The sequence below is a fragment of the Pleurodeles waltl genome, chromosome 1_1, assembly GCF_031143425.1.
Source record: "Pleurodeles waltl isolate 20211129_DDA chromosome 1_1, aPleWal1.hap1.20221129, whole genome shotgun sequence".
Taxonomy (NCBI): Eukaryota; Metazoa; Chordata; class Amphibia; order Caudata; family Salamandridae; genus Pleurodeles; species Pleurodeles waltl.
Window position 1 is genome coordinate 777,058,197 of NC_090436.1, and position 144,179 is coordinate 777,202,375.

The 144,179-nt window shown below is 46.0% G+C and overlaps 1 long non-coding RNA gene across 1 annotated transcript; it reads left to right on the forward strand.

Annotated features, from left to right (window-relative positions):
- The first annotated feature begins 76,352 nt into the window (after positions 1-76,352).
- LOC138284514 (uncharacterized) lies at positions 76,353-115,257 on the forward strand. Its single transcript, XR_011201415.1, has 3 exons — positions 76,353-76,490; positions 106,795-106,955; positions 114,629-115,257. It is a non-coding gene; the product is annotated as an uncharacterized lncRNA (long non-coding RNA).
- Positions 115,258-144,179: the final 28,922 nt, after the last annotated feature.

The following is a 144,179-nucleotide window of genomic DNA, read 5'->3' on the forward strand; positions in this document are numbered from 1 at the left end:
CAGATCATCTCGATTTGTAGAGGTATAGGTGTCAGCAATGTTTTTTAGTAATTTGCGCTCCTGGTCCACTACAGGAAATTGCACAAGGCATAAGCGAACTGCCAGCGCTGCTGCCTCCCCTTGAGTATTAATATAATTGAGGAAACTATGACAAAGTTGCCAATTAAATTCATACCCAACTCCAGGGCAGGGGCATCCCCGTATTCATTTTGAATCTGTTTTAGCACATGAGGCAAACAGCTATTGATGGTGTAAAATGTGTTATGGTATATATGGCAATAAATATGGAGCCCCAACTGGCACAGTCTTCAAGTGGGGGAACCATACCAAGTGGTAAGCAAATAATGAGAAACCTATGTTTATCTTGTGGTCCCGTGTGGGGAAACACTACTTCAAGCTGATTTGCTTTTTGTGCAGCCCTCAACAAAATCTCCTCCTGTCTAGAGGGAGCCTTGCCCATAATAGCGCCAATAGTGACAGGACTAAGTGCAGGCACAGCGAACTGTGGCTGCACAGCTTGAACAGCCCCAGCTGGGGCATTTATTATTGTTTGCAAAACAAACTGTGTTAAATGTCTGTATAGTCTTACTTAACCTGTGTATAGGGTATGGAGTTTACCAGCATTTATTGATCCCAAATTTAGGTAGGGTGTATAGCCGGTTAGGACAGGTCAGGTCACCACATCATTGCTGAGGGGAACCCAGTCTTGTGTTTTGCAATGCATGTGGAAGGGCGCCTTGGAACCAATTTTGATGTTTCTGATATGTTAATTATATTTCTAGATTTTGATAAGGCCTGTATTTGTTAGGTGCCTCATCCTCACTATGAGTGAAATGTTTGTGTATTTTCATCTAGTGAAGGAAAATCAATCCATGAATAAAAAACTTTGCATCTGTATGCTTCCTAGGCCTCTACCACAAAGGTAATATCTTTAGCCGTGAGAGGGAGTCCCTGTTGCATCAAATATGCTGTAACACAATGTCTACAATGAAGCGGAAGGTTAATTGCGCTCAACACTTTGAGAAATATGATTCAGAGGGGGAACACTATAGTGGGCTGATCCTTTTGAATTAAATGCTTAAGCCTGAACAACCTACAGGCTAAAAATAGGGGTTTCCTATTCAGCTGAGGAGGAATAATCCCTAACACCACAGATGTCTCCATGTAAAGGGGAAAACAGGGACCTTAAGCACACGTAACTACTACTCAGGAGACCCACTAAATAAGTACCTGACCTAGAACATTGGTGGTACCATGTTATATAGTTCCTATGAATCAAGTAAGACTGTGTATCTGGTCAACATGGACGTCAGTGTATAGGGACTCTGTTGGCCTATACCATCAGGAAATGTTAACACAGTTCCTAGTTAGCTCACAGTGCCCCATCTGAACCTCTAAACACACCAGGGTACCAGATGGTGACTGTAACCTTGAACAGGAGTACTCAGATTTCTAAGGAAATCGTGGAAACAGATCAACCCCTTTCATTGTCACACTGCATACCCAAGATGAGACACAAGAAAGGAAAGATACAGAAATGTAATTTCAAACATTTATTGCAACAATAGTATTCTTGCTTAAAAACATGAGATGCTATTGTTGGGCAAATGAAACAAAGCATGGTAACCAACACTGAAAATGATGAAGAAGATATACAGTTCAACCATGATAATGTTATTATGTTGGTACACACCTATCTGTTACTATCTACTATATCGAGATCATAGTGGGACTACTCTCTGCCAGATCAATGGGGATAGTCCAACCCTCCATACCTGGGTAAGATGTACCAGGAATCCAGGGAGCTGGTCTGGTGTATTACAGCCTATTGTCCCTTTCATGGAAGAAGTCAAAATCGGCAGAGCTGCATCTCTGCCATAGTGCACCACACCCATGATAATCCTAGAAGAAGTTCTCTTCTGCTGAATGTTACATAGAGGCAGCTTTTATAATACAAGCACTGTTCATATCGCACTGCATCAGAGATGCAGAGCTGATGTGATGATATGACTATTAATGATGAGCTGTCTCCATGGATATTCATATCACCATTGGGTTCTGTGTGCTGAGCCTTGGACGGATTGTACAGACTGAATGATGGCAACTATTACAAGAAAACATGCTGCATGTACAGTGATTTTGCAGTATATTATCTTATGAGAGAAAACGCAAGTAAAACGTCACTATTAAAAAGAAAGGCTAAGTTGAAATGTGCAATCTAAAATGGAGGCTCAATGCGGGCCCCATCGTGGTTTATGGCACAAGGTAGATAATCACACTAGGTGCTACTCTATTCCAATGCACTACATACAGGCGAAGTGTGTACTTTCCTATTCCTAGAACATGCCATACTTTCTCAACTTATAAGGTGATTTCACATATCATACTCACTATGGACAAGCAACACATACATGCACACATTTGAAAGCCCAAACACAAGATCCCCCACTATACACACATACACACACACACACACCCCACACACATGCACACACACTGCTAACCCTTCCTACCTCACACAGTCTACCATATCCTCTGCCTCCCCCTCACACACACGGTCATTAATATATTTGCCCACATATGGAGATAGAACCCAAACTAATCTACCACCCCACTCAGCAGGGAGGGTATGACTGCTTACTCAAGGTTTGAATCACCTTTTAAAATGTACGTTTTTGAAAATCAAATAAGGCTCTGGCGACGAATATTGTTTGCAAAAGAGAGGCCTTTGAAGTGTACAAAGTCCCTGTCCTACCTTCCATGGCTCCAGGCACTCTACAGAAGGCTATGCAGCCCTTTGTGTGGGGTCAGGCACAGCCATATTCAGGTGTAAGTGTCAGCTCCTACAACCCATCTAGCCCAGGAAGACCCATCAGCCTGGTGATGGGCCATTAGGATGTAAATTTCACAACCTAGCTCCCTTTATGTGGATCTGTCCAGAAGGATTGCACAAAGCTCAGCTGTCACCCACCCCAGATGTGTATTCAGAGACAGGCAGAGGCACACAATGGTTAAAGTAAGAAAATGCCAACTTTCTAAAAGTGGCATTTTCAGCCTTACAATTTAAAATCCAACTTCACCCCAAGTTGTGAATTTAAATTGTGAGTCAGCGACACCAAAAGTAACACATCTCTATATTTTTCGAATTGGGAGTTACATTGAAAGACTGCTTCAAGGTAACCCTAATGATAACGTGTGGGAGAGATAGGCATTGCAGTAGTAAAAAAACACATTTACAGTTTGTCACTACTGTTGGACCTGGCCCTTTTTGTAGGGTCATCCCCAAACCTTTTGCCTCCTTCCTCCTATTTTTCTGACCAGTTTGTGTTGGCTTTAGGACTCTGACCACTTTACCACTGCTAACTAGTGCTAAAGTGCATATGCTCTATGTGTAAATTGTACATTGGTGTGACCCTGATTGGCATGTTTGATTTTATAGTAGGTCCCTAGTAAAGTGCACTAGAGGTGCCCAGGGCCTGTAAATGAAATGCTGCTAGTGGGCCTGCAGCACTGATTATTCCATCCAAATGAGTAGCCCTATATACGTGGCTCAGACTTGCCACTGCAGTGTCTGTGTTTTCAGTTTTAAACTGCCAATTTGATCTGGCAACTGTACCCACATGCAAGGCCCAAACCTTCCTTTTTTATACATGTAAGACACCCCTAAGGTATGCCCTGGGTAGCCCCATGGGCAGGGTACACTATATGTTAAAGGTAGGACATGTTGTGATGTGTTTTTCATATCCTAGCAGTAAAATACTGCCAAATTTGTTTTTCACTGTTGCAAGGCCTATCTCTCTCATAGGTTAACATCGAGGATTCCTTTAAATAACTTTTAAGTGCAGTTTCCCTTTGGGAGAAGATAGAGATGCAGAGTTTGGTGTCTCTGAACTCACAATTTAAAAATACAACTTTTGCTAAAGTTAGTTTTTAAATTGTCAGTGTGACAATGCCACTTTCAGAAAGTCGGCATTGTCTTGCTTAAAACATTCTGTGACTCTGCCAGCTTGTGTATTCCCTGTCTGGGTCAGACAGACAGTTGGGCTGTTTGTGAATCTCTACTAGACAGTGACACACAAGGGAGTTGGGGTGTAGCCTGCATATCCTGATGGGCCATCTGGGCTAGAGTGGAGGGAGGGGTGGACACTTACACCTGAAAGAGCAGTGCCTCCCTCACACAACGCAGTCTCCAACCCCCTATTGTGAGTCTGAGTCTGGGCAAGGCAGGATCTTTCCTTTGAAGTTTGCCTACTTCAAAGGCAGAAGGGGTATACGTAGTGGACCAAAGACCGCAGTTTGTCAGATTATTTCAAGGATTCAAGAGGAACCTCTTCCAGGAGAAGAGCTGAAGGAGAAATGCTGCCCCTACCTGTGACTGTGCTTTGTTGGGCTATCCTGCAGTTGCTACTTTTGCCTGAAACAAGGGGACAAAGACTGGACTTTGTGGTATATTCCTGCTTGGGAAGTGTCTTCAATGGCTTGGAATGAGCTTGCCTCCTGTTTTAAAGTCTCAGAGCCATCAAAGAATTCTTCTGCCAGCATCTGGACTTTCTGCTGAAACTCCTGCCCCGCCAAGTGGTGCCCTATCCAGTGCCTGGGCCATTAAAAGGTGAAGCTGGTAGAACAAGGACTGAAATCTACGCACAGGAAGCTGTGAAGGGAAAGTTTCAATGCACCACCTGCCTTGCGGCTGAAATCGACGCACCACCTACAAAGCGGCTGGCAAATCAATGCCTCACCTGCATCATGGCTGGAGAAACGACACAACACCCGCTTGCAGCTGCTGAAAACAATGCAAACCCACAGCGCGGCTTTCCATCACCGTGAGGCCAGATTTTTCACACACCATCACTGGGCATCAAAATCCACCTGAACCTGTGCGGACCCGAGGTGCCCCGTCCAGAAAAATAACCCATTGCTGACTTTTTCAACGCATGCACGTTCGCCCATGCAGCTTTATTATTGATACAAACCAGGTAATTTGTGTAACAACAAAATTTCCATTGTTTTCTATGGAGTAAGATTCTATTATTTTGAAAATTCATAACTTTACTTGTGTATGTTGGATTTTAGTCATTTTGGTCTTATTTGATCTAGATAAATATTGGCTATGTGTTTTTAAAGTGGTGTGGTGTCATTTTGTAGTGTTTTCACTATACTACTGTGTGTGTTGGTACAAATACTTTACACATTACCTTTGAGATAAACCTGACTGCTTGTGCCAAGCTACCAAGGAAGTGAGCAGAGGTTATCTTAAGTGAGTATCTCCCTTGACCTGACTAAAGTGAGGGTCCCTGCTTGGACAGAGTGCATACTGACTGCCAACCAGAGATCCCATTTCTGACAACTATTAGAACATGTTAAACTTAAAAGTACATGTCCAACTTTTAAAATACACTGCACCCTGCCTTTGTGGCTATATATGGCCTACCTTAGAGGAGCCTTATATGTAACAAAAAGGAAGGTTTGGGCCTGGCAAGTGGTTGCACTTGCCAGGTCGAAATGGCAGCTTAAAACTGCACACACAGGTGCTGCAGTGGCATGCCTAAGACATGTTTAAAGGGCTACAGTATTGGGTGGCACAATCAATGCTGCAGGGCCACTAGTAGCATTTAATTTACAGACCCTGCGCACATATAGTTCACTTTACTAGGGACTTACATGTAAATTAAATATGCCAGTTATGCCCATGTTTTAAAGTACAGAGCACCTGTACTTTAGTACTGGTTAACAGTGGTAAAGTGCACAAAATCGTAAAGCCAGCAAAAATGAAGTAAAAACAACAGGTCAGAAGGCAAAAAGTTATGGGGAAATATGCCAAGAATGCCAGGTCTAACAAAGACCTGCTCTCCAGGCTCGAACCAGGAATTGCACCATGCACCTTGCACCACCTTACTCTAAGAAATCCATAGGAGGCCTGCTCTTTCAGTACAAGTCCATAAACTCTGGAACTTACTACTAGCCAAGATTCAAAACATTCGTTCAGAGGAGAGTTGAAAACATGGCTATTTAAAAGATAATTACATCGCCCCACAACACCCTTTTCTCTGTTCAGGTAAGCAATGAAGGCCTGTCTATGTCTAGCCTGGGTATTATTTAGTAAGGTCAATTCTTACATAACCTTCCTAGCCTACACTAATACTAATGCCATACACTTTGTTAGTCATACTGCTGGTGTGTCTTATACTCACAAACAACTGATCTGCATCATGGTATATCCATTATCCCATACTGTACCAATCCACATTAATAAACCACCAATCCCCAACTAAACAAGCATGAAGTAACCAAAGCGATCTGCCAAGTGTTATGGTACTATTGTGGTTCTTTGAGTGGATAAGTGCCATAAATTATGGCGCTAGCTAGAGCAGCGAAGTACTAGGGAAGCCCATTGGTTATTATGGGCCCGTCACTTTAACACCTGTCTTGTACAGGCATTAAAAATGACAGAAAAAATTATGCAGTAGATTTCACTGCACCACTTTGTGCAGCCTCCCAGAACCGGAAAATCCCCTTGCATACATTATACCTGTTGCAACCCCTACACAGCTGACGTCATTTTCCCAAATGCTAGAACATCCTTGGTGCCAGCTTTCGGGATTCAAAAAATTTGACGCCTGGTTATTGCTCTGGAGTGACGCAAGCCGGCGCTATACTTTTTGAAGCAAAACTGTGTTTGCACAGTTTTGAGTCAAAAAGTTTAATTATGGGCCTAAGTTTGAAAGGCAGTTCAGGAGAAAGCAAATTGTCTTGCCTGTCTTGTTAATCACTTAAATCACCTAATGAACTAAGGCCCATATTTATACTTTTTTAACGCTGCATTTGCGTCATTTTTTTACGCAAAAGCGGCGCAAACTTGCAAAACACAATTGTATTTTGTAAGTTTGTGCTGTTTTTGCATCAAAAAGTGGTGCAAATGCGGCGCTAAAAAAGTATAAATATGGGCCTAAGAACTGAAACATTGAAAAGTATGATTGGAATTTAAATGATTTCAATTTAATGGGATAAATACAAACAGGAATGATCTAACCAGAGAGAGGGCAGTCCAGGAGGGAAATATTACTATAGGTGGATCGTAATCTTTAGGGGTATTTATTTTTGGAGTGTGCTACCTACAAAGAGAGAATGCCAAACCAACCAACTCAACAATCTATTCCCCAACCACTTCTCACTTTTAACACCCAGAAAGACCAGGTACCTATTTTAGCTGGAATTGTGAGGCTGTTTAAACAGCGCCTTTTTGGATACCTGACTTATTAATGAGCTGAAGGTGCATCACCCCCTGCATTTCACTACCTTAAACTCACCATGGTTTTAGCTGCATGTGTGGACACTGGAACAGGAGAAATTCATAATGCTGTTCTTGAACCAGGAATTGGTGGCTCTTTACTCGCGACATTAGTTGGCATCCCTGTACCAGCATGATGCCTACTTTCATCTGACAATCCTTTCTGTATTACCTGAGGTCTCAATATTACCAGTTTGAGGTTCTGCCATTTGATCTGATGACCACACCTCAAGCTTTCACAAGGGTGCTGGCTTTGGTGGAGGCTTCCCTACTGAAGTCAGGAGCCCATGTATTTCTGTACTTGGATGACTGGTTGGTCAAGGTAAGAGGTCCCATTCGCTGATCATGGAACATCTTCTGTACACCACGACTCTTCTGTATAATGTGGGCTTCACAATCAGTGCCCAGAAGCTGTATCTGAACCCCAAATAAAGATTAACCTTCATAGCACTAGATATAACCTGTGTGAAGGCTTTTCCTCTTCCTCAGGGGATTGCAAATATTACTGAACGTAAGTAACATTTCTACTGGAACCAACAATGTAATGCACCCACATATCCATCTCTTCCATTGCATCAAGACTTCAAGGACCATTTTCTAAAAAATTGGCAAGATGTTGAGGCATGATTTTCCAAACTGGAACAGGCTGTAATTCTTAAAGGGCTTTAGGGATAAGTTCCCAGGACTGATAAAGTGAAATTAATGTTATCTGAACATTTCACTGTAGCCCTACAGGATGTTCTATCTAGTGATAAGCACATTATTGCCACTCGGAAAATGTGATATTCAGTGACATAACATTTCTATACACTTGAAGACTTCAAACACTTGTACTGCATAGACTTTGTTGAAGGATGTGGTGCTCATGTACATTGGTTACCATAAAGAGGGTGCTCTGTTCCATCCTGTAGGAGGCCATAGAGCATTAAGCATTTGAATGGGAGAACAAACCACAGGTATGGAAAAGCCCACTTTATTTGGAAGCAAACAGAGATCACAAGTAACACATCCTTCAGGTTAGCCATGCATTCTAAATATTCACAGACAACAATGTCAAGAACTATCCCACTACTGCACCACTAAACATTGCCCACTTCTGAAGGTTCAACAGTTCATCCCTCCTTCTTAACCAAACTTCACCTACACGTGTACCTTAATCTTCTGGTTCATTCACATCCTAGTCATTCTTATTTCCTTATTCCTGCTCCACTCTAAAATTCCAGACCACCTGCTAACAATAGATTTGGGTCTGCAGCCACTTTTTGCTACATCTCTCTTCCCGACTTTCTGCTCTTAACCTTCCCTGCTACTACACTGACTTAGTCTGGACTCTATGTCCCTCCACCAGATAAACCCTTGTTTGAGATGTTCCTTCTGTCCCACTAAAGCTCATTATTTGCTCCACCAACCCTCTACCACCTTCTTCAAATATTGTTAACAATAATAGATGCATCCCATCATAATGAAAAATCCCTGACCACCTTTAAGCAATATAAACATGTTGCACCACCTTTATATTGTCAGCCTTACAAAAACCTGATACCTCCCTATTCACTTACTGTCATGTCTTGGTTGTGGGTGATGGCTTCCTTGCTAAATCAGAAAAACAGGAGGAGTGACAAAGGAGAATTTAAAGACCCACGAGCATGTCCCCTATTTACTTCTCAAGACATAGCCATGCTCATAGTTTATGGATAAGTTGGCCAGTTGTGCTAGAAAAAAAAAACATAGGGGGTCATTCCGACCCTGGCGGCCGGCGGTATGTTGGCGGTAACACCGCCAACAGGCTGGCGGTGTTCCGCCAGCAATTCTGACCGTGGCGGAAAAGCCACGGTCATACCGCCGGCCCCTCCACTTTCCCGCCAGGCTTCTGCCTGGCGGGCATAATCCCCAGGGCAGCGGTGCAAGCACCGCTGCCCTGGGGATTATGAGTCCCCGACCGCCAGCCTGTCCGTGGCGGTAAACACCGCCATTGAAAGGCTGGCGGTAAGGGGACTGGGGGTGCCCCTGGGGGCCCCTGCACTGCCCATGCACTTGGCATGGGCAGTGCAGGGGCCCCCAGGCATAGCCCCATTGCGCATTTCACTGCCCGAATTTCGGGCAGTGAAATGCGCGACGGGTGCTACTGCACCCGCAGCACATCAACATTGCCGCCGGCTCTATTATGAGCCGGCGGCAATGTTGATGTGCCATTTCCGCTGGGCCAGCGGACGGTAATGCTGTTACCGTCCGCTGGCCCAGCGGCAATGTCGGAATAGGGAGGCATGAATACCGCCGGCAATGGCGGTATTCTGTCAACCCGGCCTCGGCGTTCTGGAGAAAAGACCGCCGAGGTTGGAATGACCACCATAGTTTCCATGTATCTATCACTCTCAATGCATCTATTCATTAAGGACAACCCTCACTCACCCTTGTGTGGCTTGCTTCATCACAGGGTTCCTTCTCACACAACTTGTGAAAGCCTGTGGTGTGGACTACAACTTCCTAATTGGGGGAAGGAGCATTCGAAAGAGTGACTGCCTTGCGAGCTGGATGATTGGGTGTGTAGTGCAGAGTGCAAATTTAGAGTAGTAATGAATAAAACTTAGAGGGGGGAAACATTTAACCCAACTGTCGGCAAAGGATCAATACATGTCTGCCTCTTTATTACCATACAATAAAGGGTGTGGGCATTCTTTGGTACCCAATTGTAGACAAACAATTGAGATCGAATGTATTGAAAATGAATAACAAAAAGAGTACAATCCATGTTCAAGGAGCTGAAAAAGTATCTGCCATTATCTTCACCCATAGTGGTAGGGTGAGGGCCTAAACTCGAGGCTACTGAACAGGCGCAAGCAGGACTGTGACTTTGCAGTCTGCTGCTGAATAGTGGATCCCACCAGGTCGAGAAAACATTTGAGTAACTTTAATACTTGTGGATATTCACAAAATCTGAGTGTAAAGTTACTCAAAAGTGTAAGAGTAAATTGTATATTGCTCAAAAGCATAAGTTGCCTCTGAATTTGATGCAGACGTGTAAGTTACACTTTTGGAGTAAACTTACGTTCAGATTTGTGAATAGCCAAAAAGTAGTAAACTTACTCAAAAGTATAAATTCCTCAAAATTATAAGTTGCATTTGTGAATCAGGCCTCTAGTTTGTACATAGATTTTGTCTGCTCTCACAGTTATTAACCATAATATAATTTCAGTTTTACATGCATGTCTCTAATTCAATGAACCTCACTTTATCGTAATTAAAATGAGATAAATAATAATTAAAAAGTGAGCATACTTAACGTTTTAATGTATTCTTTATGCATTTTTGCAAAATTGTTATTATTGTTCTAGTCAATATGTAATATAAATAAGATGGAAATGTCTCATTATGTAGTTAGAGAGTGATTAAAATAACAATAACAGGACACCATTCTTCCTATTTGAAATTTAAACAAGTAGTAATGATTATGTGATTAGAAATAATAAAAAAATAATAGCAGATTAACGCAATTTAAACCATCTGCAGCAGAGAAGAGAGAAAATAAAATGTAATGCCTTCGGCAGGAAACCACTACCTGGGCAGGCGCAGTCTGCCAGCTTAGTCTGACAGATAGCTTCCTGTTGGTTACATAGGAGCACACAGTACAAACACAAGCACAACATCTAAAGGAACCTCTATCTGTCAGAAAGCCAATAGTCTGTGACGAGATTTCTGCACTCCAGGTAAAAAATACAAATTTGCAGCTATAATATTTTTTGGAAGACATGACCTTTTTGTAGCAGGTTCAAACATTTTCATACAGTTCTAGTATGTTTTCAGGGATGATGACGGCATATAGGGAGAGCCTAGCAATTACTGGCTTTTTACCTCATATTCACCTGATTCAACTTGACTGGTGAAACTGGAAATCATGCTACATTTTCAAACTGAGTATTTATTTTGCTGTGTGTTAATACATTTTCTCATCTATCACCAGAATTGAATCTCTTCACCAAGGTCGACTAACATTTTGACCCAGTAAAAATTGCGGGCCATTCACAATCATTGCAAACCCACTCCAACAAATTTAAACACCTGACCAATGAGGTCACAGAAGGAACACTCTAATCAGTAAAAGTTTCAAGGCTTTATTTTACATCCACAAAACTAAGGTTACATAAACCATGCGCAAAATCAAATTGTAAAGATAAATCAAAACCATTGGTTGCCAAAAAAGGGGCAACCAGTGGTGTTGGTAATCTACTGAGCATCAACGCCATTAAGCTTTCAAGAAGAATAATACATATCATTAAAGTTATAATCTGAGCAATAGAAACATATCTCAAATCAAATAACCACTATCCCCAAAAAATGATCATAGACTTCGAGCAAGCCATGATTCAAACCATTCCAAACGTTTACTCCTGCAAAGCCATACAAGGCTGTTACCATCATTATGGGGACACCTCCAAAAATCTGCACTAAGGCCTTCATTATGACATTGACGGTAAGTCTCAGTTACCGCCATGCTGACTGCCGCCAACATACCGCCACTGAGGCGATATACTGCTACCCATATTATGACCCACACATAGCAATCCGTCACTATACAGACACACGCACAAGTCCAGCAGCCCAAGGGTCAGTGATAAACTGGCAGTAGCAAAATCCACACCCTTAGGCCAATATAACTACACCCACAGCATTATGACCCACGGATCACCGCGGTACATACCGCCGCGCACAAAATACACACACATACAAAACAACACCACATTGGACAGTTCAAACTACACACACCTGACACACATACACACACCACACCCACACACCACTATAAAACACACACCGACATCCCTTTATGACTAACAACAATTGCCATTAGAGAGAGATACAGCAAGAGCACCCACACAACCAGAGCCACAGAACACCATCACCCATACACCATCCACGCACCACACACCCCAACACATCACCCCACACACCCTCACACATACCACTCACACTACACCCATGGCACCACAAAAACACCCCAGGTTCTCAGAGGAGGAGCTAAGGGTTACGGTGGAGGAAATCTTCAGGGTAGAGCCACAGCGATTCGGATCACAGGTGCAGCAGACATGTACCACTGATGCATGGATGCCACTCACAGCCCTGCATGGACACCCGTCACCACAGCATGCACACTAGAGAGAATCACCTAGCCCACAAAACAACTACTCATACAAGGCAAAGCTGAAAGGGGAATCACAACCATAGAGGTCAACACACCCATGCACAAGATGTCACACGCAGAAACAATAACACTGCATTAACATCCCCACAGGTCCCCCGCACAATGTCGGCAGAGAGGAGGTTCCAGCAACTTCCAGTCTCCCCCCAAAGAGGCCCACAGTGATGACAGCAGCTCTGCTCACTGGATCAGGATGACCAACCTGGCCCATCAGGGACCTCCGGACAGTTGGTTACCCAGGCACAGTCCCATACCACCACAGAGCCTTCCCCCTCAGAAAACACCACCACAGCACCCACCCAGCAGGCCCATACTTCTGTCCCCAGGACACATCAATCAGCAGTGTGTCCACCACTACAGGGACACCAGGGCACACCACAAACACAGGGCGATCAGGGACATGGGGTCAGTGGCAGTGGGCACACGGTTCAGGGGACAGGGGCACAATACAACAGGGAAGCTGGGAGGACTGCTATGCGACAGGGAGAGGACAGGCCCAGGGAACCAACTATCCACGAGGCACTCACCAACACCCTGGGAGCATACCACCATTCCCAGGATATGATGGGCCAGATACTGGCCAAGTTGCAGGAGAACCAGCAGCTGCAGGAGGGACAATACCTGGGGATCAGGGAGGACCTGAGGGACATCCACACCACCCTGGTCACCATTGCAGGGGGGCTGGCAGACATGGCCCAACACCATGAGGGAGGCAGTGGCACACTAACAGGCCTATGACACTAGCCAAACTGATGAACAGCCCTCCACCTCCACTGACACTAATGGAAAGCAGGCCCCACCACAGGAACAACAGGCCACCAGCACCCCACCCCCTGCAGAAGGAGAACCACCCCACAAACAGTCCCTGTGATCCAGGCAGAAGCCAGAGAACATTGCCAAGACCTCCGCCAGGAAATTAGACTCTCCTGATTGTCACCCTTGTGTCCCACTTTGTAACCCTGTCCACCTTCAACTGCCATTGCTCCACTTCTTATGCCACCTTGGACATTGCACTTGTGATACAAATAGACTGGAACTCTTACCTGGACTCTCCTCCACCCCCTCCCCCGCAGCCTATAGCAATACCCCATCCACTCAGTAGCACATGAATAAACATCCTTGTCAAAAATACAAGTATTGAGTCTGTCAAGTGATTGAACTATGTATTCGTTTAGCAATCTGTAGACATTGCATTTCAACCGTACAGTAATGTACACATGTGTACATAGGCATGACCTGTAGTTTGCTGCAGTCAATACACTAGGAGCCAGAGTGGGGCCCAGATATCTGTAAATAGACATGTTAAAGGGTACAATTAGTGGCCATGGTAGTGGGAATATCAGCCTGCCAGTGAAAATGTACTATAAAAAACTGCAATGGAAGGTGAAGTTACAGTGTCTTACCTGGGTGTCACTGGAAGTACTGTCGAATGATTGCTGTTCTATTGTCCACATCCTCATCCTCTGCCTCATCTTCGTCACTGTCCACAGGCTCCACCGCTCCCACATGCCCATCTCCAGCCTCATCCTCCTGCAGAAAAGGCACCTCACGACATAAGGCAAGGTTGTGCAACATACAACATGCTATGATGATCTGGCACACCTTCTTGGATGAGATGGAGGCACCGAAACCTGGCCTTCAGGAGGCCAAAGGGTCGCTCTATAATTCTTCTTGTTCGCCCATGTGCCACATTGTAACATTCCTCTGCACTTGTCCTGGGATTCCTCACTAGGGTCAGTAGCCATGAGAGGTTGGGGTAACCAGAATCACCTGCAAATATCGAGGGATACCTATTAGCCAGACACTAACCCTTAGGTCAAACCCCACACCCATACACCAACATATACTGGGTGGGGACCATGGGCTCACCTATTAGCCACACCCTGTGCCTCTGGAGTTGAGCCATCACATATGGGATGCTGCTATTCCTCAGGATAAAGGCATCATGCACAGACCCAGGATACTTTACATTGACATGGGAGATGTACTGGTCCGCCAGGCACACTATCTGCACATTCATAGAGTGAAAGCTCTTTTGATTTCTGAACACCTGTTCATTTCTTCGGGGGGGACAAAGGCAATATGTGTTCCATCTATTGCCCTAATAATGTTGGGGATATGTCCCATTGCATAGAAGTCAGCTTGCACTGTGGCCAAATCCTCCACCTGGGGGAATGTAGCTGTACATGTGTTTCATCAGGGCAGACAACACTCTGGTCAGCACTATGGAGAACATTGGCTGAGACATTCCTGCTGCCAAGCCCACTGTCACTTTGAAGGAGCCAGTTGTCCAAGAAAAGGAGTACAGATAGGACTTGCAGAAGAGGGGGGATAACAGTGGAGTGACGGATAGCAGAGATCAGGTCTGACTCCAAATGGGCACACAGCTTTTGGATTGTAGCCCTGTCAAGTCTACAGGTGAGGATAATGTGCCTGTCCTCCATTGTTGCCAAGTCCACCAGGGGCCTGTACACAGGGATGTCTCCATCTCCTATTCATCCACAGCGGTTGTAATCTAGGGGGCAAAACGATGAGCATCTGGTCAGTTTTCAGCATTTCCTAAATGTACAGTGCATTGCATGTTGTGACAGAAACAGTATGTTGATGTATATGTCCAAATGGTGCTTATGTGTTCTGTGACGCAGTTAGGTGCCATGGCCTGCCCCCCTGAAATGGTGCCTGCCTGTCCTGTGTGGATGGACATGTGGAAATGAGGTAATGCCGCTGACGATGTGCGCCATTCTGGGAGGCAGTTGAGTACCGCCGTGCAACTCCTTATTGGTTGTCATTGGGCCCTATGGGTTACAGTAGCCAATGGTAATGTACGCCGGCAGTGACGGTACGCACCGCCGCAGATGTGACCAGCATTTTCTATCTGTTCACTCATTTGCTACCTGACCCTCAACAGGAGAGGACCTACACTGCGATTGCTGCTGTGACTTGTATCTGGAACCGTCCATGGCTCGTGTCACTGGGGAAAGGGCCCCTGCCTTCACCACTGTGAAGTTGGAGAGACTGGTGGATGGGTCCTACCCCAGTACTGCTGTATGGGCCTCCAGACCAACAGGTGAGTACACTGTGAGCACGATGCATGGGGCATGAATGCAATGAGTGCTGTATGTGAGGGCCTCGTGTAAGGGGGGGGTTGAGGGGTGGTCCTGGGCAGTGTTCTGCATGTTTGGTGGGCAATGTATGTGCATAAGGGGATGGGAGGGATATGGTGGGCCATTAGTGTAACAGACCGGACGGTATGACTGATACCCTTTTTCTATGTGTATTTCCTCTGCATGTCAGCACCCATCAGAAAAAGGGTATATGGCGTGCCATCGCCAAGGATGTGCGGACCCTGGGGGTCTATGGCAGGTGTAGCACCCACTGTCGCAAACGGTGGGAGGACCTGAGATGCTGGGCACGGAAGATGGCGGCGGCCCAGCTGGCGATGGCCTCACTACGAGGAAGGGGTGCCCGTCGAACCCTGACCACCCTGATGTTCCGCATACTGGCGGTGGCCTATCCGGAGCTGGATGGACGCTTGAGGCCATCACAGCAGCCACAAGGGGGTGAGTACAGTTTCCCAATATACTACTTGCACGTGGTGGGGTGGTCTCCGGGTGGGGGATGTGGGTCTGTTGGTCCCCCTAGGCCAGGTCGGACTTTGCAGGTAGGTTCCTTGTTGGGCAGGGGCTGATGAACTCCACATCCAATCAAGCTAGTGGGCATCCACTACTGGGCAGGGCTCTGTGAGTCTTTAGGTATGCTGCATTTGGTGTTAGGTATTACTGTCCATGGCATGGTGACTAGCATTGTGACTGGTAGTGCATTGCCTAGTGCGTAAGGCTGTTCCCTGTGTGTTGTGTACACCAACAGTTGTGTTGTTGCTGCCATTGACCAAGTGTATCCTCTGTCTCTTCCCCCCCTTTTTGTTTTGTCATCCTGTCCTTATGTGCATTAGCGTCATCTGGCGGAGGACCAGAGGCATCGGCAACGGAGGGAGCTGCATCCCACAGGGCCCATGAGGCCGAATCCACCAGCGGTGAAGGCACCAGTGAGACGGAGGGTGAGGGGAGCTCCATGGCGGAGACAGGAGGAGACAGTTCTGAAAGTGATACCTCCTCCGATGGAAGCTCCCTAGTGGTGGCGGACAGCTCTGTGGCCACCCCAACTACAGGTACAGCTGCCACCCAGGTACTATCACCGCCCTCCCAGCAGCCCCTCAGCGAGTTTCCAGTGCCTGCTCCTCCAGGAGGGTGGCCATCTCCTTCTCCCCAGGCACCTAAGGTCCTGCCCCAGTTAGCCCTGCTTCCCCGATTGAGGAGGCTATTGACCTCCTGTGATCCTTTTCTGTTGGGCAGTCAACCATAGTGATTGCCATCCAGGAGCTGGCAGGGCATTTGCAACATACAAAATGCATTCCTGGAGGGCATTCACTCTGGCGTGGAGGCCCAACAGAGATCATTCCAGGCTCTGGCCTCCTCCCTGATGGCAGCCATTGTTCCTTTCTCTAACCTCCCCCTCCAAATTCCTCTGCCCAGTCCCATTCCCCTGAACCCCAACCTATCCCAAGCACACATTCAGACTAGCTTGCACCCAAGATAACACACAGGAGTGGCTCAGGCAAACAAAAGCACCACACATCATCCCACAGGCACTCACACAAACACCATCCAGATGCAGACCACCAACATCCACTGCCTCCACAGTGTCTCCCTCCACCTCGTTGTCCACCTCCCTCCCAGTAGCGTCTTCCCTCACACCTGCATGCACTACATCCACACCCACTGCCTCCATCACCATCACGCCTATCACTACGCGCCCCTCACTGGTAGTCACCACCCCCCCATCCATGCACATCCCTGTGTCCTCTCCCACTGTGTCTGTGCCCCCTACTCCCAAAGTACCCAAACGCAAGCACTCAGACACCCAACAGCCATCCACCTCACAACAGCATCCAGCTCATGCACCTGCACCCAAACACAGCAGACAGACACCTCCTACAACCACTCCCTCTTCCTCCACTCCCAAACCTTCTCACTCTTCTCACCCCAGTGTCCCTAAGAAGCTTTTCCTCTCCGCCGTTGACTTCTTACCCACCCCTCCCTCCCCGACCTTCACGTCAGGCCAGGGTGGGCAGAACCCAGGCTAGTACCTCAGCCACCCAGCCCACGGCCACTGTAGTTTTGGCAGCTACTGCATATGTGAGAGGCTCCAAGGAAACACTCATCAGCACTGGCAGTGTGCCTACACCAGCTGCCAAGGGGAAGGGCAAGGATGTACCACCAGCTTACAAGGGGATGGGCAAGGAGGCACCACCAGCTTACAAGGGGAAGGCCAAGGAGGTACCACCAGCTGGCAAGGGCAAGGAGGCACCACCAGATGGCAAGTGAAAGTGCAAAGGGCCTGCCCCTGCAGGCAGGAGGTACAGGAGGCCTGGTGCTGGGACTGAATCTGAGCCCCGAACACCAACCATGGTGCTTCAGCCATCCGAGGCTGCAGGGGAAGGGCTGGAGCCACCCCCCACCACTGCCAGCACCGCTACCAGCACCACTGCCAGCGGCAGCGGCCCCAGTGGGTAGCAGTCCAAGGCTGCAGGGGAAGGGCTGGAGCCTCCCCCCACCACTGCCAGCACCACCACTAGCACCGCCACCAGCACCGCCACCAGCACCGCCACCTGCACCGCCACCTGCACTGCCACCACCCCAACTGCCAAGCATCCACTTACCCCCTCCTTGCCAGGATGAAGTACACTGAGCACAAGGCCTCCTCCAGAACCAGTGGAAGAAGGCATCCACTCACCTCCTCCGTGCAAAGATGAAGCACACTGGGCACAAAGTACCCTTCAGAACCAGTGGAAGAAGGCATCCACTCACCCCTTCTTGCCAGGATGAAGCACACTGGGCACAAAGCCCCCTCCAGAACCAGTGGAAGAAGGCATCCACCCACCCCCTCCTTGCCAGGATGAAGCACACTGTGCACAAAGCCCCCTCCAGAACCAGTGGAAGAAGCCATCCACTAGAGAGACTGTGGCCTTGCTCTTCCCAGGACCAAGCAGTGGACAAACCACCCACTTGAGACTGTGGCTTTGCACTCCCCAGGACCGAGCACAGGGCATATATATCCCCCTCCAGGACAAGTGGTGTTGTACCATCTTCCGGCTGAAGTGCCCCCCATTCCCCGTCCCCCTGAGGTGCCTGTGTATTTTTGACCTGATGCCCCTGCAGTGTACTCTCCATGTTGATGTAGGAGTAAGATGGGGCCTTCCCCTATGTGATGTGGCCCTGTGGCCCACGGACATTATGGACTGGGCAGCATCCCTCCATTTGTATATATGTAAATACTGATTTGATTTTTTATCTTATTACACTCACTTCAATCACTTCTTTTTGTCCTTGCATTATTCCTGAGGGGTACGGGGTGGATGTGTAATGTTGTTGCATCTGTTTGTGTGTATGCTGTTGGGGGTAGGGGTGAGGGTGTTACGTGTGTGTGTCACTCTCTTTTTCCTCCACCTTCCCCTCTGTGCTAGGCATCAGTACTCACCGTAGTCGTTGTCACCGGTGTTGGTATTTCTGGTGTAGGAGGAGATAGACAAGCATGGGGAACACCTGCAGTTCGGGCTACAAGGCGTTGTGGTTTTTCCCTGAGTGTCCAAAGGTGAGTCCTTTTCCTTCTGTGTACTGTTTCTGCCGTGAAGTGTACACAATATTGTGTCACACAACAGCAACAACATAACAACTTCACATCTACCACTACAACTGGCAATCTCACATTGCACACGTGCCAGGGACTGTAGTCAGATTGAACACACATATATATGAATGTGTCATAGAACACAAACACCCCTCCCATGAAACAGCACTGCAGTGGACCCACACATCACTCACATTGCAACACAATGGAAGGACAATCGGATACACAATAGTTTGCGAGACAGAGCTCACTGTGCAAACAATACCTGCACAATAGGGATGGGGGCATCAAGAGCACTCAGAGAAGGATGTTGCACTTGGACACAATACACTTTGCACATGCCCCTGAAACAACATTGGCACATGAACTGGCCCCTCAGGTATCTCTGGGACAAACAATAGTAGAGCCAAGTGACATACCTATCTGCAGAATGTTGAAGTGCAAGTCAAGAAAGCACATACAACTGCAACAGCATGGGCCATACATCTAGATGAAGTAGCTGAAAGGTACACACAGCAAAATGGACTCATGCACAGTCAAATGCAAAGGAAGATAGCACATTTGAACACCCTCCATGGCTGGACAAACAAAACTCTAGTTTTCACACAAGACAATTCTACAATCCATATCAGGAGGGCAAGTCTAACATCATACATGCTGACATTAGACAACACAAGATGAAATACCATACCAAACAGAACACAATGCAATGACACCACAATTGCATTAACAAACACATATCCATACAGTCAACGTCTACCCTTGTCCTTGGTGACACCAGCACTTCCCATAAAGTCGAGTTTTGCCAACAATAGCAAATCGATCAGAAATAAGGGTGGAACACATGCAACTGTAGGAATACAACACAAGTTACTCAAGAACAAATAATGGTAGAAAAGGGATTGCAGGACAAATGTGCTCCCAAAAAAACAACTACGTGGGTTTATTAACTGGAAAATCCTCAGAACAAAGGCCATTGGCCAGTCCAATTAATGTCTATGCACATGGTTGTACCCACACTTGACTCCAATCACTGCCAGGAACCTCCACAGAAAGGGGCATCAAATGGGCAGGCAGGTACCTCAGGGATCAACTGGGAGTGGGGGCAGAGTTGGGATGGGTGGGTTTGGTTTTGGGAGAGGTTGACTACTTCTTAGGAAGGGTGAGCTTCTTCTTGGGAGGAGGGATATGCAGGGGGCAGGTGTGGCAGGAGAGGACTTGGAGGTGGAAGGGATGAGTTGGGATGTGGGTGGGGGCCTCTTGGGTTTCGAAGGGGCTTTGGAGGTAAAAGGAGAAAGGGCAAGGTAAAAAAGGAAACTCTCCTTCAGAACAGGACAGGGAGACAGTCATCAGAAGTGGTTGGGGATTTGGAGGTTAAGGGAGTCGTTGTCTGGTCAGTCGATTGGATGTCTTGGGTATGTGCATGTGTGAGGTGTGCTTCTGTTTGGATGGAGTCTGTTGGATGTGTGAGTGTGAGCATTTGCGTGTCTTGGGGGGCTGGAAAGTGGAGGTGCTGGGTGATGGATGTGTGTGTCTGATGGGGTGGTATCTGTGGCAATGCTGGATGTGGTAGATGTGTCTGTGTGTGTTGTGCTGGTGTCTGCAGGTATGGTGGGTATGGTGGATGTGTCTGTGTATGTTGTGCTGGTGTCTGCAGGTATGGTGGGTATGGTGGATGTGTCTGTGTATGTTGTGCTGGTGTCTGTGGGTATGGTGGGTGTGGTGGATATATCACTGGCTGTTGTGGCGGTACCTGTGGGTATGCTGGATGTGGTGTGTGGGTCTGTGGAGGTGGTGGGGTATCTGTGAAGTGAAGGCTGATGTCATATTTGCGGGTGTATGTTGACTGTCTTGTAGCATTTGTGTTGATGTGTGCTGCTTGTGTGTGTTGAGATGGGTGCGTGTGGATGTGTCTGTGGGCTTGGGATAGGTAGAGGACTGGGGAATTTGGATTGGGAAGAGGGAGGTAGACGGGGATGGAATGTGGGTGCTGATTGGCTGCCATTAGCGAGGAGGCCAGAGCCTGAAAAGAAGAGATCTCTGTAGGCCAGACATGGCACTATCAATGCCTTCCAGGAAAGCATTTGTGTGCTGAGGTTGGCTGGCCACCCCTGGATGACATTCACAATGGCAGTCAGCCCCACAGAGATGCTCCTCAGGAGGTCAATAGCCTCCTCACTCAGGGCAGCAGAGGTAAGAGGGGCTGGGGCGGATGTACCTGTGGCAAAGGAAAAGCCCAAACGCTTGGGTGAGCGGGCACACCCAACTGGGTGGGAGCAACAGGGAGGGTGGTGATAGAACTGGGGGTGGTGGACAAAGATGATACAGGAGTAGGTCCCGATGGGTCTGCCACCACTAGGGAGTGTCCACTGGGGGTAGGATCCGATGATTAAGTCATTGATCCTGTCTCTTCCGTGATACTCCACTCACCCTCCAGGCCACTGGGTCCCTCTGTGTAGGTGGTGTTCTGACCGGAGGTACTGTGACCAGGTGCTCCTCCACTTGGTTGTGCCCTGTCTCCCTCACTTGCCTGGGATGATGCTGCAAATACAAAGAAGAGGGTCACCACATGTTTCTAAACACACTTGAACAACAGCTGTGATTGGCAAACATTACCATGATGTCAAGCAGGCCCCAGCAACAACCTGTATCAAGTGGCTCCTGCATTGACCATACCATACGCATGCATGCAGGAAAGTCTGAATCTCAGACAACTACAATTACATGGCTAAAGTTGTGCCATGACAGTAACCATTGAACAAGTAGGAGACCACATCACCTCAATGCTTTGCCTCATGAGCATATCTCTGTTACCTGTTGTCATACAATAGTAGCCCAATGCCAACTTTATTCCCACAGATCGCACACAAGGTCATGCAAACATCTATTTGTCACATACACAATAACACAACAATAAGAAAGGATGCTCCTAAAACCTGCCATATTGCTGACAACAGTACACTAGCCTGGAGAAGGTGACCTGGAAATACTCACGTCACACTGGAAGCATCTCAACAATGCACACTTCATCATGTGAAATTTGTCCTAATGGAGTCATCGAGGTAGTACTAATGTTGTTCAGAAATGCTACACATTTGGCATGGCAATGGATACTGTAGACAAAATGTTCTTAAGGTCAGGGAGATATGTCCCTAAAATCCAGAACCCAATGAATCAGCAAGCCCCAGGGAAATCACCACTAATGTTTGGCACCCCTTACAATGACATTTTCTGATTACATTAGTAGGCACAATAAGTCCTTCGTATGTTGAAGAGGCACAGAGATTTGCAAGTACTAGTAGAAGGCCCTCAACATGCTGCCCAATTGGAAGCTACATCACTGTCTCCATTTTAGTCCTATAAACCCAGATGTCTGTGGATGAATGGGGGTACCCAAACACATATGATTCCAACATAACTGCAAGTCACTCCATGATGCGTGCCAACAGTCAGGTTACAAACCTTCCCCATTACACATGTGCAGTGCACTTTTCCACATGATGCCACATCAATGGCATGGGAATTCACATTGTGATTAAAAGATCTAGTCATACATATTATCCCTCATTGCTACTGCAGTTGTACATGCCAAATGACATGCAATGACGGCTGAGGGTATGTGCCAACAATCAATGGTGACACACTCCTGTTTGTGGCACCACATGAAATGTACCCCCATTGCAAATGTCCTATTCCAAATACAGGCTGGCATGCATGTGTGAGGGAATACAGAAATCATCCCATGAACACAGGTAGACCATGCAAGAAACAGCAGTACACACATTTTGTCAAAAGAGAAAGGGAGAAATGCTAACATGTAGGTACAAGGAATGTTGGCAACAGTCACGGCACACAACTCATGTCAATGTACATTTCCCACTTACCAATGGAAAGTGTTGATCTGTAGCTGACCCAAATAACAATGTATTCTCTCTCACATGTATGATGGCCATGTTCACATTACAGACAGTGGTGAGGCACCAGCATTCGTCGCATGCTGAAGACAAGTAGCCTCTGGGGGACAAATGCCAATATACTCATTTGACCAGACACATGGCTGAGGACAGTGATCCATCATTTCCTTTCCTTTGGCCTGTAACACTGAGGAGTAGTGGTCTGTAGCATATAATTTACACCCACAATAACAAACATTATTTGATTGATCAATGTACATGTGTTGTCCCTCAAGAAGAAATTGTTTGTGGCTTGTACACAGTTGTGTCCTTGGGCCAATAGGCAAGGCACATCAATATGCACCATATGACTTAATATACACAAACAATTACTGATCTACTGTGTCACACATGGCTCATCCCTGATCATCCGGGGGAGATGTTAGAACTTAACACATTAACTTGCCATAGTGACAGGCAGGAATATGCCCTGTACTCACCCCCATGCGGCTGCTGTGCTCTCTTCAAACACCCATCAGTGTCTGGGTACCCTACCACCAGAATGTGGGGCATAAGGGGGGGTCATGGTCCGAAGCACAACCCACCCACATTAGGAAGACAGCCCCAGCTAGACCTCCGCAAGCTTCCAGGTCCAGTGTCTCAGGTTCTCCCACCTCTTGTGACACTGAGCGCTCCAACGGCTGTGGAACCCCAGGGATATATCCTTCTTCTAATGGGCGTTTACCTGCATGAATGCAAGAGAAAAATCAAGCGATTACAATCACAAGTTTTGGCACAAATGGTTGAGTCACACACATGTCAGAAACACCAAGCTAAAAATTTTCATTTTGTCAACACACCACAAGTGTAAAACACACAAGCCAATAAGTACACGAACATGACTACAGATGTGTGTATCCATCTGCAGCCTGACCCACTCTCCTACTCATGGCCTACAATGACTAAGAAAGCCTACTCACATCAGGTAGCCCATACTGCAGCAACATGTAATGTGATGTGACCACAATGAAACACTACACACATATGTGGCTTCTGAAGGTTAAACTCTTTAGGCCTAAATGGGCCAACACATTCACACGCTGCAAGATTGACTCACTGCATACAGTCACTACAGGCAACTTCCATAGTACAGACTTCACCCTAACGTGTGAGTGACAATGAACAGGCTGGCATGGTGGGTACAGAAAATGTCTTTCCTGTGCATGTGCGGACATGTGGCTGACTAAATGCAGACTCATGCCACTTCGGGTGGGGTGGAGGGTTCTGTGGTATGTACCTGTACCACAGAACACTCCTTTGGACATATGTGTCTAACGTACGGAGACGGCATTCAACATACAAAGGTATGCTTTGCACAATTTCTGCTATGTGACCAAGTTGCTGACTTACATGTCATGGCCTCCCAGGAATCAACACACTGTCTGCACTGTGGGACTGTCATTCATGCAATAAGCCTGTATAGGATGATTATGGCTTATATGAAGGTGACAACAGAGCTGTGGGAGTATGAAACCTGTCATGAGTCAAAGATACACATTAACAATCAAACAAAATGCACATATGGACTACTTCTGGGATGTATCTCTGAACTTACTTCTAATCTAGTCAATGGACTGAGGCATTCAGGCCTTCATTAACAAGCCTCTCCAGCTCCTCTGGAGAGAAGGCAGGGTCCCTTTCACCTTCTGGATGTGGCATGATTGCTCTCCGAGGTGGCAACCACAGCAGCTCATGTAGTGGAAGTGTTGCCGGCAGCAATGTCAGGAGTCAAGTGAGTGAATTTGCACAACCTGTCGCTCACGTCCACCATGTACGCAGTCATCACCGATGACGGGCACAGCCACTGGACCGTGACCGCCACAGGCAACAATGTTAGTTTATGGCTGAGTCCACTGTGGTTAGAACCGCCTACTACCCAGACAACTTCCACCAGTGGTTGTGGGCGGTTCCTAATGTCCAGTGGACTAGGTCAGGCATCTGCCATTTTGGCGGCCTCAAATACTGTGTATGGCTTGGTAAACTGTGTCACACATACAATATATGTTGTAACATATTAAACATAAATATTCTGTCTTGTCATGTAGATCCTACTACACAACCACCAGTGTAGTGTGTTGCATGGCACAGATGGCATTTGACGGTGGTGCATGGTCCACCACCGCAGATGGTCTTTTTGAATATCAGAAAATACATTCACATTTCGAGGGGCAATTGTGTAGCAGCTAGTTGAGTTTCTCCTAAATCGATGCTATGGACACATGTGTTGACAACCATGGAAGTCACATGTGACCCTTATGCAGTTGCCAGCTGGGATGTGTATAGTATGTCATGTTTATCCAGTCAAAAATGCTTTGTCACATGATATTATTGGTATGCATCATGCATGTTGCTGTGGACACACTGACTAATGTTCTAAATCATGTCTTGTCACACATAGGTACCATGGGAGAGGAAGGATGTAACAACCTCCTGTCTACCATCCACTGCCAGACCTTCAGACCATGGAGCAACAGCATATAAGTCAGTTACACCGCCTGGATAGGCAAACAGTAGTGGATTTATGCCATCAGTTGGAGCCAGATCTGATGCCAACTAACAGTAATCCAACCTGCATACCAACCATTGTACAAGTCATGTCAGCACTGCACTTCCTGGCCACAGGGTCCTTCCAACATACAGAGGCCCTTTCTGCTGGTATGTCCCAACCTATATTCAGTTCGGTGTTCTCAGCAATGTTGAAACACATTGACAGCTATATCAGGTTCCCCTGACATGAGGATTTAGCCAATGTGAAGGCTGACTTTTATGGTTTTGCCCACCTCCCAAATGAGGTGGGGGCCAATGATGGCACACATTTTGGCTTGGTGCCAGCACTGGCCAATGAACAAGTCTATTGCAACAGAAAGAACTTCCATTCCATCAGTGTGCAAGTTGTCTGTTTGGCAGATCTCTACATTTTAAATGTGTGTGCCCATTATCCTGATCAGCAAATGCAGAACAGCACCATACCCCAGCTGATGTCACAACTGCACCCAGAGAAGGCCTGGCTGGTTGGTAAGTCAAGTCTGTCCTGATTGTGTGTGGGCAATGTCAGGTGCTACAGTCATGAAGTGAGGGACTCATTGGTTCACTTATGTCTCATTCCTTAACAGGAGACTCAGCATATCCAAACTGTCCTTGGTTGTTGAGGCCGCTGAGGAATCCAACTACTCCAGGAGAAGTCCACTTAAATGAGGCCCATGGAAGAACATGGCAGGCAGTGGAGAGGGCTTTTGGGCTCCTGAAGACTAGAATTAGGTGTCTGGCCAATACTCTTTTTTTGTTCACTACACATGTACCTTCACCATTACATCTTCATATGGGCCCTTCAGAGTTGTGACATTGGCAGGTATGTGATGCTGTTCGGACATACGAAGCAGACATGGATTGTTCCAGTTAATGTAGGTCATAGAGTTTAGGTGTATAAGACAGTGCCAAGACAGCTTGGACAGTGTTTGGTTAGAAGGTTCGAAGTGCCCATTGGACTTGTTTTGTGTGCTGTGGTGGGCCTGATGCATCATGTGTGTCATTATGTGAGCATGAAATATGTAGTGCTACTTTACAACCAAGTCATTTTTCTTCAAATTGGCTAAACACTCTTTTTGTATGACCTGTATGTAGCTGTAGATGTGTTTCGTCATTGTAGGTCAGAGTACCTTTGCCACAACACTGACATATCTTTGTGTCATGCCACCAGATGCATGGGCATTGGATTATGATGGTCTTGGGTTCAGGGACTGTTATACTGCCATCTGTCTGTATCTGGGATTATGTGATGTTGAATTACTTTGGTGTGGTATGTGATAAGGCTGACACTGCTGACATGAACCACAACAATGTTCGCCTATTCTACAGAACAATGTCTGACAAATCCCTTCCTTCCGTGGTCGTCTAGAGGTCTGTACCTGTCAACAGGTTCATTTACTCAGTATGAGTCAATCATTTGTGATTTCTAATAATCCTGACAGATTGACAGCCTATGTGCTGAACACTGTAATACAAATTTTAGTCTGAGCAGACACTTGTATGTATCTGTTTGTGTGGGAGGGTTTTTATCCTGAGCTGGAGACTGTGTGCATGCAACAAGTAGCTTGGATCATCATTGTATGGTTCACATGTGCTGACATATCTACATGGCTAAATATGCAATCAAAATCAGCAGCTAGATAGTCAGTGAAGGGTGTTTTTGTTGTGAAGCAATGACAAACAAAATATATGTCGCATGACTCGACAAAAATTCAAATGTGAAGGGGTCAGTCACAGTGAATGTAATCATTGGAGTAGGTACCACACCACTGGGAGTCCAAAGTCCAGAGTACTGCTCCCATTGGAAATGGTAGGTGGTTCAGGATCAGTCCTGAGTGAATGTGTAACACACAAAGAAGGTCCTTAAAGAAAAGGTTTATTACTGGCAGTGGTGTGTGTCTTACCATCCGCACCTCCTGGATTCTTTGTTGGACATCACTGCATGCTTAGGGGGGTCTGCTGCTACAGAGTTGTCTGGGCCTTGTTGTTCCTCTGGCAGGGTCTCCCTTCCAGTGACTGACACCAATGTTGCTGGGCCTGCTGTTGATTGGCTAAAGGAAGGGGTAGACTGGTTTTGAAAAGCCCTGCTCAAGGTGGTATGTATGTCCCTTGACACTACTGATCGGAGGCCACGTTGGTATTGTGGGCCTCCATCTGTTACCCATGTCCCTGTGCATGTTTCTCTGTAGTTGCTTGATTTACAGGAGTTCAGTCAACACCTGGCCCATCATACCTTGGGGCTCTTGATAGACCCCGAAGACGTGGCTGATGGTGTCCTGGCTAAGAGCAGCCCCAGTGGGCCCAGCCCACTGGCCCACAGCATTCCTCCCACACACCCTACCCCGGGGGCCTGTGCCCTTGCAACAGGGTGCCCCCTTCAACTTTTTTCAGGACTCTCATTGTCCAAAGTGTTGTGCTAGACCTCAGGATCCAGGACTTGGGGTACTTGATGGTAGACACTGTGCTCGGGACACAGGCTGGGGTGAATGGTTGCCTGTGATGTTGAAGCAACAGGGCTGGGAGGTAACATTGTGGACACAGTGAGACTCACTGTTACCCAGATAGGCCAGTACGGTCCTCGACATCCAGACATCCAGGAATGTCAGCAGTGCTGAGGGCTTCATCCAGGGGGGTTGTGGCAGTCTGTTCAATGGCCTCTGTGTGACCAGCGGCAGATTCACCTGTTAATATAAAATGTACATTGTTACTGGTTTTTTTGTGACATCTACCTCCAACTGTTTAGAGTTACAGTAAGTAGATACCTTGGAAAAGTTAAATTGTAGTTCATCCAGTTGTAGCAAGTAACCATGGCTTTGGGTGAATTGACATAACATGTGTGAAGCATGCCAACTCATTTAGACTCAAGTAGCTGCTGAGATGTGTAGATCAGTTGCACTTGGAAAGATTGCCTGAAAATGACATCTTGCCACCAGGGAAGCCAACACAGTGGATGAGCAAGATATGTCTTTGAGGATATGGAGGCTTAGTTGAGGGGGATGCAGGCAGAGCCACGGCTTGGTTGCATATGTGGCTGGAGTCATTATTTGCATAGCACTGTGTCAATGTGTCTGCTGCTGCTGCCAATCTGGTGATGCATCTTGAGACCTTAGGAATACTTGTTGCACACACTGGGGAAGCTATCCTTTCTGTCCTTAATAGTTTTATCTTGGGTTAGCAAAGCAAGATTGAGCTAGGTAGACAGACACATCTCTGATCTGAGCATGATCTGTGCTTGCTCACTCCCAGGTGAGTACACTTCATTTGTGAGTTGTGAAACAGGGGTCTTTGGACGAGAGGACACATGGGCTGGTGGTTGGAGTTGCTGAAACAGTTGTGGGAGTTAGAGTCAGGTCACTTTCTCTACTACACACACTACACAAATGTTATCCCCTCAGGTGAGTAAACGTAATTTTAGAGTTGACAAACAGATGTATTGGGGCATGTGACCACTGTGCTGATGGTTGGAATTACTGGAATACGGCCTGCTGGGAGTTGCAGTCATGTTTTGATTTCATTCACCATGACTCTAAACTCATCTTCAGAAAAATTGGGATTTTTTTAACGTGATATGGTGGAAATGAATATGAAGGGTGACAGGGACTTACTTAAGTGCAACGGTGTGAATGGACATAAGTGTGTGCAGGGTGTTCAATGGGATAGTGAAAAAAAGGGGTGCCTAATCTATATAGTCTACAGATTAAAGTTGCTCGGGCTTCTTTGTCTTGCTGTATAAATGCAGAGGATTGTAGTCTGTGGAGGGGTGTGTTTTATAGTGTCCTATGCAGGTGTGTCCACGGGAGCAATATGCCAGCTGTGTTGTTTTTTAATTTATCTGATGTGAAGCTGTCTGCTACTTTGCTGACCACTAACCACCATGGTCCTGATGGTCCACCATGAAGGGCCTGTCACGGCGACAGTGTGATTGTAATATGCTTGGTGATTGGCCGCAGCGCTGACAGCACTGGAGGTCAGACCACCTATATCCAGGCCGCCGTGCCGCTGGCAGGCCACCTTTTTTGCTTGGCAGTCAGCGGTCCTGTCTGTATGATTCGTAATAGTGAGGTCTGGAATACCACTGGCGTGGCGGTCTTTTCAGAACTACAAACATGGCAGTCTTGCGGTCCGCCCACCATACTTGTAATGAGGCCCTAAATAAACAAAAAACACACATAACATCATTACTAACTTCTAGACCTACCTCCTAAACACCTCTCACCCTCAAAACACTTACAGGAAAATAGACTAAAAATAACACAAACAGATTACAAAATAGAAGATAGATGTAAAAAAAAGCCACTAAATGAAACCCCAAAAAACTATCTCCCCAAATAAATAAAAGGGAGATATTGTAAAAATGTTGATTAAATGTTTAAAAAATATCAAAAAAAATCATTAAGCCTCCAAAACATATCAAACAATGTTATACAAAACATGAAAAAAATGTAAAGTATAGATTAAATAATCATATAAAAAATATAATTATTTAATATACACTAATAAATACATATTAAAATAATGTATTTAAAATATATATATGAAAATGTTAAAAGATGTAAAAATGTGTTACACAACGCAAAATTTAAGTTGAAAATGCACAACATACAGTGTATATAAAATATAATGTACATGTTTTTTATTAATAGAAAAAAATGAAAAAATATTTTTTAACTCAACTTTACATAATTGTTAAACTATACAAAAAAGTTAAAACATGAATACAAATAGAAAAATGTGTGACGTCACTATACAATAAAATGTATTTAATTTAATACTGATTTTGGTTACAAACATACACCTATTTATTTTATATTTCTTATCACCAACAATAATAATAAAATACTGCAAAGCATTTCTACTACAGACAAATCAAAGTAATAGAAATGTTTTTAAATAAAATGATAAAATTCAATGATCACACTCCAACATAAATCATTTAATGAAAATGTTGGACACTAAAGGGGTGACATTTATATTCCCACTCCAATCTAAACTAATTTGGGAAAGGCATAATTTATTCCCACTCCAATCTAAACACAGTGGGGCAAGATGTTGGACACTAAAGGGGTGACATCCACTATCCCTACTTCAATCTAAACCAATTTGGGAAAGGCATTGGATACTAAAGTGGTGATGTTTACTATTCCCACTCCAATCTTAACCAATCTGGGGAAGGCGTTGGACTCTACACGGGTGACATTTAATATTCTCACTCTACTCTAACCACATTGGGAGAAAGTATTAGACACTCAAGGAGTGACATTCATTATTCTCACTCCAATCTAACTTAATTTGGGCAAGGCATTGGCCACCAAAAGGATGACATTTACTACTATTCCATTCCAATCTAAAGCAATTTGGGGAAGGCATTGGACACTAAGGGATTGCATTTATTATTCCCACTCCAATCTAACCATACTGGGGGAAGGTGTTGGACACTAAAGGGGTAATATTTACTATTTCCATTCCAATCTAACCATATAGGGGGAAGGTGTAGGACACCAAAGCATTGACATTTACTATTCCCACTCCAATCTAAACCAATTTGGGGAATGTGTTGGACACTAAAGGGGTGACATTTACTATTTCCATTCTAATCTGAAGCAATTTGAAGAAGGCATTGGACACTAAACTGGTGACGTACTATTCTCACTCTAATCTAATCATAATAGGAGAAGGTGTTAGATACTAAAGGAGTGACTTTTAATATTCTCAGCCAAGTCTAAAGCTATTTGAAAAAGGTGTTGGATGCTAAAAATTTAAAATTTATAATATACACTTCAAAATAAAACATTTTACACATATTCCATATTCACATATTTGTTTATATGCAATTAACTAAACTATTATCTAAAAACAAACTAATCTATGCTACAAACCTTTATATACATATGTACATTTTAAAATATAAAAATATTATTTTAATGGGTCAAAATGTAATATATTGTTGAAAATATTAACTACAATTCACAAACTTTAAACAATAAAATGAAAATAAATTCATAATACAAGTGTAAAATAAAAAATATGTAAATACATTTTTGAAAATCAAAAAATTAAAGTTACAATTTGAAAACAAAAAATAAAAATGTTTAAACAATTGTAAATATTTTGTAAACTATAACAATTATATTTTTAAAATAAAATTGTTTCTAAATATTCTAGTTTGTTAAAATATGTTATATGTTTTATAACTGTTATGACATTTATTTGTTTCTTATTTAAAACATATTTAATAACATTGTTTTGTATCTTAATTAACAACAAATTAAAATAGATTACAATTATTAATATAACAAAATACATTTACAAATTCTACTTACAATTCAAATTTAAAACATAGATTTTTAATAACTCTCCCCACCCTAATCCCCTAAAAACCCAATGTCCCACTACAAAAAAAAAATCAACAAATAATTATATACATTAATAAACTAAAATGGTCAAATTTCAAGAATTTCAAAACTAAGAATTATCTTACTAAAATGCAAATAACATATACAATCAAACACACTACAATATATTACATACTAATTAACACTTACAAATTACATTATATAGAAAGATATTTTCTACATTGATATGTTTTACAATAATATTAAAAACAACACTATAAATGATATTTTTATTTTTGATTTTCCTTTTGACACTACTTTTGATATCCCTATATTCTTGATACAATATTTTTGTATCACAATATTTATTTCTGATAATTTGTTCAAACACCATTCAGTGTTGGGACGGAAAAGTCCTCCACATGGTAATAGATGTACACCTCTGCCCTGAGTGCCCCAATTGTACTGATGTCTGGATCCCTAATGCTGAATTTTGTTGTCATAGTCAAACATGGATCATGCATGTGTGCCATGGCAAATACCTGCCTCAAGGATTGCGGACTTGTTGGGCCAGGAAGGGCCCCCAAAGTGCTATCCTCATAGTGGTGAAACGCTATATCCTTCACCAGGAGTTAAGCAGCATGAGTGTGGAGGTGGCAGCATGCTGGTTAGTGATCAGTATGAATAACAGGTCCTTCATAACCTGCATGCTGAGCGCAGACTATGTATAGTAGAGGCTTACCCACCTAATGTGACTTCTGTCTCTGGAGGGGGTAAACTATGCACAATCTGCAACCTGAAAGCAAGTATGCATCATAGGGACTTTCCCAACTACTGAGGCTTGTGTTTCTGAAGGGAGTGGGCTCTACGTACAATCTGCACAAATGAGGCTTGGTTCTTGGGAGAGAGTGGGCTATACACACAGTCTGAATACTGAATACTAACTAGGTGTAGTACAGGCTTGCTTACATAAAGCAGCTTGCATGTCTGAAGGGAGTGGGCTCTATGCATAGTCTACATGCTGAGAGTAGACTGTACATAGCAGCAACTTGCCCATTTCATGGAGCTTGGGTCACTGGTGGGAGTGGGCTCTACATACAGCTTGTACACTGAGGGCCTCATTACGACTTTGGCGGTCCCATAACTGCCATGTTGGCGGTGACGATCTGACCTCCAACTGTATGGTGGAAAGGACTGCCGTATTACAAGTTTGGTGATCGTACATACAAGTGACCATTAGCGTCCCGCCGGCACCTGCCAGCCAGCACAGTCCACCATTGTCACAAGGAAGCATAAACAGACGACAGAGACAGTGTTTACTCCAGACCAATTACGAGGTTGCACACCGCCAATGTGACCGTGGTAGTCCAACCACCATGTATAAGCAAGCGGAAACGGACAGTATAAAGAGAGACACTCACCTGCAGGCAGCTTTAAATGTCCGGGGCCGCCATGGAACCATTCACAAACATTATGCCACTGCTGCTGCTCATCGAAAGACCACGAAATTAATGTTGACAAGGACACCTCCAACTATAAGTACACATACCTACCTGTATCAAAATTTTAAAGCAGCTTATAGTGCAGGCAAACACATCATGGGGGGCACGCCGTGGTCAGCAGCCACACATCTTATACAACACACGCTTACTGAAATACATCAACATGGACATGTACACACACAATACACAAACTTTGGCCAGCACACTCACACTGCACTGCAACAATACACAAATATGCACAGCCACACAGCCCAGGAACAGGGACACTGAAAGCTACAAAACATTGTCACACACAGCAACAACAACACACCTACAGCACATATGCAATTATAGCTCACACAACTACATTGAAAACTGGCCAGGGACTGCCCACACATACAACACACATACCTATCAATGTGTCATGCAACACAAACAACACCACCGTGACCAGCCCTGCAATGGACACACACATCACACACATTACAGCACAATAAAAGCACAATTGCATGCATAACACCCAGAGACACAAATACACCAATAACAACATAATAACTATACCTGCATAATTGAGATGGGGCCATCTCGGAGACATAGGGAAGGCGACTGCACTGGGAAGTATAGCACTTTGAACAGGGCCCTCAAACAACTTGTCCACAGGAAATTACCCTACAACAGTCTCAGGGACAAACAATACCAAACCCAGTTGTCATGCACATCTAAAAAATGGGGAAGGGAATGTCAACAAAGCACACACAACTCCTGATGCATGGGACATACCTCTACAGCAACCATTTGCTAGGGGGGCACACCTAAATGGACACATGCACGGGCAAATGCAAACACAGCTAGCACAATACAACATACTCCATGCCTGCACATACAAAACTCAAGATGAAACACATCTCATGAATACATAACCCAGATCAGGGGGACAAGCCTCATACCATACATGCTCACATTGGACATCACAATAAGAAATACTTGGGCTTTGGGGGGTAGAGGTGCTGGGGGATGCCTTTGGGTATCTGTGTGGGTGGTGACTGGAGGTATGGTGGATGTGGTGAATTTAGATGTGTTGGTAGTTGTGATGCCTGTGGGTCTTGTGCTTGTGGTTAATGTCTCAGGGTCTGCTGGGGTGGTGTCTACGGGTAGGATGGATGTGGTGGCTGTGTCACTGACTGTTGGTGTGGTGTCTGTAGGTAGGCTTGATGTCATGTATGTGATGCTGGGGGTGGTGGGGATGTCATAGGCAGTTGTGAGTGATGCTGTGTCTGTTGGTGGATGCTGTTTGTGTGTGTGTCAGAGTGTCTTGTGGTACTTTGTTTGTGTGCACTGCATTTGTTTGTTGAGGTGGATGCATGAGGATCTCTTTGTGTGCTTTGGGTAGGTAGGAGAAGGCGAATATGGATTGAGAAATGGTAGGTGGGGTGGAGGCAGAAGGTGGGGGGGTGGCTGGCTGCCACAAGTGTGGAGGTCAGAGCCTGAAAAGATCTCTGTAGGCCAGACATGAGTCGTGCCGCAGCACGACTCATCCTGGACATACCTCGCCACCACCACATCTCCGGACACCTGAGAAAACTCCACTGGCTCCCGGTCAACAAGAGGATCACCTTCAGACTCCTCACCCACGCACACAAAGCCCTCTACAACCTCGGACCCAAACTCATCAACTCCCGCGTCTCCTTCTACACCCCTCCGCGCACTCTGCGCTCCACCGGTCAGGCCTTGGCAGCCGTTCCCCGCATCCGCAAAACCACCGCCGGAGGAAAATCCTTCTCTTTTCTGGCAGCGAAGACCTGGAACTCCCTGCCCAGTCACCTTCGCGCCATACCCGAACACCTCCCCTTCAGAAGGCAGCTCAAGACCTGGCTCTTCGAGCACTGACCCCCTCCCCCCCAGCGCCTTGAGACCCTTATGGGTGAGTAGCGCGCTTTATAAATGTGATTGATTGATTGATTGATAGACATTGCATCACAAATGCCTTCCAGGAATGCTTTAGTCTTTTGTAGCTGACCTGCCAATCCCTGGATGGCACCTACAATGGCAATCTGACCACAGAGATTGTTCTCATGAGGCCTCCTCACTGAGGGCAGCAGGGGTAACAGGGGCTTGGGTGAAGGTGCCTGCAGGAAAGGAGATGCCCACCCTCTGGAGTGAGAGGGCACAGCCAACTGGGTGGGGAGCAACAGGGAGGGTGGCGAAAGAACAAGGGTGGAGGACAGGGATAGTACTGGGGGTCTCCGATGGTCTGCCATCACTAGGGAGTGAACACTGAAGGAGGAATCTGATGATGAGGATGTCAGTCCTGTCTGCTCTGTGGCACTCCCCTTGCACTCCAGGCCACTGGGTCCCTCTGTGTCAATGATATCTTGACCCGAGGTCCCGTGGCCAGATGATTCCCCACTCGGCTGTGTCCCGTCTCCTTCACCTGCCTGTGCTGATGCTGCAAAAAGAATGATAAATAAGGTCATAACATATAAATGATTGTAAATTGTAAAAAGTGTAAAAATGATAACACCTCAATCACAAATCTGATTGACAAACAATACCATCATGTCAAATAGGCTCCATAAAATTATTTTATCAAAGTGGCACTTTCATGTGCCATACCATATGCAAGCCATCTGGACTTACCAAAGTTACCTACAGGCTAATCAGGATCTCAGACAACTACAAGTGCATGGCTGAAGTCTTGAAACCACAATGACCATACAACAACTAGGTGATCTCTCTATCCTCACAGTTGTGCCTTATGCAGCAGACAATTTGAGATGATGCCAATGGAATCCAGCTTTTGCAGTTACAAAAGTGAAACATTGTGGAGTAGTTGACATGGAAATACTCATGTCACAATCAACACATTTCAACGATATACAGCTCAAAAAGTGACACCTGTCCCAATGCAGTCAAGGAGGAAGTATCAATGTCACTCAGATTGGCCTTCACATGTGTCATTGAAAGGAACAACATTGAAATCAGGTTCAATATCTCAGGGAGAGATATCCCCAGAATACACACATTAATCAGTCATCCCCAGGGTAGTGACCACTAATGGCTGACACCCATTACAATGACATCATCTGAGTGTGTCCGTGGTATACATTTGTACCTTGCATGTTGGAGCGACACAGAACTTGCAAGCAAAAATAGAAGGACCCCGACCTGTTGTCCAATGAGAAGTAACTGTCCACATCTAAGGCATGCCAACCATTGGGTATCTGTCTGTGGATAAATGCCTCAACCCAAACACATGTGATGTCAATATCACTGCAAGTCACTTCATGATGAATGACAACAGTCAGGAAACAATCCTCATTTATTCAGCATGTTCAGAGCTCTTTTCTATAAGATGCCACATCAAGGGCATAGATGAACAGTGAGTGGTTCCACAATCTGGGCCCACGTGTCATGTCCCTCATTGCTATTGCAATCCTACATGACAAATGACATACTTTGATGCATGAAGGTATCCATCAGACAATAAACAATGCTGACACACTCCTGTCTGTGGCACAACATGAAATGGATCTGCATTGTAAATGCTCTATTCCACTAACAGTTTTCCATGCACCTATATGTGAGGGAATTTAGATATAATTCCATCAACATGGGCAAAACATGCATGAAATTCCAGAATAAGGATGTTTCCTAAAGAAAAAAGGACACATGCTGGCATGTAGGCACAAGCAATGTTGGCTACAGTCATGGGACATAATTCTACTCAATTGACAATTCCCACTCACCAAGGGAAAGTAGTTTGCTACATCTGAAAACCATTAACCATGTAAGCCATGTCACATCTATGCTGGGCACAAACACATCACAGTCTGCAGTAATGCACCAGGACACATCATACACTCTAGAACAGTGGTTCCCAACCTGTGGTCCGGGGACCCCTGGGGGTCCGCGAAGCCTTCTCAGGGGGTCCGCGAGAGCCTAGAAAATTAAAAAATATTAACAAATATTGACACATTAGGTCCCCAGCTTCCAGTAATGACTAAGCCGGGGGTCCCCGGATTCCAATGATGATTCAGTGGGGGTCCCTGGGTTCCATTAATGTTAAAGTGGGGGTCCACAGAAATCAAAAGGTTGGGAACCACTGCTCTAGAAAACTTGCTTCTGGGTGGCAGGTGTATACATACACATATGCCAAGACACATGGGAGAGGACAGTGATCCATAACCCACTTACCTTTTGTCTGTGACTTTCAGGGGAAGTGATCTGTGGATCACAAATTGCACCCACTTAAACAAAAAAATACTTGATGGATCACTGTACACTGAAGAGAAAGTTGTTTGCGGATTCCCCCCAGATCTGTACCAGATCCCAGATTTAGAAGGCAAGGTAGACCAGTTTGATACACATGACATGTCAAGACAGACAATCTCCCATCTACTGTGTGAAACATGGCTCATCCCTACGTGTCAGAAGGAGTAGTCAGTACCACACTCAATCACCTGACAAAGGGACAGGCAGGAAGTTTCTCTCTACTCACCCCCTTGTGGCTTCTGTGCTGCCCTCAAACGCCCATTCAGCTCCAGGTAGGCCACTGCCAGAATGCTGGCCATTAGGGGGGGTCATTGTCCAATGGGCACCATGCCCAGGTTGGGAGGAGAGCCCCAGTTGGGCCTCCTCGATCTTCCTAGCCCAGAGTCTCAGGTCCTCCCAACTCCTTCTGCAGTGGGCGTTTTGCCGGCTGTGGACCCCCAGGGTCCGCACCGTCTTGGCGACGGCTCTCCAACTCCCTTTCTTCTGATGGGATTTGACCTGCATGGATGCAAAAGACAACAAACTAAATTATGTCGACAAGTCCCATCCAAAATGGCTGGGTCACATACATGTCAGAACACAAAGCTATGAACTTTCTTTTTTGCCCAAACTGCCCAAGTGTTCCACATACCAGCCACTAAGTAAAGGGACATGACTACAAATATGTCCCAAACTGCAGACCAATTCACCACCCTACTTAGGCCCTCCATTGACTAGGTAGGCCAACTGACATTTTGTGGTACATGCTCTAGCAATCTGACTGAAAGCTGAGGACCCATGTGACACATCACCCCTCTACATCTTCTTAATGGTACACTCCTTAGACATGAATGCATTAATACACTCACACTCTGAGAGAAAGAATTCATGCAGACAGTTCCTACAGGCTACTGCCACAGTACAAACTCAAACATTACACATGGGTAACGATGACAAAACTGGCATGGTGGGTATAGAAGGTGTCTAACCTGTCCATGTGTGGAAATGTGGTCTGACAAATAAATACTCATGACACCTCAGGGGGTGGGGTTCTGTATCATGTACATGTGCCACCGAACATGCTTCTGGACATATGTGTCCATCCTACAGAAATGTCATCCAACAAATGAAGGCATGCATTGTCCATTATCTGCTATGTTACCAAACCAATAAGTCAAATATCAGGGGTTCCCAGGATTCATGAGACTGTCTGCGCTATGGGACTATCATTTATGCAATAAGCCTGCACAGGACAAATATGACCTCTGTGATGCTCTCAACAGGCCTGTGGGAATAAAGGACCTGTCAGGGGTCAGAGACACACATTGACAGTGATACCAACAGCACCTAATACACGGATCATTGTTTCCCTACTAAAACCATTTACATACTCATCATGAAAAGAACCTCAGTAAGATGCATTTTATCACACAGCCTAGATTGGTTCACATGACAGTACATACTTGGACACAGGGAGTGGGCACAGGTCACAATTGCATAGTCAAAAAAATTCAACATCGGCCTAGACTTGGACCCATACAGGGAGATACATTTGACAGGCCCTGGCCTCTGCAGGCTGAGCAGATAGAACCTACATGGTGCTCCATTCCCTTCGTTCCCATGCATGACAGTCCATCATGTAACCAACAACATATTGGCATGTGGTGTGAATGTGGTAACCTGAAGGGCAGAGTAAGTCAGGAATAACAGTTTAGTAAGGCCAGATGTGGTTTGAAATCTCACAGGCATCATACACATAGCTCACTTGACACACACCTGACAAATACAACATGCCTACACTGCTCATGATGTCATGCAAAAACTTGTGGTCTCACATTGACAACATCCATGTGTCAAGTGATGTATAGGGATGGCTGTGACGTCACCTCTCCTAGTTTTGTCCATCCAACATAAGGTACAACAGGTTACACTCAAAACAGACTCACACAACAAAGTCTAAGGACCCAGCATCTGGCACTGAACACAGTTACATGACATTGACTCTCTCATTGATGGCACACAAACTCCACCTCCATGAGTTTGACTTTACATTCTGGCATACATGGGCACAATCTAGCCTGTGAGGAGGGAAAATATGGTGGGGTACAGTGAAAAAAGTGGACATGAGGTACTTATCTGCTCCTCTGGTGCACCAGAGAGCTGTTCATACAGGGGTAGGACCTCCTCCACTAGCTTCTCCAGCTCCTCTGGGGAGAAGGCAGGGGTCCTATCACCTGCTGGACATGGCATGATTGCTCCCAGAGGTGATACACAACAACTTAGTTCGTGTAGGTCTTGCTGACAGCAGAGTCAGGAATCAAGTGAGGGTTTTTTCAGAACACAGCGGTCACGACGGCTATGTTTGCAGCCGTTTCCACCGGCAACAAAGCCATTGGTCTGTGACCGTCACTGGCAACACCGTTAGCCTATGGATGTGTCCGCCGCAGTTGTAACTGCCTACTTTCATGACGATTTCCCCCAGCAGTCGCAGGCGGTTCATTATGTCCAGTGGAGTCGGTCAGGCACCCGGCATTTTAGAGGCATGAAATGCATTATATGGCTAAGAAAACTGTGTCACAACTCCAAATATGTTGTTAATACCAATGATAAGTGCTTATCCTGTACTGTAACGTGGGTCCTAAAGTTGGACACCGTTTTTGTACATTGTTTGATATGTGGCAACTTGCTTTGTGGCACAGTCCCCCTTAGCCGAGTGGCAAGTATCATCACAAATGCTTGCTGTCCAGATAGATGATGTGTACACATTTGTGGCAAAGCAAGGGGGAAACATGTTGATTCTGTGTCATTGACATTAGTGATGTGTACTATGTATCATGTCCTCAACTTCTGACATGCCTTGTCACAGTTTGTCATTGACATGCCTAATGTATGTTGCAGGGGATACATTGAGTGATGGCTAAACTCATTACTTGTCCTACATAGGTAGCCAGGGAGGGGAAGGATCAGACATCCTCCTGTCTACCGTCCACTGCCAGACCATCAGACCATGGAAGAAAGACACATTATCCAGATCTACTGTCTGAATCAGCAAACAATTGTAGATCTCTGTCATCAGTTGGAGCCAGATCTGATACCTGCCATTCGTCATCCAAATAGCGTGCCACCCATTCCACAAGTCATGGCAGTGTTGTACTTCCTGGACACGGGGTCCTTCCAAACCACAGTGGCCCTATCTGCTGGGATGTCCCAGCCTATGTTCAGTCTTTTATTGAAGGATGTACTCTCAGCAATGTCAAAACACCTGGACAGCTACATCCAGTTTCCTCAACATGTGGATTTTGCCCATGAAAAGGCTGAGTTCTATTGTTTAGCACACTTCCCACATGTTGTGGGATCCATTGCGGGTACACATGTTTCCTTGGTTCCACCGCATGGCAATGAACAAGTCTATCATAACAGAAGAACTTCCATTCCATCAATGTCCAAGTTGTTTCTCTGGCAGACCTCTACATTTCTCAGGTCTTTGCTAGTTATCAAGGTTCAGTCCATGATGCCTTCATCATGGGGAACAGCACAATTCCACAGGTGATGTCACGACTGTACCCAGTGAGGGCCTGGCTGGTTGGTAAGTCACATATGTCCTGTTTGTTTGTATTCAATGTCTACAGCAAATATTCAGATAAGAGGGACTTATAGTTGCACATATGTCCCATTTCATTACAGAGGACTCTGCATACCCAAACCGTTCATGGTTGTTGACGCAAGCAAAGAACCCAACTATGCCAGGGGAAGTCTGCTTCAACAATTCCCACTGAAGAGCACGGCATGTCGTTGAGCGGGCTTTTTGGCTCCTGAAAGACAGATTTAGGTGTCTGGACAAGACAGATGGAGCCCTCCTCTACCCACCCGAAAACGTATGTAAGATCATTGTGGCCTGCTGAATGCTTCACAACATTGCCCTGAGGAGAGATATCCCATATATTCCAAATGAAGGGAAGCTAGCAGTACCACTAGGTGAGAATCCAGAAATGCCACGTGAGGATGACAGTAATGAAGAGGAAGGTGAAGGCTTGCAGACAGATCTCATCAATCACTACTTCACTTGAGTGTAAGTTTGTAATGTTATGTGATTATTGTGACTGTATGGGGAACTGTAGGGGTCAGGATGCGTGGAGTAGGGTAATTGTTTCCAATCGACAGGAGATATGAATCTATGCAGTATACAGACAAGGTGTGCTTGCTAAGTCAGACTTTGAAATGTTGCTACTTTAATGGTCTGCTTTGTTTGTGTCAGCCTCATTGCAATGTGAGTGGATCTACTGAAGTTTGATATGCGGTTCGGGTCATATGTATGATTTTCATGCCTATACTCCTGGTTTTGTGTTTTATCCAAGTCTCTTCACCATGCCATCCTCATGTGGCCATTTTAGAGTTGTGACACTGGCAGGTAGTTGTTGCTGTTCTGATATGTGAAAAGGGCATGGATTTATCTATGTAATGTTGAGCACAATTATGGAGTGGATGAGTCTTGTGCCAAAGTAGCTTGGACAGGGGGTGGATGGAATTCTGAAGTGCACAATACACATGAGTTGGCCCAATTGTCCCATGTGAGTGATCATATGGGGTTGAAATATGTTGTCATCCAGTGCAATCCATGCATTCTACCTTCACATTGGGTTGGCAATGATCCTGTATGAACTTTGTGTAGCTGTCAATGTGTTTCCTCATTGCAGGTGACAGTGCCTGTGCCACAACACTGACATAGGTTTGTGTCATGACGCCAGAAGCTTGCTCATTGTAATAGGATGGACTGTTTGACTGCCCTCTGTCTGTGCCATGGCGTTTGTTAATTTGGCTGACATGGTTTTGGTATGTGATGAGGCTCTAGCTAGTGACAAGATACACTAATTTGTTAGCCTATTCTACGGGACAAGTTCTGACAAAGCCCTTTCTTCTGTGGTCTGGGGGACAGTACCTTTGTAATATCTAGCCTGACTCAAGGTGGTTCTGCCATTCCTGGCTATGACAGTCCAGACATTTTAACAGCCTTTGTGCTGTACTGTGCAATACAATGGTTGGTGTGGCCAGAGAGACACCTGTGTCATTGTGTTGCTAATTCTCCTCAGCATGACACAACCTGAGACATATCCCTCCTTCCATTACTGTCTTATATCTTCCTCATGTGCATGTTTACAATTCAACCTTTCGAAAAGTTAAAAGATTGGTAGTAGGCAGTCTTTTGTTTTTGTGAGAGGTGTGTTTATTTACATATGTACAGGGCATAATTGTGAGACTCAACAAAAAAGTAAAGTGAAAGGATCAGTCATGGTGGATGAAATCAAATTAGTAGATGCCACAACATTTGTAGTCTAAAGTCCAGTGTCCCACTACCATGGAAAATGGAAGGGGTTAAAGAACAGTCAACAGAGTGAATCTGTGGCACACAAAGGAGTTCCTTCAGGAAGAGGTCCCTCTGCTGGCAGTGGTTGTGGAAGTGGTCTGCTGCTACAGACGCAGGGGTGTCTGAGGCAGGTCCTTCCCCTGACAGGGCCTCCCTTCCAGTGGCTGCCTCAGATGCTGAAGGGGCTGGTGTTGCTTGGCCAAAGGAAGGGGTATGGGGTTGCTCACGGTCCCTGATCAGGTTACTACTGATCTCCCTGAACACCACTGTTAGGGGGTTGGGGAGGTCTTGGTGGCCTCCCACTTTTCCAGAGACTCACAATGGAAGTCCCTCTGCAGCTGCGTCAACTCCCGGAGTTCAGCAAGTTCCTGGCCCACCATGCCTGGAGATTGTTGGTCAGCTCCCAAGACTTGGCTGATGGTGTCCTTGCCAGAACCATCCCAAGCAGCCTCTTGCAGCAGGCCCACACCATCACTACCATGTACCGTACCCCCATATGCTTGCGCCCTTGGCACTGGTTGCCCCTTACCACTGGTTCCAGGACCATCATTTTCTGAGGTGTTTTGCTGTGACTCAGGATCCTGGACTCGGAGACACAAGATGGTTCTCACAGTCCTCTGGACACAGGTTTGGGGTCGAGTGGCTGCCTGAGATGTTGAAGCAAAGGGGTTGGGAGGGGTTAGGAGGAGTCAATATGGTCAGGCTAAGGTTCACTGGTGTCATCTCTTGCGTGGATGGGCCGTAACAGTCCTCAATGTCCAGATGTCCAGGAGTGGTGCACTCATAGAGGGCTTCATCCATGAGGGTAGTGGCAGTCTCTTCAGTGGGATCAGTATTCGCAGTGGCAGCTAGACCTGAGATGTGAGAGATCCAATGCTAAAGCTTTCATTGTGACATCTATCTCCAATAGTTAACAGTGACATTTGGCTAAGGCCATGTACATATTTTGCAGATTTCTCTTATGTGACAGGTACACATGCTATCAGTTGTATTGACATGACATTTGGGTAACATACCAATTCAATTTCAGCCAACTAGCTTCAGATTATCTGTGTTTATTAGCATGTGGAAGGATAGTCATAGGCTAATTTATTGCCAGCAGTGCAGGTGCAACAGTGGCTGGGCAGGATGTGGTTTAGGTCATTATGAGACATAGTTTACTGTTATGCAGGCAGACCCTGAACCTTGTTGTATATGTGATAGTTGTCATCATGTGTTCAGTGCATTGTGAATGTGTCTTCTGCCAATACCATTCATATGATGCATCGTGGGGCCTTTGATCTGTCTCAAATTTGTTTGCCACACAGGTTGAGCTGTCTTTCTTGTCCACAAATAGCAGCTCAAGATGGATCTGGGTGTTTAGCCACATAACAGTGTGTACCATGATCTGTATCTTGGTCCCTCCGAGGTGGGTAAACTTCATTTGTAAGTTCACAGACAGATGCACAATGTCATATGTACACTGGCCTGGTTATTGGAGTTACATGGTCTAGTCCTCCGGGGATCTACAGTCGTGTAACTCCAAGAACTACACACAGTATACAGATGTCATCCTCTCAGGTGAGTACAGTTCAAAGGCTGAGTGGAGGGAGAAGGGCCATTGAATCTGAGGATACTGTGGGGGATGAGTGGAGTGAGAGTAGCAGTGCCTCCTGGCCTTAGCATTCCTGTCAATGCCTGTCTTACCGACAGAGTATACAAGTGTCATATTCTCAGGTGAGTACAGTTCAAAGGCTGAGTGGAGGGAGAAGGGCAATTGGAGCAGAGGATACTGTTGTGGCTGGGTGGAGTGAGAGTAGCAGTGTCTCCCGGCCTTAGCATTCTTGTCAGTGCATGTCCTACCCACACAGTATACAGATGTCATCCTCTCAGGTGAGTATAGTTCAAAGGCTGAGTAGAGGGAGAAGAGTCATTGGAGCAGAGGATACTGTGGTGACTGAGTGGAGTGACAGTAGCAGGATCTTCTGGCCTTAGCATTCCTGTCAGTGCCTGTCCTACCAACGTAGTATACAGATGTCATCCTCTCAGGTGAGTACAGTTCAAAGGCTGAGTGGAGGGAGAAGGGTCATTGGAGCAAAGGATAAAGTGTTGGCTGAGTAGAGTGAGAGTGGCAGTGCCTCCTGGCCTTAGCATTCCTGTCAGTGCCTGGCCTACCCACACAGTATACAGATGACATCCTTTCAGGTGAGTACATTCCAATGTGGAGGTGACAATCAAGGTAATTTCGAGTAGGATACAATGTTCGTGTTTTTGTAATGGTGAAAAGTGCCTCCTGGGAATTGTAGTGCTGTCAATCCTTGTACTATACAGAGTTGTTGTTGCTCCAGATGAGTCTAGTTCACATGTTGGAGGACAGACAGGAGTCAATGGACAGGTGGACACTAGGCTGTTGAGTGGTTTGACAGTGAAGTTGGCAAAAGGCTGATCTGTGAGCATGCATGACAGTACAATTTTCTGATATTTTGCTGTTGTGACTTACCCGACTCCACTTCCCCAGGTATTCATGTCAAGCACTCAGGATACAGGATGGCCAAGACCTTCTCCTCCCAAGATGTGAGTTGAAAGGGAGGTGGTGGGGGCCCACTGCAAGCCTTCTGGACCTGTAGCTGGTGTCTGAATGCCATGGAACAGACTTTCCCTCTGAAGTCATTTCACCTCATCCTGATGTCGTCCCTTGTATGCAGGGTGGGGTCTACAGCATTCACTCTGTCGACTATCCTTAACCACATTTCCATTTTCCTGGTGATAGTGATGTACTGGATCTGGGCTCCAAAGAGGTGTATCTCTACTCTAATTATTTCATCCATCATGACTCTTAACTCATCTTCAGTGAAACGGGGATTTTTCTGTGGTGACATGGCGGTGATAATAAACATTTGATAGGTGGTGGGAATTAAACAGGTGAGGGGGAGTAAATGGAGTGGTGTGGTACCAATTGATGTGATAGGGGTGTGTTGAGGGTGTGGGATATGTGCTTAGTGTAAGTTTTTGGGGTGCCTATTCTATTGTTTTATCTTTTTTGATCATGCACTCTGGCTACAATGTATGGCTTTGTGAATGCAAAGGACTGTGTTGTGTGAAGGGGTGTGTTACATAATGTGCTTTGCAGGTGTGGCAATGTGTGTCAGCTGTGTTGTTTTCAAGTCCATCCAATGTGGTGGTGTGTTTTACTTTGTTGACCGCAAACTGCTGTGGTTCGGACCACCACTGGCGGACCACCATGGCTGACCACCACAGTGACTTTGTACTTGCAGTAGGTTTGGTTGTTGGTTGATGGGCTATCGGTGCTGGTGGTTGGAGTGCCTATTTCCCACCCGCCAAAGTACTGGTAGTGTTGGATTTTTGGTTGGCTTTTGTCGGTCCTGCTGTGTAACTTGTAATACGGCGGTCTGTTTGACCATAAACATGGGGGTCTTTTGGTGGCAGCCCCTATGGCGGTCTAGAGGTCTGACCGTCAAACTCATAATGATCCCCTGAGTTTCTAGTAGGGTTGCATGCCTGGAGAGACTGGGCTTGCCTACCTAATGGGCTTCATAGTGTATTGGGAGTGGACGCTCCATAAAGAGCTATACATAGCCTGAAGGCTGTGCTTTAATTTTATTTATTTTTTTGGTCTCCTCTAGTCCTGCAGGACCCCTGTGGAACCATGATGCCCCCAATTTTTATTTTTTATTTTTTTTATAAAGAACTCTATTGGTTTTTCAATAAATGAAGAATGGAATAATACAAACATAAAAGGGTTGATGTGTGGCACCGGTCTGTGCTTAGAGATGGTTACTGCCCTCACCCCAAGACAAGTCCTCGTAGACAATGTTAACAGGCCTTGCATGTCCCAAGAGAAACTTGATAAGCCCATTCAATGGATGTGCTGGAGGAGCAGGCCCCCCCAAAATTCCAATATTGGTGGAAGGCTCCTGTGTAGTTCATGGAGGTCTCAGTCAACTTAGGTCCATGTCCTGGCCTCCCACCCTCCCCACACTTTATAGTACTTATTTGGGCAGCCCCTGGCTTCACACACCAGTTGTTCATGTCTGGCACACCAGTCCATGCCAAGCCTCCACCCAGTAATGGCCGGTGCAGCTCCAGCCTTCCAGTTCGCCATTATGTCTCTCTTAGCCACCAAGCATGCCATTCCCAGGAAGATTCGCTCAGCTCTTCTTAGCCCCACATCCACCATTACTCACAACAAAAACGCCTTTGGTGCCATTTCCAGTTCGCATCCCAGGACTCCAGAAATCTCTCTATAGACCGCCCTCCAGTAGTTCGCTATGGATGGACAAGACCACACCATGTGATAAACGTCGGCGTCTGGGCCCGAGCATCGAGGGCAGTCAGCCCGGGCCCAGAGGCCAGCCCCATACAGTCTAACAGATGTGAGGTATGCTATGTGAAGATATTGGGTTTGTATTAATCGGAAACTGGTGGCCATAGTCAGAGTGTGAGGGGTCATTAGTGCTTCTCTCCAGTCTTCCTCTTCTATGGGGCCCAACCAGTTTTCCCACTTCCGGCGAGGCCCATCAAGTGGGCGGGTTGTGTTAGCTATGAGGGAGCGGTATATCTGCTAAATCCCTCCTCTACCCAGGCTCCCCATCAGCACTTTTGCTTCCATGGGGCTATATTCAGGTATGGAATCTCCTACTTGGATGTGTGTCAGTAATGCGTGACGTAGTTGTAGGTATACATGGAATTGGGTTTTATTCAGGGAGAAGAGTCGCTGGAGGTCCTCGAAGGATCGTAGATGTGATCCGTCCCAAACAACTCCCAACGTGGAAACTCCTATGTTATCCCAGTTCCGGAATCCCTCCAGCGCTGAGGACTCCGCCAACCATCTCCAGTTCCACAATGGGGTCTGCAGGGTGAGGTGGCCCCACCAACTTGAGACCTTCTGGTCCTCACGCCAGCCCAGCAAGACCACCCTAGTCACCTCGGGCAGTGATCGGGCTATTGAGCAGCCGTATAAAGCGTCGAGGATCGCAGGATAGCCCAGTGTTTGGAGTTCCAGTCGATATGCTGGGTCCGACCAGCCGCCCCCCCACCAGTTGTTTATCACGAGTAGGTGCATTGCTAGGTGATAAATGTAGACTTTGGACATACCCAGGCCTCCATCAAAGACATCTCTTTGACAGGCACCTAGGGCCAGTTTGGGACGGGAGTCGCCCCATAGGAAGTGACGCGCCGTCGTGTCTATATCTTTGAACCATCTCCGGGGAATTGGATATGGGAAGTTCTGCAATAGGTAGAGGAGCCTAGGAAGGATCATCATTTTATAGAGAGCTATTCTGCCGAGCAAGGGTACGCCAACGGTGGAGATCGTCCTTAATGCGTCGGGTAAGTGGGGTGACGTTTAGCGTCCACGCCAGTTCCGGCAGCAAAGACACCTGTACTCCTAGGTATTTAAAACAATTGCGCCTGATCGGGATATTTTGCTGCCAGTCGATGAATTCTCTAGAGGGATGCAGGGGGACCAACAGGGACTTGCCGGGGTTAAGCACCAGGCCCGACGCTTCAAAGAAAAGACCCAGGAGCTGCAGAACTCAGGGACCGCTTTTGATGGGGTTGGAAAGATATATGAGCACATCGTCAGCGTGTAGTGCTATGCGATCCTCAGGACCAGCAGGCCATGACCAGCCCTCAACCAAGGGGTCCTCCCTCAGCAGTTTCGCCAGGGGCTCTATCCCCAGCACGAAGAGCAATGGGGACAGTGGGCATCCCTGTCGGGTGCCCCGACGTATGGGGAACTGGTCTGAGATCACCCCATTCACGAAGACATGGGCGGTCGGGTTAGTGTAGAGGAGCTTCACCAGGCCACGGAATCTAGGCCCAAAACCGTTGTTCAGCAGGACGTGTTCCAGGTAGGACCAGTCCACGGTATCAAGGACCTTCTCGAAATCTAACAGGAGGAGAACTAGGGGTGACTGGGTGATGGTTCCCCGGTGGGCCAGGGCCACATGCAGGCGCCTGATGCAGTGTCTTGTGCCACGCGTGGGCATAAACCCGCATTGGTCAGGATGCACCAATGAAGGGAATACTTCCTTCAGCCTGGCGGCCAGGATTGTGGACAGTATTTTAATCTTGGTGTTTAAAAGAGAGATGGGACGGTATGCTGAGCAATGCTGTGATGGCGGTTGGGTCTTTGGGATCACCACGATTGTCGCCTGGTCAATTCCGGAGGGGAAGCAGCCAGTTTTCTCAGCTTCTTAATACATGTTTAAGAGATGAGGACCTAGAATGTCTCTGCATCTACCGTACAATTCCGCCGGGAACCCATTGGGCCAGGCGTTTTACCCGGCGCCAGCGCAGCCATCGCCTTATTAATCTCTTCGAGGCTTAAGGCCTCGTCTAGATTTTCCCTAGTCGTTTGCAAAATCTTTGGGAGGGTGATTTCGTTCAGGAGGGGGGATTCTCTCTCGGCCTCGGGCCGGGGGCGTTCTGCATAAAGTCGGGTGTAGTAGGAGGCAAAACATTGTGCAATGTCACTTGGTTTCTTAGACAGGGCGCCAGATTCATCGGCCACTTCTGGGATAACTCTGTTTGCTAGTGGTCGAGTGGCTAGCCAGTGTAGGAGTTTTTGTCCCCCAACCATATATTCGGGCCGCTGACGCCTGCCAGAGCTGCTTTGCAATTTCCAGCAGTAAGTGTTTAATCTCGTCCCTGACCACAGCGAGCTGCCTCAGAGTGGGATCCGAGGCGGAGACCGCCTGTTGGCGCTCGAGTCGCAACGCTCTGGCCTCGAGCTCTGACACCCGTGCACTGCGAGCGCCTTCCCGCACACGGAGGCGGTGTTTGGCGTATCCCCGTAAGGTCGCTTTGCACACAGCCCAGACCGTGCCCGGTGATTGCACCGATCCTGTGTTTTGCTCAAAGTATTGGTTAAGATGGTCCAGGATCGCCAGGGTATATTCACCATCCTGTAATTGCCATGCGTTCAGGCGCCAGATCGGGCGCTGTGTGGGATCTGTACCTCCCAGACGAATGTGTATTGGGGCGTGGTCGGAGATCCCCTGTGGTAGTATTTCAGCTCCGGTTACCCCGGACATGTCTAATGCTGGCATGAACACCAAGTCAATTCTAGCGTGTGTTTGGTAGGCTGCTGAGGTATGCGTATACTGTTGCATCCTGGGGTGCCAGACCCGCCATACCTCACACAGGCCGAGGCTCTCAGCCCCGTTATTCAGGCTTGCTGCTCGAGATGAACGGATAGCTGATATGGCGCCAGACACGTCTAGTCCGGGCTCCAGAACAGAATTGAAGTCTCCACCAATTAGGGTTGTCCCCTGGGGGAGACCCGACAACATCCCACAGAGTGAAAGTAGAAAGTTGTCAAAGGCTGCTGGGGGGGTGTAGGCACTCACTAAGTTAATCGACCTTCTGTGGAATGAGCCGGTCACAGTGATCAGTCGCCCTTGGGGGTCAGTTTGGGTGGCAGTAACCACCATGGGCAGTGAGCGATGAAGTAGGATGGCTGTTCCCCTGGAGCCCCTCGGGAATCCCGAGTGGAAGACTCTGTCAAACCCCCCACGCGCCAGCATTGGGCATTTGTTGCCCAGAAAGTGGGTCTCTTGTAGTAATGAGGGGGCATATCTGTGGAGCGTGCTATAGACTGCGGATCTCTTAAACTTGTCAAGAAATCCGTTCACGTTCCACGAAAGGACTTGCATCTGTGAGGGGTACGCGTGTAGTGCCAAGGTGTGCTAAAGTGTTGAAGGCCCGCTTGTGGGTCTAGGGGCAACTGTCTCGGACAAGAGGAGGGGATGAGGGAACCTTGAAAAAACCTTATTGAAACCTTATAACATAACCCCTTAATAACTTTCTTACCCCTCAACTGCTCCCCACCCCATACTTCTACCCCAGAAGCATCTGTCGCCCTATAACCTAAACTAAACAACATAGCGAGGTAGACTGCTGTTGGAGTGGAGTGGTGGACCCCTCCATTTAGACGAATCTTCTGCAATCCTTAGATAGGTGCTGGCATGGGTCCGCAGGAGGCAAACACCGGCTTGAAAGCCCCGGGGTTGAGAAAGCCCCCGTCCGGGGCAGCGTATATCTGCACCGCAACATGCCGGTCATCTCCGAGGTGCCCTGTAGGGAGCCGTGTCCCCGCCATCAGCCAAGTGTAGGGGTCTGGCTCAAGCATTCTCCCTCCTTTGCGCCGTCCAGCTCTTGGTTTTCCGAGACATCCACAGGGGTCCCATCAGCCGGAGGGCTGGGATCTATTATTTTGTCCTTGTCCTGAAGGCCCTCAGGACCTCCTCGTCTTCCTCGTCGAGACCTGGTGCGCCTCCGACCTCTTCTTGTGTCCGCCCGAGGTGCAAGGCAGCGACCCGGGATGCCCCCGCCGAGTCGGGGGGACCTCCGCGAGCCCCGACACCCTCCTCCGTCAACCAGTTCCATGCCTCCTCTGGGGATTCAAAGAAGTAAGCACTCCCATTCATAAGGACCTTCAGGCGCGCGGGGAAGAGGAGCATGTAGGAGAGTTGCATGGCTCTAAGTTTTTGTTTGACATGCTCATACGACCGGCGTCATGTTTGGACTTCACAGGTGTAGTCCGGGAATATCAAAATTTTATGGTTGTTCCATTGAAGGTCATCACATCTTCTGGCTTCCTTGAGGATATTGTCACAATCTTTAAAGTTCAGGAAGCGTGCTATCATCGGCCATCTGGGGCCACCTGGTGGGGGCTGCGGTGTCAGAGCTCTGTGTGCTCTTTCTATTGCAAACCAGGGCCAGAGAGCTTGGTCCGGGATCCAGGATTTGATCCAGAGCTCAAGGAAGTCAGGGGCTTTGTTTTCTTCCACTCCCTCCGGAAATCCTATGAAGCACAGGTTGCTGCGCCTGGAGCGGTTTTCGGCGTCCTCGGCACGCCGGTGTAGTTCGCCCGTTCGAGTCTGTAGTTGGGCCACCTTGGATCTGAGGTCCGCTAGGTCGTCTTCCGTTTGGGAGACAAGGGTCTCGACCTCCGTAATTCTACCTACTGCGTTTCTGAGGTCCTGCCGTATTAGGCCCATGTCTTCCCGCACCTCTCCGTTCTTTGTTTCTACGGCCAACTGCGAGGATTGGATAGCCTGAAGGATTGCATGTACCCCATCCGGGGAAGGACCCCCTGTTGCCAGGTCTCCATCGCTCTGCGGGGGTCGTTGGTGCGGTGAACTGATCAATCCTCTGCTGAGACGTCGGGGGTTGTCTGGTGGATCTGTCTTTGCCCATGGCGCCACCTAGGCTCGGCTGAGGCTCCCCGCGTCGTGAGCAGATCTTCTCCGGGCACCGGTCTCCACGAGTTTCTCAGTGTTCGATACTTCTCAGCCGATAGGTCTTCCAGGCCCCCCCCGTTCGTTCGGAGGGACACCGACCAGCACCCCGCGGTTCCAGGGACCCACGACGGGGCCCCACACCCTGGGGCTCTCCGGGGTGGTATTTCCAAGCCGAGAAGGTGAAAGGTGTGCCCCTCAGCGACTCCGTGCGGCCAGGGGCCCACCGGGCCAGCTCCACTCCGCACTATGCCACCCTCAGTCGACTATTCCAGTCAGGGGCCTCCCGTTCAAATGTTCTCCGAGGCTGTGTTACTCAGTGGCCCAAGGAGGGGTGGGTGATCCGGGGGGGGGGGGTTGAGGGTACACACCTCTTTCTATCTGTCCAGGGGCCCGACGTTGGGCCGCAATGTCTGATGTCATGCATATCTCCCCCAGCCTTTGCTCCCCGAGTGATTTGGTAATGTCTCTGAGGGCCCAAAGCTGCCCAGGATCTAAGGGGGGTCCCCAGTGGGTCCAGGCCTCTCACCTCATTCCTCTCCTGTCGTCCGAGGCGGGAGATGGTCCAGCCGGTAGGGTCGGGAGACCAGGGCTCCTCAGGATGCAGGTGTTTCCCACCGCCGCCGAGGCCTCACCTCCAAGCGTCCCGGCCTGTCGGTGCGGTCATTTCTCCTCCCTTGGCTCACGGAGGCGCCCACGACCAGGGCTGACCGCCAGGCCGCCTCACGATGCGATCCGCCGGGCCGGGCCACTCGCCGCGGATCCTTCACTGCAGAAGACGGGGAGGAAGGAGCTACGCCCCCAACTTGCGGCCTGGGACAGGCCCCAGGACTCACGGAGGCCGCCCGCACGGCCCGCTGTTCCTCCCGAGTGCGCCTCGGCTCCGGGCCCGGGGGTCCGGCCCGCGCCTCCCGATGTCGTCCCTGCTCGGGGCTTACCGGAGCAGACCACCCAGGGATCGACCGGGCCGCCGTTCACCAGGTTGGCTCGTCGGCCCCCCTCGGTCCACTCGTTATTTGCCCTCAGTTGACGCAGGCAGCTCAGACAGCAGTGTCCCGCAGGTCACGGGCGCCGCGGCCAGCCACAGCTCCCGGCCGCCATATTTCTGCCTCCACTTCGCTTGAGTCTCCCTCGTACGCGTGGGCCCATCAGCGGCCCATCCTGCAGGATCACCTGGTTCACGGGCAGTCAACGGGTCTCAATAAGACCGCCGGGGTTAGTTATTTAGTCAGGATGGTAAAGGCTTTGGCAGGCGGATGACAGAGGGGTCTGGAGCACTCTTAGAGTGCGACCGCCATCTTGACGCCCGAAGCCACGCCCTCTTTTTTTTTATTTGACAAAAGACGTAGCCGTGCTAGGTCCAGCAAAATTCTAGCAGTATCTCATTGGGGCCTCACTGAATACTACAGCAGTACTGCTGCACCCACATCAAAAATGTATTTTTTATCAAACTTGTTTTTATAAGGTTGAATTTTGTACAGGCAGTACATTAGACAATGAACCTTGTGTGAACTGTCTGAGCATGGTGCCAATTAAACACACATCATAGTATGAGACAGTATCAACATCAGCTTTCTCATGATAAAAAACTCCAACCAGTTTCATTAATTAAAAAAGAGGAGGAAAGGAAAAATCATGTAACATATAACAATATAAAAACGTGAATAGGAGTTGGGAGGTTACAATACTACACCATGTAATTTATATTGTTACTGTAGACAAGTGATTATTTATGTCCTCTTCAAGAGGATGGGGACTTGGAGATGATCGTAGTTCATACGCCATGCACCTCCGGACAGGAGGGATATCTCTTAACAGATGGGTTGCTGTCCTAAATTTGAAATAAGTGAAGTGCTCTAGTTCTAGTGGGGCAAACAGGCAGCAGGAGACCTCTTGACAGATAGGATACTATCGGACCCCATTTATATTAAAAGTTTTTAAAGTCATCCGCAAAGATGTCTGCCATCCTTTCCATAGTCAGTGCTCTCCAAAGATGAGCCTGCCACTGGGTGAGTGCTGGGACTTCTTTCTTTTTCCAGGCTGCCGCGATTGCCATTTTAGCAGCGCCTAGCCAAATCCATATAATGGACCTATCTGCTCCTGTTTGATACTGGAGAGTGTCATCTCGTAGTCCTAAGAAGTTGCAGTGGTTTGTGTTCGGTATGGGGTACCCCACTATATCTTTGATGTGGGCCAAGATTTCATTCCAAAAGGGGCAGATCGTGGGGCAATCCCATCATATATGTCTGAAATCCCACACCCTCTCCAGCACAGATCTGATGTGGCCGGAATTATGCTCTTCAATTTGGTAGGATAAATGTACCAGTCATACATAATCTTATAGTGGGCTTCTATCAGGGACATAGAGCAGTTGTATCTCCGTATATCCCAATACAATTTACCACATTGTGTGTCGAGAATGTCTTCCCCCACACACATGCTCCCAGAAGTTGTGGTGGCAGGGTCTTGTCGAGTTTCCTGTGGTGGTTAATAGGGCATAGAGTGGGAGATAGTCCCTTTAGGGGGGAATGCCCTGTCGTATGAATTGTTCGAATGGTGTGAACTGTCTCACGGCTGCCTGTTGATTTTCAGGTTTCAGTGCCCAGTGGTGCAGTTGAGTATAGTGATAAAATTTGGCTTGCGGAAGATTGAATTCTCTCTTACAGTTCTCAAATGTCAATATGTCAGTATTGTGGAATAAGTCCACTAGTACCAGGCATCCTCCTTCACGTCATTTATCAAATGATCCTGGTTGTAGGGCAGGGGGAAAGTCTGGGTTGTAGTGTAGTGGTGTTTGTGGGGAGGGAAAAGTCATCCAACCTCTTGTGTTTGTTACCTCATCCCACACCTTGAGCATAGGCTTCCACAGTACATCCCAGATCACTTTCCCCACTATAGCCCGGTCCATGTGGAGCCAGTGTTTATCGGATTCTCTAAAGGACCATTCTTTGACTATTCTTAGTTGGGAAGCTTTATAATATAACTGGAAATCTAGCATACTCAGACCACCACTCTCCTTATGCGTGCTTAACATTTTGTACGATAACGTGGCCCTTTTTCCGTGCCATATAAACCGCATTATCAGGGTGCGGAGGGTTAAGAAAAATGCGCGATCCACTTCCAGTGGCAGGCTCTGAAATATGTAGAGTATCTTAGGCAAAAGTGTAATTTTAATGGTGTTGATCCTCCCCAACCATGTGAGATAAGATGGGGCCCCCCATTTCAAGGTGTCTCTTATGCTTGTCAGTAGCGGGGAGTAGTTGGCCTTGTGAAGGTCAGCTATATGTGGTGTGATTTTGATGTTCAGATAGGTTCATTCCTTCTTTGCCCACTGGAAAGGTGTGGAGACTGACAAAAGTTCCATCTCCAATAATTTAAATCCTGCCACCTCTTCGAATAGACAAAAGTTCCTCTTGCAGGGAGTAGCACGAGGAGGCAGGATCAGTCAGTGTCAGGAGAACATCCTTCGTGAATAGTGATATTTTATGTTCTGTCATCCCAAAGGTGACCCTGTGTATGGTGGTTGATGCACGAATGCGCGCAGCTAAGGGCTCTATACTAAGAGCAAATAGCAAGTGGGGAAGAGGACATCCGTGTCTTACCCCCCTTGTGAACAGAAATGGCACTGAACTAGTGCCATTTATCAACACTCTGGAGTAGGGAGCTGCATAGTTGGCTCTTATCTTCTTGATAAATGTCTCACAGAACCCTTAGGCCCTAGGAACCTGGGTCATGAAGGCCCACTCTACTCGATCAAATGCCTTTTCAGCGTCTAAACTTAAGAGGAGGGACGGGACCTTTAGGTGTATCACCCCACTAATGTTATTGTGTGCCTGGTGATCTTTTACAAATCCTGATTTGTCTGTGTGTACAAGATCAGTAAGTAGATCTTCGAATCAGTAGGTCAATATGCTAGTGTAGAGTTTTGCATCCAGATTCAGAAGAGCCATGGCTCTATAGGAGCTGCAGATTTGGGGGGCTTTCCCCAGTTTGGGAATGACTGAGATAAGAGCCTCATCCATTGTATTTTTAGTGACACCTGATGTACCTATGTAGTTAAATAGGTTGGTCAGGTAGGGCGTCGACTCTGAGCTATAGGTTTTATCAAATTGAGCAGTCAAGCCATCTGGCCCTGGTGACTTATGTAGTTTAAGGTGGTTTATCGCCATCTGAACCTCAGTCTCCTCAATGGGTGCCCCCAATTGATCATTGTGTGTTGTCGTGACTTTGGGCAAGACAATATTTTCTAAGTAGTCCATTTGGGTGGAGTTTGTGGTGGGTGTCGCTTTGAATAGATCTCGGTAGAACCTACTAAATATATTCACCTTCTCTACATCTGAGTTAGTCAGTCCATTAGTGTGGTGTCGTATATCCCCTATGTATTCCTTTTCCCTTTTCACCAGTAACTGTCTAACTAGATGTGAACCCACCTTGTTCCCTTGCTCATAAGACATTCTCTGTAGTCGTAATAGTGTGAGTTCTGCTCTATTTGCATATATAGCATTTAATTTGCCTCTCAAGGCCATCATCGAGCACTGAAGGGGTATGGTCGGGTGGGCTTTAAGGGCTTCTTTGGCTGCCCGTAGTTCCACCTCTAATGCTAGGTGCTCCTTTCTCTTCTGTTTCTTTAGTGCTTCAGTTAGGGAGATACATTTCCCTCACAGTACTGCTTTAAATGCATCCCATGTTATGCTTAGTTTGGTGTCTGCAGGGTCGTTGAGTGTAAAATATTCCCTGATGGTGGTACGTATATCTCCACTAGAAGGCTTATCTCTTATCAGGGAGGGTAGGAGTACCATCGCATGGTTTCTGATCTGCTTCCTCTCCAGTCTATTGTGAGTTCCATTGGGGCATCATCTGAGAAGGAGATGGAATGTATTGCTGCTTTAAGAAGCTCCTGGGATACCCCCTGACTAGCGAATACATAGTCAGTCCTTGAGTATGCTCATTGAGTGTGAGAAAAAAATGTGTAATCTCTGTCCTTAGGGTGCAGTTTCCTCCAGGTGTCAACTAGTCCTATCTCTATCATTGCCTGTCAAAGTGATTTCGCGAAGTTCCCTGTTTGCGAGCGGTGGGGGTGTGTACTATCTTGGTTTGCGTGCCAAGTAAGATTAAAGTCTCCCATCATAAACACATCCCTCTCCGCAAAGGCCTCCATTGTCTCTAGGCACCCAAGTAGGAATCGTTCTTGATTTGTGTTGGGTGTATATATTGAAGCGTAAGTAACTTGACGGCCCCGCATTTCCCCTTTTACCGTAATGTAGCATCTGTCCTTGCCTGTGTGGCGGCCTGGAGGTCAGCATTGTAGGGCTTGATGGAACAGGAGTGCTACTCCGTTGTGATCTGTGGGTATTGTTTATGTTTAAGCCTATGGTCTTCTCCCGTTTTAAGACGGGTCTCTTGTAGCGCTATTATGTCATAGTGGTGATCCGTTAACATTTTCCATAGTTTGTGACGTTTCACTGGTGCATTTAGCCCTTTAACATTCCAGGTGATCATTGTCACTACCATCATACCGGCAAAGGGTGCGATCTTATCTCTGAAGCTAACATTAAGCTAGATCGCTGTCTATTGTGCCTTATCTTTGGGGTCACCCCTCGAGATCTCACAAGTGTCCATACAGGATTTATTTTTTCCACCCTCCGCTTAGTAAAATCTGCTTCTCGATTCTTGTCCATTATATTTGATATATCATCTCCTGAGAAAAATCTAAAAATTAACAGATTAAGGACAACATGCCCAGAACGTAAAAGTATCCATAAGTCTGTTAACAACAGTGTGAGTGAAGGCCTAGTACTGCTTTTGTCGCTTTGCAATTTGATATTGTTGAGCTTCATATTTGGGGTATGTGAGGTAGTGGGACCTACATCTTTACTTAAGTTATGACGAAGGTGGTTCCCTTAGGTGTGCATCTTCATTAGCATGTCGGTCACTCCCCTTCAGTTTGTGTTTGTATGCCCGAGGTGTCTGTTGGGGCAGCAACCATCCAGTTCCAGGGGCCTTTCTCCGACTTGGCTCGGAAGGAACTTCACCTCCATTCTCTCCAGACTGGGAAATTCTGAGTATCTTCATTGCCTTTGAGAGGTCAGTGACGTGATGAGATCTATTGTTCAGTTCAAAGGCCAGGCCAAAGGGAAAGGTCCAGCGGTATCTAACATGGTCTTCGATTAGTCTATCCGTGATGGGCTTGAATTGTTGCCTCCAGAAAAGCGTGGCTGGGGTCATGTCTTCAAACAGGGAGCAGGTTTCTCCCTGAAACATTATCTTGTCTGCCTTTCGTGCCACTTGGATGATGGCTTCTTTGACCCTAAAGGAATGCAATTGCACGAGAATATCTCTCAGTCATCTCTTGTCATTGGAGGTGCCGCTGCCTGCTTTGTGGACTCTGTATGGCTTCTTTTTAGCTGTGTACTTCTCACTATCTCCTGGAACAAGCCCATCACAAAGGCTTCAAGGTCGGGCCTCTCTGCTCCCTCTGCAAGGTTCCTGATCTTGATGTTGTCTCTCCGAGCCCTGTTTTCCATGTCTTCTTGCTTAAGTGTCACTCCTTGAAGTTCCAGCTGGAGTGTCTGTGTGAGAGTATCTAGTTGGTTGAGACAAGCTTCCATTTCTAAAGTTTTAGTCTCTTTATCCAGAATTCTGGAGCCCACGCAGTCCACATCTTGCCGTAGTGAGGATAGTTTGTCATTATGATCTGCCTGGAATTTTTCAAGGGAGGAGGACATATCTGCCTTCAATTCTTCCCTTAGTTCCTTTTTAAAGTCTCTCAGGGAGACCAGAAGGTCATCCTGTGTGAGGGCCATCTCCGTGATCTCCTGCTGTGCTGTTCCCCCTTCGACGGGTGCAAAGTAGTTGGAGATCCTGTTGGTGTTTTGTTTTGTGGGATACATGTGTAGGAATAGTTTTCCCCGACACTTTGGGCCTGATTGCGACTTTGACGGTCCTTTCACAGGACCTCCAAAGCCGCTGCAGGCACAACGCTGCAGACACAAGACCGCAAGTAATGGAGGTCTTTTGCCAGCCATATTAGGAGTGTTCCGCTGGGCCAGTGGGTGAAAACAGCGTTTTCACCCACTGGCCCAGCGGAACACTCACCACAACATTGACACCGGCTTGTAATTGAGCCGGGAGCAATGTTGTGGTGCGTTGGGTGCAACAGCACCTGTCACGCATTTCACTGCCAGTAATTCGGGCAGTGAAATGCGTGATGGGGCTGTGCATGGAGGGGCCCCTGCACTGACCATCCCAAGTGCCCCCAGGGGCTCCCAAAACCCCTCTCCCACCAGCCCTTCTACAGTGGTGTTTACCGCCATGGAAAGGCTAGCAGGTGGGGACTCGTAATCCCCAGGCCAGCACTGCTTGTAGCGCTGCCCTGGCGGATTACAACTGCAGGGAACGCCAGGCTACAGGTTGGCTGCAGCCTGGCGATATCAGCGGTTCGACCGTGGCGGCTTTGCCACAGTCATAATGGGGCGGTCAGACCGCACTGCCTGTGGCGATCCGACTGCCATCATGAGGTTGGCAGTCTTAAGACCGCCAACCTCGTAATGAGGCCCTTTGTCTGTGTCTAGTCACTGGGGTTCGTTCCCTTACTGCAGCTTCGCACGTGAGGCACTGTGGCTCCCAACTATTTCTCCAGTACGCAACCTTGTTGCCTCAGTCTGTTATGGGTTCTTCTTGTTCACAATTTCTGCAGTTTTGCGCTTTAATCAGGGCTACTATACAGAAATGTCACTGTCTCTGGATGTGCAATGTCTCTTATCTGCTGTTCATTCTTTAACCCTCAACCCTGAGAGGGATCCTTTCAGCAGCCTCACTTTGTGCTCCATTTACCTCGTGGGCGTGTTTCATCATCCATCCCTCATTTAGCTTTTCCCACCATTTCTACTGCATCATGATCCCCACATGGGCCTCCGGAATAATTCCTGAAATTAATTCAGTTGCATGTATGGCCATCCCCCGTTCTATAATGGAGTGAGGGTGATATCAGGGTCCAGTCTCATGCCTTTCACCCCGTCTGAGGTCCCTGGGGCTTTCTCATCTCATGCCGGTGTGTCTCAGTGCCACTGTGAAGTCGTGTCATGACTGACCTCGCTTTCGGGATCTGGATCTGGGCCCCCACTAATGCCACTCTGGTCGCTGCCTATTCTTATGCAGTGCAGAACGCTCCAGGAGCGGTAGGTCTTCCCCCTCTGCCAGTTCACGCACCTTTTTTGCCAGCTTCAGCATCTCAGCGTTCCCTCATCGCACTCAGTGCGGCAATCACCACGGGTAGCACCTCACTCTACCCTCGATGTCAGCATGTCTCTCGCTCTCGTCCTGTTCCTCTACACTTCACATCCCTTCAGGTGTTATTCACGCTACAGCTGTCATCATTTTTGCCCAATATTGTTGCGGGTGACAGAGGAGCCAAGGGGATTCAAGTCCCGGCAGCCATCTTGGCAAGTCTCCCTGTTCAAATGTATTTTTTAATTTTGCCCACAGGTGGACTCTGAGACACACTCTTCATGGCTCTTGGAGTCAGGGTGCCTCTAGTCTGAGCTCTTCTGTGTGTTTTTATTTCTTTTTCAGGACACAGGGGCTGAGTCCCCATGTCCGAAAAGTTTCTGAAACTGTTGGGCCAGCCATTCAGAGCCTGTGCTCCCAGTGGGTCGTGTTGCTCCAGCAAGAGGCAATGGGAAAAAGCCATCTCAGTCAATCAAAACTCTTTGCTATTTTTAATTTGCGGACTCCCTTGGGATCAACTGTCAATATATCTATAAATGTTGAGCCTTAATTTCTCATGAGCCACTGAACAGATTTACATCAAATTACAAGAGGTATCCTTTCTGGGTAAATATCTAGCGTTGTGCCATTATTTGGTGTGATTCTGTTCAGTCATTTTGGCAGTAGCGCTGTCTAAAATTCCCTAGAGAAATTGCTTTGGGAAAAGGGGTTTTGGGATCCCTTTTTTCTCTGCCCCCTCACCTTAACAGATCACCCCAAAACTTTTGAGGGAGGAACTGAGGTGAATGAACATTATTTTTGGGAAAGTTTGGTGAAGATTCATCTAACTGCCCGAAGTTATAAGCAAATATGAACTTTCTATAGAAACTCTGATCTAATTATAACTACACAGTGGCAACCATCACTGTATAATATATGACACACACACACAAACATAGTAATTAAAGGTAAAAAATTAAAGTTAAAGTAAAGAGGTTTAGGAATGGGTAGCGTAAAAGTATAAGTGTTCAGGGATGGGTATTTTTAACTGTTAGTAAAGGGTATTAGGAGTTTAGGGATGGGTAGGGTTAAAGGGTGGTAAGACGTTTAAGGGTTCAGTGATTGGTAGTCTTAAGGGGTATTAGGAGGTTTTAAGGGCTCAGTGACAGGTGGTTTTAGAAGGTAGTAAAGGGTTTTATGAGTGTAGCAACAGGTTAGTAAGGGGTTTCTAGGGTTCAGGGATGGTGGGCAAAAGGGGTTGTAAGACTTTTTTATGGTTTAAAGATGTGTAGCACTAAGGAGTAATAATGTGTGGTTAGAATTCAGGGGTAGGAACTTTAAAGGGGTAGGAAGACATTTTTAGGGTTTATGGATGGACAGTAGAAAGGGACAGTAAGGGGTGTTTCTGATTTAAGGATGGGTAGTGTTAAGTGGGCTTAGAAGCATATGAGTGTGTGTCTGTCTCTCTCTCACTCAATATATATATATATATATATATATATATATAGATAGATAGATATATGTATATATATATGCATATATATATATATATATATATAGTTATATGTGTGTGTGTCTTTAGATAGATAGATAGATAGATAGATAGATAGATAGATAGATAGATAGATAGATAGATAGATAGATAGTGTTGTAGTAGGTTGTTGGGTTTGTAGGAGGATAGGGTGGGAAGTAAATTAAGTAGTAATTAATAAAAATAAAAAACAATTAATCATTTTATTGATTTCAATTACATAAATTATGGAATATTTTTTTCCTTATATTTTAGTTGTTGGCTGCCAGGGTTGTATGGGTCTAGGGTGGGAAGTTAAGTGATAATCAATTTACAATATATTAATAACTTTAAAATAATTAATTTGTATGTAAAATATGCAATACTGAATTATTGTGCTAATATTTAGTTGCAGGATAATAGGTTTGTAGGGTATGGGGGAAGTCATGTAATTCATAAATAATTAATTATTGATTATTATGTGCATTTAAATGTTTAATTTAATTTTGAATATTTAAATTACTTATTATTTAATTATATTTTAGTTGGGGCTGCTAGTTTTGTAGGGGTCTAGAATGGGAGGTGAATTAAGTAATAAATAATTGACAATTACTAATTAATTATTTAATTTATTTTAACTATGTAAATTAAGGGGTCTGTGGCTTCACCAAGATGGCCGACGGGATGCACTCCTACGAGCTCCCACAACCCTAATAAATCCTACATAATCCTTGGCCCTGTCGGACCGTTTTGACTCACATTGTTCCCTGCCAAATCCTGAGTTTATGAGCTCCCGGTGATGGTGCAGTAGTCGGGCGAAACCCAGACTGGCTTCCTGATGGGAGGGACTGAGTGGGCCTGCATCGCCCTGGATGGGGGTTCCATGAGGACTCCTGTGTTTGCTGGTCATTGCAGAGGGGTCCCCATGGTGGCAGCGGAGGTGTTGAGAAGGGCGACTTGGCTGCCCCCGCCCTGGGCTGTGATCCTATGCAGCGGTGGACTGGCTGAGCCCCGGCCGAAATCCAGGTTGTGAGAGCGGCTGTGACCTGAGTGGAGGCCGCCTGGCTGGCTACACTGTGTCTGGAGACTGAGAAAACACCTTTTGTTCTCTGAAGGGCGGCTGCTGGGCCGCTGGAAGAAGTTGCAGTCTGGAAGCTCACTCGACACACCCTGAGAGCACTCGGCACGGCACTGAGTCTTCAGGAGGTTGCGGTGGGACGTCAGGCCTGACGGGTGGTGAACAGAGTGATTAAGGCTGTGCGCCTAGCACTTGGCACAATGAAGGTGAGCAAAATATGGCCCAGCGGGGAAGAGAAGGGCGCAGCGGCACTGATAAAGTAGAAGTAGCAGAAGGTTTTGAGAACCAAAAGATATCCATACATTCCGATTACACCAACAAAGTACTGAACTCGCAGAAAGGCTTCCTTGAGGTCAAGGCAAGGCTGAGATCCATGGGCATCAGATATATGCTGCTGTACCTGGCCGGGCCTCAGGTCATCTCTGGGGGTAAGTCCCACTTTTTCGATACCCCACAGGATGTCTGGCACTGGCTGGAGGTGTGGGACAAGGTGCCCAGTGTTAGGGCCAATCCTTGGCATTCAAGCCCAGGTGCCGCCACTGGATCACGCAACACTAACTGTAGACAATGGGATGAGACTGCGACTGGGGATGATCTGCCCGCGATAGATGAGGAATTGCGAAGAGTGATGATCCAGACGACGGCACAATGGTGATTGCTCCCTCCTCTCAAGACCCATCAGCTGATGGGGGTCGGTACTCTGAAGGGCATAAGGATATATCTGAGGCACACTCTTTGGGGGGTCGCTAGATGATCTGACCTAATTGGGATTCCACGGCATACACTATACATGGGAAAGCGGGCCTCGTTCCCCTGCTTGGGAAGCATGGATTTCTGTTCTTAGATTAGTTACGTCAGATTGTTCAATGGACTCTCTTGAACTATATCCAAAACTCATGATCGTTGACATTTGGATGTAAGGGTTCCGACAGGGCAAGGTAACCTGTAGGGGTTTGGGGAGAGCCCTTCCACGTTTGTGGTAGGCAATGGTTGGTATAACTGGAGTTAGGCTGGATGTCCTGACAGTGTACTATGTAATGGATTCGCAGCAGTTTTATTGGTTGTTTCACTGCTTATCCAAGGTGAGGTGTGGAGGTGGGAGTTTGTTGCCTTGGTTCTGAAACTGTTGAAATTACATTGTTGTATGCCAATACAGTGTGCATGGGGGTATTAGAAGGTCTGAGTTCCCTACAGATTCTTTCCATCAACAATAGTTGAGGGACTTGATATACTTTGAGAGCAGAGTTATATGAGTTTATGATAGATTGCCTAAAGGTTATATCCTGGAATGTCATGAGGCTCAGATAGTACACCACACGCTAGAGGATACACTCATTTGTGTCGGCAAGTAGCACAGATTGCATGCCTGCAGGAGACACATCTGATGGGGCATTAAACCCAAAAGCTGGCCAAAACATGGTGAGGTCAACTGTTTACGTCCACATACTCCTCTTATGCACTGGGGTGGCCATCTTGGTGGCTTCTGGGGTACCATTCAGGCACGTCATATAGTAAGGCCGATGTAGAGGGCCACTATTTACTCATACAGGGCACTTTGGATGGAATGCCTATAACGATCCTAAACACTTATGCACCCAACACTGATGATTACATGTTTTATGACAGAATTTTTGACTTACTGGAGGTGGCAATGAGTACCCCCATACTTTGGGCCAGAGATTTTAACTGCATAATAGATGGTTAATAGGGACCGATTTCCACCTAAGCCCTGATGGTGAGATCACTCAAGATGGTAATGAGTTCTTTGGGGCTACCAAATGATTAGAGGGAGCTACATCCAGATGGGCAAGAATATACATGCCATTCCAAAACACATAGAACATACAGCCGCTTAGGTTTTTTGCTGGGTGGACTGACACTTTCGCACATGTGTGCAGTTAAACATTTGGGCAGATTCTTATCTGATCATGCTCCAGTTCTGTTAGAGCTGCAATGGGGGCTCAGGAGAAAGAACTGAGCACCTGGCGCATGCCATCCAGCTTCCTTTTGGATCTTGTGGGTTGTGGGGTACCAGACATCACAGAGAGGTGGCGTGCGAAGCACTAAAGGCAGTAGTGAGGGGGACATGTTTGGGAACAGTCTGTAGAGTATGGCGCAAAATGGAAACTGAACTCAAGGCATTGGAACAGGATTGGTGACACTACAAAGAGAAGAAACACGTATAGCCACTACACACGGGGAACAATTACAGGCACACAGGGACATGAATGAGCTTTGAGATAGGATTGAGAGGATGACTTTAAGGTCATATTATCAGATATTGCATAGGGAAGGGGACAAGTCAGGATGCTTATTGGCATGGACACTCAGGCACGAGATCGAATCTCCGCCTATCCTATACCTCAAAAACAAAGAAGGAGAAGGGGATACCAGTAAAAGGGAGATCCTATCTGTGTTTGTTGAACACCTCTATGTAGTTTATACAGTGGGTCCCGCTAACCCGGAACAAGAGGTGGAAGAATATCTGGGAGGTGTAGATCTCCCCACTCTGAGCTTCCAACAGAAGCAAGAATTAGAGGAGGAAGTAACGCTAGAGGACTTGAGGGAGGCCGTGAAAGCACTCAATAGGACAAAACCGCCGGGGCGGTTTCCTTGTGGGGTTTTATCAGACATACAATGCCACACTCCTTTCCAAATAATTAGATGTTTTTCAGGAAGCACAGAAGAGGTATTCTGCCTGCCACATTGTGAGAAGGGATTGAGTGTCTTATCTTGAAACCGGGAGGGGATGGGGCAGATCCTTCCTCCTATCGGTCTCTCGCCATGTTAAACTCAGATGTTAAAATCCTATGTAAGGTCCTGGCATCCAGATTGAGAGGGGTGATTCGTGACTTGGTCCATGAAGACAAATACATATTTATATCTACGTACAGCACTACATTATTGAGAGGGATCGCCCACATTTTGCATGAGACATATTATCTTTAGACCTGGAGAAGGCTTTTGATTGGAGTTATTTGTTGAAAGTGCGTAAGGGAATGGAATTTGGCCCTAACTTTTGTGCTTGGGTACACCTCCTTTATAACGAACACTTCGTACCTATAAGAGTGGGGGGCCAGCTCTCCGAGGCATAGGGGTGATCAGGGGCACTAGTATAGGGATACCCCCTATCACCACTCATGTTCATAATGGCAATTGAACCACTAGCTCTATTGTTGCAAGGGGATATGGCCTGCTATGGTATTCAGGTTGACACTAAAATTCACGTGATCTCCTTGTACGTGGAGGATGCCCTGGTGTATCTTAGAACCCCAGAGGAGTAGGTTCCAATACTGATGCAAATGCTGGCAACATTTGGAAGATTCCCTGGGCTTAAGATCAATGCCCAGAAATTGCCCCTGTTCCCCCTAGGGGGCCTGATGGGATAGCTTGCTGATCAGTTACTAGAGGTAGGATTACACTGGAAAATGGAGGGCTTCCACTACCTCGGTATATGGGTCACACACACGAGAGAGGAATACCAGCAACTTAATGTGGAGAGGGTGGTGGGAAGTTTGACGAACTTGGCTGCTTTTTTAAATAAACTCCCCCTTTCCATTATGGGCAGAGCTGTCGTGGCAAAAATGGCCTTCCTGCCTCGCTGTCTGTATTTAGTCCAGAGCACACTGTTTCCACTTGACTCTCAGCTTTTTAACAGACTTGATGGGTTATTGAGGTCATTAATATGGGCTGGATGTCACAGCAGAGTTTCCCTTCCCATGCTGAGGAGAAATCTGGAAGATAGAGGCCTAGCAGTTCCAAATATACAGCTCTTTTATTATGCAGCCCAATTACAGCATGCGGCTAGATGCTGACAAACACGAAAAGGTGGGAGAAAAGACTGTATGAGGGCCTAATGGGTGAGAATACCTTACCGCAGCTCCGGATGAGAGGGCGCGGAGCACCATACCCGATACCGCACCTGGTAAAAATCACGGCTGTTATATGGGAGCAGGTGGTGAGAAAGATTATTCAGAGGGCCCCCTTTGGCAGGGAATTACCTTTTTGTGCCATTGATGACTGTATGTCGATGGAACAGTGGAGACGCGCAGGTTGCCTATTAGCAGGAGACATTTACCCAAGAGAACATTTCATATCCTTCCAAAAGGCGCAGGAGACCTCTGAAATTGGACCAGGCCAGTTTCTGCAATATGCTAAATTAGAGAGAGTGGTGCAAGACATTTGGTGTGACTTTCCAAATGCCCCACATGTGTCAGAGGTCCGGGGAGGGCTGGTAAGGTGGGAGGAGGGAAGACACTTGATTTCACTGTTTTAGACAGTGCTTAGAAATGACAGGCAGACTGCACCGTGTGTAGCATGTAGAGCTTGGGAGGAAGACTTAGGGGAACAGCTTTCTGAATCTGATTGGGGACAGGCCCTGGAACTGGTCCACACTGCATCATGTAATAATACGTTTAAACTATCTACATCTTCAACTATCTACATCTTTCCTATGTCACACCATGCATGCTGAATAAGATGGACCCACCTGGGGGGGAGCTAGATGCCAGCGATGTGGAGAAGAAGGGGCCACTTTCCTGCACTTGGAGTGGGCAGGTGATGATGTTCATGCCTTTTGGAGAGAGGTTGTCCCAAATTAATGGCCACTGCAGAGCTAGTATTCACACTGTCTCCCACGACGTGCCTACTGGGAGTGATACCTATGTCTAACGGGTGAAAGATACCTTATAAACTGACCCAGAAGACCCTCTTGCTGGCTAAGAGAAGGGTGGCCATTAGCTGGATGGGAACCAGGAAGCCACAGATGGAACACTAGATGAGAGACTTGATGGAGTGGGAGAGGCAGAGAAACAGCATATGCGATTAGTGCACATAGATGATGGCGCTACGGCTGAAATTGTGGCTTGGGGTGTGCTGCTTGAACGCTTACAGAAAGCTATGACTCCAGCTCGGAGTCTCTTGTGGATGTGGAAGGGTGAAGAATGCACATACTGCTATTTTGAATAATATTGGAGATGACTAAATGAGTAAGTACCTCCTCTGATCAATAAGGATCATTATGTTAACTTGGTAACTTGGTTTATGATTTTATAGTGCAATAACTGATATATGTGATGTGCTGAGAAAGCCCACACTGACACTGCTGTTGCAAATAAATTGTGAACTCTTAGAACTCTTAATACCTCATCTTTCTACGCTACATAAAACCTTGTCATAGCTCTGTATGGCTGTTTTATGCTTTGTAAATGTTTGGTTTTCAATGTTTTGAGTTGAAAATCTGAAAATAAAGTTAAAAAAATATATATGTAAATTATGAAATACTTATTTTTAAATGTATATTTCAGATGTGGGCTGCTGGGTATGTAGGGATATAGGGGCCAGATGTACCAAACGTTTTGCACGCCGCAAACAGCGAATTTCCTGGTTACCGACTCACAAAACGGGACTGGGAGCCGCAATTAGGAAGGGGTGCTCCCCTTCCTAATTGCGAGTCGCAGCGCGATGCTGTATTGCTTTGTGACCGCAAACGCGGTCGCAAAGCAATCGCAGTTACTACCAGTGTCACACTGGCCTTCCATGCCAGGCCCCATGGTCAACACCCTATACCCACCCAAACCTGTGTCACACAGGGCCTTCAGACGTGGGCGGTGGGGGTTGTCCGCAGGGCCTGGCCTGTGGCCATGCCCTGCAGCCAACCCTCCATAACCACCCAATCCCTGCCATGCATGGCCAAAGGGTCTGTGTCTCTTGGAAGATGAATAGGTGTGGGAGGGTGTCTCTGGGTGTGAGAGTGGGTGTGTCAGGATCTGAGTGGTTCTGTGAGTGGATGGGTGACATCTGTGAGTGGGTACTTGAGGGTCTGAGTGGGTCTGTGAGTTGGTGTGTGAGTTTTAGACCTGTCAGCTCTTGGCATGAAATCCCGTGTCTATTTCGCTTCCTACCTGTTATTGATCCTGTGCTGAATTTGACTTTTGCTGCCTTAAGGACTCTGGGCAATTTACCACTGCTGACCAGTGCTAAAGTGCAAGTGCTCCCTATTTAAATGGTAATGGTGACTGGTGTATCAATGATTGCCATATTTGGTTTGCTAGTAGGTCCCTAGGATAGTACACCATGTGTGCCCATGGCTGGTAAATAAAATGCTACTAGTGGTACTACACCACTGATTGTACCACCCACATCAGTAGCCCTGTAAACATGTCAGCCCTGCCACTTCAGTGTCTTTTGTGCAGTTTTAACTACCAGTTTGACCTGGCAAGTGCACCCACTTGCCAGGCCCAAACCTTCCCTTTTACTACATGTAAGCCACCCCTAAGGAAGGCCCAAGGTAGCCCCATGGGTAGGGTACAGTGTATTTAAAAGGTAGGACATGCACTGGTGTGTTTTACATGCCCTGATTGTGAAATACTGCTAAATTTGGTTTTTACTATTGCAAAGCCTATCTCTCCCACAGGGTAGCATGGGGATTACCTTGAAATATCGTTCAAGTGTAATTTCCCATTGAAAATAGATAGAGATGTGGAGTTTGGGATCTCTGAACTCACAATGTAGAAATACATCTTTGATGACATTGTTTTTAAATTGTTAGTTTGAGAATGCCACTTTTAGAAAGTGGGCATTTTCTTGCTTAACCATTCTGCGCCTCTGCCTGTCTGTGGAGTACACATCTGGGTTAGGATGACAGTTGGGCTGTTTGTGAATTCACTCTAGACAGTCACACAAAAGGAGCTGAGGTGTGCCCTGCATATCCTGATCAGTCTTCCTGAGCTAGAGTGGTGGGAGAAGCTGATACTTGCACCTGAATAGGGATGTGCCTGTCCTACACATAGCAGTCTCCAACCCCCTGGAATGTGTCTGGGGCCAGGGTAAGAAAGGCAGGGTCTTTTGCACTACAAAGGCTTTCCTTTGAAGTTTGCCTCCTTCAAAGACAAATGTGAGTATAAGTATTGGAGTTCCAAGACCACAACTTTAGAATCCTTCTGGACTGAGGTCATTCTGCCAGGAAGAAGAGCTAGATGCTGTAGTAGGGACTACCACTCTGCCTGTTGCTTTGCTGGGCTAGCCTGCTGATTGCTGCTTCTGTCCTGTGAGTGAAAGGACTGGACTTTGCTTTCTACATCCTGCTTCCAAAGATTCTCCAAGGCTTGGAATGAGCTTGCCTCCTGTTGAAAGTCTCAGGGACATCAAAGACTTTATCTGTCAGCACCTGGGCTCTCTTACGGAAAGTACTGACTCGCCAAGGGGTTCCACATCCAGTTCCTGGGCCCTTTGGAGTGAGTTTTGGCGTAACCAAGAAGAAACCAAGTATATTGAAACCAGAGCGACTTTGGAACTGGCGACGCTGTCTGACTCTGCACCGCTGCCTGCACCGGAGCCATGGTCCCCGTTGAGTGTAACGACCGTGACTGACGCCACAGGCCTGATGCTGCTGCAGAACCTCTTAAGTCCCGCCACAGCATGGGTCCTGGATTCTCTGGCCCCGACATCCAGGACACCCGACTCTGCCATAGTACCTGTGGCCCCATGGTATGATTGAGACAACACAAATTTGACACCTCATGTCTTGACATGCTGGATTCATCAACCCCACTAGATTGTAAGGAACTGACGCCTCGCCACAGATGCTGCATCACCTCCATAAGGAACCAATACCTCACTTCCCCTGCATCGCAATAAGGAACCTATGCCTCACCAGCTCCAGCGACGCCTCACCTCCCCAACTCTGTGCAACTTCTTTGTTTCCTCATCGTTTTCAAATGTACTGTGCCTGGGGTCAGTGCAAATCAATGATCGGCTTGAACTCCCTCGTGAGTGGCATCAGATGGTTGGGAACAACTCTGTCAAGACTTCGTGATAGCCCAAGATGGAACTGTTGGGTTTCTAAGCACTTTATTGAGATTTAATCTATAAAAATGTGTATCTTCACTTGTGTATGTTGGATTTTTGTCATTTTGTTCTTGTTTTATTCAGATAAATATTGTCTATTTTCTAAACTGTTGTGAAGAACTTTTGTGGTGTTTTCACTGTGTTACTGTGTGTGTATACATAATACTTTTAACATTGCCCTTGAGATAAGCCTCAGTACTCAAGCCAAGCTACCCAGGGGGCGAGCATGAGTTATCTTAGCTGTGTAACTCCCTTTCCCTAACTAGAGTGTGGGTCCCTACTTCAATGGCGCGCAAACCACTGCAACTAGAGACTCAATTTCTAACAGTGAGTTTCTGAGTAGGTCTGTGAGTGGGTGCATGAGTGTCTGAGTGGGTCTGTGAGTGAATATGTGACAGTCTGAGTGGGTCTCTGAGAGGGTGCGCCAATGTCTAAGTGGTTCTCTGAGTGGTGCATTAGTGTCTGAGTGGGTCTCTGAGTGGGTGCATCAGAGTCTGAGTGGGTCTGTGAGTGAGTGTGTCAGTGTTTGGGTGGGACTTTTAGTGTGTACATAAGGGTCTGAGTGGGTGTGTGAGTGTCTGTGTGGGTCTTTTAGTGGGTGTGTGAGTGTCTCAGTGGCTCTGTCAGTAGCTGCATTAATGTCTGAGTGCTACTATTAGTGAATTAATTAGTGTATGAATGAGTCTGTGAATGTTTTTATTTTTTTATTTTTCACTCATATTCAGAAATTCATCACTACGTTGCATGGGGGGCCACACTGAGCATTGTGACTTATTCACGAATCTCGCGTGTCATGAAAACAAATCATTTCTAAGGTAATAATCTTACCCTCCAAGACTCCTATATCACAGCCCTGGGGTCATGGTAATTCCACCCTGACCCCTCATGCCACTTTTCATTTTGTTTTTCGTCCCCAGAGACCATGTCTCATTATCTGAAATGTCAGCCGCAACTTTCTGGTCAGGTTGCTGCCAGCCAATCACAGCATTCCTGTCGGTGTGTGCATTTGCAAATTCGCTATGGTAAATTCTAAAATGTCACCACGGATTTGCAGCCCTGGATATACAAATTTGGTTTTCCATTAATTTCTCTTAAACTTCCAAATGGATTTTTTACACCAAATGACAAAAAGCGAAATCTGCGTACCAAAAGTTAACTTTCTGCCAAATTTGGTGTAATTCTGTCCTGCGGTTTGGAGTGTAGACATGTTCAAAACTTCAATGGGAATTAACTGGGAAAACAAATGTTTTTGACTCCCCCTTTTTCTCGGCCCCTGCTCGATAGATCACCCCGAAATATTCCATGTGTAACAAGAATTACAGACATGCATTTTTGGGGAAAATTTCGTCAACCCGTGCCAAAGATATAGGCAAGTCAAAAAACGATTTTTGTATGGAAACATGGTCATAAATATAATTACCTACTGCTGACCACCAGTAGTATGTATATAGTATATAGTAAAGCCCCCAAGCCCCATGGACTACCACCACCCCAGGGCTAATAACAACTTAAATGCGGGAGAGTTGCCCAGCCCCCCACCGTCCTGGGGACCACCACCTCCCCAAGATTAATTGACGCTTTGGAGGGCAGCCGCACGGCCCCACTCAAGGAGCCTTATTTGGCCCTGGGGACCGCCACCCCCCAGGACTGGCTCCTGCTATGTCCCAGGGGGCCCACTCCCGGGACATAGCTGTTTGCTCTGACTTGGCGGTACCATTGACAGCTCCCATTAAGTCAGAGGAAACACTCCGGGTCCAGCAAGTGAGAGCTGTCAAACAGCTCTTGCTTGCTGGAAGCACAGGTTTCCTCTGTTTCCCTAGTCTCAGACATGCCGGCTGGGAAACATAGGAAACAATTGCTCTCACAGAGCGGGAGCTGCATGAAAACAAAGGGATTAGGGACATTATAGCTAGGAAATATAATTATAAAAACCTTAGAAAGTCACTTAAAAAAAAATAAAGGTTACAGGGACATTATAGTTAGGTTCTGAATTTACACGCACAAAACCATAGAAATTCAGTAGTTCTTGTTAAAGTTATTTCAGGTAACAATAACTTGCGGCCTAAGGTAACTATAACTCACACCCTTGCCATGCACTGCTAATTACCCCAGATATTACAGCACTCATAACACCTTTTATAATGTCAATAAAAATATCAATGAAACATTAGAAGTCAAATTAATGAAGAAAAAAATGTGCATGGTGGGGTGTGAGTTATAGTTACTTAGGCCATGAGTTATAGTTAGTTGAAATAACTTTAACTATAACTGCTGAATTTCTATGGTTTTGTGCGAGTAAATTCAAAACCTAACTATAACGTCCCTGTAACCTTTGTTTTTATTAAGTGAATATATATATATATATATATATATATATATATATATATATATATATATATATATATATATATAAATTCAAGTACCACAATTTTTGCACGGACACCAAGATCGCACTCTAGAATGGTGATTCACAAGAAAAGTTTATTTTGAATAAACTTTTCTTGTGAATCACTGTCCTCGAGTGAGATCTAGGTGTCTGTGCGAAAATTGCGGCGCTTGAATTTGTATGTTAGCAGGTTTCCAGCTTCCCGCAGCATCGCACTGACCTCGTGAGGTAGAATCGATCAGCATCAGCTGGGTGAGGTTATTTTATATATATATATATATATATATTATATATATGTGATGTTACCTCAATGGACAACATCTGCACCCTTCTTGACAGAGGAAAATCAGCTGCCCTAATCCTGCTTGACCTCTCTGCAGCCTTCGACACGGTCTCCCACCACACACTCATTGAACGCCTACACCAGATAGGTATCACAGAAGACGCCCTGAGATGGATGGCATCCTTTCTCATGAATCGCACCCAGATAGTCCGCCTTCCTCCCTTCAAATCGCAAGCCAAACACACCATCTGAGGCGTCCTCCAAGGCTCATCCCTCACTCCAACACTCTTCAACATCTATATGTCACCACTCGCAGACATCGTCAGATCGCACAACATCAAAATCATCTTCTACACCGATGACACCCATCTCATCCTCTCGATCTCAGCTGACCTCACCTCTATGAAGACCGGCTTCCACAACTGTATAACATACGTCTTAGCATGGATGAAGGACAACTTCCTGAAGCGCAACACAGACATGACGGAAGTCCCGATCTTTGGCAAACACACTGCCCTCTGGAACGACTCCTGGTGGCCATTAGAACTCGGACCCTCCCCCGCTCTGAAAGACCACGCCCACAACCTTTCCATCATCCTAGACAGCAAACTCTCCATGAAATGTCGTGAACACCGTCTCCTCAGCCTGCTTCTACATGCTCCGCAAGGTCCTCAAGTGGCTCCCCATTAACACCCAGAAGACAGTAATGCAGGCCCTCATCACCAATCGACTGTACTACGGCAATGCACTCTATGCAGGCATCACCACCAAACTCATGCAAAGACTCCAGATGATCCAGAACACAGCCACCAGACTGATCCTTGACCTGCCCAAGGGAGCCCACATCACCCAGCACCTGAAAATACTCCACTGGCTCCCGGTCCAAAAGAGATGCCATTTCAAGCTCCTGACCCACACCTACAAAGCCCTCCACGACCAAAGACCCACCTATGTGAACCACCACCTTCACTTCCACCGACCCACCCAAGAACCTTTTCTCCATACACCTCGCCCTCAGAAAGATCCCTTGCATATACCGCTGCCACGCCGGAGGACGCTCCTTCTCCCATCTCGCCGCCAGGGCCTGAAAACACCCTTTCCCTCCACCTCTGCATGACACCGTCTCTGACTGATTTCAGGAAAGGGCTAAGACCCGCAGTTAGCACCTGGGTACCCTCTTAGTTGACAATCTGCGATCAACAAATACAAATTGATTGACTGAAATATCTGGGCATTGAAACACCAGATCCAATTTTACCAGGTGTGAATCTACAACTTGAAAAAACTTTAGGAGGGAGAGGGGCGGGAGCTGTAGTAGATGCTAAGTTCGCCCCACATCAGCTCTATGAAGGAGTACAGAGTGCACTACCCAGAGAGACAACTGCCTTTACACCTTTAGTATGCCCTCTTCGAAACTGCCTAACACCCTGCACAGGGAACCTGCACACTTTTATAAAATGCTCACAGGAGGTGGTAAATATTGGCGTTAAACTCCCTGGAAAAGAGGAAAACGTGAAAAGGGTCCCAGTTCTGGGCCAGGTGAGTTATTTGCCATTTGAAAGAATTGTGGCCCATATGTATACTTTTACACTCAAAACTGTGTTAGCGCCATTCCAAGACGCCGGCCGGGAGCCATATTTATGGAATGGTGCTAGCCAGTGCTAATGCCCTGTTAGCGTCCTTGTAAAGGACGCAGAGAGGGTGGGGGAGGCGCAGGAGAAACCGGAGCTTGTGTGCCGAATTATGGCGCTACACTGTTTAGAGGCAAAAAAATGCCTCTAAGCAGTGTAGTGCCATTTTCTGGCGCACAACCCCCATGGACATGGGTCCACTTTTAGTAAAGACAGGAGCCATGCCCACTTCCGAAATGGCCATGCCGAAGGGGATGAATGTCCCCTGGGCATGGCCATTGGGGCCAGTCAGGGCCCCCGGGCATGAAAAAAACTATTTAAAAAAATACTTACAGGGATTTACCTGGGATGGGTCCCCCATCCTCTGGTGTGGGTGGGGGTGGGTGAGGGTGTCCCTAGTGCCAGGAAAGGCCACCTCTGGGCTCTTTCCATGGTCTCTGACCATGGAAATATGCCTACAGGTCCCATAATGCATGCCATTATTTAAGGCCGCCATCCCCCCGTGCTGGATTTTAGCATGGGGGGATAAATATGGCGCTAAGGCCATATCGTCCTTTTCTGGACGGGAACGTCTACCTTGCATCTCATTGACGCAAGGTAGGTTTTCACGTCCAGAAAACGATGTTATTATCTCCATAACTGTGGCGCTAGACGTGTCTCAGTTCCTATTAATGTTAATGGGTCAGGTGCTGCTGCAATGCTAATCTATGTTAGTAGCATCCCCTGTAGTCGCAATTCGACGGCCCAGACATTCCTCCTTACTCTGTGGTGTTTCTATAGTTTTTAATTCGGCCTAGAATTCAGCAGGCAAAGATGAAATATCAGCTGTTAATTTCAAAAATTTCACAAATCTGCTGAAAATTTACAAACGCTGCCAAACCCTTATGATTCATGCATGCACTAACCCCAAAACCAAGGCACGGTGGAAGCAGGTATACATTCTGTATAAGATGAGACGGGAGACAGACGTGTAGCATGCTCGAAGCCACGCCCGCCACTGCAGGTCCCTGCATTGCGTACTGCAGAACGGACCTCAAGGAATGGGGCTGGCCCGAGCCTAGTCCCAACAGACCATGTCACACTATCCCCAATAAAGATGAGTGGCAGATGCTGTGAGGTAGCCCCCTCCTCCTGCCCCATCACCAATCTCAGTGCTGTAACAGCGAAGAAGCGAACACTCGTCTCAGGGAGCCAGTGTCCGCTGCACGGAGCAGGAGCATCCTCCTCACAGTAAGCTTTTACCATCTGCCTTACAACGCACGCCAGTGGCGTCACCGAGCACGTTGCGAATAGAACTGCACGTTTGTCTCTTTGTCACTCGGTAGCGTAGCTTGCATGCCTTGGGCCACTGAGGAAAAAAGGAAAATGGCCCTTTGACTTCAGGCGTGGTAGTAAAATGTATAAATTATTAGAGTATATCGGGCCCCTCATTCCTCAGGGCATTGCTGCCACTGCACCTGCTGCACGATTAGTAGCGACGACCCTTTTGACACTGGTGCTAGCAGCCCTAGTCCACACAGAGTCTGCGCCTTCTTTAATGCAAGAAGCGCTTTCCGTCGGCTTTTACTTCAGGCGCGTGTATGCGTGTTTGTGTGCGAGCATCCGCACATACTTTGAAACACGCACATTATTAATCTTGGGAGGGTGACACGTCTACAGGGTCGGGCGGCACGCGACCTTCAGGTGATGACTGCGAAGGTAGTATTAATCCCGGAGTTATTTTACCGAACTAATCTCAAAATACAATCACAGTTTTACCGCTTTAGCCAGACTCACATTTCTTTCTATACTATTGCAAACTGTTTCCAATACCTCAGAAGTGTACGAGCTGCTCCTGACAAATGCAGCTCGAGCTGTTAACTTTTTTTCCACACATAGTATTGTTGCCAAAGTCTGTTTTTTTGGATGAAACATATGCACAACTGTGCAACCCAGATGAAAGACGTTTTCCTGCTTATTTCGGACACATTTGTGAAACACAATGCGAGCATACCTTGAAATACACCCCCTTTACAAACTAAGACCCATATTTATACTTTTTTAGCGTTTGACGCAAAATCGGCGCAAACTTACAAAATACACTTCACCCTCTGCCAAGATTCTCAAAAAAAACATTCGCACTGCTGGAGAGATCTGTTTTCACTGACATGTTTGCCAAACAGGCTTCATGACACCCACCCGGAAAATAATATTGTATTTTATACATGAGTGAGAGACTGTGCTGTATTTTTAGTACAGTATACAGCAAAGGTTTTTTAGGGTGGTGAAAGGAGGAGGGGGAGTGGGATAAAATGAGCTCCTGTGAAGTCACTCTTCGAAATGCAACCAAAAAAACTCTTCGCGTTATAAAAAATAAACCCAATTCTCTGTGATGCGCCCTATTTCTATTTTCAGACGTAAATGTTTAAAACAATTGATTTTCAAAGTATAAAATCACTACCCTACCTCTAGCACTCTCTCTCCCTTTCTCTCTCCTTCGCTTCGTCTCTTTTTATCTCTCACTCCCACTCTAGGTAAGTGTCGGAAAGTTAAGGTTTGAGCAGACCTATTTAGGGACAGAAAAGCACAAGGTGGGTTATAAAACGTTTTTGTATTTAAGCTGCTATAGGACGTTTTGCAGTCCACCGCGGAATGGAATTACATCAAACATGTTTAAAAAACAGGGCTTTAGCCAGCATAGATCCTTTTGTGGTTTGGTGTAAATCCCTTCTGTAGTTTTTGAGGTATTTGGAATGCAAAAATATGTGAGGCAGAATTTAAAGGAATCAGTTGTAGTGAATTCATAAATGCTCTCCAAATCTGTGTCTGTGGAGGATTCGCGAGTTCGAACTTTAAAAATAAACGGTCTTCGTTGAATAAAGGAACATTACTAGATGCCAGGCACCGAAGCCTTCATGCTGATAAGAGCACGAGGAGGTGCGAGGGGAAAGAGGAGCATCCTTCGACCCCAGGAAGGATGTGGTGGTTACCCAAAGGGGGGATATAGCCCTCAACAGAATAAACAAGCATTTACAATGCAATGGATCGCGCATTTGCTCGAGTTGGAGCTATTAGCGTTGGGTTGTCAACTCCTAACCGGACTTTTCTTGCCACATAAATTGAAAATGAAAAGTAATACAGTTTCACATAAGCTGGCTGATTCAAAGCGCCACAAAGCTCCAGGGCATCCAAGTGAAGCAGCTCACAAAAGATAAAAGAAGTTCACAATCAGTCAAACATATTGGCATAAGTGCAATTAGCCATGAAAAAGGGAGGAGGTCCAAGGTGTAACTAAACGGCCCCAAGGAGGGACATAAAGCATTTACCAATTAAAGGACTTTGAAGGGCAAGCCCATGAACGAGTGATAGTGATGGGCATGCGGTGGGCGTGGTTAAAAGCCCATATACATACCAACATGTTGGAAAGGCATCACTTGTGCACTGCTATGCTCAACCTAAAAACAAACCTGCTTTCTTTTTTTCAACGATTCCTCAATGTAACAAGCCAACACTATAGGTTGGATTCATAGCCTTGTATTCAAGACCAGGAACCATGATTATTTATGTATTTTTAAAATGTGTTTCTTGACTGCAAATTAACGGAATCTGCAAAAACAAATTAAAAAGATACAATTCATGGAGCAATTTTGCACTTCTAAAGTTCTCGGAGGGAGCATTTGTGGACTGGACACAGGCTGTGGGTGTCACAGGTGGAGAGCTTTGTCGTAGGTCATGGCCTACACTCACAGCCCACTGCGCACTGCCATGGTCAGACACAGGTGCTTTGTATGGGAAACCGACTGCCTCAGACCCTGCTCCTAGAGCATGTACAGCATTGCCCAAGGTCTTTCAATAGAAAATTCAGGTTAACCATAACTACAGAGTTACGGTAACAGACTACAGTAGAAATATTTATATAAAAATATTACTAAAAAACGTTGTTAGATGACGCTATTGGTGAGATAGTCGATGTGTTTGAAAATAGTTTGAGAAAACGGAGTTTTTTGTTTTTTTTAAATTCCAAACACAAATCTGACATGGCTGTTTCTCCTGTCATGCTTGCTGTTCTCAAACGTTTGCGAACTGCAGGAGTCTGATTTGCCTTCACACGTAAGTTTTGCTCCAGTTACATGATTTGAGTGGTTTGGAGTTTTGCTCCAGTTACATGATTTAAGTGGCTAGAGAAGGGCTCTTGAGACCGTGGTAAATTCAAGAGCAGTAAATTGGAAGTCATGGTTAGAGAAATGAGCAAAAAGCCAGTTTTGTAGAAACTCAAACAATACATTATTTTAAAAGGCGCTTGGCTAGTGTTTGGATCTAGAGATGTTGCAAAGTACAATGCACAGAGGGTCTGGCTAGCTGATCAGAGCTAGCTGCGTACAGCACAAATCCATGTGCTATTGGCTCTCAAGGTACAAGACTGAGCCTGTAACCATATCTGTTGTTCATGGCTGAAGGTCGTGGGTAGTAGGCTTTGCAGCAATAGTGTGTGGGTGCAGGGCATGGCTGCATGCCATGTCCGGTAAACAGAGCCTCTGATGCAAAGCAGAAGACCCTGTGCTGGAGGCTCTGTGTTACATGGGTGCCATTCTAATGAATGCCGGAGGTGATTGCACTAGAGGACAACATCTACAAAGAGCCTGACTTTTGAACCTAAATAATGAGATGCCCCACCCCTTCAAACATATACATTTGTTACTACCTTGCAGTGAATGATCCTTTGATTTAATAGCCGCCAGAAGGAGGAAAGTGAAATATTTCAGTGAAATGGCCCCATGTGTATAGGGTTATCACCACTGTGTTTAACCATTAGGATCCTTCTTACTTGTAGTCCCGATGAATGTGCTTCAACCATTGGGCAATAGTAGGCACTGAAACATGTTAACTGTTTTAGTCAGAATGGTCTAAGCGCAGGTACTCAGGTTTTTATTCATTTGAATGAGAGACTTCAAACATATTTTAGCACACCCCCACATCTTTTCAAAGTTTTTGTCCTTTGTGGAGATCCTAATTTGACACAAAAAAGCAATACGAAAGTCCAGAGACCATTTGAGGGACCAGATTGACACTAAGGACAATGGTGGAGGATTAACTCATCAGATTATTACCAGTGCCAGACAGAGATTACCAGTGCCAGACAGAGAGCACCAAGACAAAGGATACCACACTAAGTGGGTAAGGTCTTCGCACCTGTAACCACTCTACCAACATGCTTTAGGACTTATAGAGATAGGACAGTTTCCCAGGGATTTGCAAACTGGCTTTGTATCTTCTTACTAGGAGTTTGATTACCACATTCTTTGACGTTTTTTAAAGTGCTTTGGAGGACACATGATAATCATTAGTTTTTTCTATCACTCCTAGCAGTTTTGCGGTACATGGACTGGGCCAGGGCATGACTGAAGGTCGCAGCCTTCAACACAACTGAGGTTCATAGACAGAGGGCTCTTTGGCAAACTGTAGCAAGTGCTCAGTGACCACAGCATTCATCGTCCATCTGAAGGCCCTGAACCTTGTCCAGGGACACTCTGCATGACCAAATGTGGTGCAAGGCTGGCCTTGCAGCCTAGAGAAATGTGAGCAGAGAATAGCCACAGGTAACACAATGTGACTGGAGCGTGCACTGCACAGACATAGGCCAGGTCATGGGGGCACAAGGATTGGGTGCAGGGCATTGCTTAAGACCACAGCCTTATCCAAGTCTAAAGTACAAGACGAAAGGCCACGCACAGTGGGCTCTTTGGCCAAGGTCATTTGGAACACATGGTGGTTGCAAGTTAGACCCTGCTACCAAAGACTCTTGCTGATTACAATATTAGGCTTAGGACCACAAAAAAACAGCCTCCACCCAATCCATTACACAAGACGTCACACATCACATCACAAATTATATCCTCAATAACTTCACAGGTGACCTCACATATGACATCACATATGATATGACTAATATTATCATGTGATAAATCATTAATGTCCCATTATGTATCAAATGAATAAATAAGCTTATAGAGATACTGATCATTGGTAGGTATCTTTGCTACCATTATATATTAACAACAAATGCTCAGAATCTTGTCTATGACTAAGCATCATTAATGAAATTCTAGACCATAACTAGGCATAAATACTGTAATTCTACAGAGAGAAGAGATATCATATATAAAAATGATAAGATGCACTGGGGATCGTCTAGCTTTCCGGAAAAAAAACTTAAGACAACCCCACCAAAATCCTTAGTCTCTCTTGAGCTTTCTCTTGATCCCCCTTTCTCACCTATTGTTTGTGTACCCACATCATGATTCTCTTTCTACTACCTCAGTATATATGGCAACACAAAATATATCACACTTCGGCCCCTTCTTTTCCCCCAAACCTTTAACTTTATGACTCTTCTCTGTACCCTCTGGGAAAACTTTTTTAAATTGCTCATCTTCGCATTCAGTTTGCTCTTACCTCCTTTCCCATATCTCCATCTTTCATCTTCTGCCTCACACTCCACATCTTGGTTTCTTTACACAGGAATTTGATTTTCAACACCAGTTGACCTCTTGTATTCCCTGTTCTCCTTTTCCCCACCTCACCTCCAACGTTTACTCTGCGGATATCACTTCTATCTCCTCCCTCTGGATCTCTGAATCCTGAATTCTATTACCCCCTCTCCCCCTTCTTCTCTATCATTTTTGAAAGTATGTTTTTTATTTATTGGAACTTCTTTTCATGTTACACTGCATCTCTCTTGTGGCCATCTTCTAATTTAAAGTGATTTTTATTTTGCATTTCTACATTTGGAATGTTTGTCCTTATTCTTCTTTATTTTGATATTCAAAATTACTTGTAGGAGGGTGATTGTTTCTCTGCAATGGTTAGTTGTAAAGATGTGCAATAAAAGAAAGTAAGTAAAAGTAAATAAAAAAACGAAAGTAAATTAAAATCTCACTGCACCATTGATATGCCACTTACTGCGTGTTATTATTGTTATTATCTAAAGAGAAAAGGCTGAAATGTGACTATGTAATCTAAATAATGATAATAATCATGATCAAAGGTACACCTACTTAGCCATAAGTTGATATTATTTAAAATAAAATGGCATATCCTGAAGTTTTAATTACATTTGTGGATGTATGTTCACAGTACCTGGTGAAAGAATGATTTTTACAAGTATCCAAGTTCATGCTTTGTATATGATAATACTTTTTGGATAATTAGGGCACTTTCAAAGAATAAGACAACATTTTTGGTATCTAATCCTATAGCCTTTTTCTCACTATTAACATCTGCAAAGACTTCTAGTAATATTAAGAGGTGTTGTGGTTTTGCTTCCCTATGTAAAACAACTGTGGGCACGTTAAAGCAATACTGCTTTATTGGCATGAATAGATGTACATGTATTTCTAAAGCTCGGTTGTACAAAATATCCATAAATCTGAGGCATACTTTTGCTATTAACCATTAAAAGAACAAAACAGAGGAGAAATAAAGAAAGGGCATTGGTTCCCTGTGCGTGTTGTATATATTCTTTAAAAGATTTGTGGTCTGTACATTGGGAAACCTTTTTATATCTTACTGCCTTCACGCCTTCTTACATCTCTTAGCCATAATTTGCTTCTCTATTCAAAATCATTGCAGTGGCAACTGGCCATTACTCTGTGTACAAAGCCATCTAATTGGACCAGTATCCCATCCTCAATACCAGCTGGACATGGCCATGGCCATTCGGTACTGGGCTATGAGTGTGGTCTTAAACCATGCCCTGAGTGCATTTTGACACTGTAGTATTTGTCTGGCACAGGACGTGTACTTCAACCATGTCCGCTCCCAGTATGCTGCTCTAAGTAAGCATTTGGGAGCAGAACAGCCATTTAGACCAGTACATATAGGTGTCAGAGAAGATATTGCTTTAGGAGAAGAGGGGAGGTAGTGGCACCAACCATTACAGAAGTCCTATCAGTCATTTATCGCTAATTAAAGGCAATCACTTGGTCCCATTAATATCATACGGATCAAAAATGCTGCCTTATTTTTCAAAAGTGTGATCACTAGCCCAATGTGGTTGTCGTACGTCCATGTTGTGCTGTCATCATCTTTAGAAGCGCCATGCTAGCTTCAAGTCCGTCCAATATACATCCCAACATCATTTCATTATGAACCTAGTGTGTAGCATAATTAAATTAAGATAAATAATCCTATCATTTATTATAAATATAGTTATTCAAATAATGTCACAATAGTGCCATTTTCATAATAGGTGCCATATTCATGGTACCTGTCACAATATGTATTAACTCAAATAATTTGTATAATATCCTTTATTCACAAACCAAATTGCAGCAAACATTCCTAGTAGCCTCAGTTCACTGCTGCCTAGCTTGCCTACGGACATTTTCAGCAAGAAAACCTGATAAAGATCAGTGCCAACGCAGCTTCATGGCATGTCATATATAACAGGACACCAGTGAGTGTCAGTATGTTACTGGTCAAATAACATACGATGCACCGAACCATTTGGGGCGACTAAGTGATTTGAGCAGAAACAACATTTCTCTTTGGTGCTATTGCATACATAATCTAGAATACATTGCTAGATCACTACATTTCTAAAAATGTTTGGTATAGCACTCTTTATTGGCTACTTGAAAACATTTGGAATAAAGGTTCTATCGCCAGACTCCTTGGAAACAACAAACTAGACGGATAGTTTGGTATAGCAGATTGTGTTCTCACCAGACCTGGTGTATACATTCCTGGCATACACTTCAGTGCTATGGTTGGTGTGCTGAAAACATGACAGCCAGACAACCTTAAAAAGGATCATGTCAGGATTTGGATATTACATATAGATTTTCTGTTTAGTCAACTATTCTCAACATAGTTTTAACACAACCACCTGTAAATCAATTTCCTCAGTAATTTATTCTGATTTATCCTAGGATTCCTCCTCTATTCAATCACGTTTTTTCAAATGACTATAAACTTTCACACCTAGTTAAGTGAGTATGCAGAACAAGATACATATCTCAGACACAGTTGAAGAGGCCACCAAGTACTTCGAAAGCGAGGATAGCGGTCCGTAATAACTAGGGCTCAAGATGATAGCTCTGTGAATTGCTATGACCTATCTCAAGAGGGATGGTGAAGGGTAACCTGCCAAGGAATTGGACAATAATTTTGAATTTGAACAGTATTCATAGTCCTGGAAACTAAGCCAACTTTCTGGGTTTACAATTATTGGTGTTAGTCACCCAAAATGAAGGTATCTCAGTGTCGTTGTGTAAGTGGCACCAAACTCAGGGCTATCAAACTCATTTGACATGAGGTAGGACCTCTGAACCACACCAACAGAGAGACCCCAAAGAGCTCCTCTCCGGCCGCACGGGCCTCTTTTGATCTTTCTACCAGCAAATCATCGGGGTGCTGGACCACGGCAGCTGCAAAATTACTGAAGAAAACATAAAATACTAAAAGTTGGGGCAGAGAGGGAATATGCTTGTCAGGCACAATCACCAGTAATTCTCTGGGCTACATGGCCTAAATGGGGGCTTTCATTCAGGCAAGGTCAGGAGCAGGAGCACAGCAGGCCAGTAAAGCTTCAGTTTCAGGGATCATTTGCACATGCATTATTACTGCACTCTTTAAGAAGGAGATAAGTCACAAATCAGCATGACTAGTGAGTGAAGACCCAAAACAATTATAATCCAACTGAACAAGACGGCTGGACTCTTACTCGTTAGCCCACAGTGGCTGACCATGCCTGCAGAGGCCTCGACTGAGGCCAGTCTGTGTAGTTTTGTTTCTAAGAGTGTTTTAGAATGATGATATTTTAAGGTTAGGTCGAGCTCAGATCATTCTAAAGTATGGGTCCCATGCCCTCCAGCAATTGTGCCACCTTACGGATCATTGACGAATCAAGTGGAATATGGCAAAATGGAGATTCTCAGCTGTCAGTCACAAGAGTTTGCACTGGCAGTTGTTGCAGCAACCCCAGGCCTTTGCTCCACCCAGCTTGTGTATGAAGCATAATATCCTGAATGTGATTATTGACTCCACTGGGAGCCAGCGTAGTTCATTCAGCGCAGGTTTTCCATGGCCCTATTTCAATGTGTTTTGAAAGCGTTTAGTAAATTCTACTGCACACTTGCTGATGGACCATAACCAATGCTCTCAGGGGCTAGCAGATGTGATTAGATGGGTGAGGTGAATTTTCAGAGCTTGTACCTCTGTAGATTCACTCTTTTGCTCATTGCATTGATTTAAAGGTTAACAAAAACAACAAGTTGATATAAACGAAAGTATGATATCACACATGATTTTGAAGTTTATTTTTGTTTTCAATGTGATCAGTTAAGTCCAGTAGGCTTTCCAAAAATCAATGTCTTGTGGTCTGACTCAACCCCAACAAAAGGCTTGGACTTTTCATTGCGCAACCACAGGAAGCTTTTGTCATCCAATGTAATGTGTGCATCAATTTGTGATAATAGTCTGACTCCCAGATCTCCCATCATATGTGGGTTTGGAAGTTGTCAGAGTGCTTTCAGAAGCACAATTTGTACTGCTCTAGCACATGTGTCAACAGGTTCATGGACACTTTGAATACCTTCGGAGAGAAGGATGATACTGCAGATTGCAGTCTTCAGACAGTCAAAACATGTTTTATGGCTCTGTCTGACGCGAAAAGAACAGATCAAATGTAAGAATTTCCCAGCTCCACCTACCCGTTCACTCAGTCTTATCAGTTGGACAACATCTTTGGTGTCAAAAAATGCAGAGAGATGAAAGAGGATCAGGGTGGGTTGATGTCATTCATCAAGTAATGAAGTGGTCTTCTCTTAAATTTACCAGATGCAATCCGTTCCACTCAATGACCTGAAACCAGACTGTTGACCACCAGGTGTGTCATTTTGTTCATCATGCCCTTCCTTGTAGCTGCCTTGACCCCTATGCTTCTGGATTTTGCTATAATTTGTAAGGCTGGGGATCACTTGTTAATTTGCCTGCACTTTAAAGTCAAGACTAAAGCATGCTGACAGAGATGTTAGTGTTCCAAGCAAAGTACGCAGAAGTGATGTCTCCATTTCTGTACTCATCATCCTTGTTACTTCCTACTTTGCATTCCCAAGTCCTTTTCCAGTAGAGTATCTTGAAAATCCTTGTTCACGTTTAGAAAATCCAGATTCGAAGAGACACTTCCTAAATTCTTAAATTTGCATCACTATGGCAATGACAGCACTGATTTACGGCTGGATTTTTCATTTACTGCCACTTGTCTCATTCCTGATTTTTCTATATGCAAATTTTATTAGGTACACTAGAGATTAATCTACAGTGCCAGAGCCGTGCACATTATCAAATTCGGAGTCCTTTCAAGTTCAAAATTCATCCTCTCTTAAACTAGTCTTTAAAGCTCCTCTTTTTTTAAACATCGGCGGCTTGGGCTCTACTCGCGCAGGAGAAAGCTCCTCAGCAGCAGTGAGATGCCATGTGGGACTGAGCTTTTTAAGGTATTAAAGTGCTGGTGTGTCATCGTGGGTACATGTCCAACGTAAATGTGTCAGTTGCAGTTTTAGGTTACATGTTTATGTCAGTTCCAGTGAAAGTCAAAGTGCATAATGTGCCGGGTGCAGTGTCAGATATAATTAAGTCGGTGCCATTCGAAGGTTTCTTGTAAGTGAGTTGGTGTCAGGTGCCAGCTGTATAATGTAACTCCTGTCACTCCACAAAGGGCTCTACTTTTAGCAGACTCCGGATACAGGTCATAGATAGATGAAGAGCAGAACCCTCATCTTATTTTATGGAGAACGTCTGTGGTACACATAATTAATGGGTGTGATCCTGCTTTCACGTTCTTGAAAAAGGTAGCATTCGTGTATATTTCTTTATTATATTTTTTTGCATATTGATATTTTCTAAATGGGATTTGCTCGTGAAGCTTGTTGACACAATCCAAATAATCTTGGCTCCTTACAGGAACTGAACATAACCCCAAGGTGGCAATGGATTGTACAGTGTGGCATGAATGGGAGAAATGCAATGCTGCAAGGCGCATGTATCTGAGTGGCATTTCTTTTGGGGAGGGGGTGGGTGGCAGGCCACAGTCGCCTCTCTGTCCCTGGAGTTTATTGCATCAGGTTCAGCAGAGATATAAGTAGAATGGATGGATGGATGGATGGACGGATCACTTCTGCTAGCCCTGCTTCCAGTTCCTAGCCCGGTCCTCGAGAGGGGCGTCTGTCACAGTTCTGAGAAGAGATCAGCCTTACAGTGTTTTCTGCCTGAAGGGCTGGTCTGATTTCGAGAGGACCATGGAATGGCATTCGTCTGGTATATCTTCTAAGCTCAAGACTTTGTTTGTGATCCTGAGGGATTGCCCAAGACACCACTTGAATTTGCTTCACCCAAATGTATTAATTATTTTTTAGGTTGTCTGCAATGAATTTTCAATGCATGCTTACAAGGGCTTCAGATAGTTAGCCTTCGACTGCAATGTGGCTGCTTGAGATACCAAAAGCAGGAGGAGTTTGTCAGCAGGGTTTTGGTAAATGCAAACATATGTTGACAAAAGTTCCTCTGAATAGCATCATTACAATAATAATAAGAAGAATGATATACAACACCAGATTTCAGTTTATATTATAGGAGCCCGTATCAAGGTGCCAGGCCTGAAAGCAACTCCAGCCATGGGTGAACAGGGTTGAAACGCCACACTGCAAGAGGCAGAGATTAAAATGAGGCCACGGGTTATTTAATGGTGTGGTCATGGCTGTCCACCCATCTCTGATGGCCACCCAGCTCTTTCTGTCAGCACCCGGGGAACATGTCAGGGTGGCAGAACGGCCAGTTTGGTGCTGCCGAACACCTTTAATCCAGCCCAAAGGTTGGGTCTTTCAAGAGTGACTGGCTATCCCGACGGGATATGTGCCAACAAAGACAGATTTCAACTCCTTTATCAACAATCCTCAACAGGTCATCTTTTATATCAGTCAATGGGGTCTATCTTCAGTGTCCTAGTGGGACCGAGAGTCAAACCACTGAGGACTGAGACAACGGAAGGGAGAACTCACTCCCCCATGTAAGACTTCCAAAGGATGAATACCTTACCACAGGGAGCACCCTAGTACCTTTAATGTCTCGAACGATACACAAACATGATATATTTCACATCATATCAGTCAATTATATAGCGCCTTTGTCAACCTAAGCTCACTTTGAAGGTGCAGAAAGCGAACTGCAGAACACAAGACGGCCGGCGGAATTTCAACATGGTTTATAATAAACAAGTTACATTCTGACACCGATAACAGAGACTGTACCTAATTCACATAGCCTTTCGATTTTCTTAGGGACAGAGAGGAAGAAGTGGGTGACTTTATAATTTGCAGAAGGCTGAGAACAGGTATTTTTTTAAACAGCTTCAGAGCTAAATTAGATCTTCTGCTAACAGGAAGCCAGCTGAAAAGGCACCCCAGGGGGCTGTGGTTTGGCCTTAAAAAGAGTGACAATGTGAGGTATTCTTTTTAGGAAGTGCTTGTCTAAGAATGGGGACCTTGTCTACAAAGTAGAGCTGTTGGCTTGAGTAGAGGGCCTTATATAGCACAGATGCGGATATGTGCTCCCATTTCTCACAGTGCCTCTCACACTTGCAATGCCATTATGTTTAAAAATATTCAGAGTATCACTGTCATGGAGAGTCAGGCGACCGAGAAAAAAACACAAAACTTTAACGAAGTACTCCTTGACATCAGCTGAGTGTCAACACTAAGTAATGAAAGGACTGCGACAGCCCTTGTCATCACAGTGCGTAAACAGCCGTCGTTGCCACTGCTTTGAATGGTGTTAAGCACCCCATGTGGTATCAACAGCAACAACCATCCATACCCATGTGTGGGAGGTACTGTTGCAAGAATGAATGAGTGCATTTCAAGACCTCTCAGTGAGTAACATGGGAAAGAGGGCAAAGTAGCAGAGGGTAAAAATGGAATATGCATGTACCTTACCTTAGTACTTGAAATGAGATGCAAGTCTGTGGTACGGCTCGAAGGCTGGTTATGTATGTAAGTTTTGATCCAAGAATGGTTTTGTCAGACAAAATATAAGGTTGTGCGTCTTGGAGATATGTGTGTGTGTGTGTCTGTGTGCTTTCGCCTGCAGCGCCTGTACATGCACGTGTCTGTGTGTGTGTGAGAGCGAGAGAGAAAGAGAGAGAGAACCAAATCAGTCAGGATAGTGTTGGTTAAGCACAAATGAGCCATACAAACACCATGTTCTGTGAGGATCACTTTGCTCACTATGATGACCAGCGTGTGTGTCTGTACACTTGTCCATGTCAGCACTGTGGATTCTTTTTCTCTCACATTCAGTTCTAATTTAATGAGACTCTTAGGGCCTAATTATGAGTTTGGCGAACAGGAAGACCACTCTGTCCAATTTCCGATGTGGAGGTTGCCGCCATACTGGCAACCTCTCCGCTGGGCCCATTACGACTTTCCCGCTGGGCTGACCGGCAGAAACCAAGATTTCCGCCTGTCAGCCAAGCGGGAAAGTGGTGGCAGCATTGTCGCTGGCCCGATCTCGGTGGAGACGGCGGTACCCTTGCGGTCTGTCCGCGAGGGTCATAATTTGGCTGTCGGACCACCACAGCAGTGGCGGTCCTGACATCCACCACGAGGCTGGCGGTCTCAAGACCGCCAGGCTCATAATGAGGCCCTTAGTATTAACATTTCAGTGGTGCTTTCTGACTATCCCATAGTAAATTCCAAAATCTAATTGTCAAAATGCAGGCCTCCGCATCCCTATCTGTAGCAGTAACGGATGGGCTTTGATTAGACGACTTTATTTTTTTGCTTCCCTCGCTATTACTATTAGTAACTACTTCAAGAAGAGCTACTTTCACTCATTGCTTAATTTGTAAAATAATAAGTGCCCTTAACAAAGTTTTTCCTAAAAGCCCACAGCCCCAACTGGTGAATTTTGGGATTGCTCAATACCAAGGTGCTTAGTCTTGATTTCACCTCATGCTTCTTTCTTCCACCACCGCACCTCATTATTTCACTCTTGCAGGTTGTTTTTCATCCCTGCTTTCTTCCTTTGTCACTGTTTTCCGTCCTTCTCTTCCTCCTTCCTCTTGCTCAGGGTGAAAGTCTGATGAGGAAACATGCCAGACCTCAGAATGGCTGTGGGCACCACATGCAAGCACCTGCTCAAATTAAGCACTGCCTTCTTTTCACTGTCCCCTTCCTCCATTTGTTTCCTCGCAAAATTCAGTAATTATTAAGGTTCAATGGGCTACTCAGTGCACTGTGCATCAGTGCCACTGCTCCTGCTGCATCAATGGTAGCTACGCCCTTCAGTGTTTTTGGCGGATAGCGAGATGACGTATTTCATAAAAAGAGGCTCTATCTTCTTTATTGTCATTGTTCTCAAGTGCAATGATTTTTAAAGTATCCAGAGGGTTACTTGAAAGAAGGCCTACACAGCAGCCCATAACCAAGAGGAGAGATGTAGTGTTGACTGTGCCTGGTCCACCACAGTAGGAACCCAAACTAGGCATCTGTTTGAAGAATGGTGATATGATAAACCATAGCAACCATGTGTATGCCACCCAGGGCACGACAACAGGTTAGAAGGTTGTGCTTTTGTTCTTGCATGTCTGTTAACATGAGAGACACAGCCACTGGCAGAATGCCGGAGTATGGCACCGTTCTGCAGCTGTCTGAGGCTAGTAAAATGTAAGCCACCATAAGAAGCAGACATGTCCATGTAGTAAACACAGGCTGTAATGTGTCCTGTAGGCTTTCTGTGCAATGACACGAAAAGTATGCGGTGCAGTTCTTCCTGCCGCAGTACAGGAATAGCATTGATGAAGTTGAACAGAGTAACTGTACTGATTGATTGGCAGGTGTCAAGGTGCAATAGAATCTGCTAAGTTTAGCCTAAACCAAAAAAGGAAGTGTACATGTGAGTTTTCAGGAGGGGAGGGGGGCCGGGGGCTTCGAATGATTTCATTGTTTGGTGTTTGTATGCACACGATGCAATTTGTTTTGCCTTTTTCTACTTTCGTGTTGTCACAAGAAACTATCTGATGCTCCCTCGGCTTGCGGGGGAAAACAATGACACCAACTCGGAAGTGGCCAAAAGATGGCTCAAATACTAAAAGTAAATAAAATACGAACTCTTGTTCAGAGTCGATTGTAGTTCACTTTCATGTATCTTTTTAAATTTTATATTCTGCTTTTGTATTGCGCGTTGATCCCTACTTGAAAGGATATTTAAGGGTCATTTAAACACTGTGACATAAATGCTGTAGATTGCATAGCACCCTGCTTATGTTGAAAGGAAAAATTCTCCAGATCGCTCGATATAAACCATACTGTCTACATATTTAGGTATGCCAAGTATGTAATTGGCTTCCGTACTCGCACTGGGCTGCATGCTATCTGTATCGCCCCAGGTTCCATCTGGTAACAACTGAGCGTGTGGGCTGAAATTTTAGACTGTAGTTGTACTTGAGTTTTTCATTTAGAGCCTATAGTTGTACCTGACTGTAGGACTTGTATGGTACTTACACCTCAAACCAGGTCCGGGTATCCCCTCTCAGTGAAGTGTAGGCAGTGTCTAGAAGCCAGGCTCTCTAGAGCTAGCTGTGGATGAGCACCCAAGGCTTATCTAGGAGACATGCAAAGCTCATGCAATACCACTACAGTCACAGTACGTACACACAAGAAAGAAAACAATTGGTTGTACAAAAATAGAGGTGCTTTATTTTTGGAACACAAAATCAGAAAATACTACATAGGCAACCCTCCAATAGGAGGTAAGTAAATGCAATATATATATATATATATATATATATATATATATATATATATATATACTAATAATAAACAGTAAGAGGCATAAAATATTAGCCCAAGGGGGAGCCCAAACCATATATTATGCAAGTAGAATGTGAACACAGGGTCCCCACCTAGGTAAGTAAATCACATAGAGGGGAGCTGTGAGTACTAGGAAACCACACAGGTAAGTATTGGAGTACACTGCAGCGACTAGAAAGGCATGAGTAAAACACTGGATTTCCCCAAAACCACCCCAAAGGATGAAAAGAAGAAAATAAAGACACCCAGAACAGCCTGCAAGGAACCAGCAGTGGAAAACTGAAGATGGAGACCTGTGGAGAGAGGGGACCAAGTCCAGAAATGTCTGTGGAGTCTAGGGAGAGTAGGAGATACTACCCACTCAGAGGCACCTTTTGGAATTGGTCGACGAAGAAGGAAGACAGGTGAGCACTGCAGCACAGAAGCCAGAGAAGCTGGATTGCAGATGGGTGCCGGTGAAGGATTTCCACCAACAAGCCTTGGTAAAGGCAAATATGTGGTTTGAGGAAAAGAGGTGCTACCGAGGACTAGCAAGGTCCAGGAGGACTCTACCCAGGAGAGGAAGTCAGAGGGGACCCTGCGCATCGCAGAAGGCCCACAGAAGCAGAGGCAGCACCCATAGGTTTCCAACAGGACAGGGACACAGAAGTTGCTGAAGCAGCCAATGCAGCACCACAGAAGTTGCTCCCACGTAACCGGAGGACCACGCAGAGGTCTAGAAGTTGCAGGAGGGAGTGCTGGAGCTACACGTCACCTGAAGTTCCCCTTGGAGGTGAAGCAACAGGCCTTGGCAGATGCAAAAGACGTGGTGCACGGGGATACTATCTTGCATGGAGTGGAAAGGACTTACACTACCAAAGTGCGACAGTTGGTAGAGAGGACCAAGGGTGAATCTCTGGGCCACCACCTGTGATGTAGGACCCACGCCACTCAGGATAAGGGGAGATCCATGCAGCTGGTTGTCCGAGCAGCCAGGTACCTGTAGTTACAGGGTAGTGATGCCTTCACCCCAAGGAAAATTCCTTCTTCTTCTTGTGCAGACTGTAGTGTTGCAGTTTTCTTAGGATGCACAGCCGGGGAAATGTTGCAAAGCTGTCAGGAGTCCAGATACAATGTTGCAGAAGAGTCTTCCTCGTGGATCTGCAGCTTGTAGGTTCCTGGAGGGTCCAGTCGTGGTTCCCGAGGCTAGAAGTTAAAGTAAAGGTTGCAGTGGAGTCCTGCTGGAGTCTTGCAAGCCAAATCTGAGGACCCACCCCAGAGGAAGATCCTATAAAGCCCAAAGAGGGGGCTTGGACACCTAACTACCTATCAGAGGGTGCATCTGACATCACCTTCCTGGCATGGTCACTCAGATGCTCCCAGAGTTCCCTGCCAACCTTGGAAACAAGTTGGCAGAACACAGGAACCATCTGGAGGAGCTCTAGACACCACCCCTGGGGTGGTGATGGACAGGGGAGTGGTCACTCACCTTTCCATTATCCAGTTTTGCACCAGAGCAGGGACTGGGGGGGTCCCTGAACTGGTGTGGACTGGTCTATGCATGGAGGGCACCAAATGTGCCCTTCAAAGCAAACCAGTGACTTTGGGGGGGCTACCCCTCACAAGCCAGTCCCACCTATTTCCATAGGGAAATGGTCTTACCTCCCTCTCCCAAAGAAAACCTTAATTCTGCCTTTGTGGGCTTGATCAGATCAAGCAACAGGAGGGCAGAAACCTGTCTGAGGGTGGCAGCAGCTGGGCTACCCGAGAAACCCTGTAAGGCTGGTGGTAGCATTGTTGGGGGTCCTCTAAGGAGCCCCTAAAGTGCAAGGAATCATACTTCCAATGCTTGCATTGGAGTATGGTTCCGACATGTTTGATACCAAACATGCCCAGGTTCGGAGTTACCATTATGCAGCTGGACATAGGTAGTGACCTACATCCAGTACATACATAAAATGGTGTCCCCGCACTCATGAAGTCCAGTAAAATGGTGCTGGAGTTTGTGGGGCACCTCTGCTAGTGCAGGGGTGCCCTCACACACAGGTACCTGCACCCTGCCCTCTGGGCTTAGAGGGCCTACCACTGGGGGTGACTTACAGTGACCTGAAATAAAACCGGGTGCGTGCACCTGGTTAACGCAGACTGCAAAGGCAGGCCTGTAGAACCCTTTGCCTGGGCTCCCTATGGGTGGCAGAATACCTGCTGCAGCCCATAGGGATCCCCTGGAACCCCAATGCCCTGGGTACCTAGGTACCATATACTAGAAACTTACATGGGGGCACTGGTATGGCAATTTGGGTAGAAAAGGTTACCAACAACCACATTTAGAGGGGACAGCACAGTCACTGGGATCCTTGTTAGCAGGATCCCAGTGAACACAGTCAAATACACTGACAAACAGGCCAAATGGGGATGGGGTGGGGGTGGAAGCAAGCTAGAAAGAGGCTACTTTCCTATACTGACTACCTCCACTGGATTTACAATTATACCAGAACCATACTTGTGTATATTTTAGTGAACTAAGCTTATTTTGTTTAAATGTAAATATGTTTGTAAATATGCAAATCGATCCCTGTGTAGACATAAGCAAGCATATGTCAGTAGCTCCCACAATTACCTGAGTCTACTGAAAAGATGCCAGGCTGGCATGCATGTTTTTAGAGTGCCTGACCTGTGTTGGACACATTGTGACCGGCGGTCAAGTGACTTTTGGGGTGACAGAGATGAAATGTAAGTTTTTTTTAAACAAACTTTGGCAAGTCAATCATTTTGTTGTTGGTAAACTGGAGCAATGGTTCCATTTTAATTTTACTTTATTTCTGAGACTATTTCTAAAATACATATATATAAAAATGTCACCCCCCCTTAATGCGATGATCACATGCTTGCAATACAGAAATACAATTGAAAAGAAAATACCAGCCATTGCATGTCATTTTAATAGGATAGTTAGTGTGCTTCCAAGCAGACGGGTGTTTCTAGAACAGGAATAGCGATCCTTTTTATATTTAATGCACATGACAGGAAAATGTGATTCTCAGTGTTGCAAATAAAGGGTACTATTGGCTTTAATGCATTTCATTGAAAACATAGTTCAACACAAAAGAATGACTAAAACACTGAAAAGGGAAAAGAATGGGAAGGAAAAAAGTATCGAAGAGCACTTCTTTTCAGGCAGATGTGCACATGAAATCAAGAACAATTGAAAGTTTTTATCACTCATAGTGCAAAAGAATGGGGATGATCAGTTGTTCCATGTTGTATGGAGTGGTGGGCGGAAGCCAAAAGTGAATGACAGTTGATAAGACTAATGGTTGAGGATGGGTAATCTCAAGATCCTCTTTGTATGTATAAATATTTCCTCTCTCTCTCTCTCTCTCTCTCTATATGGGTGTGCTTTTCAGCATCAGTTTAGTCAGATAATTCAGATAACTAAAGATGGTTCTAGGCCAGACCTAAAAAGTGTTCAAAAGTTCAACATATGGGAGAGGAGTGCAGGAGACGCTGCTAGCCTAGGCTTCCATTATGCCTCGATTTGACCCTGGGTAAGAGTAGTATTGTAGGAACACTTTCCCACTTCAGAGGCACAACAGTCTGGTTTACTATTTCATGTGGGTTGCTCATTTCACAAACTAAAATAGCAGTTTTTTCCATGCTGAATACTTAATTTCAACACCATTAAAATCGTGGTGTAAGAATATGGAGGACTGAATATTGAGGGATAAAATATTTAAAGGTAAGTGCATATAAGAAAGTATAGAGTTACCATTCCTAACTTCACACCTATGTACTTGCAGATATTTGTACCACATAGGTACATATATGTGGAGTTCGGTATAGAAAATCTAGACACACTTACCTGTCAATATTTATTTTCAAAAATTTGTCTTAGATATTCTGATCAACTGATATTGTCGGTTCAATATTCAGTGGCCTACCATTGCAGAGTAAACTAGTGACAGTTTTGCAGTTTGTGTGTATGTTGGCTATGAATAAGTAGGGACGGTTCCCCTGCTAAGGTGGAGGAGCCTTGCTCCACTGGATTGCGGGGAAAGGAAAAATAAAATGATAATAACGTTACTTTAATATCATTTTATTTTTCCTGGGACAATGGGCGTGGCGAGGCTGGGCTAGAGGGAGGGGGGCTGGAGGAGGGCTATGTGCACACAAAGTGCTCATGTCTGTTTGGCTGGCCATGTTGGGCTGACCAAAAAGACATGCACACTTTGCATGTTCTCTACCCACCTGTATAGCACACCTGAGTGGAGAGCATGCCAAGGCTATAATTCCTAGTCTGAGTGGCGAAGCAGGCCTCGCCAGACCAATCACGACGCTGCTGTTGCTCTTGACAGCGGCATCGTGATTGGCTCGGAGCCTGGGAACAGGAAGAGGAGGGAAGGTAGACGAACGCATCGCCCCCACAGGTGAGCTTTTTGGAGAAAAAAATTCCCTGCCATTTCACCCCCTCCCCACACTCTTGGTTCACCCCACCCCACCATCCCCGTTGAGTGGCAGCCGCAACTGTGAATATGTCCACGCAGGAAGTTTTGAAAGTTCTAAACGGGATAGTGCGTCAAGAATGAGAGAACTTTAGGTGAATTTTGAAGGTAAAACATGCATTTTATTAGTGTGAACACTTAGTAACAATATACAACACCGAGGGATACAACATAAGCATTTGTTGCACATATGCTTCTCTCTTCGCAGAGGCTCCCCAATGCATGGGCCATTTTGAGCACTTCGCCTCTGTGTATCTATTTAGCAAGTTAGAAATCAGTCAAGAATATATTACTTTTGCAGCGCATTGCCCAAGTCGTGTTACTTTGTTGCAAATAGAGATTAACAGACACAAAAAGTATAACCACTGCAGCCCATCCATAGTAGACGTTCGGTACAGATTATGTATCCTCGTCAGCACATTACTCAAAATGAGCTTCAAGTAAACAAGCAAATTAAACAGTAATATACAACCAGGAGATAATTGGAATTCTCAGAGCAACAAAAATACCCAATAAATTTAGACTCAAATTACTGGCAACTGGCACAAACGATAAACTTTATTTACATTGTGGTATTCAGTGACCTCATTGCAATGAACCTCCCAGCTGCCAGTAATGTGACCTCACATTTACTGGGACATTTTGTGCTTAGTGTGTGCGGAGTGTCAAGGTCAAAGACATAGTCATTTATGGTGATGTACGGCACAGCCAGCTCCACAAGGCCCCCGGGAGCATGCTCTCTCCGCGCCTGCCTGTGCTGTTCATCTGTTGGGCGGAAGGTCATTATAGCCGGCGCGGGTTTCCTGGGCATGGCACCACCACAGGCTCTTAGGGACTTGTAATCATTGAATGATGGTGCCACTTCTTGGCGCCAAGCCTTGCTTGCATAGGGAAGGGAAGCTTCTTACTCAAAGAAGGTCAACAGCTTGTGGTGGCTGCAATTCTCACAGTGAGCAAAGCTTGATACATTGCCTGATGCGTGCAACCCCTGAGGCAGTGCCTGACTCTAGAGCACAGCTTTCACCTCACAGCCACCAGGGAACTGGAACAGCACATCCATTAGGCCTGCAAGAATTGTCAGACCTTCCTGGAAATTGTCAAACCTGACCAATGAGTGTTTATAAAAAGAAACAGGCCGCTAGGTTCAAGAGCACTCTTGATGAGAGCGCTCAGAGTTAGCGGATTGTGCAAGATGTCTTTCATAATGCCTGCAGGGAAATTTGGGTGATTACGTTTTATCCAACTGTATTCATTTAACATCTTGTATTGCTGTTCTGCTAATTAGTCACCGTGCAGTATTAGAGGAAGTGGCTTCAACGAGCGATGACAATATTTTCTTACATTAGGCCCTGTAAATGGAAGACTGAACAGGCTTTGAAAGCAGCTATACAGAGACAGAGCAAACACACATTATCATGCTTCTGAATGAAGGCCCGACCTTGGGCAGGGTTTTACCATGTAACATACGTGCTTTGTTACAGCTTAATAGCGGTATTTGAGAAATACAGTAACTTTACTCTTTTTTTACCCTGTACAGGCGGCCCAGCTTAGTTAGGATTGTCAGGTCACATTGTTAAACCAGGGACGTTTGCATACCATCTTGTGGTGTTTATATACTGCACATGTGTGCCTCGTTAACGCAAACCCTAACTTCAATAACTTCGCCTAAACCCCACCCATGTGATACACCCAAAATGTCTCCCATATCTCTTTGGTGTACATTCACATGTGTCGGTAAGTGATTGCCACCTGGTTTACATGGGACGCAACCCAAGACAACTCCCCAGTTGAACATGTGGGCCTCTGCATACTTTTTCATGATACTAGGCAAAGGCCATACATAGGGCCACTGCAATAATGCGATTCTTCAGCTTTTTTTGCATAATTATAGATTTGCAGCTTTTGCCACATAATCCATCATCTGCTGCCTAATCTATAGATTTTAACAAAAAAAAGTTTCTAGCGCAGACAGTTGAAATGTTACTAAAAATGTGGCGATGTGTTTGCATGCAGTGAAATGCTCTTCACCAAGGTTAACTGGTCATCTTTCAGTTGCTTATTACTGTATTTGGTTGTTAAACGTGTAATAATGATATAAAAAATGTGCTCAGACAAAATTACTATGTGTAAAAATAAAAAAATAGTAAAGTAATACTAGCAAAACATGTGCCACATTATGCACCATAATCTGCCTTTTCATTGCAGCAAAATTAGTCAATCCTGTCGCATAAACTGGTGCTCCCCTTCTGCATAATTCCAGTGGCGCTAGTCATACATCTCTCTTTCAACAAAAAAACCTTTTATCTCTTTTTACTACAACTTGACCTCGCAATATCAGCATCAGTTAAACTTGCATTGAATAAATCTGTGGCCATTAAATACTAATATCTATTTTCGTACATATTATTGCATGTAGCCATACATATTTCGTTTTTTTTAGTCAAATTTAAACTGAAATGGTTCTGTTTTGTAGTTTATAAAAAAAACGTAATTATATTGATCACTTCATGTGCCATTGTTTGAACTGTAACAAAGAATATTTCAAATTTTTAAATAAAGCTGAACAGAATTGAAACAACAGGGCTCCCGAGTCCAGATTCCTGTGATATACATGGTTGGGTTAATTTTGAAGTGATATACATGGTCCTATGATTTCTTCTTTTTTTGATACATATGAAGAGAGAACCATCCATTACTCCACCTTCTAGTCACACTTCCCCCTCTCGTGCCCATCACTCTTTCCGGTCTCCCTTTTTTTGTAGTTCTTTAAACCTGAGTTTGAGGTATGGAGATGTGTCTAGATATGAGGAGGGTATTGAGGAAAATTTTCAAAATTGTGAAGAAGATTCTTCTGAGTAGATTTGAACCGTGAAAACCATAACACTATGGACGAAGATTTGAATCTTCTCGGACGTACTTTTAGTTGTTTTTTTCTTATTCACAAGCATTCTCAGTAGATCACTTGGAACACCTAGAAGGCTACACCAGGCACAGGCTTCCAGGCGTCCTATAGGCAATGTCATGTCATGCCCATTTCCCAAGGGCTCCTATTGCACGCTGTATAGAATTCAGCACAGAGGGAATTGGAACTTCCTGTGCAAATGCACTTTTCTTTCCACTGAAAAAAAACTATTTCCCATGAAGAGAACCCTTTCCATACATTCCCAACACGTGTCAGGCGTATCAATGCTCGTCACACCCTAGATGACGTAATACATGTCTGACCATTTGCAGAAGTGACTTCATCATCATTATCATCATTTAACTTTATTTCGGTAAGTAAAAAACATACCATAAAAATACAGTGCAGACAATAACAGTTGAAATTAAAATACACTAAAAGTACATGCACAGTAGAGAATTAAAAAATACAAGAGGGTTAAAATCCAACCAAAGTATCAAAGATGAGTCTCTTAACAATAAGGGGGTCCCCTCAACAAGGGGCCACTACCCAGGGTCCATAAATACTCGATAATATAGTAAAAAAATAGCTTTGTGCTAAGAGGAAAAATATAAAACCAGTCATCACGAGTCAATAAATATGCATAAATAAGTATAAAAATTAACTACCCTATATTTTTCTTTAAAATTACTAATCTAAGGCGCCAGATTGCTTCGAGAAATTTTGCCACTGGAAAAACTACTTGGACAGATGGATCAGATTTTAAAATTCTCTCAGCATGGAGATGAGACCTGACACCTATAGATTTACAAAGCGGGATAATCCAAAGGGCTCTTTGTTTGAGGTATGCATGACAGTAAAAAAAAACATGTGAAAAAGACTCTTCACTCTTACAACCCATCGGGCAAAACTTGGATCTGTTAGTGGAACTAGGCCAATTGTGCGTCAAAGAACATAAAGGGAGGGACCCTACTCTAAATCTAACAAAAAGAGCTCGTGCTAATGGAGATAGTGCGATGTCCATGAAGGGCTGGAGTTCGTAATGGCATTTGATTGATAAGAACTTGTCCGACATAGACAGCAGGACAGTCTTAGCAAATTGCATAGTCTGAACGTTGTGCCAAAAAGCATCCTTCAGTGACTGTGCAGCATTTTTGGGAATGGGGGATGGGTCCAGCCAGTAGGACCCTAGACCAAGGTGAGTTAAAAACTGTTTAACATAAGCACACCATTTGGTTTTGATGATAGTGTTATGACCCACCAAGTATAGAAGCCCGCAGCGAAATGGAGATAGGGCATCTGTTGACCAAAGCCGAATCCAAAATAGCAAGGGACTTAAAGCAGCAATCTGCGAAATAGAAAAAAGGTTTAGATCCATTCGAATGGGCAGAGATGGAGTACTGGAGGGAACCTTGAGCAACATTTTCAGAAATTGGTTTTCTGCCCTTGCCAAGTTACCCAGACTACAATGACCCCAGAGTTCGGCACCATAAAGCCCCCCCCCCAGCTTGAGATTTGTATATTTCAAGGGCAGGAGACATTGCAAATTTGAGAGATCTAGAAGCAAATCTAACAATGACGCCCGCCCTTTGCTTCAAGCACAGCAAGGATTTCTGGCTCTGAGCATGCCAATGATGCGACTCTTCCAATTTGATGCCCAGGTAATCGAAAGTGCCCACTCTTTCCAGGGGAACACCTTCTAAGTACACCGGCCTCTTCATTCTGCACCTATTGTCCCCAAAGACCATATATTTAGTTTTTGCTGAGTTAATTTCCAACCCGTGGTCCTTGCAGAAGTCCGTAAAACGGGAGAGCAATCTTGAGAGGCCCATTGCAGTTCGTGAAAGTACCAGGGTGTCATCGGCAAACAAAAGGCAAGGGAACTTTTGCCCACCCTGACTTGGAGTGTCACCATAAGGATCTAAAAGATATGGAATACATGCATTAATGAACAGTAAAAATAAGGTAGGCGCCAGAACACACCCCTGCCTCACACCGCGGGCTGTAGGAAAAGCTGAGGACAAATCACCAGCCGAACCCCAACGAACTCTGGCATAATTATCAGATTAAAGATCTTTAATAATGTTAATCACAGAGCCCGGAATTCCAGTGGAGCTCAGGACCTCCCAGAGCTTGGCACGCAGGACAAGGTCAAACCCAGATTTCAGATCAACAAAGGCCACAAATAAGTGGCCTCGGTCTGCGTCTACGATCTTCCACTTGATGGTAGTAAATCGGAAGATCTGGTCGATGGTGCTGACCTTGTCCCTAAATCCAGCCTGTAGATGGCTTAAAACCTGGTTTTTCGTTATCCAGTACTTTAGTCTGGCTAGGAGCTGGAAGGAGAATTTTTTTTGCAGGTTATCTAATAGACTAATGGGTCTATAATTCCCTTGTCTCCTTTACTGTGAATGGGAACAATAATTGCCACCTTCCACGAGTCCGGATAAGAGCGAGTTGTCAGGACGCTATTCGAAACCCTGTTGATGTACCGGGTCCATACGGATAAGTCTGATTTATACAAATCCGAAGGGATGCCGTCTAGACCAGGAGCCTTCCCTATTTTTTGGGCACAAATAGCCAGCTCTGTTTCTTTTAATGTAAAAGGCGGAACAGCAGAAAGGCACGATAAAAGATTAGAAGTAGTGTTGTCCAGATCCGGGCAGGACCCATACAGATCCCCAAAATGAGAGAGCCAGGTTTCTGCATCAATGTGACACTCCGGAGTGGATAAAAGAGCAGGGTCTCTGCGAGAAACCAGAGACCAAAAAAGTTTGATATCACGAGCACTAGCCGCCTCCGCCAAGCATTTCCATAGATTTTCCTCATGTTTAAGTTTAGATAACTTACAAGTAGAAACGTAGTTTCGTCTCGCTTGTATAATGGCATCCCTGATCTTTGACTCTAAGGCTTTGGACAGAAGGCTCTTGGCCTCCCGACACTCCTTATCAAACCATTTGCAATTTGGTACAGGAGGTTTCTTATGTATTGAAGGAGTTTTGGTAAAAAGCTCCTTGAGGTCCGCAAAAAGAGCCTCATGGGAAGACATGACTTCTGAGGGAGAGAATACAGTAAAACCATCGACAAGGTGGTGACAGGAAACTAGGGCGCAAAGCTTGTCGCTAAGCTGAGTGGATTTCGAAAACGAAGACCATCTCACCGCACGCCTATTGCTGGATAATTCCAGTGGAACTTTAGAAGCGTCCAAGGCAGAATGGGGAGCGTGCCCTTTAAAAAGCGTTGCGTTGTATACAATTTGTAAGGGGGCGTGATCACTGGTACACCTCGAACCTACCTCCACATCAATTATGGAATGCCAGACTCGTAAATCAAGAATGACGTAATACAGAGTACTGGTATAAGAGCCTCTAAAGAAGGTAGGTTTGGCAGGGTTGTCATTTGGGAATCGGCCATTTCCAAAACGGAGGCCATATGTGACTGCAAGGTCTATTATCTGCAGCGCCCTAGGGGGAGGGATACAAGATACTGATTGGGATGAGAGTGGGGGGACGTTCCACACTTCATCTTCAGCCTGGATAGACTCAGCAAAAGCTGAGTCAAATTCAATTTGGGCATTAAAATCGCCTGCAATAATGACATGATATCTCGAATGGGAGTCAGATAGAAGGTTGTGCAAAAGGTGGATAATATCAGACTGAAGATTAGAAGGACCTGGTCTATTATATATGTTGATACATATTAAGGGAACACCTAAAATTGGCCATATTACTGTTGATAGAATATCACAGGAATCAACAGCAATTTCCTTAACCCTGCCCACCTCAGTCAACTTGACCCAAGTACATAGACCCCCAATCGCCCTTCCCCAGAAGATTGGGTTGCCTTTTTAGTAAAACAGCAATAACCTTGCCTATACACACAGTCCTTGGACCAGGTTTCCTGGAACATGCATATGGAAAAAGAATCAACATAGGACCCCCACTCTGGGTCAGTTAATTTGCTCTTAATACCAGCTACGTTCCAAGACAGTAGTTTCCCTGGTGCAGTACTGCAACCCAGCTTACACAGGTCAACATCAAAAGGTGGATTGGGGATTGCATTGATAGTGCAAAGTGGGGCCCCTAAAGTGTTGACCCCCATGACCAGTGGAGATCCTAGGGGAGGCACTTCCTGATAATGTGGAGCACAGGGTTTGCCAGAAGAATAATGGCGTAGTCAGTCCACATCAGATGTATCCCCTGGACAAATAGGATCTCGGATGTTAAGAGCTTTAATGTTACGAACCATAGCAGCCCCATCACTAAAAAAAGGCAACAAACCAGCGGGCGCAACAGGAGCAGGAACATTACAAGGAATGGTCGTAGCCCTAGAAGGGCAGGAGAATGAGGTCTTGTCATCCATAACGGGCAAGCTTTCTCTGAAAAAAATATCTAGATCCATTCTTGGTGGATTATGAGCTTCCATCTGCAAAAGCACCTTAACTAAAGCGGGATTAGCAAGATTGAGTTTGATGGTATCCCGCCCCCCAGGGCAACCTCGAACACGTGAAGCAAAGACAATGTCGGCATGAATAATAGAGCCGCAGCCTCTGTTGTGGCGAATCCAATACGACACTTTGTTAATAAGAGAGGAAGTATCTTCCCTCTTGTGAGGTGTAAGTTGGGGTACATTGCACATGTCAATACAGTTTTGGTCAGACACAAATATAGAGTGGGCCCTAGGATAATCAGAGCTAAGAGGGGCTGGAACTAAGATTGAATGGTTTCTGTGATAAGGTCTACAACTAAGATCCTTGTCAACTTCTCGTGGCGGTGGCAAGACTAATGGCAGAGGAGCAGGAGCCGAAGAAGGGACAACTTGTGCTGAAGCTGGGGGCGAAGTGCACTGGGGGGTTGGTTCGGGTTTTTTTAGAAGTTTTAAAACATCGAACAGTAAACTCTTCAATTCCCCAACTTCACGTTTCAGACTGGACACCAGTGTTAAAACATCTTCACTAGGAGGATCACAGTTGGAGTTAGAGACTACAGAAGGCAAAGGCTGGTTAACATCCTTCAATTCTGGGAAGGCCAAAACAGAAAATCGGTTTGCGCAAGAAATCCCATTGGGGAAGGAGTCGGAAGGAGCAACCTCCAGATTGGAACGGGATCGAGGATGAGGAGAGGGGCTGACCAAACAAGGCAAGGGGGAGGAAGCGGGCCGGAGGCCAAGGTTTTCAAAGACTGAACATCGGAGGATTTATTAGGACCTGTTGTCAAAAACGGGAGCAAAGATCCAGATTTCAATCTCTTTCCGACGTTGCCCTCTTTTTCCTTAAGAATAGATTCCACTTCCTCAATTAAGTTATCAATTTTTCTGGAGACACAATTAGAGTGGATTTGCGTTTCTCTGTTGGATTTAGAAGATTTAGACTTAATTGAGGCTGGATCAGGACTAGAGCGTACCTTACGCTTTCCCATGTTGGAGAAAAAAGGAAAGGCTCACTCAATACCACTGGCAGCACAAAAAACTAAAATTAAGAGGTGTGGCCCAGCCCGGCCTCCTCCAGTCTCAGACGGGCACAGGACGGGCCCGCCCTTGGCCCAGGCTTCACCCGGGGTCGCCCGCGCGCGTCCCGCGAGCGGGAGCGCTGTTAAGTTTTTAAAGGGCTTCTGCCCTTTCCGGGTTGCAGCTCCTCCCTGGCCCCTGGCCCCCAGGTGAGGGAAATCTGAATGCAGAAGGCGAGTCCCGCGAGCCCGCGAGCGCTGTTAAGTTTTAAAAGGGCACCTGCCCTTTCCGGGTTGCAGCTCCTCCCTGGCCCCTGGCCCCCAGGTGAGGGAAATCTGAATGCAGAAGGCACGTCCCGCCAGCCCACGAGCGGGAGCGCTGTTAAGTTTTTAAAGGGCTCCTGCCCTTTCCGGGTTGCAGCTCCTCCCTGGCCCCTGGCCCCCAGGTGAGGGAAATCTGAATGCAGAAGGCGCGTCCCGCGAACGGGAGCGCTGTTAAGTTTTTAAAGGGCTCCTGCCCTTTCCGGGTTGCAGCTCCTCCCTGGCCCCTGGCCCCCAGGTGAGGGAAATCTGAATGCAGAAGGCGCGTCCCGCAGAAGTGACTTAATAAGGATGTGATGGGCCTTAATACTACCATGGGCACCTGCCCACATGGTAGGCACAAAAAACGTCCATAATTGGGGTGCAATTGTTCCTTCACTGTCCTGGGCGCAATGCCACTGCACCTCCTGCATCAGTGATAGGCAGGTTCCTGTATTTCTTCATTTAAAAGCGGCATGGAGTGGTAGTAGTTGGCTTTCCCAGAATTTTCTTAATAGTCGTCAGTAAAAGTTGAGGTGAACACCTACACAGCTGTACTTTTGTGGGCATTTCCAAACGTATGCAAGCCTTTCACACTCTTCTAAGCTTACACATGAATGATAGAGATGTAAGCACTGAATAAAGGACCAAACCCTCCATGAACTTCCCCAGGTTTCTTACGGTGAGTACAGGAAAAGAAGGGTTCGCACTGAAAAATATTTCCATGTGAATATCAAATAATTTCATGTGTTCAAGAACTCAGGGGGAGCTTGCACATATCCGTGCGAGTTTAGTGAATCGGAGAAGCAGTTATAATTCCCCACAATGCGTACCTCACACACCCAGAGATTACTACTGTTTTGGTGTATCAGCCCCAAGTCTTGTGTGTAGGATTTTGCTCACGGTACAACAGCACAGTAGAGCAATGGCTAAAGTATCAGGGCTATGCTGGGTAGCCGTAGTGATCCCACCACACATGGAGGTACATCCATGCATTGTTGAAACCATTAATGCATGTGCTTGGCTGACCCACAGAGGACTGGGAAATTGGGTGAGTTTTGAAGATTTCTCTAATTCAGATTTGGATGAGTAGAGAAGTTATGCAGTTTAGTAAGTTACGCGTACATTGGCCACAGAGCACTTGTCTTACAAGCCTTCGTGTTTAGAGCATTTTATGAGGGAAACATTAGTGTTGGCTTAGTGTGTCAGTGAGCACGGTGAGATAAAACATGGTCCACTCACTAAAAGGTGCATAGACCCCGCCAGAAACAGCAGTTTTAGTACCCAGAAATGAAGCTGCTTGCCAGACACCAATCATGTGAAGCATAGTTTAAACCCATCTGCATCCCTTATTTCATAGTTTGACATTTTCAGTGTGATATAAAGTATTCTATGTGGTATGAATTGCCTAATAGATTGTTTTATTTTTTTATTTTAGAGCACTTACCCCACCAAGTTGGCCAAATGCTTCATTCTAAACAGCTCTAAGAAATAAAAAATTGTTTTTAAACACAACACAATCAGTAAATTACATAAACAATGCTTTCATATTCCTTTTAGAAAATGAGCAAAAACAACAAAAAAAACAATGGGTTGTCACGCCGAGAAGCCATGTTTCATGACTCGCCTGGGCTTAAATCCTTTTGGGAGAAAAGGATTGAAAAGCATTCAGTGTTAATCCAAGGAGAAGATTTCAGGAACAACAAAAGTGCCCTTAACAAGTAAGTTCATCTGTGTGCCTTTTGTTTACAAAATCACATTTTAGGTCTGGTGTTATCTAGACCTTTTGATTTTACTAATATTATATGTAATATACTTACTAATAGAGGCTTCCAGCCAACCTTGGTGTGGTATTGTGTCATTCTCATTTTAGTTCTGCCCCTACAGCATACATCATTCATCAAGGGGAAATAGTTCGTTAAACTTCAGCCATTGGCAAAATTCACAGTGACAATAACTGATCCCTGCTCCTAACCCCTACTTAGATTGCTGCACCCTCTCCTGATTTCAAGTTTATCCAAAGTACTTATGTATTAATCCTGGTGTAAGTTATGTCATCGCCCACTTCTGACTATCCATTTATCACTTTGGCCTCTAATTAGACTTTGGCAGAGTGATGGAGTAACTTCCCTCCACTTAGGTCCCACATTCCGGCTGCCGGTTACAAGGTTAGAGCCATAGATGGGGAAACTGGAAATCAGATAACCATATTCACCCCTGCCCCCATTCCATCAAACACCCACCAAGTCAGATCTAAATGGTGGTACTCAACAACACCTGATTCTGAGTTATCTATGCTTGGAGAAAGGAAGATAGTGAACATGTGGACCATACCTGCTTACAACAGGCAGCCTCAAGAATTAACTTTCAGGTCTAAATGGCTTACTCTCTACCAAGCTATAACAAATATATGTCAATAATAAAATGAAAATACAAAGTTACTATGTGTAAACCTTAGCACCTCATATAGTGACTGCAAAGTATTTGCAACTTTTTGCCCAGAGAGCCTATATCCTCCCATTGACTAGCGATGACCTAGAGAAATATATCCGGACTGCTCTGCATGGCCTTTACATTTTTCAGTTTCTTACTGCTGAACTATCTAAAAATAACTCATAATCTGCACATCTGTTTATGCGATAGCAATATCTCTTTACCACACAGTATCAGGTGGGGTTTCCCGCAGAATTGGGAATAACGTGCCGTAATTTTGTTTGTGACTGACGTCATGGCATGGTATACCCATGTGCATGCTGTTTTGATCCCATTAATAATAATCATGTGCAAACACTGTTTGCGCCCCATTTTAGAGTTGGAGCAGCAGTCAGAAGGCCACCAATGTCTGTAATTTTCATCTAGTTTTTCTCTGGGGCCAAATCACAGAGCGAAGCTGAGACTCTCCACTTGCTCTTTGCACAGCCTACTCCAGTTGACCCACGTCTTTTAGTGCCAACTATTTGCTGAAGCCATTCTTTCTCCTGTATTCTGGTTGCTGTCAGTGGGTAATTGAAACTTTGGATATGAGACTATGGCCCATATTTAAGAAAAAGTGGCGCATCAGAGCTGATGCACCACTTTTTCAGCACCCCCCTCTACCGGCACACAACGGTGGTTGTTAGCACAATAGCGTCAAAATGTTTGACGCTATTGATGTGCTTTACTACACTAGCAGCAAAAATGTTGAGCATAGTGTAGCAAAGTGCAAGGAGGCCCATAGGTGTTTAAGGGAGCGTCATTTTAACGCCTGCTCTGAGCAGGCATTAAAAATGATGCCAAAAATGGCGCAGTGAAATTTAACAGATTTCACTGTGCCATTTTTTACATAATTTTTATATTGCGGGCCTCCTAGTGCCGGGAACATAATGTCTGGCCCAGGCATAATGTGGCGCACAGGTTTACAAAGTGGCACAATGCATGCATTGCACCGCTTTGTAAATATGGAGCAGGGAAAAAGCCACTTTAGCGCCGTCTTAGCATAAAAAAAATGATGCTATGGCGGAGCTAAGTTGGCACTAGGGGCTCTTAAATATGACCGAGATTTAAGAAAAATGGTGCTTCACATGGTGAAATGCACTTTTCCTGCGCCCCTCTAACACCACAGTATGTGTGCCGTATTTAAGATATGCGCACCATGGCAGTATTAAGAACAATAGCATCAAAATTCTTTATGCTATTGTGGCACTTTCCTCCACTTACGTAAAAAATTCTGACGCTAGTGGAGCAAAGTGCAAGGAGGCCCATTGCTTCTTATGGGTGTGTCCTTTTAACACATGCTTTTAGCAGGTGTTAAAACATGATGCCAAAAATGGCGCAATGAAATCTTGAAGATTTCATTCCATCATTTTTGTGGGCCTCCTTGCACTGGAATTCCCCCTTTGCATACAGTATGCATGATGCATGCATAATGTGGCGCAAAGGGTTGCGCAGTGGCGCAATGCATGCCTTGCACCACTTTGTAGATATGACGCAGCGCTTTTTTGCAATCTAACGCCACTTTAGCATCAGGCCATCCTTAAATTTGGGCCTCTGTCTTTCTGGAACTCACTCACACTCTATATACATTCAGAATAACACCTATCTGTTGCCTTCCATCAATAAGGATAAGGTAGGGATGGGCTGATCAGCTTGGCGGCAGATACAAACAAATAAACACACATATCTAATTTAGGGCCAGATGTAGCAATATACCAAATTGCGACTTGCAATTTGCGAGTCCCTGCGACTCGCAAATTGCAAGTCGCAATTTGGTATGCAGAAAGGTGTCTCAGACACCTTCTGCGAGTCGCTATGGGGTCGCAAAGACCCACCTCATTAATATTAATGAGGTGGGTCGCAATTTGCGCCCCCATAGCGACTCTTGGGCACTCACGGGGATGGAGGCCTGCTGGGAACAGCAGACCTCCATGTCCGTGACTGCTTTTAAATAAAGCAGTTTGTTTTTTCCCCAAGTGTAGCCCGTTTTCCTTAAAGGAAAACGAGCTGCACTTAGAAAAAAAAAACGAAACCTTTTGTTTCAGATTTTTTCAGGGCAGGCAGTGGTCCCTTGGACCACTGCCTGCTCTGAAAAAATATTTTTGGGTCCAGTCACAAAGGGGAAGGGGTCCCATTGGGACCCCTTCCCGTTTGCGAGTGGGTTACCATCCACTTCAAGTGGATGGTAACTGCGACTCCATTTGCGACCGCATACGCTACCACTGCGACTCGCAAATAGGAAGGGAACACCCCTTCCTATTTGCGACTCGGAAATGCATTTTGCGAGTCAGTTCAGACTCGCAAAATGCATTTCTACATTGCAAACACGCATTTGCGACTTTCGCTGTTTGCGAGTCGCAAAGTGTTTGCTACATCTGGCCCTTAGTGTCCTATAGTGTAGAAGTGCTCGACGTGTTGGTAGTGAATCATCTTGGGATACAGCATTTACCTTTCCTGTACAGTATTAACATATATCTAGCAGGCTCTGCAAGGCCATAGTCAAGATTATCCCACAGAAATTCAAGGTACATGTGAGATCCAGAAAGAAGTGCTCTGAGAGGAGTATAAAAACTGTGCATGCGGGTAATAATGAGTATGGCAGGGCAACTGCTTTTCACTGATTGGAAATTAGCTTTGTAACTGCTGAGATGATTTTTCTTCTCACACTTTAGTTTTGATAATTGCTTATTTTCCCCATTACATATCTGCTTTATTAACAAAAGAGATTTCTTTTTAACATAAATCACTTTGCTTTCTTGAGAAATCAATCTATTTTTTTCACCATTTGCTTTTACAGGTTAGCAAAATATGCAGAATTAGACTATTTCCCTTTTTTCCAGATTCATTTTGCGCAGCAGGAGTATCGTTTTTTGGCCAGTAACTCGTAGAAACATTCCCCAAATCATCGCTTACCTGCCTTTTAGCCTTTCTCTTTTTTTCCCAGATAACATCCCTATCGAGGTGCTTGCTGCTGATAAGAAATCTTGTTTAACTGATAAATGGTCACCAAATAACAGTTGCTAATCCAACAATTTGGGGTTGTAACATTTCATTTACAAGCGGAAAGCATAGCTTGTGCTACTGACCGATGGTGATGGGCACTCTCACTCATTTGTGTGGGCCCTGGCTTATTTTTCATCATTAAACCCACAGCACCAGGAGCAAGACAGGAAAACAGTGACAAAGGCAGAAAGCATTCTGTCTAGTACGATACCATCTCACGAGTTGTCTTGCAGGTGGTGTAAGAACTACTTTAGCTTTAGCTCAGAGAGGCCCCTATCTAGAGTAGAGAAGCCAAGTTCCCATGTTCATTTAAAAGTCAGACCGGGCTCATAAACAAATTCGTTAGTGGCACCGAGTCTGTGGGTTCCAATATTAGCCATTTTAAATGTTGTGGAAATAATCTCAACAATTAACAAATAAATCTATAAGATACATTGTAAGTCTGTGGGAAAAGTACAAAAGTTTGAGGTCTCTGTTTGCATTCGTGTAACATTAGGGAATGTCAGTAAATAATTCCATATTTTCTAGTTCATGTACAATAATCACTTCATTACCAATATCTACTTCAGGACCGTTGGGAAACTCTAACAATTATATATTTATTAATTTTCTTCAGTTGAAGAGATGCTTCATCCTAACTGGCGCTCTGGAAGATGTGGAATACTGACATTTATCATGAACTTGTAAAAAATGTGTAACTTCTCATGAAGCAGCTCGCAGACCAAAACCAATCAATATAGTGAAAGAGGTCCTATATGATGATTTCCTTGGACCTCATGATTGTGAAAACAATTGACACCTGGAATTTCAAGCACGTGACCCTCTTGGTGTATATCAGTGTCATAAAAAGGTACACTCAGATCGATGTAATGATACAAAGGCACAATCTAAAAATGTCAAGGGACGCACCCCTGAAAGGTCTAAGCAAATATTGGAGAATGTGTCTAGCACATAATGCACATCAGCATGCAGACAACACTGCAGGCATGTGGGTAATGAGTGGGCTGCCAGGAGGTGTTAAATTGGTTGCAGCGGTGGCGGTCAACTTCAGAAGGAAGCAGAAATCCTGGTTTGAGATCTTCTCCTCTGCGGCCAAATTTAAACCACTGTCTGACAGAATTATAGCAAAGCCCTATACTGACACACACACTTTGCATTTACTACATGCAATGAGTTTCTGACTTCCCACGCACGCATTGGCTCACTGGAAAACCATACAGAAAATGGCAGTTTTCAGATATTTTAAACATTTTCCATAAATATGACTTTTTCCTCCCACGCTGGGGCATGTCGGCAGCAGAGGTAAAATTAAACTTTAATATCTTCCTAGGCCTCAAGTGTCATTACATCAGGCATGTGTTGACTTTCTTTGGACCTGGGATGCCACAGCAGGTAAACCGGATGCAGTTCGAACTTCTGCTTTCAAAAAGACTGGTTTGAGAATTATTTAGACATTTCCCAGCAGATGACATTTACCTTCAGCCTTCATTGTGCAGATGCATACCCATGGCAAAGATCAACCCCTTTCTTCATTGAGAAGATACTACACATACATGAGTTTTCTGTGGGCTTTGCGTGCTCATCGACGCTAAACGTTGCAGAGTGCACACAGCTGTTTTCAATAGGTAATCCTGCCGAAAGCTTACTTGATGCTTCTGTCTTTCAGTGGCAGATTTTAAACATTCAACAACAAAGTAGCATATAAAATCAATACATTTTCAAATTCTACATACCCCAGACTGCATCTGGGTGGCAGACCTCACAGAGCTTGAGTGGCTCATCAAGAGACTGCACAGAATTGACTCGCATTAATGCAGGAGCAGTTTTTGACAAATACCTACCCACCTATGTATTTCCTTACATTTCTTAAGCAGCAGATATCAGGCATCTATGGTTTTCCAACAGGGTTGAGATGGCAAAAAGCACCAAACTGAATTCCGTGTTGATTACTGTTTCCAAAGGAAGTCAAGTAGAGCTTTGGGGTTTGTGTCCTTTGCTGGCAGATGCCATGCTTTGGCATAAATAAATATACAGATCTATGGCTCGTTGGTAGACCTCTCCCTCACTATTTGGCTAGCCAGGAAACCAACAAAATGCAGTTTTCAGAATCCTTGCAAAATTCACCAAAAGATGACAATACTTCAGGCTTTCTCATACAGGATTCGGTCCAAGGCAAAGATAGTGCCATGTATGTGTTTCCCTGTATCTTTTAAGCATAGCAATAAAAGAAATGCATATGGTTCAAATGGTTTCTTGTACTGAGAGCCACTAAAATGGAAGCCCTACATGTTGGCAATTGAAAAGAAAGTTGACTTGAAATGGCGTAATGTGGATGAGGGTTGGTGCTTGGTATGGCCCATTCATTGTATATCTCCAATCTGCCATTAGAAGAAGAGTTAGTTAAAGGACTAGATTGGCACTCAGGACCTCAAACATCACCCAGCCACATTAGCAACAAATCTGATGGTCAGGCGTATGAGAATACTTTCAATAACTTTGCTTTGTGGTGTCACCCAACTCTTGGGTTTGTTGCTTGGGTGGGTTATGGTGGGTGGAAGGTACGAGGGCCTATACTATCCCTGATGCTGCCCCTCCTCCCTTCCAAGCCCAGACTCACAACTGAAGATACGCAGGTGGGCATTGTCACAAGAGGAGCTTGGAGGTTCAAGTGCAGCTTCCCACCAGGCCTTCCCCTATCCACCCACCTACCCATTGGTAGAAAATGACCAGTGTGGTTCAGTAGAATCGTTTCCTAGAGCTTCCTGATATGTCAAACCTGAGCTCCCTCCCCTCTAATAACTACACTTCATTGTCATTTTCTATTAAGCACAGTTAACCTACAAATGATTCCCTTTGCCCTGTCAACTCATACGTTTCTAGTTACCAGTAACTCATTACTAGTGCCCTAAATGCTCATATCACTGATAATTTACAGTCAGCACATTATTCTGATTTTTCAGATGCCACTTAGGATTTACAGTTTCTAGTTATACAACATTTGTCTGTTTCCAGTAGGCAATGGCATGTATGCTGACAATTTTCCAGTGCCCAGTAAGCACGTTATTGCCTTATTCCATTTAGCACTCAATTCCCTGCTCCTAGTTTTGCATCACTGAGCGATCACAGACACCAAATATGTACTATTTACCAATAAGCATGCTCACTGTTGCCGTTGCCCAGCAGGCAATGTGAGTTTTCTCTGATGTCCAATGGGCAGCTATTGCAAGATGCCAGATTTCGAAAAAAAATGCCACTTAGCCTTATTTTGCTGTTGCTTCTTTTGGGGAGGGCTCGATAAAACACATGTTTTAGCCTTTCCCCTTGCAAGTCTTCCAGGTATGACAATAGGGATCGGTGGTAAGGTGAGCGACTTTCTTGCTAGGGTGGGGTAAAAATTGCACAGAGTGTGAGAAGGACTCAGTAGCTCCTTTCATTACCCTCCCAGCATCCTTCGTATCCTAGCATCCTGGGTACCACCCAACTCTTCAGTTTGGGGAAGAGCACCCTCTATCCTCCCTTCCACTGCCCCCACCCAAACCACTGCTCTCATCCCCTTCCTTCCCATCATCCATCCCTCCTATGACTTGTGATGCGTGTTCCCAACCTCTGATGTGGCCGTGCCCATCTTAGATCCTCAAAATCTGGGATTTGAAGTCAGTATCTGATGTATCTACTTACTAAACCATGCCATATAATCTGTGCTGTATTTCATTTCCTATTTCTCCAGTCATAACACTTGATATGGCATTGCATGTGTCTCCTAGGCAGTAGTAGAACGTCCTGGCACCTCATCAGGCAATAGTAGCAAATGAAAACTACATACATTGCTCGAAAAGTTATGGCTCGTGGTTTTATGGCTGGTGGTTGCTAGGGGTGTTGTTTGTGTTTGCTCATGGTAGTGTTTGTCCTTTTCTTGCAGGCTGAGGGAGGAGTGGAGTCAGAGACTGGAGAGCAGGATCCGCATGCTTGAAAGCATCCATTAAGAGAAGACAAAGCCTATTTACTCCTTATTAAATGCAGTGTCTACACCGGAACCTTGATTACCAGGAGCAATGCGCCTTCTATGCAACCCAGTCAAGGTTGAAACTGAAATACAATTTAGCAACTTGAGATTTTATTCAGGGAGATTATTGTACAAATAATAATAATAATAATAATAATATTAAAGTGTAGCACATTGTGAATAAGAGTAAAAAGAAGTACATAGATCTGCAACGCGAAGATGAGCCTTTGATTGCCACGGTCGAGTTATATGCCCAGTTTACCCATGGATTTACCCTTGGACTAGGGAAATAAAGAACGGGTAATCTTTTGTGGATGGCGAGCACGTTATGAGCCGACTATATGAGTGTACTGTAATAGGCGATTTATGGGAATGGCATCTGTGTCTGCATCTAAGGATGTTAGAATCCTGATTTCAGGCTGAATTGCACATTTCGAAGTCTGTGCTGAAGCGAGAGGAATCCACCTCAAAGCGACTTGATGTTGCAAGAGAAGAATTAAGAACGTTTGAATATTTGTCAGTGCAATAAAATGTGTTTAATGAAAGCGTGTACTCAATCATTTATTACATCGTTCCCAGAAATCTTAAATGTTTATTCATTATGAAATTTACTTGGAATATTATCTGAATGATGCTAAGTAAGTACTCAGCAGTGAATTCCCGAATGAAAACCTCCTCTTTCAGTATTATCACGCTGTAAAATCAGGATTACCACATGCTTGTTTGCGGGGGTGGGGAGCCATTGACAAGGTCATGTTTGTGGTGCTGGGCCCTGGAATAGTTCTAGAAACTGTGGGCCTCATTACAACCTTGGCTGGCGGCAACCGCCGCCCGCCAAGGTGTAACCGCTGTGCGGCCGCCAATGTGGCGCACTCCCGCCGTGCCCATTTTGACATCCCCGCTGGGCCGGCGGGGGGAAACAGAGTTTCCAGCAGCCGGCCCAGCGGGGATGTCGGCTGCAACAGGGAGCCGGCTCCTAATGGAGCCGGCGGTGATGCGCCGTGCAACGGGTGCAGCTGCACCCGTCGCACTTTTCACTGTCTGCTTTGCAGACAGTGAAAAGCAGTGTGGGGCTGTGCCAGGGGGCCCCTGCACTGCCCATGCCAAGTGCATGGGCAGAGCAGGGGCCCCTAGGAGCCCCGCGAATCCCCTTCCCGCCAAACTTTCCTTGGCGGTTCCTACCGCCATGGACAGGCTGGCGGGAAGGGGACTCGTAATCCCCTGGGCAGCACTGCAAGCAGCGCTGCCCTGGCAGATTAAAACCACCGGGATGACCGTAGCGGGAAACAGCCAGTCCCGGCGATACGGTCGTAATCTGGAAAATTGTACCGCCAGCCTGTTGGCGGTAAAATCGCCGAAACAGCCCTGGCGGTCTTTGACCGCCAGGGTTGTAATGAGGCCCTGTGTGTCCACGCACTTCAACAGATAAATAGCATGAGAAGAGAAAGCTAGCTTCGCTCATCAAATTAAAAACTGACAGCATCTAGGATTGCTGGTCGATCCCTAACACGTCTCTAGAGGTGTAAACCCCATCTATGGCTAAGCGTTATAAGAGCAGCATTCCTTCACCGCTGCACTCTTTAGAATTAGGCCTGCTCAGAAATGCAGCCCTCTTAAATTAAACCAGCTCCCCGACAATTGTGTTTTTGTCAGCCCATTCCCAAGGGTGCCATTTTGGGAGAACCAACCCCACTTCGGAACCCCATTTAATGGAGTCCATGCCAGTCGCTATTCTTAAACTCCCTATGAGGCGATCATGTAGTGAACAACAGTGTAGTTTAAGACTACAGAAAATGATTCATGATATTCTCGGGGTGTTTCAGTCGTGTAGATGTGCACCATCAAGGTCACCCTGATCTGATGAACGTGGGTACAAACGCTCAAAATGCCCTAAGCTTCTTTTCGAGGTACTTTAACTCCTTGGACAAAATGTTTGATGCCTTGTTCTCACTGTAAAAATAGCTGATTTAAATGGGAAAAGAGGTAATTTAATCGAAGTTTCCAACCCTTTGATTTCCGATGGTGATGGATACAGACTTCAGCAGATTCCTCACCGTATTATTATCAATTCAAGCACCAGGCTGGTCTGGAAATTTTCGCCATCAATTGCTCTGTGACATTATCAGGTGGTGACAACATCCGAGTGTATTAGGTGTCAAAAAGTGAGCTGGTGTAAGTTCTGGAGTTTTGTCAGTACTTCACCCACAAAATTCCACAGCATTTTGACAACGAATAGGAGGAGGTGTACGGTAACCTGGAGGTGTACAAGTAAGCTGGAGGTGTACCGGGTCCGAGTCATGTGACAGAGGTGTATCCCCGAGCCCTCAATCCTGCTGCTCCACTCGCTCTGTCCACTCCACCGCCTCTACCACCTCTACCGATGCTCTGGGGCTCCCAGGCCCTGTGGCTTTGGCAGCTTGTGGCACAGCTCTGGTCCGTTGTGTCGCCAGACGGCAGTCAGCCCTCAAGCTCTTGCAGTTTTGTGCGGCCTGCCCTGCTAGTTGTGAAGTTGACTGATGGCTTAGTGCTCATAATTGAAGGCAAGCTCCTGCCAGCCTTCTCTGGCTGTTGGAGGCCATTTGGAGGGACACCGCGTTGTGGAGACTGCTGGAATCTGAGGCTACAGCAGAGCGCCAAGGGTGAGCCATGTGTGCCATCTCCACGCGGTGAGCCAGCGGGAGCAAGAGGTGCAGATAGAGGAAGTAGGGGAGTGCAGAGTGGACATTGTCAGTAGAGCCATTGCACTAGGTTGACCCCTTGGTCATAGAAGCGGCCCGACTAGGATCAGGTGCAGCTTGTGGCTAGGGGTGAGATCCCACCTCCTAGCCCCCTGCTCTCTGCCCATTACCCATACTCAGTTGCAGCATGCTCCGGCATCTGTGCCTGCTTTTGCATCTGTTCCTTGCATTTTCTCCTTTTAGCATGGTTCTATAAACTGGTTCTATGTACTGAGTGCTCCCTGGCAGAAGTGGTCAGTGACGTAGTGGTATAGCTTGCTAGTGGATTGCTGCCTGTGACAGTGTCTGTGGCTAGTAACGCCCTTTTAGCGGGCTAGTGCTGCTTCCTTTAGTGACTTGTGAGTGTACAGGCTAGCAGCGATTGGGAAGTTAAGCAGCGCTACCATGCCTGTAACAACTGGACAATTTGGCAGTATCATACCATACTATCATTCAGTCAGTCATATCAGCTACACCTTGTGTACTTACAATTGCCAATGTGGCACTTACTAGATGCAACATTGGATACAATGGAAACGGCAGGAACTCCTTGCTGCAGCACCATGACCCTAAAGAGAAGTTGCAATAATGGGACACAGGTGTTCCAAGTGCCTGTTAAGAGTATAATTACTCAAGGCCTAGCCTAAGGGAAAGGGGAATGGGCAGAAGGAAACAAGAATCACCAAGGCAGATGTGTGTGAGCATGCACCTGAGTACATAGTTGAAACTGTGAAGGCAACTTTCACATCAACTACCTCTAATGCCACTCCCCTGACTGTCAGGAACATTAGCAATGCCAGCAATGTGAAAAGACCGACTCCTAGACTTGTCCTTAGACTAATAAATAGTTTTTATCAGAAGATCAACAAGGGGCCTGCTCCTTTGCAAACAACTGTACCAGTATCAAGCCCTGGGATGATGGATAACAACACTGTGACACTGGAGGTTACCCAGCCCAGTACTTCGGCTAAGTCCTTGGGTGTGGCAGGAATGACACTACCTGAAAGGGGGACAGTTTACCCCAGTGTAGGTGCAACTGGGGAAGAGTTCCTAGAAAGGGCTGTCTGCAAGATTGAAGCTTTTAATGTTGATGACACAGTCAACCAAATAGCTCAAATACAAGAGCATGTCCAAGCAAGGTTGATCGACAAAGGGCATGGAAATTGCAGAGGGAATGTGAGAAGGATACTAAGAAGCTCAGTGCAACCACTGCCGTCCCTGCTTTGGAATCTAAGTGCCTAATCAGAGTCTGTTCATACCAAGGCCCTATAACGCTGTGCAGCCAGCAGGGAGACGACTGCCCAGGCAGTGACTACCTGAGTGCCAGCTCCTCAATGCTCCTCAATTACACCCTCCCTGATGTACGTGTAAGTGTTGTAACTTGAGGGAGCACAAGTACAGAGTAGGCTAGGCCTTTAGACGGCCCTATTACTCTCGACAACTCTGGGGAGGCCCAGGCTGAGGCCGGGCTGATAATACCCCTGTGGAAAGTAGTAGAACCTCCACTAGGAGTCTTTACCTAGACGGGTCAATTCTACAGAGTATTCCAGCTAATCAGCACGCGGGGACTATCTCCCCCAATATGGAGGCCCCACAAGGCTACATAATTTCAGAAGCCATGAACGCTCTCAATAGAATTCTGTCTTCAATACTCTAGCTCTTGAAGAAGTCACTGAGTGGGATTGAACATATAGGATCATTGCTGACGCTGATACTTCGTGCAGTAGTGCCAGAAGAAAGAAACCTCAATGTAGAATCTTGGATGAATACTCAAAATGTGCCAGGAAGCCTGGTACCCCAAAAATAACTTCTGCCACTCAATCTAACATACCCATCGCTGCTTGTCCAGCTGGCTGTAGTATGTGGGGAATGCCTGGCCTGCAGAGGGATCAAATAAGCAACGGGGGTGCCGGGGCAGACACAATCACTAATTCCCCTAAGGCTGCCACCGACAGCCAAGGGGGGAAATCCACCTGCAATACAAAACCTATTTGTGCTGTGGAAGATAGTGAGACCAAGTCAGAGGCTGTTGAAACAGGGCACTCAGGCAACGTTCCTTGTAAATTTGAGAGTATTGCACTGCAATCAAACTCTAATAAAAGTGAAAGTAATGCCAAAGGGCCTGCTAACAGTGGGATGAAGAGCAAATCAAAAAAGAAGACAAAGGCTGACCAACTTTCGTTGAAGTGGCTGTTCTCCAACTCTAAGGGGCGTATTAACGGATTGGTGCCAAGTGGTAGCCGTGTGAGCACAGACGCGAGGGAGAATACAGCTGCTCAAGATTCTATTCCCCACCATCCTACTAGAGATTTAAATGATGTAAGCGATTCAAATAACACATCATTCCCGAAGACCGGCACACCTTTGCAATGGGAGAACTGCCAAAGTCTAGGGGGCATATTTATACTCCGTTTGCGCCGAAATTGCGTTGTTTTTTTTTACGCAATTTCGACGCAAAACTAACTCCATATTTTTACTTTGGCGTGAGTCGCGTCTAGCGCCAAAGTCCATGGAGTTAGCATCATTTTTTCGCGTGAACACCTTCCTTGCGTTAATGATATGCAAGGTAGGCGTTCCCGTCTTAAAAAATGACTCCGATGCATATGCGTCGTATTTATACTCCCGGGCAAAAATGACGCCCGGGAGTGGGCGGGTCTAAAAAACCCGCATTAGCACCGGATTTTAGCGCCTGGGTCAGGGCAGGCGTTAAGGGACCTGTGGGCTCAGAGGGCCATATTTATACTTTTTGACGCAAAACTGTGCTAACGCAGTTTTGCGCCAAAAAAATTAGCGCCGGCTAACGCCATTCTGAAGCGCCATGCGGGCGCCGTATTTATTCAATGACGTTAGCCGGCGTTAGCCGCCGGCGCTGTCTGGTGTGCGTTGAAAAAAACGACGTACACCAGGCAGCGCCGGCGTAGGGGGAAAATGGCGTATGGGCGTCCACAAATGGTGCAAGTCAGGCTGAGGCAAAAAAATCGCCACAACCCGATTTGCGCCATTTCTTTACGACGCCCATCCCCCATTGAAATGACTCCTGTCTTAGCAAAGACAGGAGTCATGCCTCCTTGCCCAATGGCCATGCCCAGGGGACTTCTGTCCCCTGGGCATGGTCATTGGGCATAGTGGCATGTAGGGGGCACAAATCAGGCCCCCCTATGCCACAAAAAAAAAATAAACGCATCATTATCATTAACGCAAGGAAGGTGTTCACGCAAAAAAATGACGCAAACTCCATGGACTTTGGCGCTAGACGCGTCTAACGCCAAAGTATAAATATGGAGTTAGTTTTGCGTTGAAATTGCATTAAAAAAAACGACGCAATTTCGGCGCAAACGGAGTATAAATATGCCCCAGAATGAGCCCAGAGGTGTCCTCCCCTGCCCCCAGGGACACCCCCTACCACCCTTGCCCACCCCAGGAGGACACCCAAGGATGGAGGGACCCACCCCAGGGACATTAAGGTAAGTCCAGGTAAGTATTTTTTTTTTTTTTTTTTGTGGCATAGGGGGGCCTGATTTGTGCCCCCCTACATGCCACTATGCCCAATGACCATGCCCAGGGGACAGAAGTCCCCTGGGCATGGCCATTGGGCAAGGGGGCATGACTCCTGTCTTTGCTAAGACAGGAGTCATTTCAATGGTGGATGGGCATCGTAAAAAAATGGCGCAAATCGGGTTGTGACGATTTTTTTGCCTCAGCCTGACTTGCACCATTTGTGGACGCCCATACGCCATTTTCCCCCTACGCCGGCGCTGCCTGGTGTACGTCGTTTTTTTCAACGCACACCAGACAGCGCCGGCGGCTAACGCCGGCTAACGTCATTGAATAAATACGGCGCCCGCATGGCGCTTCAGAATGGCGTTAGCCGGCGCTAATTTTTTTGGCGCAAAACTGCGTAAGCGCAGTTTTGCGTCAAAAAGTAGAAATATGGCCCTAGATATCTTGAATGGAGTGAAAGAGCATTTAGTGTTATCTAAAAGGAAAAGAAAAGCTAAGAAGAAATACTGCTCCAGGCAAAGAGCTGCTAGGGTGCTGCGGTCGGCTGGGGCAACTGAATCATGTAGCTCTATGTCTCTTGTACAGGGTAAAGGCATTGCCCAGTCTGGGAGCACGGGTGCTTGTCCCACTGAGAAACCTGAGTTGCCTCTCAGTCTCAATCCTTTTGTCACAATATTTGCAAGCTCAGGTGATAATGTGGGTAGTCTTACCACTAATACAAGCTTTGCACCTGATATTACTACTATTCCTGACCGAAAAACGGCTGACAGCCGCCTGGAATTTATTGATCTTTTCCCAGATATTGGGTCTGAGAATCCCCTAAATCGATCAAGATTGCTAGCTCTTTTCTACACAATTCCTGAGTTAAAAGTGGTTTGGTTGGTGATACGAAGTAGTGTAATCGATGAATCAGCGATTGGGGCCAGGCATGGGAGGGTGGAACACCCATTACTCCTCTACGTCTTCCAAAGTTCAGTTCACACTGCCCAGTATCAGCAGACTGGTGCTCAGTCACATAGATGACTTTCGCATTATGGGGGTTGATGTTTTGCACTGCTCAGGCTTTAGCTGAGAAGAAGTAGCCCCAAATGGGTGATACAGGCATTCTACGGTGCCCCCCCCAGATCTGAGCCCCTTCCTAGACTTGGACCAGCAGTGGAGATGGTAAAGGGGGATTTTCTGACTGCCAGTAGAGTAGCCCAAGAGAATCTTTGCATCACCACGAGTAACAATGGCAGGTCAATCAAGCTCCTAAATCATGGTACCAATGAAGCCAAGATCAACTGCAAATACTGGTCCTGAATAGCGGCAGCATTGGCTATCAGTTCCAGAGTGCCTTCCAGAGGGGAGTCTGACTGCGTATGGAAGGGCCCGTCCTCTCTGGCTGCTACCACGATCACAAAAGACGCATCCAATGCTACAATATTGTGCAGTGCTGGCAGTGAGTTCCTGTATGTTCTATCTTGGAACATTGCAAGCCTGGCGGGCAAAATGGAGGAAAGGACTGGATGCAGCTAATTGATCAATATGCTATATGTTGTTTCCAGGAAACTTGAGAACTTGATGAAATTTGTGTAAACGGGTTTCTGGATATGAGCTCCTTGGCTGCCCATTCCACAACGGGGTAGCCCTCAGAGGGACTCTCAGTTTGGGTGTCCTGAAAATTGAAATGCAAGATAGAGCAAGTAGGAGTAGCATCTCTGTCATCTAATGTACAGCACGTGAGGCTCTGGTTTGTGGATCTGAGGGCGGTGTGATTGATATTTTGAATGTATATATCCCACCTTGGTGGGCTACAGAAGTCTAGACAACCTGGTGAAATTTCACTTCCTATATTGGAAGAGTCAGGGAGGAGGTGGCCGATCGCAGGTGGTTTGGGAAGGGTAAATTGGGGAAGTATTTGTTACTGATCTGTGGAGATTTCAACACACAACCCTGTGATGCTATTAACAGCAGCAAGGTCTTAATGGAAGATCATTGTTGGGGATCCCAGAAACCGCTGTGAGGTGTTTTAAGTCAACCAAGAAGTATGATGCATTTTCTGATTTCCTAATAAACTACTGGCTGCATTTCGTCAATTAACCTACTGCCTCAAATTGCACTACTTTGGTGAGTTTTGACAATGGGAGAAGTCTATCATTGATCAACTATATAATTTTCAATAAGGAGGGTTGGGAGTGTGTGTATGATACAGACGTTATCAATAGAATGGAGAGTGACCACAGTCCTGTGGTACTCTGTCTGAAGTTGTGCTCTGCGGAGTGTGTTAGCATGAACAATTGAGTGAGGGGAGTTATGGGCACCTGATCACTCTCATTCAATGGAAGGAAGAGAATGAGATGGAATAACCAGAAGTATCTGTTCAAACTCCCGCTGCTCTAATGTATAGTGGCTAAGTATGGAGCCATAATTATGAATACCATGATCAATGATAGTAATAAGATTTTAGCTGATTCCGATGGAATGACAAATGAGTTGAAGGTCCTGTGGTCGAAGCCTGTTTGATCCAAAACAGTTGGTTCAACTGGAGATAGGTGAATTGCAGGCTCCAGCTGGTATGACAATTAAGGGTATGTTTATATGTTTGCACCTAATTAGCGTCATTTTTTTAACTCTAATTCAGTGCAAAACTAACTCCATATTTAATACTTTGTCTAGCGTCAAATTTATGGAGTTAAAGTCATTTTTTGGACGTGGAAACCTACTTTGCCTTAATGAGATGCAATGTAGGCCTTCCCATGCAAAAAAATCACTCTATGGCCTTAACGTCATATTTATACTCCCTTAAAAAAGAGATGCCCCATTTTTTTAACGCCTGGGTCAGGGCAGGCATTAGGGGACCTGTGGGGCTATTTCCATGGCTCTCTCCAGGCCCCAGGGACATCCCCACCCACACCAGAGGGACAGCAGAGGATGGGGGACCCCATCCCAGGTAAGTACAGGAAAGTATTTAATTTTATTTTTTAAAGTGCCATAGGAGGCCCTGAACTGGGCCCCCATACATGGCACAAGGTGCTATGGCCATGCCCAGGGGACCCTGATCCCCTGTGCTGGCCATTGGGGTGGTGGGCATGATGCCTGTCTTTTCTAAGACAGGATTCATGTGGTATGGATGGTTTTGCATCAGAAAATGGCTCTAGGCAGGTTAGAGTCCTTTGTTTTGACTCTAACCTGCCTCACGTCATTTTTTTGTGCAAAACCCCCTTCTTCCATACCACCAGCCCCACCCGACTAAAGTTATTTTTGTTTACACTAGCCTACCCTTTGTACCAGCTTGCACCATTCCATAGGTGTGGTGCCCAGCTGGTGCACAGAAATGGTGCAAGCCGGTGCTAAACTTTTTGGTGCAAAACTGCATTAGTGCAGTTTTGCCCCAAAAAGTATAAATCAAGGCCTTACTGTGCTACAATGAAGAGAGTCATCTTGTGTGCCCTGGCGCAGCATCACTGCAGTCCCAGGAGTGAAGCGATATTTTGAAAATGCAGCAGTGAGTACAAATGCCTACCAAGAACTAAGAAATCGTTCTTCCAAATGGCACTATTGGTGGAACTGAGGGAGGCCTCATCTTATAAGAATACCAGGAAATTCTAGGAACTCGTAACGTGGGGGGACAGGGGCATGTGAAAGCTCTAGAAACGAAGGGGCATATTTATACTTGTTTTGCACCAAATTTGCGTCATTTTTTTAACGCAGATTCAGTGCAAAACAAACTCCATATTTATACTTTGGCGCTAGACCTGTCTAGCGTCAAATGTATGGAGTTAAAGTCATTTTTGGACATGGAAACCTACTTTGCGTCAATGAGATGCAAAGTAGGTGTTCCAGTGCAAAAATGACTCTAAGGCCGTAGAGCATTATTTACCCTCCCGTGCAAAAATCACACATGGGGGGAAGGAGGGGTCAAAAACTATGCACCAATTTTTACTGCCTGGGTCAGAGCAGGCGTTAGGGGATCTGTGGGTGTGGAACACCATGGAATAAGCCCATACCAGAGGGAAAGGGGAGGATGGGGGACCCCATCCCAGGTAAGTATAGATAAGTACAGGTAAGTATTTTGTTTATTATTTTTTAAAGTGCCACTGGTGGCCCTGAAATGGGCCCCCTACATGGCACTGGGTACAATGGCCATGTCCAGGGGACCCTGGTCCTCTGTGCTGGCCATTGGGGTGGTGGGCATGACTGCTGTCTTTTCTAATACAGAGGTCATGTGATGTGGATGGTTTTGCGTCAGAAAATGACTCTAGGCATGTTAGAGTCATTTTTGTTTTACTCTAACCTGTCTAACATCCTTTTTTTGTGCAAAACCCCCTTCTTCCATAGATACAGCCCCACCGACTAACGTCATTTTTTTCAGCTAGCCTACTCTTTGCACCGGCTTGCACCATTCCATAAATATGGTGCACAGAAATGGTGCAAGCCGGTGTTAAACTTTTTGGTGCAAAACTGCATTGGTGCAGTTTTGCACCAAAAAGTAAAAATCAAGGCCTAATATCGGTCCTGTTGCTTGGGTCCACTATTTTAGTGCCTTATACAGCATCAATTCTATAGACTTGTTGAATACCCCGTTGGTGCAAGAGTACCCCTGCAATGGTCCTTGTGCAATTGACATTTTGGTTCCAGAAGTGGAAAGAGTACTGAGCGTTATGAAGAAGCACGAGGCACCAGGCCCTGACCTCATGCCTGTAGATGTTTACTGCGAAGAGCCCCACTTTTGGGCCACTATTTTTAGTAAGGTGATTAACTCAGTGCTTGCTGGCAACACCGTACCATTGTCTTGTAGTACAGCCACTATTGTTCTGATTTTTAAGAAGGGTGATCGTGGCAGCCTTTCCAACTATTGTCCGATCTCCCTTTTCAATGGGCCTTGGAAAGTTCTTAGAAAAGTCCTGCTCAAGCAGCTACAGGGTTGGGTGGGTGTCCGTAATATCATGAGAGAAGTGCAAGCTAGCTTTCGTGCACGGATAGGTACCTCAATCAGGCCCTTCGCTTATATATGATTTTATAAAATATACAGTAATTAGAAAATCTTCACTGTATTCAATTTTTGTAGACCTGAAAGCAGCCTTTGATCTAGTTGATCATGAAAAGCTTTGGAGCTCTCTGATAGATCTAGGGGCCGATATTACATTTGTGAAGGCCATAAAGGCTCTTCACTCTGGTAAAATGGCTAGAGTCAGGTAAGGACTGGAGGCGAGTGCATGGAACCCTTTCTTATGGAAAAGGGCATCCAGCAAGGAGGTGTGCTGGCACCGTTACTTTTGAGCCCCTTCCTAAATGATGCAGCAGACTATCTAGTGAACGAACCACTTGATGTCCCAAATATAGCTCAAAGGAGGGCTCCAATAATACTATTTGCGGATGATGCAAAACTGATGGCGCATACAAAAAATGCAATCCACAGGCTATCAAAGCGCTTTGAGAACAATTGCAACAAAAAAATCACTGACCATAAATGGCAGCAAAACAGAGTATGGTCCTGCAGCCATCCTCTGGTTTCAAGCGAAAGACTTTGATCAATGGGGTGCCTATGGAAACTGTTAGGCAATTGGACTATTTGTGCATCCAGTTTTCAGAGAACTTTCATTGTGATTGCCACGTACGGAAGGCGAATATAACCCTGAGACAAATAGTAAGGGCAATCTTGCACTTGAGGCATAAGGCAGGTGCCAGAAGTATTAATGTCATCCTGCTAATCTACAAACAAAAGACAGTGGTAGCAGCACTTTACGGGGTGGAGCTTTGAGGGTATGCGAATACTCGCCTACTGAAAGTGACTGAGAACAACTTCCTAAGGTTGGGGCTTAGGTTGGGGCCGGGTACCCCTTGTTGGCACTTTATGCAGAGCTTTGCTTCACATCTATATGGGGAAATAGCAGCCTTAAGGGCAGTACTTTATTGGGTAACATTGGTACAAAACCTAAAGGAAGCAATATACCTGAGAAACCTGGACGAAGTCTCCTCCATTGGTGGCTGTGGGGGGAGCTCATGGTCATTACTCGCCCAGAACGTTTTAAGAGAGCTACAGTTGGAAATCTTGTGGGCAGATCCCTGCAGAGTACGGCAGGATCTGATTAAAGATCAATATTATGAATGCATTTGGATGAGGACGTGCCTTGCGTTGAGGCCAGGATCACTCTTGTGTAACTATTTTACCAGTGTTTATGGTCCTCCCTGTACCGGATTCCTGGATTTGATCTATCCTGAGCTTAAGCAAATGCTGTATGTAAAATACAGGTTGGGTATTCTGCTAACCAGTGATTATTTAATCAGCACACACAGGCTCATGGCTGGATCTGATTACTGTGACTGTAGCCTCGAAGGGATAGACAACTTAACTCATTTTATTCTGTTTTGTAAAAAATATGATTCCACATGGTGACGGTAGCTCCTTCTCCTTTTTAAACTCTATGGAGTTAAAAACGTCAAAGCTGCACTGGCGCTCTGCGCTAGGGCTTATTATATGCTTGTGCACAAATCCATAGCATCATACCTATGGTACACATGGCCTTGTCTGAGAGAGCTGTCCACCAGGGTAGGCCTTAATTCCATCTAAGAATCCATGCACACTCTTCCCTTCCTACTACCTGGTCTCAGGTTAATTTTACTATGTACAGAGTTGCAAATTTGTGTCTGAATTGTACTGTATATCCTTCGAGTGTTTGGTTGCACATATATTTTAATATACATTTGCTTTATAAATAACTTTCTGTCTTTAGAGGAATTGAACGCAATGGAATTGAATGTATTAAGGGCCGTATTTATACTTTTTGGCGCACAACTGCACCAACGCAGTTGTGCGTCAAAAGATTTGACGCCGGCTAACGCCATTCCAAAGCACTGTGCGGGCGCCTTATTTATGGAATGACGTTAGCCGGCGGAGCTGCCTGGTGTGCGTAAAAAAAAATGACTTACACCAGGAAGCACCGGCGTAGGGGAAAAGGGAGCTTGGGCGTCAAAAAATGGGGCAAGTCGGTCTGAGGCAAGAAATCTGCCTCAACCCGAGTTGCGCCATTTTATTTTGACTCCCACCCTCCATTGACATGACTCCTGTCTTAGCAAAGACAGGAGTCATGCCCCCTTGCCCAATGGCCAAGCCCAGGGGACTTCTGTCCCCTGGGCATGGTCATTGGGCATAGTGGCATGTAGGGGGGCACAAATCAGGCCCCCCTATGCCACAAAAAAAAAAATATATACTTACCTGAACTTACCTTAAGTTCCCTGGGATGGGTCCCTCCATCCTTGGGTGTCCTCCTGGGGTGGGCAAGGGTGGCAGGGGGTGTCTCTTGGGGCATGGGAGGGCACCTCTGGGCTCCTTCCGAGCCCACAGGTCCCTTTACGCCTGCCCTGACCAGGCGCTAAAAAATTACGCTAAAGCGGCTGGACGTCATTTTTTTTGACCCGCCCACTCCCGGGCGTCATTTTTGCCCAGGAGTATAAATACGGCGCACATGCCTCGGAGTCATTTTTTAGACGGGAACGCCTACCTTGCATATCATTAACGCAAGGAAGGTGTCCACGCTAAAAAATGATGCAAACTCCAAGATCTTTGGCGCTAGACGGGTCTAACGCCAAAGTATAAATATGGAGTTAGTTTTGCGTCGGATTTGCGTTAAAAAAAACGACGCAAATCCGGCGCAAAAAGAGTATAAATATGCCCCTAAATTTGCCACTTGCAATTTGTGCAAGATCTGATATTACAATCTTTTCCAATTTCACAATGTTTCACTTATGGGTTAGGGGACCTCACCTATGAGAACTATCTACAATGCCAGGTCCCAACCAAACCATAGAATTTCTGTGGAACCTTCTCTCCTTTTCATGTGGTTTTATGTATATTTTATCATGAGCAGTGCCACAAATTAGTGACCAAACTGTATAATTCTCCAATGCTGCTTTGCACATGCACTTACACGCAATTCCAGCTTGTACTGATGTGTTGGTTGGTTGTTTTAGGGGAATTGAAAATGGTACCTAATGCATTATGTAGTCGTGACAACCAGTTAATTGCATTGCATTTTAATATGTTCTCGCCAGTATTGACGAATTAGTTGATTGTTTTTTATTAGAATTGATTGCAGTTATTAATGCCGTTTAGTTGATCACATTGTATATATTTTCATGCAGTAGTTTTAATTGCTAGCTTGTTTTATTTTTCTCTTATAACTGTTTAACTATTGTAAGACAAATAGCTGAAACAATAAATAAATAAATACAATGAAATGGACAATAAATAGGTCAAATGTTTCCATCAAAAAGTTTAGGGCTTAAGCTCTGTTGCGGATGTCACAAGAAAATATTATTGTTGGATCATCATGACCTCTGCTTTTCCTGACTGGGCATAGAACATGAAGCTACCACCTGCTACTGATCTTCATTAATGTAATTTAGGCCATCAGTGAACCCGAGGTAAAGTTATTTTTGATCAAGACCTACAGGGATACACAGAAAATTTCCCCTTTACCTTCAGGCTGTCAGGATGTGATCTCCCAAAATCTCCCAAAAGATCTTTCCTTAAAAACACAAATATCAGGCTAGAAACTCCTCTTCTTCAAGGAAGCGACCATTCCATTCCGAGTCCGAACACACTTCCCTGATGCCAGACTCTTCCTCATCATCAAAGAAAAACCCATTATTGGAAAAGTTTTAACCAGAGTACCTGGCTCTATCAGTCAACGCTGCCATCAGCCAATGCTGCACAGGTCAACGTCTTCTGGCACCTGATGCTGAATTTGTTTAAGCTGATTCCTCAAACCTATGGGTCACTCCAAGAGGACAAAACTTATTATGAGCATGATATGGATGAGACTTGTCCTAAGGCCCAGAGATTTGCCCATACGGTTAAATTATTTGGGACCTACTATAAGGCCTTGCCATACCTCATAAGGTAAATGGCCACACGAAAGATGATGACCCCGAGGCTGATAACTTACTTCCCTGCCATAATTCTAATGCTGGCTTATACCTTGATTTACAAAATGCAAGTGGACTGATTATATTCACCAGAAAGGGGAATTCCTTACCCCTCAGGCCCACCTTCAGAAGAAATCTCCCCATTTAGTACAGTGATAAAAAAGAAGCAGCTGAAACTTTAGCTTTAGTTCTGCCTTCTGTGGAGGCAAAATATAACAATGTAACAGAAGATCTGCAGCCAACTTCTTCAGGTTTGGAGCCATTACTCCCCTTCAGCGAGATTCTTCTGGAACCTGTCCTTGCTGCATTGGAGAAACCCTTTTTGGGCCTAGCAGTCTACAGACAAATAACTAGATGACTTAGGCCTACCCCGGGTGACACAATTTCTGTAATCACACACTTCCAAAGAAAGTCCAGCATCCAAACTGAACCCATATGCCTTTCCCAAAGCACCTCCTTATATAGTCAATAAACTAAAAACTATGGGCACTAAAATGTCTGCCTTTGGCAGACTCGTATTCTGAGAGGTGAGTACCTATTGTCTTCTGGGCAGTTTGTCTTAGCCTTGTGGCAAATGGCAAAGAAGACAATCATTATCCTTCCAGACCTCATGAAAAAATATATATTCTGATCTGGTCAACAATGGTTAGATATCTGCAAACTCAAGACAAGCTGGACACCATGGCTTGAGATATGGGCACGATCATTATGCTACACTGCAAGGCCTAGATGCATTCCACTGACTTCTCAGGAGATGTCTAAGCAACACTTATGGTCTTGCCCTTCAATGGTGAACAGCTGTTTTGAGTGAAGGCTGTCTCATCCTTGGATGCCTCAAGAATAGAAGGATTACAGCTCACTCACTAGACCTAGCCTCCCCAGCAAAACACTTCTGCCAACAGTATATGAAGTTCTTAGGTTATTCCTGGTCACTACGGTTCCAGCAGCAACAACTTTCTCAGCCAACCTAGATACCCCAACAAAAGTACCATTCATTTTGAAACAGGGGTAGATCAAGAGGAAACCATCGCAAGAAACAGATCCAGTCCCTTCCTTTGCCACCTCTGCTGCCTCAAAATCTCTCTGATTCCCCTTTACCTGACCATCTTCTAATGGGGTAGGGTCTTCTACTTCTCCACCAACCTAGCGACAATCAGGACAGATTACTGGGCCATCCATCTACAACAAAAGAGCTTCACCATGCCATTTGGGTCCCACCTTCTGGACCGCTTTCCCTTGACTAGGATGTTCTCTCTGGCACATGCCTCATCCTGTTGAACAAAGGGGGTAATATGATGGAGCCTCTGGGAAAAAGAGGCATAGGACTTTACTCTCTTTATGGCACGGTATCCAAGAAAAACCTTCACAACTTGAACCTGGTCCTTCTGCATGGCAAGTTAAAAATATTGTCCCTGAACCACATCCTTTGGCTTTCAGTGTGGAGGATTGGTTAACATTCCAGTACTTCCAGGGTGTTTAGGCCCATCTGCCAATACTCCCACCCACAGGCATTACTTGAGATCATGGTGGGATCCCACCACTTCCCGTTCCTGCTCCTACCATTCAGGATGATGACCATGACACATGTCTTCAAAAAAGCACTAGCAGTTGTGCAACTTCACTGTGATGGTTTAAAGTCCATGTATTTCCATTCTTGAAAGACTGGCTGGGAAGGTGGAGTTCCTGCACTGGTTGAAGAACACCTCAGTGCAGAATGACTCTCCACCATCACGTGATCTTTGCTAATAATGCCCAGCCTCACCTCAATCCAGAAGCTAACCTTCATATGTGTGGTGCAGGGCACAACCTGAATGAGAAGTTTTATTCCTTTTTAGAGGATCACAGATATTTGAGAGATAATTTAGATGTTTATGACTCAGACATGAATCTCATATCTTGACATCTTATGTCTGCTTGGTCTCATGGCCTTGTGTATCTTGTTGGTACCATTCATCAAGGGGCAGATGAGGGGCTTCTAGTACTGCCTAAAATAGTGTCTTCAGCATCAAGGGAGCCTATCTGCTCATGTGCAGGTCTACCAGTCAGTTTATCTGGATTTGCACTGGTGGACTGACCCTCCAATCTTTTCCTGTGCTGTCCTTCAGCCCATCGCATACCCATAACACTGTGGCCACAGACGCCTCCTCGCTAGGCTGTGTGTGCCCATCTTAGTGAAATGATGGTGTGAAGCCTTTGGTCTGAACAGCGTCTCCACATAAGCTCACTACAATTCCCGAAGTTAGAACAGCATACGTCGAGATTGTGTGGTGCCAGCTAGATTTATTTGGCATTCTGGCTGAAATTGAAGACGCCATCTTATCTGCCAGGAAACTGACTATGAAATCCATTTAGATGGGTCACTGGAAGAAATGTAGTCACTAGAGAAAGTCGGATGTCCTGAATCCTTTTCAACAAATACTTTCTGATGTCCTGTGATTTGCTCTTTTTTTTTGTCCAGATGTGTCTAGCAGTAATGACAGTTAAAGACTATTTAGCTGCCATTCCTGTTTTCATTTGTCTTCCTGGCCAGCCATTTCTGTTTAGATCAATTCTTGTGGAGTGTTTTCTAAAGTATTTACTTGTGTCCTCGAACTCCGTACAATGTTCATCAGTGGGATTTAAATATTTGCTCATGTACCCCCAGTTGAGCCAATGCACAGGTGAAAGCTTCAAATTTTCACTCTGAAGATTGTACCGTTTTTGGCTAAAGCATCAGGGCATACTGTTAAGGACCTTCAGGCCCTCTTAGTTCACCCATCTTCCACAGTGTCGTCTCTGCCTTTTACATGACCCAGTCCAGTGTCCTATTCTTTCCCTCTCCTCATCCCACTAAAAAGAACGAGTGATTACATAGACTGGATCTAAGAAGTGCTGAACACCAAGCTTACTCTAAAGGTCAAAGTAAATAATCAGCTGTTTGTGTGCTTCACGACAAAGCGGTGAACAAACACACAGTGATCATGGCGTTTGTGTCAAGATCTATTATGTCTTAGTGAAAACACCTCCAGAAGGCATTTGCGCCTATTTTACTTGGATCTTGCTTTCTTTTATGGCTTTCACAGGAGGCAGTCCAGACACTGACATCTGGCAGGTTTCCACATGCTCATCCTTGCATGTGTTGTCTCAAAGTGTAACCATGCTGTAATGGGTACTTTGAAAGGACTGTATTGCTTGACTTCCTAGTGAATAAGCACTGCTCAATCCCACATCCCTTTGGGGTATTGCGTTAGTCTCATTCCTAGGGTGAGAAATCTAAGGAAAGATATAGCAATCAGAAGAAAGAGTTACTAACTCCAGTGACAATATTTCCTATACTACTTCCAATGGATTCCTCACTGCATTCCTGCCCCACTCCAACAAGTTGGTGCAATGTGTAATACTAAGAACCCAAAGTAGGAAACATGTTACGTGCTGTTACTGTCGCTGATGCTATCTCACTTCCACTCCGTATTCCTAGATACAGCACTAAAAAAGTACAAGGAACTGATGACAGTGCACCGGTTGATGCCTAATAAACTAAGACTGCATCATAGCCGATGGGTAGAGCCACATGGCGTCACCTTGCGTGGAGAAAATCTACTGCTTGGTCAAGGTGTCCAGACCTGTCTGGCTTGAGGGATATTTAAAAGATTAAGGGCCAGATGTAGCAACATTTAGAATTGCGACCCACAAATTGCAAGTCAGAGCGACTCGCAATTTGCGAGTCGCAATTCCGAATGTTGGATGGTGTCCCTGACACCATCTGCAATTTGCAAGGGGGTCGCAAATGCCCCCCTCAAAGTATAATAATGAGGTGGGTCGCGAGACCCCCTTGCGAATGGCGGCCCTCACAGGGATGGTGGCCTGCTACGGACAGCAGACCACCATGTCTGTGACTGCTTTTTAATAAAGCAATTCTTTTTTTTTTTGTAAATGCAGCCCGTTTTCCTTAATGGAAAACAAGATGCATTACAAAAACAAAAAATGAAACGTTTTCGTTTTATTTTTCAGAGCAGGCAGTGGTCATACATACAAGCATGGCCGTCTTTATGGCGGTGCGAACGGTGCGACCATGCCGGGTGCTGACCTGGATTGGGGGTGCTGACCTCAGGGGGGTGAGGGTTTAGCAAAGACTTCCTACACTTGTGATTTAAAAGAACCTGCTAAAAAGTTCCTTGTGTGTCCAGCCTTCAGGAAACAATTAAAATCTCAAGGGATTAATGTCCCGGTGTTAGAAAAGGGGTCTTTGGTTGGCAGTCAGGTTACCCCCCTGTCCAAGCAAGGACCCTCACTTTAGTCAGGGTATAGGAGAATCACCCTCAGTCAACTCCCGCTCACCCCCTTGGTGGCTTGGCACAAGCAAGCAGGCTTAACTTCAGAGTCTAGGAGCAAAGTATTTGTACCAACACACCCAGTAACTCAGTTAAAACACTACAAAATGATACAACACAGGTTTAGAAAAATAGGAAATATTTATCTAAACAAAACAAGACCAACACGACAAAAATCAAACATACACAAGTCAAGTTTTTGATTTTAAAAGCGGAAGAGTCTTAAATCCTTTTGTAAACAGTAAAAACACTGTTAGCGTTCAAAAGTACCTGGGTAGTGTCAAAATAACATGCACGGGCAAGTGTGCATCGAAAAAGGTTAGCGATGTGTCGATTTCTCACCCGCAAGCGAGACTGTGCGTCGTTTCTCCTTCTCTTCGGTCGGGTCAGCATGCATAATTTTTCCTCTTCACAGGAGAGTGATGTGTCGATCTGGGCAGGTGTTGCGCCGTTTTGCGTAGAAAATCTTCCTAGCACAGATGGCTCATCAGGATATGCAGGCTACAACCCAGCTCCCTTTGTGTCACTGTCTACAGAGAGGTGCAAACAGCCCAACTGTCAAACTGACCCAGACAGGGAATCCACAAACAGGTAGTTACAGAATGGTTTAAGCAAGAAAATGCCCACTTTCCAAAAGTGGCGTTTTCAAACACACAATCTTAAAACCGACTTTACTAAAAGATGTACTTTTAAATTGTGAGCTCAGAGACCCCAAACTCCACATGTCCATCTGCTCCCAAAGGGAATCTACGCTTTAATCATTTTTAAAGGTAGCCCCCCTGTTAACCTATGAGAGAGATAGGCCTTACAACAGTGAAAAACGAATTTGGCAGTATTTCACTGTCAGGACATATAAAGCACCTTAGTATATGTCCTACCCTAAACATACACTGCACCCTGCCTATTGGGCTACCTAAGGCCTGCCTTAGGGGTGTCTTACATGTCAGAAAAGGGAAGGTTTAGACCTGGCAAGTGGGTACACTTGCCAAGTCGAATTGGCAGCTAAACGCTGCACACACAGACACTGCATTGGTAGTTCTGAGCCATGTTTACAGGGATACTAATGTGGATGGCACAACCAGTACTGCAGGGCCACAGGTAGCGATTGATTTACAGGCCCTGGGCACCTCAAGTGCATTGTACCAGGGACTTACCAGCAAATCAAATATGCCAATTATGGAAAGCCAATTACATACACATTTTATACAGGAGCACTTGCACTTTAGCAGTGGATAACAGTGGTAAAGTGCCCAGAGTAGCAAAAACAGCAAAAAGAGAGTCTAGCACATATCAACAACCTGGGAAACAGAGGCAAAAAGTCTGGGGAGACCATGCTAAGGATGCCAAGTCTAACACCCTGCTAGGGAGAGAGATTGGATATTTGTCTAGCAGCAGCTTTGAACTATGCATAAATAAGCAAAGAGGGTTAATATGCCTGCTGCAAAGAACAGAACTGTATTTTATGTGGATAGTTGAGTGGATTAGTAAATGCAGCCTTTACAAGTGCTTTAAAACAAATGAATGTATGTGAAAGGGGGACTATGGAGAGATGAGGGGCACATTTGCCGGGTGATGGTGAGGGAATTGGTTGAGGTGGTCATGAGGTGGGGGATGCCAAAATAGACTGTTTCACAGGGCACCACCAGCTTTACAACTGCATACAAGAACACTCATATCGGCACTTATTGCAAACTTCACCACATTTATAATTTTTTTTAAATGTGGCTTCGGTCCTCTTCATGTATGTTGTGCCTCAAATCACTGCCTCCTGACTCGGACAGGCCACAGAACTCTCCACTCACAACACATACATTTGGATTTTGTGTGTGTTGTGAGTCATGGCTGGCATCAGCCACTAGGTCATATGTGCAAGGTCTATTTTTTGCAGTTTGATATAGAACAAACTTGGCCCAAGAGCATCTGAGCTCTTAATCAGAAGTTTTACAATAAAGCATGCTTTTTTAAAGCCCAGGTGGTTAAGTGAGTTGTCCATAATCAGAGGATGATGAGCTGACACTGATATTTGAACTTGGTTGTTCTGTTCTATTGTCAGAATCTCTGGCCACATCTCTGCATTTCTGTTGTGATGGAAATTAGAACGTAACGCTGAAACAGCACCTGAGTGAGGTAATACACTGGCTATTGTTTGTGAGAGAGGCACATAAACACTCTCTCTCTAAAAAACTCACTTTCAGCAGCTTTTTTGCTGCAGCCATACTTTAGAGCCTGAGCTCTACTGCCACTAGGAGTACCGGTGCTCTCCTTGCCCAAGGAGAAGTCCCAGTACCAGCGGCAGCCGCCTCATATGTCAAGGGGAGAGTGGGAGGCGGTGGGGTCGGGTGGGTCGGGTGGGTGGGCCAACGGGGAAAACAATTCTATATTTAAAAAAATAAAGAAAGAAAACACTTACTGCTTCCCTCGTGCAACTGTCTCCCACCACCTTGCTCCTCCAGCACAGGCTCCCCAACAAACATAGCATGTAGACAGCGTCAGGATTGGTTTGAGCGTCTCAGAGTGATATTCAGACACAAGCCTGGGGTCTGTGCTATTTCTCCAGCCTGGCTGTGTATACAGCCGTGTTAGAGACACCTAAGTGTGCATGTGTGTTTGGCCGGCCTCAGATGGCTGGCCAAACACACATGCGCACTTAGTGCACTCTCCGCTCCTCCTCCCCTACAGCTCCCGTGGCCAAGCCCGACCGTCCCTGTACATGCTGCTGGCTCAGCCAGCAGATGAAGAATTATGAAAAATAAAACAATAGCAAGCTATTGTTTTATTTTTTATCTGTTGGCTCAGCCAAGGGGACGATGCCCCACCACCACTGCGGAGTAGCTGCCCCTGTCCGGTACTCACAGAGCAAAAACTAAGAAGTGTCAGGACTCAGTATGGGTGATTACCGGCACATTTAAAGCACTGCCTCACCCACTTTTACATATGTTCTACACTATTTTTGTAAAAACACTGACGTTTTGTTTAAAGTATGTCATCAGCTAAATGTAACAAAGAAGTTACTCTTTATTACAAAATGGCAACAATGTCTCCCTTAAAACTAGGACATCACCGCTAAAATGGAGCCAATTAGTAATAAACACATCTAGATTGATATAAACACGCAGTTTGTTTCACAAACCTTTATCGTTACCTTGTCTGAAGGAAACTGCCCCACTTGAAGGTCTCACATTAAAAAAACTGAATTCTCAAGAATTTTAAAAAGAAAGAACTTGCTAATGATGAGAGGCAGTCACTTTAAGTAAATATTGAAATATTGAAAGTAATTTGAGATTCACAATATCCCCATTCCTTGATGACTCCGAAGACAAACTTAAGGAGTGGAAAGATGGCTTGCCAAAAGCCTGAAAAGAGATTATCACATTGCTCATTAAGCATGCAGAGAAGCACATGGAATTGTATGAGGACCACACTTAGTAAATTCATGAGAAATGAGTTTATTTTAAACTGGAGGCTGCAAAGATGATTGATCTACCATGAAGCAACATTTTCAAGGACATTTGCATCTTCCCCAGACATATCCAGGTATGATCTGTGCATTGTGTATGTTCAGGTTGAATTTACTTGGTGGTTCAGGTATGGTTTCTCGCCTAAAGGCAGATTTCTAGCTACCAGCAATTAGTGGTACGTCATGTGGGAAATGTATACCAGCCATTATAATTCTCAGTTAATTCTGTATACTCTAATTATATTCTCTATTGTAAATATTATTGTGAGTCTTCCTACTATTGTGCTGCATGTATTTTGTTGTAAGTTGACATACAATAGGACTGACTTTGAGTCCCAATGCAGGCCTTGTTTCTGGTATAGTATGAGCAAGGTGTCATGGGTGTCATGGGGCACAAGTCCAAGGTTGTCTGTCAGAATATATATATATATTTTTTTAACTGTTTTATTGAGTTTAATAAACTATAAACATACAGTGCAGTGCAGGTCATTACAAGATATGACAGTGTTATTGTATCACAGTACCAAAGAATGTTATGGAGCGAGCTCCAAGCCAGGAGTCAGTCACATCCACTGCAGTAGAATTACCCTCCCATCCCACACAAGATCCACACGAGACCAGACAGTATATTGCTTGTGGAAGACAGAAAGACGTTGAGACCATAGTTGTCCGTCACCTGCCCGAGAAGTTCAATGTGTATGTTCCCCCACCGCATCCTCTGTATTATCTGCAGAGCTTGTATCCTCCACACCCGCGAACTGTCCCAGTAAGGTTCCCCAAGCTGCCAAATCAGTGAGTGCCTTCTCATCCCTATGTATTAGGCGCATATGTTGTTGCTCGGCCATTCCCCATTCCATCAAGACCCATATCCAATCAGGGATCAATGGATTCCGGGTACTCATCCAACCAATAGCAACCCTGCGCCTGGCAAACACCAGCGCTAGCTGTGCTAATTTATATGGAATATTCCGGCATGCAGTCTCTGCACTACTCCCAAGAGACAAGTCATCGGCGTTGCCTCCAACCCCAGGCCCGTAACCTCCTCAACCTTCGCTACTACTTCCTGCCAGAAGTTATTTACTATTCTGCAGGTCCAAGCCAGATGCAGGAAGAAAGCACCCAATGCGCCACACCTAGGACAACCCACTCTTCGTCTCGGGTCAATCATGTTTAGTTGACTGGGTGTGAGGTACGTTCTGTGTACAAAGTTAAAATGCAGTAATTTAGACCTATTATTACATGACACCATCCACACCATAGACAAGGCCAAATCCCAATCAGCATCTGCTATGGGTACCCACACGTCATTCTCCCACGTCCTGCACCCCACACTTATCACACCTGGTTGATCCTACCGGGTAATCAAGTGCATCCCCTTACCCCAGTTAATCAGACCATTCAGCACTGCAGATGCCCGAGGGGCCACCGGAAAAGCACTCCAGATCTCACGCGCCACACTTTTGATTTTAGCGTATAGCAAGAATTGCAAGAATTGACCAGAGCCCAAACCAAACAAATCCCTAGCTTCAGTAAAGGAAAGGAACTCCCCAGTGGGGTAAAGATCTCCGGCCACCTCACATCCACCCAGTCTCCATGCCTCCACGGACATCAACTTTTACATATCACAAAAGGGTGCTAAATCCCATATTCTTAGCTCTCTGTCGAAAGGGGCTCGTCGGAGCACATGTTTAACTGTCTGTTCCCAGATCCCTGCAGTGCACCTGACCAACTAGGGAGCAGCTGTCAGAATATTATTAGCAAAAACATAGTCATATTGTACAGAAATGTATTGCCCCACTGCAGTTAATAACAAACAAAATACACCTAAAGATGAGATATTTCTGTAAACAATATGTAAGATATAATATTTATGTCAAAACTTAATTTAATTGTGATATTTTGGTGCCATTCTTTCTCCGATCCAAATGACATAGGTGGTCATTACAACCCTGGCGGTCGGTGTTAAAGCAAAAATTGCAATTACGACCGTGGTGGAAACCGCCAACAAAGACAGCCACTTTAACACTCCGACCGCCACGGCGGTACAAACAAACAGCTTGGCGGTCACCGCCAACAGACAGGCGGAAGACAATGTATCGCCCACAGTATCACAACCTACCAATCCACCACCTTTTCCGGGGCAGATTCACCCCAGACAAAAACATGGCGGAAACAGGACTCAGAAGGGAAAACGCTCACCTCTACACACCCCACGAGGAATCCCGAGCTCCAGATCCTGCCAGCCCTCATCTTCTTGCTCCTCTACCAGGAGCAAGAACGCCGGCGGCAAAGACAACTGTGAGTGCTGCACCTACGACACAGGGGAAGGGGAGGGAAAAAACAGGGACACACACACGCAATACCCCCACCCCCACCCTCACCCACTACAACACACACACTAATACAGCATGATACATTACAGTTACACCCTCCACACCCCTGGAAGAATGCAAAGACAAAAGCAAATGAGTGTAACCAATGTAATATATTAAAATCCAGGATGCAAAAATATATATACACTATTAACAAATATATACACCAAGAATAGTAATCCAGGCAGTGCTCCATTGAAGTCCGTTGAACACTGGGCCCACACGGCATGGGAGAGGCCCACACTCAATCCCCAAACATGACGGAGATAACACTGCAGGGGCATCAGATAGCAATAAAACAGGCACCTCAGAGGGAAGGGAAAGGGGGGGCACCTCAGCCGGTTGAGTGCACGACACCAAATCCACGAGGGGGCCACATGCCCACTGTTCCATCCTGGGGAGTGCAAAGCCTCAGTCTCTCAAGTCTCTACAGTGGGTGGGTTGCACACTGTTCCATCCTGGGGAGTGCAAAGCCACAGTCTCTCAAGTCTCTACAGTGGGTGGGTTGCCCACTGCATTATGCTGGGGAGTGCAAAGCCACAGTCTCTCAAGTCTCTACAGTGGGTGGGTTGCACACTGCTTTATCCTGGGGAGTGCAAAGCCACAGTCTCTCAAGTCTCTACAGTGGGTGGGTTGCCCACTGCTTTATCCTGGGGAGTGCAAAGCCACAGTCTCCCAAGTCTCTACAGTGGGTGGGTTGCCCACTGCTACATCCTGGGGAGTGCAAAGCCACAGTCTCTCAAGTCTCTACAGTGGGTGGGTTGCCCACTGCACTATCCTGGGGAGTGCAAAGCCACAGTCTCTCAAGTCTTTACAGTGGGTGGGTTGCCCACTGCTACATCCTGGGGAGTGCAAAGCCACGGTCTCTCTGGTGGATGCCTTTCTCCACTGGTTCTGGAGGGGGCTTTGTTCCCAGAGTGCTTCATCCTGCCAAGGACAGAGGTAGTGGATGTATCTCTCCAACTGGTTCTGGAGGGGGCCTTGTGCCCAGAGTGCTTCTTCCTGCAAAGGACAGAGGTAGTGGATGTGATTCTCCACTGGTTGTGGAGGGGGCCTTGTGCCCAGAGTGCTTCATCCTGACAAGGACTGAGGTAGTGGATGTATCTCTCCACTGGTTCTGGAGGGGGCCTTGAGCCCATAGTGCCTCTTCCTGCCAAGGTCAGAGCTAGTGGATGTGATTCTCCACTGGTTCTGGAGGGGGCCTTGTGCCCAGAGTGCTTCATCCTGCTCGTGACGGACTCAGTAGCGTCAGTGCCCTTGGCGCTCATGGGCCAGCGGTGCTTGTTGTGGTGGTGTCCCTGGCAGCAGTGCTTGTTGCGGCGGTGTCCTTGGCAGCGGTGCTTGGGGCGGCGGTGTCCTGTTCAGCGGTGCTTGTGGCGGCGGTGTCTGTTCAGCGGTGCTTGTGGCAGCGGGGTCCTGTTCAGCGGTGCTTGTGGCAGCGGGGTCCTTGGCAGTGACTCAGCTGCTGGCGGTCCTGTCTGGCCCAGCGGGGCTGGTGCTGGCGGTCCTGTCTGGCCCAGTGGGGCTGGTGCTGGCGGTCCTTTGTGGCCCAGTGGGGCTGGTGCTGGCGGCCCTTCATGGCCCATCGGGGCTGGTGGTCCTGTCTGGCCCAGTGGGGCTGGTGCTGGCGGTCCTTCATGGCTCAGCGGGGCTGGTGCTGGCGGTGGCCTCCTGGGCAGCGGGGATGATGGCGTGGCCTCCTGGGCAGCAGGGCTGATGCTGGTGGTGGCCTCCTGGGCAGCGGGGATGATGGCGGTGGCCTCCTTTGCAGCGGGGATGATGGCGGTGGCCTCCTGGGCAGCGGGGATGATGGCAGTGGCCTCCTGGGAAGCTAGGCTGGTGCTGGCGGTGGCCTCCTGGGCAGCTGGGCTGGTGCTGGCGGTGGCCTCCTGGGCAGCAGGGCTGGTGCTGGCATTGGCCTCCTGGGCAGCGGGGATGATGGCGGTGGCCTCCTGGGCAGCAGGGATGATGGCGGTGGCCTCCTGGGCAGCAGGGAGGATGGCGTTGGCCTCCTGGGCAGCTGGGCTGGTGCTGGCGGTGGCCTCCTGGGCAGCTGGGCTGGGGCTGGCGGTGGCCTCCTGGGCAGCGGGGATGATGGCGGTGGCCTGCTGGGCAGCTGGGCTGATGCTGGCGGTGGCCTCCTGGGCAGCTGGGCTGGTGCTGGCGGTGGCCTCCTGGGTAGCGGGGATGATGGTGGTGGCCTCCTGGGCAGTGGGGATGATGGCGGTGGCCTCTTGGGCAGCGAGGATGATGGCGGTCTTCTCCGCCGTGCTGCTCTTCCCAGACTTGCTGACTTTCTTGTGGCCCTTCCCCACCTTGGAAGGTGTCGCAGCTGACTCCACACTCCCACCTGTACCCCTGGGAGCGGCTTTGGTGGCTGGAGTCTTCCCCCTCTCCCACCGGGCACTGGCCAACTTTTGATGTTTGACAGGTGGGGGACTGTCCGTGCTGTGGCTCCGTGCCACACTGGCTGCACTGGTGGCCGGTGCAGTCCAGATTCCGGTGACTACAGGCACCACTGGTCCCGGAGATGTTGTGGCTGAGGTGCTAAGTTGGGACCTGGAGAGTCGGGCCCTAGGAGACTGACGGGGTGGGGGAGGTGAAGGAATGAGGTCAAGGTTGGACAGGAAAAGTTTCTTGGGAACACTGGGACGGGTAGCTGGAGGGGGTTTGGGAGTGGAGGAAGAGGCTGTGGTTGTAGGAGGTATTCGTTTGGTGACTTTGGGTGAAGGTGCATGCGCTGGAGGCTGTCGTGAGGTGGATGGCTGTTGGGTGGGTGTGTGCCTGCGTTTGTGTATCTTGGGAGGTGGCATCACAGACACACTGGGAGAGGACACAGGGGACGTGTGAATGGCAGTGGGGGTGGTGACTGCATGTGTGGTGGTGTGTGTGCTGATGATGGAAGTAGTGGCTGTAGATGTAGTGCATGACAGGTGTGAGTGTAGACGAGACTGTGAGGGAGGAGGGAGACGAGGAGGAGGGGACACAGTGGAGGCAGTGGATGTTGGTGTGTCTGCATGTGTGTGATGCTTGCGTGACTGCCTGTGGGATGTGTGGTGCTTATGTTTGCCAGAGCTTCCCTTGTGTGTTGAGGTGTGTGCATGCTGGTCTGAAGGTGTGCTTGGGATAGGCTGAGGTAGAGGGGATTGGGTCTGGGTGGTGGAAGTTGGAGGGGGGGAGGCTAGAGACAGGGACAATGGCTGCCATCAGTGCTGAGGCCAGAGTTTGAAAAGCTCGCTGAAGGGCCGCCTTACCAGAATGAATTCTATCAAGGAATGTATTTGTTTGTTGCAACTGCCTCTCTACACCCTCAATGGCATTCAAAATGGTAGACTGCCCAACAGTGAGGGACCTGAGGAGGTCAATGGCCTCCTCACTGAGGGCAGCAGGGGTGACTGGGGCAGGGGCTGAGGTGCCTGGAGCGAAGGTGATGCCCACCCTCCTGGGTGAGCGGGCACGGGCAAAGGCTGAGGGGCTGCTGGGAAGGCATGCTGGTAGGGTGGGTGGTGGCTGTACCTGTAGATGCGGGGGGCACAGATGTTGCCACCACCACAATGGCGCTCCCATCAGAGGACGAGTCCGTATCACTGGTCTCAGCTCCTGTCCCCGCCGTGGAGCTCCCCTCACCCTCCGTCCCACTGGTGAACTCCGAGTCCGTTGTCTTGCCCTCCAGGGCCATGTGGGATGCAGCTCCCTCCTGCTCCGGTGCCACTGCTCCTCGGCCTGATGATGCTAATGCACACAAGAACAGGGAGACCACAAAAAGGGGGGGACAGAAGAAAGACATGTTGAGTGCATGCATTACCGCTACTATTGGCGGACACGACAGACACAGAAGCCCCCTGCACTACTCCGCGCACTTGGGGTCCACTGTTCAATCCCTGGGACATGGCCTACAAGGCTATGGCCGACATCTGCACACATGGATGACACAGGAGCCTGACAAGGTGTACTTGGCACTGTACACAGGTGGGGTGGGGTACCACAGGGTCTGCCAGAAGAAGGGGACCTGACTAGCACACTCACCTGGCCTAGGGAAACCCACAGCCCACCTCCCCCACCCAGACACCTCCACTGCGTGCCAAATCAGCAGAATGAGAGTGTACTCACCCCCTTGTGGCTGCTGTGATGCCCTCAAGCGCCCATCCAACTCCGGGTACGCCACAGCCAGGATCCTGAACATCAGGGGGGGTCATGGTG